Source organism: Leopardus geoffroyi, chromosome B4, assembly GCF_018350155.1.
Source record: "Leopardus geoffroyi isolate Oge1 chromosome B4, O.geoffroyi_Oge1_pat1.0, whole genome shotgun sequence".
Classification (NCBI taxonomy): domain Eukaryota; kingdom Metazoa; phylum Chordata; class Mammalia; order Carnivora; family Felidae; genus Leopardus; species Leopardus geoffroyi.
Genome location: NC_059341.1, coordinates 80,732,104 through 80,868,381, shown reverse-complemented (window position 1 = coordinate 80,868,381; position 136,278 = coordinate 80,732,104). Strand labels below are relative to the sequence as shown.

Sequence of the window (136,278 nt, the reverse complement as noted above, 5' to 3'; positions counted from 1 at the left end):
CGCAGTTGTTGTTGTTGTTGTTTTTTTTTTTTTCAACGTTTATTTTTATTTTGGGGACAGAGAGAGACAGAGCATGAACGGGGGAAGGGCAGAGAGAGAGGGAGACACAGAATCGGAAACAGGCTCCAGGCTCTGAGCCATCAGCCCAGAGCCTGACGCGGGGCTCGAACTCACGGACTGCGAGATCGTGACCTGGCTGAAGTCGGTCGCTCAACCGACTGCGCCACCCAGGAGCCCCAGCCGCAGTTTTTTAAGATGAGGAAACTGAGGCACAGTAATGGAGTGTCTTGCCCCAGGCCGCACAGCGGGCGAGTGGTAGAGCGGGGAGGCGGAAGCCAGCCGCCTGGCCCCACGGTCTGCGCGCAATCGCTGCACCAGGTGGGCTCGGCACAGCGACTGCACTCGGGAACTCTAGTTTGTTTTTCTGGTGACCCCCCTCCCCTTCCCCCTGCCTCCCTCAGTCTTTATGGCCCATTGGAAAAAAAGCGAGCCAGAGCTGTGGCTCCCAGGGTGACGATCCTTCAGCTGCCTCTTTGGCACTGTCATTCTGGCCTCCTATCTCTTGCCAAAGGCTCCAGCCGGGAATACCGCAGACGGTTTGCCATGGATCAAGGTTTCTCCAGAGAAAGAGCTCACAGGAAGGCTGCTGGGCAAAATGAAGTAACTTGCCGTTTCCCCCGTTGCCTCGTCGAGAGCGGCCAAAGGAAGTCACTGCACGTATGAACAGGTGCCATCAAAGCACAGCCTCTGGCCAGTTTGGAGACCTACGTGGGCTAGAGCGGCCAGTGACTCACTGGCCGCGTGGAAAATCTGAGGTGGCGGATGATGATGGAAATAACACTTCTCTAGGAGTGTGGCGTGTTACTCGCTCAACAGTGCTCCCTGACGAGGGCCCAGGGGTGTGCACAAGAGCTGTGACTAGGCTTGTTCGTTCATGTACTTGTTATCCACTTATTTATCCAATGCATTCTAATTCAAGCACCTAAGAGGCGCTGAGCTAGCTGTGGAGGATAGGCAAGACAAAATTCCTGCCCTCCAGGGGCTCACCCTCTAGTGAGGGGAGGCAGGAGCAGGATCCAGTGGTTTGCACTAAATCCTGACGTCGTACGGTCATTTCGCCTCGCCACTTGACATCATCTCCCGCCCAGCTCTGTCCAGCTGGCCTCTCCCCATGCTCAGGCACAGGTCACGCCTGGCCCAGGCAGCCCTCCTTCCTTCTACCTTCTTTCTGCCTGGATCCGCACCTTCCTTGTGAGCTAGACCGTTTCTGTCAAACAAGAAGTCTTGGATCTCCTTCCCTGTCAGTTACTGTTGGTCTGCAGGCAGGGACAGAGGTGGTGATAAAGCAGCAGAGATAGGCTTCGCCGTCATATGGGGATCCCAGGTGGGGCAGGCGGGTTATTTTGTTTACCCCCTGTGTTCTCCAGGCTGCCCTGGGCCCTAGGGAAGCAGCCCTAAGCAGACTGAATCACCTGGGCTCCTGACCTCCTGATTTCTGTGGGGTTTGGCCAGCAGGGGTCCTGGCAGGGAAGGAGAGAGAAGCCACTGTGTTTATTTCCCATCCCCTGCTGCCTTCTCTCTCTCCTGCCTGAGTCCCAGCAGGGGTTCGGGCTCCTCTGTGGCCACAGCTTTGCTGGGTGGCCCTTCGTTCATGACCCCAGCTCGAATCAGGCTTTGCTGCACATTTCCATTTCCTGCCTCTTTGGGGCTTTCCTGGTGCCTCATCGGCCCTTATTGGTTCCCCGAATCCTGTCTATACCTCGCAAACTGTCATATCATGAAACTCCCTTCCGTGAAGCCCTTCTGAATGTGTCTTTTGTTTCCCGCTGGAACTCTGGCTGGCCTCACCTGGGTGCAGAGGACCGGGTCCCCGGTGGTTCAGAGACCCAGGTCAGCTTTATTACCCCTCTTCTCCAGGGGCTCCCCCGGGGAACAGAGAGGTTGAATGAAGGACAACGCTCTACCAAGGGTTTTCCCTGAGGGATGAGGAATCCCTGCCTTCCTGGAAAGCAGAATCAAGGGGCAGTGTGGGACAGGCAGCCGGAAGCTGTGGTCAGGCCACGGGGAATGAAACAGACTGGTGCCCAGGGCCCGCCTCTGCTGGCTGCTATGCCCAGCTATCTCCTCAAGGCTTTCGAGCCCTGGAATCCCCGCACATACCTTACTGATGAGAAATCTGTGACTCAGAGAGGGAAGAAGGAGCCTACAGGAGGATCATTCTGTCTCCCTCACACTGGCAATCAAAGAGAAACCCCGCTGGGTGATCAAGAGGTTGGAGGGTAACAGACAAATCTTGGCCGCGGTGGTGGCCCAGCACATAAAAAAATCTGGAGCCAGACCGCATAGATGCCAATCCCGGATCCACCTCTTACTAGTGGTGTGATCTTGGACGGGGTACTTGACTTCTCTGGGCCTCAGTTTCCCCATCCATAAAAATGGGGCTGATGAGAATAGCAACCCCCCACCTCATAGGGTTGGAGAGACAGTTAAGTGAGTTTGTGGTCACGAGGCCCCTAGGAACAGCGCTGGCACACAGGGAACACTGTGTAAGTGCTAAAAATCGGAGCTTCTCTGATTCTGCCCCCAGCCTTCTTTTGATTGCGCACCTCCCCTGCCTCCTTTCCAATGTCCCGAAAAAGGGTGAACAACCACCAAGGGAGCCCCTTGTCAAGTCTACCATCACCAAGCCTTTTGTGAGCACGAGCCCTGCCCCGAGGGGTCACCATTCTGGGGAGAGCAGTGAGGACAGGACGCACCCAGTTGGCTCACTCACCCCAGGTGCCTATGCCCAGCGGGCTCAGCCTCGATGCGTGCAGAACGGCCTCTTCCCCCAGCCCCCTCAACTTCCCGGAGCTGCAGGGGGCCCGGGAGCTCTTGGTAACAGCACATTAAGCCCCTGTTTGTGGGAACTTTAATTTAAACACAAATTAGAGACGGCAAATGACTCTGGCAGCCAGATAAGCCATCCCGGGAGAGCAAGGACTAAGCCAAGAGAATCAGCCGAGGTAAGGCCTGAATTTAAACTACCGGAGATTCCCAGAAGCCTGGAATGGGTGAAGGCTGGAGGTCCTCAGTGAAGAACCCCAGAAGCCCCACGCCCCACGGGCCCTACTCGGGCTCCATGCCAGTCCCCTTTGCCTCTATTCTATTCTGCAAAATTCCAACCCTCCCTGCTCCCACCGCACTGTTTTGGAGAACTCAATTTCTTCACTCTGTCTTCTCCTCTTCTGTAATTCTGAGAAAGTCCTACTTACTCTCTAACCTCCATCTACACTATCACAGCTGGAACATAATACATCCTGCTTATTGGTGGCTCAGGGGATTTCTATTCAAGAAGCAAACGTGGTAGAGTGGAAATAACCTGAATGCTGATAGACCCGGGTTTACTCCTCTATACAATGGGGGTTTCCTCATCAGTTTCCTCATCTATACAACGAGTGTGTGAGAGGATTTCTAAGTTCCTGGGAGCTCTGACTTTTCACAGGAGAACTTGAGGGCAAGAATGTCCCAGGAAATCTCTAGTGTTCTATAACCCAGGAGTTTCCCACTGTTCTAGATACATTGTTGGTTATTTGGGGGCAGGGGGGAGACGGGAGAGCAGTCAAGCCTGTCTATTCCTTTGTGGGAAGGGTCTCCAGGCTTTGCTTCTCCCCCTCCACACACAACCCAGGCCCCGGGCCCAGGCAAGAGGCTGCCTTTCCAGGTCTGTCAAGGCCTGCTGAGCTCAGCTCTGTGGGGCTGTGGCTGCTGAGATGTTGTTACTGTCCTCTGGGGTGGGAGCAACATATGTTCCCTCTGTCACAGCACCTGTGAGGGTGGCTGAGGGATGCCAGCCCCCAAGAGGGCAGAGTGCCACCCTCTGCAGCTGACCTTGAGAAATCTTAGCCTGTCTTTCTGGGGAGCTTAAAGTGAGGGCAGAGGGGACAGGTCCCAAACCCCCACCAAATGGGAAGCCGCTGTCCTTCGGACGGTTAAAGAGCACACCTTGGCTACAGCAAGAGGGAAGAGGGCAGAAGAGTTCTGCCCCACAGGCAGAACTTGGGGGTTGGATGCTAGAACAGACTAGGACTCTGAGAGGTCATCCAAAAGGACAGCCTCATTGCCTTTGGTCTCAGAGGATGTCCGTGAGGCCTGGATCCCAGGAAGTGGTAAGAGGACTGTGACCCCAAAGGTCAATGCCAGCTCGTGACTCAGGAGTCAGAAGGTCCCTGTGACTGGCATAGAAGGACCTTGGCATTTTTTCTGGCCCAAGGCCCTCAGACAGAGGTGGACAGCTGCCATCGGGGCCCAGGGCCCAGCTGTGTCCCCACTTCGCCTGCCTCCCCCCTCTTGTGAGCCTGGCTGCCCCTGGAGCCACAGGCCTGCCCGCCATCTGGGCAACTCAGAGGAGAGCCCACTGCCAAGGGAGTGCCAGCATTGATTTATAGCCCACAACCTTGGCAGGCTCGGCTGTATGCCCGGAACCTCCTTTGCTCAGGAAAGAGGCGCTCCTCTTAAAGGGGCAGTGCAGCGGAATGCAGGGAAGTCCAGGATGTAAGCCGAGGGGTCAGGGGGCTGGCGAGGAAGAGCCCCACCCCTCAGGACTCGCGGTGACCTGTCCTGTCTTAGGGAAGCTTCTCCGCTGTCCATCACACCCCTCATCATGCACCTCTCCTTTGTAGGCTTAGCCCAACCCGGACAATCCAATTCAGTTGGTTTAATGTCAGTCCCTCTTGACAGACTGCATACTCCATGAGGGCAGGAAGCAGAGCCATGGTGCTCATCCCTGCAAATGCAACACGCAGCACAGTGCCCGACACCTAGTAGAGGCTCAGTAAGCATCTGTCAAGCATAGGAAAGAATAAATAAGTGAAGAACTTTGCCCATGAGGTGCGGGGAATGGTTTTCGAGATCCTGCAGCACCTGCCCCTGCCCGCAGGACCTCTCCCTCCAGGCCCCTTCTCCACGCCTGTCACGTCATCTGGGACCAGTGAGGCCAATCTGTTACCCAGACACATTTGCCTCCCTCCTTTCCCTGGGTCTTCTCTCCGAAGCCCTTCATACAATGTTCCTCCCAGTTTCCTTCAACCAAGGAGATTTCGCTAATTGCCTTTCGCCTCCGCTCCCCATTCAGATTACTTCTCAGCATGGAAACGCTTCATTCATTCATTCATTCATCCATTCAGCAATAGTCACCGCATGTATGCTGCCTACGAGGCTCTGGGTACTGAGAATTCACGAAAGAACAGGCGGGGCACGATCCCTGACCCCAGGGCCTACATTTCAGGGGATGAGGCAGACCAAAAAAAGGAAGCAAATGTGTAAATGCAAGTCGTGGCACCTATACTGTGAAGAGGGCTGAGGTGATCACAGATTTAATGTGGGGACCCATTAAACTGGGTGGCTGGAGAAGGCTTCTCCGAGGAAGTGACATGTGGCTCAGATTTGAAGGGCAAGAAGGAACTGTGTGGAGAAAAGGGGACCAGCATTCCAGAAGTGGCTCCGGCGCCTGGGTGTGAGTAGGGGAGTCCCTCTGTGGCAGGGGGCAGGGGTGTTCCAAACTATACTCCCCCATCTCTTCCAAATTCTGAAACTCGTACCCCTTCGTTATGCAGGCGCATTGTTGAAAATCCTTGGAGATCCAGCATGGGCTCCGCCTGGGAGCTGATCAGAAAAACAATGCCAGGTTCCACTCCAGATCTCCTGCGTCAGAATCTGCATTTTAACAAAATGCCCAGTCGTTGGGAGGCACGGCGATGTTGGAGTAGCACCGATCTAGAGAACACCTCAGAGGTGGAGCAGTGCGAGAACATCACTGAGGTGATTGTCGTGGGAGGTGGCGGTGGCTGCTGAATAGTTCAGATCTGACCCCGAGATGAGGTGTGATAGTGGATGTGGGTTTATGTATGTGCCTGTGTGTGTGTGTGTGTGTGTGTGTGTGTCTCCAGCCCTGAGGACTGTGAGCTATCTGGGGCTTGACATCTCCTGGCCTTTTTCCACACCCGGGGATACATCTTGACCTCACTGTGACAACACCCCCTCTTGTACGTGCAGCTGCGAGTCGAATGGAATCTGCCAGCCTCTGGGTGGTGGGGGACACCTCTGAAGCAAGGCAAGGCGAGGAGATCCCTTGTTCCTGACCTCCGGCAATCCATTTATCTGACCTGAGTCTCATAAATGCGTCCTGATGAGCCCAATCGCTTGCTAATGGTTATGAGCTGAGACCTGGGGATTTATGGCCGAGGCCTCAGCGGCCACGGACAGGAGCCGGGCTGCGTGCAGGAGACCAGGCTCTGCGTGGCTTCAGTTCATGACGGTCTGTGCCCAGAATCATACTGGGGACACCCCCGCTGCCTTCATTTGGGACAAAGAGCACTGCCCTGGGTAGGAACGGGTGGGCCGAGGAGAGGAAAGACCTCTGACTGCAGATGTCCTAGGGATGAAGCGTGAATGTCTGGGAAGCGGGCCCGGCTTGTCCGTGTGTGTGTTGAGGGCAGGGGAGTGGATATTGAATCAAGCACTGGAATTGGAGCCAATCAAACTGGGGTTCAAATCCTGGACCTGTTGTTTACCAGTGTGTGACTCTGGACAAATCACTTCTCTTCCTGAGCCTCGTTTTCCTCATCTGTAGATGGGAATTGTAAAACAACCTCACAGGCAATGTCTGCAGAAGGCACTTCAAGTACTAATTGTGTGTATTTAAGTAGGGCAAGAGATTGGGATTCTAACTCCCGCTCTTCTGCTAACTTGCTGGGATTCTCGCATCGGCTCTGTCACCAACAGCCTCACATACAATTTCTGGGCCTCAGTTGCCCCGCAGATATTAAAGAGGGGGCGAGACCTGATGTTCTGTTGGCTCCTTCCAGCTCTTATATTTTGTGATTTTGACGAGGAGTCCTTCAGTTGGAAACAGAGAGTTGGAAGGGCGTGGGCCTCATCCTGGCCATACAGAGGGGGTCCCTGCAGCTGTGGCCTCAGGGACCAATGGGGCTGGGGATGGAAGCTGAGCCAGAATAGCCCCTCCCTCCATGGTGCTTTCTTGTGAGTTCCACTCCTGGCAGGGTGCTGGGCACTGTGTTTGGGAAGTCTGGGGCAAGAGAAGAGATCAAGAAGGGCCCTGCTGAGGGGTAGGGGGTTATCGATGGTTATCGATGGAAATGCCTGAATCACTCATGCTTTTTGCATGGGTAGATCTTCAAATAACCTGTTTCCCTTCCCCCTGCTTCCCTCCCCCACCCAAAACACATAGGGACACATGGGTGGGTGTGTACACACACACACACACACACACACACACACACACTCACACAGCAGGAATTCTGAGGCTGACCTGATTGGAGTGTGAGCCAAATGGAGTAGAGAATCCCACTCCCACCCCCACCCTGAGAGCTCAGGTACAGACCTAAGGATTCCTATACCACAGTGCACGACAATGTTCTCAGCAATCTCCCCCCACCCCCTTGCCCCATTCCGGGAACATCCTGGAGCCGGTCACCGTGGGAAATGGACATGACCCCCAACCCAGCCTCACAGATCCTGCCTCTCTTCCGTGCTCTGTCCCACCCTTCCCCCATGTGCTTGCATGGAAACCCTGGAGACCTCTAGGAACACAGACAGCATCCAAGTCAATGACATTTACTGAGCACATGCTATGTGCCTGGCACTGAGCCAGGCACAAGGGCTATGTAGGGAAATTAGACCTGGTTCCTGTTCTCAAGATGGCATAGCCTAGTAGGGGGACAGACTTTAAACCATTTAATGACAACACAATGCGCTAAGGGACAGTAATGGACAGGCCAACAGGTCTATGGGAGAGGGAGGCATAAAAGGAAGATCCTCGAGCTGCTTTCTAAAAATTGTTGGTAGAAAATTGAGAAGATACACATATAACAAATCCTTGTGTCCTCATCACCAGCTGCAACGACCATTACCTTGTGGTCAGACGCGGTGTCAATCCCTCCCACCCACAGGGCACCATTCCTTTGGACGGTTTGGATGGAGGGGCCGCAATCCCCCGTGTGGGCAAGCACTGGAGGGACACTGCAGGCAGAGGGGGAAGGCAGCGTCCGCGGGCGCCAAGCAGGGCTTCGTGCTGATGCATCAAATTCGAGCTGGACCAGTGGGGCGAGACGCTGTGTCCACCGCGCACGTTGGCTCCGGAGCCATATTTCGCCCATGTGACTTGTCACTGTTTATGGAACTAGAAGTCTCTCGAGGCAAGCCTTCCGCAGCGCCCAGGACGCGAGAGCAGGCCCTTTGAGAGCTGGGAGTGAGGCGGGTACAGTGAGGCCCGCGAAGGGCGCGAGGTGGTGGGGGTGGGGGGGGAAGGCGCGCACCGCACTGACGGGCCCCGCGGGCGCAGCCGGGCCCTCCGCCCCGCGTCGGCGCGCGGCCTTAAATATTACCCCGGAGTTTTCAATTATCTCTTCTTAATGGATTTGCAGGGGCTCTTTCATCAAGCGCGGGGTGGCTGGGTGTGGGGGTGTGGGGAGCGCGCGGCGAGGGCTGGAGCTGGGAAAATGGCCCATATTTCAATATTAAAGCCCTTTACGATCGTCAGCAGCATGAAAGATGCTGCAAATAAAACGGAGCCGCCCGCGCCAGCCTCTCCATCTCGCAAGTTTTAATTAACGCTGAGGGGGAGGCGGCTGCCGGGCGGGGTCGGAGCCGGGCCCCGGGGCGGCTGGCGGAGCCCGGTCCCGGGCGCGAGCCGCGGGGATGTCGCCGCCGGTCTGCGGACGCGGAGCGCGGACGGCCGGTGCGGCTGCGGAACGCGCCGGCCGAGGTGGCGGAGCCGGAGGGGAGTGAAGCGCCCGGACGGTTTCGGAGCGTCCGACCGGGAAACGAACATCGCGTCACCGAAGGCAAATGGCTCTTGTTATCGAAGGGGAGGGGGCGTGGGGCCGGAGGACTGAGCGGCTCGCCCCGACCCTCGTTGGGCGTCCTTCCCTCTGCCCCTTCTTCCGGCCCACGGCTCCCGCCCCCACCCCCACCCCCAGAGCTGGTTCCATCCCCCCACCCCTGCCCGCCCTCCGCGGCTCCCCGCCAACCCCCCTTGCTGGCATCCCGTGGCCCTCGCTTCGCGTGACCCAGCGGCCGCGGGTCCCCGCCCCTCGCGGCTCCTGCTCCGGGACGTCTGCTTTCTCCATCACTCCCGCGGCCTTCGGGGCGGCTCCACTCTCCAGGCGCGGAGCGGCGCGCACAGAAGCGCCACTGTTCTGCCTTGGCAGCGGCCCGGCCTGACAGCTTGTGCCTGAGCAACAGACCCATCCGTCAGGCGGGAAGGATGGAGCGACGTCCGGCTGCCCGCTCTGAGGACTCCCCTGGGAGCCACCTCTGGCCTTGGCCCAGACTCCTCTCTTCCCCGATCTCCACTCCCCAACCCTGCCCCAACTGCCAGCCCAGTATGTATGTCTGTCTCTAGTCTGGCTCTTCCCACTCCCCCCCTGCCCCCACCTCCCTATGCACACAGCCAGGAGCCTGCAGCCTGGGAGAACCTCCTTCTCTCTCATGGGTCACGCTTAAAGGCCCTTCTGCTACCTACATCCACATGGCAGGGTGTAAACTCTTTAGCTTAAAAGGATCTGGGGATCTTAGTGGACCGCAGTCCAAACCTAAGTCAACCAATTAATACTCAGGGTTTAAGCCAAGGACTTTGGGCAAACCCCACGAAGAAGGGGGCGGGGAATAGAAAAATAATAAGTGTAAAAGACATGGTCTTTATTCCTGTGTACTTACAGATACTTAATGTGTCCTGAAGTGTTTTTGCAGAAGTCAAATTCTCTTCCCATTGTGCTAAGGAGCTTGCAAGAACCAAGATGACAAATTCTACATTAAAGCAGCAAAAGAAAAATCCTCCTCTACTCCCTTTTTGGTATGTATTTTTTTTTTCTTCTTGTCAATTTGTGATAATCATCTGTCAATCCTGCTTTTAAAATAGTGCTTGCTTGGGGTGCCCAGCTGGCTTGGTGGGTAGACCAGGCGACTCTTGATGTCAGGGTGGTAAGTTCCAACCCCCATTGGAAGTAGAGTTTACTTAAAAAAAAAATAAAACAAGGGTGCCTGGGTGGCTCAGTCAGTTGAGCGTCCAACTTCAGCTCAGGTCATGATCTTGCAGTTCGTGAGTTCAAGCCCCGCACCTGGCTCTGTGCTGACAGCTCAGAGCCTGGAGCCTGCTTCGGATTCTGTGTCTCCCTCTCTCTGCCCCTTCTCCGCTCATGCTCTGTCTCTCAAAAATGAATAAATGTTAAAAAAAATTTTTTTAATAAAAAATAAAAAAAAAATAGTGCATGCTTATGCAGTATGGTTAGAAAGACAGAATTCACATTTGAACAGTTAGGAAACAAACCAATGCTGTTGGGACAGAGAGTAATGGGAGAAGGGGGTGAAAATGAAAATGAAAATGAAAACATCCTGAGTTTAAGGGAGACTTTCTGGAGGAGACCTGATTTGGAAGTCGAATGGTGATATAAATTGGAAAAGAAAGTTCCAGATGGGGAAACACTGGGCCTGAAGTAGGACAGATCCTGTATTTTATTTTGGGTTGAGGAACAGGTACACATGGCTAAAACACGTCTCTGAAAATAGGTTAGGATGAAACAAAACTTGTGTGATAGCAGGAAGAATTCACGGAAGACGATGGGATCTCGATGATGCTGGAGACTGAAGTGAGTGGGGAGGGGCCCTGAGCACCCCTTCTCCCAAGGAGTCCTCCTGTACTTGGGATAGGCCAGGAGAGAGATGCCCAGCCCCGGGGACTCGGCCATCACCTTTTGTTGTACCTCTAGAAGGTCCAGGAATATGGCCATTGGAGGCAGGGCTCCACAGTTTCAACCACCATCCCTGACACAGGGGAGGAAGGAGAGAGAAGCAAAATCCTTTCCCTGCATCCAGAGTGTAAGGGGGAGAAACAGAGGTCCAGTCACTCAAATCGACAAGTTTATTGAGCACCAGATATGGGTGCCAAGCACTATACAAGGCACTGAGGACCGAGAGGTGACAAGGCCCAGTCCTGGTAACAAGGTGCTCACAGTTTGGTGGGGAGGACAATCCACTCATTCAGAAAAAGTGCTGAGCTCTTATCAGGCAGTGCCACAGGCACTAGAGATACAAGTGCAAACCAGACAGACTCCGTCCCTGCTTCTCAGAGATCACTGTCTGCTGCAGAAGATAGGAGCAGAACCGGCAGTTAGAATTCAGGGTGATGTGTGCTCTGCAGGGGACTGGACCGTTGCCATGCGCGGCGGGGGGGGGGGGGGGGGGCGGGGGGGGGCGCATGTGTGGGACATCCACCCTAGTCTGTGAAAGGGGAAGCGAGGACGATGTAGAAAAGGCAACACTAGGGGCGCCTGGGTGGCGCAGTCGGTTAAGCGTCCGACTTCAGCCAGGTCACGATCTCGCGGTCCGTGAGTTCGAGCCCCGCGTCGGGCTCTGGGCTGATGGCTCAGAGCCTGGAGCCTGTTTCCGATTCTGTGTCTCCCTTTCTCTCTGCCCCTCCCCTGTTCATGCTCTGTCTCTCTCTGTCCCAAAAATAAATAAACGGAAAAAAAAAATTAAAAAAATAAAAATAAAAAAAAAAAGAAAAGGCAACACTAAATCTACCTCGAAGGATGCACAGAAATCAAGGGCAGAAGGGGGGGGGCACCTGGGTGGCTCAGTCGGTTACGCGTCCAACTCGTGATCTCGGCTCAGGTCGTGATCTCAACGGTTCGAGGGATCGAGCCCTGCGTCAGGCTCTGTGCTGATAGCGGGGAGCCTGCTTAGGAGTCTCTGTATCTCCCTCTCTCTCTGCTCCTCCCCCCTCAAAATAAATAAACTTTAAAAATTAAAAAAAAAAAAAAAAAGAAATCAAGGGCAGAATGGCATGGGGAGGATGTCGGGGGCCCAGAGTTTGTGGGTCTGTTCGGCATCCCAGCAGGGGCTGTGGTCACAGCAGGCCCAGGCCATGTTTCCTTCCTCTAGGCACAGGATGGCACTGGCCTGCATTACCGCAGCTCTTCCAACAGCTGCAGGGAGAGCCAGACGATAATCCCAACAGAGCCAGACCAGGGAACGAGCTTATCAGTTTTCCTTATTCTCCCAAGAAGCTTCTGCCTCAGGGCTAGGCTGTTTGGGAAGGCTGGAGGGCAGGGGGGCTCTGTGGAGGGTCTTACTCTTTCCACATCCCCCTTACTGATAACAGTTTTGAAACAAACCAGATTTTAAATAACAAGAAGCAAAGTGATCGTCTCTCTGGCTACAGCTGAATACAAACCAGGACAAGAAAGAATTGTCCTCTCTAGAATGTTTCTGCCTCCCCAGTCCTAACCAGCTCCCTACACGAGCCATCCTCACTACCCCACTGGAGCTGAGTCTGGAAGGGCAGGGGTGAAGCAGCAAAGTAAGAAAGGCACTGGGAGAAGGGCCTGGGCAAAGGCCCAGAGGCAAGAGCGCCTGTGGTCTCTTTGGGGAAACCGCAGGTCCTCCAGTGTAGAGAGGAGAAGTCGGCACAGGCTGGTGAAGAGCCAATTTGTCAGGCTAAGGGGGTGGGGACAGTGAGGGACCCTGGAAGTATTTATGGTATAAATGCTGACAAGTTTTTCTATACTCTTGTTCCTGCTATCCAGAATTGAGGTTTTATTAAACTATTATTAAACTTTAGTCAACTTTGCTCTGAAGTTTGAAAAATAAAACAAACAGGTCACTACCGATAAAACTAAAGCTCCCTTTCCCTCCTCCCCAGTATGATTCTCCTCCCTCCCAGAGGCACCACCATAAATTTGGAGTTGTTCATCCATCCAGTCTATGTTTTCATATTTTTAACACACACATATGTCCATTGCTTCAGTGCTTTTTTTTGAGACAGAGAGAGAGAGCAGGAAGGGGGCGGAGGGGGAGAGAGAGAGAGAGAGAGAGAGAAAGAGAGAATCTTAAGCAGGCTCCACACTCAGCATGAAGTTTGACACAGGGCACAATCCCATGACCCTGGGATCATGAGCTGGGCCGAAATCAAGAGTTGGATGCTGGGAGTACCTGGGTGGCTCAGTTGGTTAAGTGTCCAACTTCAGCTCAGGTCATGATCTCATGGTTCATGAGTTTGAGCCTGGTTTGGATTCTGTATCTCCCTCTGTCTCTGTCCCTCCCCCATTCATGTTCTCCCTCTCCCTCTCCCCTCTCTCTCTCTCTCTCTCTCTCTCTCTCTCTCTCTCTCTCTCAAAAGTAAATAAACATTAAAAAAAAAAATTTAAAAAATGGGCCCCTGGGTGGCTCAGTCGGTTAAGTGTCTGACTTTGGCTCAGATCATGATCTCACAGTTCATGGGTTCAAGCCCCGCGTCAGGCTCTGTGCTAACAGCTCAGAGCCTGGAGACTGCTTCGGATTCTGTGTCTCCTTCTCTCTCTGCTCCTCCCCCACTCATGCTCTGTCTCTCTCTCAAAAATAAATAAACATTAAAAAAAATTTTTTTTTAATTAAAAAAAAAAAAAGTCAGACGCTCAACCGACTGAACCACCCAGGCACCCCTGCTTCGGTGCTTTCTTAAAAAACTCTTCAACTATTATGATATAATTTACAACTTGATTTTTTTCATTCCACATTAAAAAAAAAAAAGTCTTCATTTGAGGTTTTTGGCAAAGCACTGACCAGATCTGGGTTTGTAAGATCACTCTGGCTACCAAGTGGAGGACTCCAGGTGACAGGGAGGACTGAGGATGGTAACAGCGGAAAAGGGTGTAACAGATGTTCAAAAGGTAGAATCCACAGCAGAGGTCACTGATGGCGAGCCTGGGAGGCACGGGTTTGTTTTGTACACGCTGCTCTTCAGCACCATGAACAGGGCCTGGTTGATTGAAGATGCTCAATAAATACTTGTTGAATCAGAGAGGTTGATAGGGACGGAGGAATCCAGATCGACTCCCAGATTCTCATCCCAGTGTGACTGATGGGATGATGGTGCTAGTATCCAAGATGAGGGTCCCAGGAAGAGGAGCTGGATTGCAGGGAAAGATTAATCCAGAAGCTGTCTCTCTGGGCGGGAGGAAATGGGGCTGCATTGCACAATAGGGGTTGATGATAGGGAGCTAAACAGACTCCCACTTCTCAGGACTGAGAGCAATGAAGGATTTGAAGCGATCCAGAGACTGGAGGGGGGAAAAGTTTCAGTCCTGCTGGAGGAAAAGGGAGAGTTGAAAACCAAGCGAGATTCAAACACCAGTTTCCTCAGAAGGCCAGGAGGGCAGGGCCCCGCTTCCGCCTTACCCACAACGAATGCCTTGTTGCCCTTTGTGTGGCGAGTACCGCAGCCCATTAGCCAAGGCAGAGGAGGAGGAAGAAGGTGTAATAAGTGATTCTAGAATCATAAAGACCTTGTCAGGTGCCCACACTCCCAACTTTGCTCCCACTCCATATTCATCAACAAGATGGACGGGCAGGGTGCTCACAATTGCTTCCTAGGGACTTGTTCTTGACCAAATCCAATCTCTCTATTCAGGGAAGGATGTGAAATATAACCTGCTTTCCTGCTCTTAAAACCCAGAGTTCTGGTCATCCCCTCGAAAGGCTGCCCTCTCTGCAAAGAGCTCCCTCAAAGCTACTGTCCCTCCTCCTTCCCTTACCCCACCCACCCCTGCCCAGGCCCAGCCACCTCCCACCCTCCGCTGCCAATTCACCTTTAAACAGTCTCTCGTTTGTCTTCTCCTTCTCTTTCTCTGACACACTCCCCTCCCCTGGAAGCCTTCCCTGCCCCACCCTCCCCTGCACCCTAGCACTGATTTCCTGAACTGAACCCTGCAGCTCTCAGCTCCAATCTCATCCGTCTTTGTCCCTCTTTCCAGCCCTCACCTGAGCCTTCCATGGCTTGGCCTCAGAGTTCTTTGGGTCCTGGGTATGATTAATGGCATTTCCCTATGTCATCCCTGGGTTCTGGGGCTGGAATGCCTTTACCATCCCCGGTGCTCCTCTTTTGGGGGGGCCAGAGCATCACTTAAGTTTTGTTTGGCAGAGTAAGGCATTTCCTTCTCTCAGAATAAGAGCCATTGTAGATCCACGTCACTCGACGCCCTTTCCTAGGAGTACTTGTAATTTAGACTTGTTCTTTATTCACGGAGTTTTAAATATCACCAAGAAACGGAATAGGCGGAGGGGGAAATCTTGGAAGAGCTGGTCAGGGTCCAGTCAGCCCACCTCTCCATGAGCCTGCCATGTGAAGGGGTGCTGGGATCCACTCGAAAGGCCTTTTGTCCTCTGGATCCAACCCCTAGAGTCACCAAAGGACCAACCTAATGATCCTCAAACCATGCTGTGACCAGTCCCCTCCCACCTTGAACTTGGGCAGGCTTCTGACTTTTATCAGAGCAATACACCCGGCAAAATACCACCTCACTGAACCCCTACACTGACCAGAGCTCTAAACCGTCAGAGTCACACTGTGTGACTTAAACAGGTAGACACTCAACATGGCTACCCCAAGTCACGTGCCCTCCCCAGCTAACCAAGGTTCTTCCTTGGCGGGGAAACTATTTGGATTCTTTTTCCTACTTTTTCACTATCTGGACGGTTAAATTTCTCTGCAATCAATATATATTACTTGTGCCATTAAGAAGAAAGTAAAACTTTAGAAAGACCAGGAGTTAGGAAGTATAGCTACAGGGGGCCATGGAGGTGGCTTCTGCTGAGTTGGTAACACAGCCCAAGTTAGGTGTGTGTCCTGTGGATGTGCTAATGAACAAAGGGCCACCCCACGGCAGCCTTGAGCCCTGGGCAGCCCCACACCCGGCCAACAGGGGCACCTGCAGGGGATGAGAACGCAGGTAAAGAGAGGAAGGGTCGACAAGACCTGGACGGTCGAATTCCTTTCACAGCCATAAAACTTAAAAGATCTAAGTGACAGGAAGCTTTGGGGTTTTTCTGTAAGAATCCAACCGATTTTAAGTGTTATGCTTTGCAGCCTTCTATAAAGTATGCTGTTCACCCAGTTGATGATTAGTGGTTCAGCTAGTAATTATTAAACAGGAAGGAATCAGGAATAAGTTGCTGTAAATTTAAACTGAACACTTCATGTTCTGAATGCTGAACTTGAAGGTTAAACATTGGGCAGGTGGGAACAGTAGTGTGGTTTGTATGTTTTGCTCTTTTAAAGAGTAACAAAGTTAGAAACCCTGGCTCTTGTCCAGGCTCTGTCCCTAACGTAAAGATTCTCAAACTTTTCTGCCAAAGTCCCTTTGATATTAGAGAGAGGTGAGTGAATGGACCCCAGCAGTCTGGGGACTCAGCTTGAAGGGCTCTGGCCAAGGACCAGGCCTCTTTTGAGGCCTTTGGTTTTATTTTTTTTTATTATTATTATTAAAAAATTTATTTATTTGAAAAAAAATTTTTAATGTTTTTTTATTTTATATTTGAGAGAGAGAGCACACAAATAGGGGAGGAGCAGAGAGATGGAGACAGAATCTGAAGCAGGCTCCAGGCTCCAAGCTGTCAGTACAGGGTTCGACGAGGGGCTTGAACTCACGAGCAGTGAGATCATGACCTGAGCCAAAGTCAGATGCTTAACCAACTGAGCCATCCAGGTGCCCCCCAAAATTTATCTTTATTTTAATTTAGTTTTGAGAGAGACAGAGAGTGTGAGTGGGAGAGGAGCAGAGAGAGGCAGACACACCGAGTCCGAAGCAGGCTCCAGGCTCTGAGCTGTCAGCACAGAGCCTGATGCGGGGCTCGAACTCACAATCCAGACCGTGAGATCATGACCTGAGCCGAAGTCAGACGCTTAACTGACTGAGCCGCCCACGTACCCCAGGCCTTAGGTTTTAGCTTTAAAACTATGCAACCTGGGCATTTTATTACATAGCATATTTTGTGTGTGTTAAAATAAAAATGATGTTTTAAACTATTTGCCATCAAAACCTCTGTGGTACTCAGAGAAGCTTCTTATGTATCCTGTGACACCTTTACCATGCGGCCACTGCAGTGTGGCCTTGGGGCACCGGCACCCCGGGTGAGCAGTGCTTCTGTGTGTGGCCCCCTAAGTTCCTTCTCTGATTCTTTGATTTGTCATACTTCTCCGCCACTGTCCAAAGTTACATCTCTGATGACAACCACTTAGTGAGCACTTCCTGTGTGCCAGGCTCCCTGCCAAATGCTTTATATGCATTGTCGTTTAAATTGTCACAGCCACGTGGAACTTAGCGAGGTGAAGTGGCTGGCCTAAGGTCACACAGGTGTCAAGGGGCCAAGTGAGTATTCCGACAGCAGTCTGATCTCCAAGCTGCCTCCCGCTGCCTCAGGGAGGCTGGAGCCCCTGGCTAAGTGAGTGGCAGCCTGCCTGGGAAGGGGATCGTTGTGGTGCATCTAGAAAGAACGCGTAATATAGGAAGCGTCATTTTCTCCAAGTTTCAGCGATAAGGAACTTTCTCTGAAGGGACGCCAGGTCTTGACAAAAGATCACCTCTCCATTTCCCTGCTGGGCCCTTGCAGCCCACCCTGGAGGGAGTTTCCCCCAGCAGGCGGGGCTTCCTGAGCGGCCAAGATGCTGTGGGCGGATAGGTTCTCTCCTCCTGGGCCCTTTCCCCCTAAGCCGGCGTCCCAGGCACCTCTCCCAGTTTGGAAAGCAGATTATTTATGGTTTATTTTTGACACCAGATCATCGCTGCCCAAGTTTCATCAATTTGTCACTGTTTTTATTGTCAGCAATTGCCCATAACTGGAGCACATTTAAAATGTCATTGATCTTGGTATTACAGTGTCATAATCTGACAGTAATAGGTGTAGCCAGCACAGGAAGCCCAGGCCCTGAGATTGATGGCGTTCAGCACACCAATTATATTCTGTCCATCTAAGTGATAAAAGAGTACGTAGGAGGCATTCAATAGATAAATTAGATATCGCTCCCAATTATGTCCCTTTATTTTATCGAGTCATATGTTCCCCTTAGAACTTTTTTTCTTCATTTGGCTTGTAAAGGGAGCGTTACTTGACCCCCCCAAAGACGAGGGCTGCTCCCCTGCCTGACCCACCTTAGGTTTCTCCCTGGTCCCGGTCTACCTTCTAGAAGTTTCTCACCAAGGCTCTTCCTGAGCTCACCTAGGAGGTGCCTGGCATGCAGTGAGTGGGCAGAGGAAGGAGGTGCCCCAGTGTCTCTTGGGAAGGACTAGGAGGTCGGATGGTGCCTTTTGTTAACGTGACCCTGGCTGAGAAGTCAGATGGGGTGGGGAGCCATTGCACAGGCTACCATCCTGCAGTCCCAAACCAGCAGAGCCTTCAAATTAGGACAACTAGGGAATTGCTAGGACTGGGGAGGAAGAGGACGGTCAGAGAGCTTTCAGTCCTCGGGAAGTGAATTCAGCTCCTACCTCCACTCCAGCCTGAATTGAGCCAATTCAAACCTTTCCTCAGAAGAACCCCCAGAGCCACCTGCAGCCCTGTTCCAGGCCGATGCCTTCCTCAGCTTGACTCCCAGCACCACCACTGTGCCGGGAGAGTGAGGCAGCTCTCCTGGGGAGGCTGCGGGCTCCCTGCTGGAGAGCAAGCCCCACAAGCTGCTCTGTTTTTTCCAAGACGGAGGGCACGGCCAGAAATGAGAGACAGGGAATAGAGGTGCCCAGCGTATAAAGCCTTTAAACTCTGAGGACAGCCTTGGCCTGATCCAGACCCCTGTTCCCCAAACTCCATGTCCCCCTGAAGCCGGAAGGAAACACACAAGAGGCCGAGACATCAGGTGGTAAACCGTGTGCCAGGTCCATTTATTGAGCTTTGCAAGCGGAGGCATCCACGGGCCGGGCGGCTCCCCACAGCCTGTTGCCACCTCAGCTGTTATAAATAATCCTGGCACTAAGTGCCCTGTTACACGGAGGGGAAGTTGTTCTTACAGTGTGAAACCTGAGCATATGGGTCAGGGGAGGAGGGATGATGGGGGGACAGGAGAGAGAGAATGGGGAGTCATCGCCCCGAGGCTTCTCAAGTACACCCCCGAGCTGGTGATAGATGAATTTCTGGAGCAGCGGATGGCATTTCAAGTGAAATGTTTATAGGAAGCGAGTGTGATTTAAACAACGTCTTGGCCGATAAACACCAGCCAGATGGGGGGAGAGGGCAAAGCGAGGGGTAGAGGAATCAAAGGCCTGGAGGCCCCCAGTGTTAAGTAGCTGTCTGAAGCTCTGCTCAAACACACACACCAGCTTTGGTCTTAACATGTTTTTAAGAGCTGGTTATGATTTCCTTGAGGGCGGCTCAGATTAAGACTAGAGTAGAGCCCCAGCTGAGCGCCTTCAATAACTGTCCATCACGTCGTCTTTAAAGACAGCAGCCTCCTTCCTCCCCTCGGCTCAGGGAGCCTGAGACCGGGGGAGGACTGCCAGGCTGCCCAGCTTGTCAGCCTGTTCCTAGGCAGCACTGGGCCATCTGCCCTTGAACGGGTGCTGCCCCAGGTGCCGGGGCAGATCCTGGGGCAGGAACTGAGCCCCGCCCTCAGAAAGCTCTCGGTCGTCCAGGAAAGAGAAAACACACAACCTGGAAAAAAAGAGACAAAGTGAACAGAGCAAAAGGACGGAAGCCGAGGCAGAGAAAACGGTCACCAAATCCAGAACCCTTGTCACCGCATGCACTGCTGCCACCTGGTCTGAGCCACTTGCCTCTCACGTGGACTAGTGCAGTAACCTTGCCACAAACCCCCTGTATCTTCTCTTGCCCTATGCAAACCATTCCCAGTTCAAAAGGCAGAAGGACCATTTAGAACTTGCCACGGCATGTCTTTCCTCCCTGCTTCCCTAAGAGTGAATGAAGATCAAAGTCCTTAAGACAGGGTTCAAGGCCCTGCATCATCATCTCGCCCCTCAGTGCTGCTGTCATCCTTCCCCGCTGTCCTTGCTCACGCCCTTCCAGCTACTCTGGCCTCCAGGCTCCACACACTTGCCAGACACGCACCTGCCCTAGGGCCTTTGCACCACCTGCTCCCTGTGCTTGGAACACGCTTATTTATAATACCTGTGGGCCTTACTTACCCCTTCACCTCTAAGTCTTTGTTCAAATACTACATTCTCAATGAGACCCCCGCTGACTCCATATTTGAACTTGCAGACCTCTCTACCATCCTGTTTTTTTTAATGTTTATTTATTTAAAAATTTTTAATGTTTATTTTTGAGAGGGAGAGAGAGAGACACACACAGAGTGAGAACAGGGGAAGGGCAGAGAGAGATAGAGACACAGAATCTGAAGCAGGCTCTAGGCTCCGAGCTGTCAGCACAGAACCCGACCTGGGGCTTGAACCCATGAACTGCAAGATCATGACCTGAGCTGAAGTCCTAAGCTTAACCGACTGAGCCACCCAGGTGCTCCTAATGTTTATTTATTTTTGAGAGAGAGAGGGCATGCTCGAGAGTGCAAGCTGGGTGGTGGTGGGGGGGGGGGGGTGCTGGTGGCGGGGGAGAATGCAAACGGGGGAGGGGCAGGGAGAGAGGGGGACAGAGGATCTGAAGTGGGCTTTGTGCTGACAGCAGAGAGCCAGATGCGGGGCTTGAACTCTCGAACTGAACTCTCGACCGGCGAGACCATGACCTGAGCTGAAGTTGGACGCCTAAACCACTGAGCTACCCAGGTGCCCCTGGCCCCTGGACTTCTCCACCATCCTGATCCCGCTTCCCCTGATCTGTTTTTGTGTGTGTGTGTGTTTTTCTTTTAACATTTATTTATTTTTGAGAGACAGAGTGACAGAGCACGAGTGGGGGAGGGGCAGAGAGAGAAGGAGATACAGAATCTGAAGCAGACTCCAGGCTCTGAGCTATCAGCACAGACCCCGATGCAGGGCTCGAACCCACAGACGGCAAGATCATGACCTGAGCTGAAGTCGGATGCTTAGCCGACTGAGCCGCCCCCCGCCCCCGCCCGGCACCCCGACCCTGATCTGTTTTTTTTTCTATACCCCTATCACCTTCTAATATACAATATGGTTTACCTATTTAATAAATATATTGTGTATTATCTGTCTCTTCTGCTAAAATGTAAGCTCCACAGAGGCAGGGGTCTTTCTCTTGTTTTTCACTGATGCATCCCAAGGACCTGGAATAGTGCTCAATAATTGCTTAGTGAGTAAATATGAAGGATGAGGTTAACCAGGGGAGGGTTTGGAGAGGAAGACGGGGGGAGGCCATCCCAGGTGTGGGGTTAACTTGGGCCTTATCTCACTACAGGCCATGTGTGAGGATCTGAGAGTCAAGGTGATGGGTACGGTGCAAGATTGGGCCAGCGCATCGCCCAAAAAGGAGAGATTCAGTTGCCAAAGGGACTGGCCTGGATTTACCCCCTGCTGGAAGACTTGGCTTTGGGTTGGGATTTCCTCATCTCCACGGCCAAAGTGTAATTTGGGCTAATAATACCCAAGGGATGTGCCAAGCAAGCATGACGTGGTTGGCAGTGACGGCTGGGCCAGGAGTTCAGAGGCCTTCAAGGTGGGGAGAGGGTGGCTGATTGCGTATGTGGGGCAGGGGAGGGAACCAAGTCACCATGTCCAAGAGGAGGATTCCCCCCCCCCCCCACCCACTGAGGGCAAAATAAAAGGTCCCGGGCTGCACCTGGAGTAGAAGGAAGTGGAGCGAGGCATCAAGAAAGACTTGCCAACAGGGGCGCCTGGGTGGCGCGGTCGGTTAAGCGTCTGACTTCAGCCAGGTCACAATCTCGCGGTCCGTGAGTTCGAGCCCCGCGTATGGCTCTGGGCTGATGGCTCAGAGCCTGGAGCCTGTTTCCGATTCTGTGTCTCCCTCTCTCTCTGCCCCTCCCCCGTTCATGCTCTGTCTCTCCCTGTCCCAAAAATAAATAAACGTTGAAAAAAAAAATTAAAAAAAAAGAAAGACTTGCCAACCATGCGACAGGTGGTAGAGGGAAGGTGTGGAGCCTTGTGCGCTGGGGATCCCGAGCAGGCTAGGCTGATGCCGAGGGCCCTGCAGGCCTGTGAGAGAGACCATGGGATGGCAGGGTGGAAGGCCAGGCCCTTGAGCAGCTTCTGCCTCTGCCCGGCCCCACCCCTCCCTGTCACCTGCAAGGCTTCCAAGCTCCTAGGGCGTGGGAGGGGAGACTGACAGCATTTGGTGCCCCAGACCCCACCGGTCCACGTGCGGGCCTTTAGCACTTCTCCTCAAATCCCCAGTGCTCAGCTCAGCTTTGCGGTGACTTCAGGGGACAAGCCACGCGAGGTAGAAAGTATCTTTGGAGACAGATACAAGATAGTGGTTGGTGTGGTAATAATGGAGACAGGACCCGGGTGGCCTGGGAGTCCCGAGGATGGGAGGGAGACTTACTTGTCACTGTATCACTTTTGGTGCCTTTTGAGTTTTCAACCACGTACATGTATTTCCTATTCAAAAGACATAAAATAATTAAAATGGGACAAAACAACCACGCAGCAACAAAGAATAGATCCAGGGAAGCGGGAACCTAATGCCTGCGATGGCTACGCTCAGGACGCTGACCTGGCCCTTCCGTCCCCTCTGCACCCTCCTCCTCATCTGGTATCTCCGTTCTCTAGAGGGCCAGAGAGGGGTGTGGCTGGTCTGATGTCACACAGCATTTAGGGGCTAGCAAAGGTCTGTGGCCAGGTGTCCAGACTCTGGAAAGTTGACAGGGTCAGCTTTCTCTCTTGGTCTTCAGTGGTCTGTTCTCCCCCTTGACCTGTCCATGTTGTTTGCAAGGCTGTGCATATGCTACAGATCAGCCTTCAAAGAGGCATCCTTTTTTTAAAGATTTTTTTTTTTTAACGTTTATTGATTTTTGAGAGAGAAAGAGACAGAATGCAGGCAGGGCAGGGGCAGAGAGAGAGGGAGACACAGAATCCAAAGCAGGCTCCAGGCTCTGAGCTGTCAGCACAGAGCCCGACCCAGGGCTCAAACTCACAAACAGCAAGATCATGACCTGAGCCAAAGTCCGACGCTTAACCTACTGAGCCACCCAGGCGCCACCACCCCCTCCCCCCAAAGAGGCATCTGAAAAGGTGCGTGGTCTTAAATGCCATCTTTCTCAGAGTGTTGCGTCTTTACGGAGCTCTCCTCTGTGCCCCACTCCCCTCCATGTGCATCTGATAGTTTATTCCTTCCCTTCCTGCCTCCCTCCTCTCCACCTCTCCCGACCACCAAAGTGGCTCTCCACTGCAATTCAGCCCTGCCCGTGACAAGACACGTGACCCTGAGCCAGTCATTTAACCTTTCTGTGCCTCTGTTTCTTCATCTATAAGCGCGGAGCGCGACCTTCCTCCCACGGCTCCTCATTCATCCATTTGTACAACAAGCGTGTATTCTGTGCCAGGCGCTGAACCCAGCACCGAGGATCACGCGAGACAATATGTGTGGAATTAGTACAGAGACACAGAGAGTTATTGCCAAGGCCTCCTTCCTTGGATGCTTTGCTGGGCTGGACGCTCTACGTCCTCGTCTACATGCCCCTGGAAGAATTTCTTCAGTCTATGCCCAACCTCTCAGCTTCCAACACCGCTCCTGACATCCTCCTCTGGAGAAAGTGTCAGGGGCTGCAGCAATAGCCTTTTTCCCAGGCGTTTCCACTGGACTAGATCCCGAGGGCCTCACTTTGCCTGCAGTAAGGAATAATGCTGAAATTCGCCTGTGGGTCTTTGGTCTGGAACTTGAAGAGTGTCCACCTCTCTTGCCCTCTGGGGGCCCCATCCCTGATAATCTGCTCATGTCCTCCTCTGCTCATTTCTCTCCCTTCCTGAGCCTCACACCGCCTTGGGGACTGGCACAGAGGCAAAGATTCTGGAACTGGAAACTCTCACATATGCCTCCCTCTAAATCTAACCTGGGCTGTGGATGAAAGCTGGTCCCTTCTGTCAAACAACCACCACAACCTCAGAGCATAAAAGAGAGCTTGTTTCAGATAGAGGAAAGAGAAGTTTCCAGAGCTCTTGGAGAGAGATTGTCCCCACTCGCTGCCTGGCCATTGTGGATTGGGTGAGTATGACTTGGAGGGAGGGATGTTTGTGGAAAAGGTGTGCCACTTCAGCCTTGGTCACGACAAAATCCCAAGTCAAGTCAAAGCGATGATGCTGGACAATGGGGAAAGAGGGAGACACATCCTGTTTGTTGGGAACAGGCTTGAGGAGAGAGGTTTCGTGAGGGGTTCAATGGAACCACTCAGGTCCCCCGGAGGCAGGAGGAAGGAGATGACCTGAGCCTGCAAAGGATTTGGGGATGCCATGATGTCGCGGGGACTGTGGGGAAGCCAGGGACATGTCAGCTCATCTGTGTCTAGAGCACAAACCCCACGGACAGGGACCAGGTTCTCTCGAACTGCACAAGGCCTCACACCGGGCACTGGAGAATCTGACTGAGGAGGGCAAGTCCTTCCCTGGAAGATGCTGCCAGCCCCGCCCTCAGGAAAGGACAGCTGCTTTAGAGTCCCAGCAAAAAATGATCCCAGACTGTGGAACCTGGAAGTGCTTCATGGACAAGTTCCTCAGTCCTGCCTACCACAGCCTGCTTTGATCTCACGGTTACTGTGGGATGTCACCCATCCCCAGAAGACTAACTGAGCAAGGAATAAGGGTCTTGCTTTCAGGTCTCGTCTGTGGACCACGGGAGGCAAAAGAAGTTGGCCAAACTCCCAAGCACCTGTCTCAGCTCCTGGGGAGCCCCGTGGAGCGTGAAGGCAGGGGTTCCTCTATGGAGCTGCCACAGGCCATGAGGTTGGATGCAGAGCAGGAGAGGGCAAGGGGGGTGGAAAGGCCAGAAGAGGTGGGGTTCCTAGAACCCCTCCTGGCTGCAGGTGAGGGAGCTCCTCTGGGTGGTCAGGCCCCTTCCCCCTGCCCAGGACAGACTGCAGCTTCTGGAAGGCGGGAGCTGATCCTGCATCCTTTAGGCAGCCCCAGTGCCCAGCACAATGCAGACACTCAAAACTCATGTGTTGACTGAATAAATGAGCCTGGGGGCCAAAAGCTAGGCCAGCCAGCAGCTGGAGTCGGCCTTGGATACGGGCTCCCCCCATTTGGGCCTCAGTTTCTCCATGTGTAATGTGAGGGGGCTGCCCTAGCTTATCCCTAAGGTTCCCAGCAACCTGTTTGATTGCTCTCTTCTTTTTTCCAAATTCTCCTCCCCCCCCCCCCAATAAAACCCTTCTCTCCCACGAATTCTCTCCCATTCTCTGCACCCCTGCTCAGTGCCCCCCCCCCACCAGCGCCAGCCAACTTGCTCCTGTTTCGCCCTTTACAGGTGTTTCTCTTTCTGCTTCTGGCCATTCCTCCCAGCATGCCCCAGCCCCCTCCCCGGAGCCTCCGTATTGGGGCTCCCCTCCCTGCCCCTCGCTGGTTCTAGCGCCCCCTTCAGCGCCCTTAGGCTCCAGGGCGGGAGCTGGGAGGAGGGGGGTCCCAGAGCAGCCTTGGGGCCTGCCCAGGTCCCCCTCCCCGCAGTGGTGCCAAAGCGCGCCCTCTCCCCTCGCTAATGCGATCTGGAGAGACCCCGGCGGGCGGCGGGCAGTCTGGGCTGAGCGTCCCGGGCGGCGCTGATGGATGGTCCCCTGACAGTAATCGCGGAATGAGGACGCGCTGGCGACGCTCTCGCCCGAGGCCGGCTGTTTGGCTAGCCCGGGAGTCCCTCCTCCAAGGCGCGGGGCCCCCAACCCACCTGGCTTTGGAGACGCCTGCGGCCTCCGGGTCAGGGCTGAGATGGGGTCTCTCCCTGCCCTCTCTCCCTCGGAGACCTCGGTTTCTGTTTTGAAATCATCCTTGGGTCCTACGCTGCAACTGTGATTCTGAACAAGCCACTCACTCATCTGTCTCCAGCCTCAGTTTCCCCTTCTGTATAATAGGAAATAATGGTCTTTCCAAGCCTGGATGGAGAGTGTTAACAGCCAAGGAGAAAACACCGGGGGAAATTACCATCTCCCTTAAGCTGAAATTGATTTTCACTTTTAGTTCACAGTGCTCAGAAGAATACAGGCTAATGTACTGCTCGGAATGAGAGCTGGGTGGATATCCACACACAGAACATATGTTTATGCACGTCCGCATGTCATATAATGTTTTGGGGTGTCTAATAAGTATACCTGAAAGTAAGAGATGGCAGTCAGCGTTGCTAAAGTGTGTTTAAAGAGAAGCACAGCAGTGCGACATTTCTCCAGGGAGGTGGCCGCCTGGAGCAGGACCCTTCCTCCACTCTACTGAGACCCGCCCACTCACCTAAACCTCATTCCTTATCCTGTCTTGGGATCCCCTTCAATCCAGGGCTAGGCTGACTCAGGGCTGTGGGGAGAGAATCCTTCTTGGGGAAATGTTCTCAGACGATTTCCCAGCCCCCTCACCCGCTTCCGGGTGACACAGAGTTCTAAGGCTCTTCCACTCCTTCAACCCAAGGGATCCCCATGGGGGGGGGGGGCTGGCCCTGCAGAGGGGCCCGGGGCAAGGATCCAGAACCAATTACAATTCTGAGAGCACACCCAGACGCCTCCTCACTCCCTTTTAACCTTTCTCTCTCGTCAGGAACCAAATTGAGTTAGTCTTGAGTTTTGATTTAATTCCCGAAATGGAGTCATAATCTGTTTAGTGTCCTTTTTCCCAAGTCCTGGGTACTGAAGTGTGCGTGGGGGGTGGGGGAGTTAATGAGAGAGTTGCTCTGTGGCCTATGGAGAACCCTCACACACACTTAACCTCCCAACACCACCAAAGAGCAGGAGACACCAGGAATGCCACTGGTGGTATAATGGTGATGGTGATGACAATGGTGATGCTGGAGATGCCGGCTAGTATTTACTGGGCGCCTACTGTGTGCCAGTACTGAGCTGGGCCCTGTACATGCATCTCTCCCAATGACCTTCCAGGGAGGTACCATGAATGTTTCCAATTTACAGATGTAGAAACTGAGACTTCGGTTAATTTCAGGAGCTTATGCTGCGTCCACAGCTATTCATTGAACAGCAGAGCCCCCCGGGGCGCCTGGGTGGCGCAGTCGGTTAAGCGTCCGACTTCAGCCAGGTCACGATCTCGCGGTCCGTGAGTTCGAGCCCCGCGTCAGGCTCTGGGCTGATGGCTCAGAGCCTGGAGCCTGTTTCTGATTCTGTGTCTCCCTCTCTCTCTGCCCCTCCCCCGTTCATGCTCTGTCTCTCTCTGTCCCCAAAAAATAAATAAACGTTAAAAAAAAAAATTAAAAAAAAAAAATAATAGCATGTATTAGAGAACGTGCTGGGCACAGGCAGTCCTACAAGGAAAAGATTGCTATGCCTGTTTCACAGATGAAGAAACTGAGTTTCAGATAAATTAAGTAAATGGCCTAAAGCCAACCGGTTAATAAATGGCAAAGTGGTGCTTGTATTCAAACAGTGGGCCCTTGGACTCCCAAGCCTGCCACCCCCGGTGCCCCGGGGGGTCACCAGAAACTGGCCTCCCCTGGGGGAGGTCGGGGGGGGGGGGCACACCCTCTACCACCTACAACCCAATTTTCTCCAGGTGAGCAATGTTCCCTTAAAGGAACAGGAGGAAAGTCAACAACGAGGCAGCTGAGACAGGTTCTCCCTCCCCCAAAGCCAAAGTGGAGCCTCCCTTCCCTCCCTCTCCTCACTCCCCTGATTCCTCTGTGCTCAAGTTTGTGGCCATTAAATAGAAGAGGAGAAAGTTTGAATCAGGCATGAAATATTTATCAGTTAATTACAATATGCAGATTCTGTTCCTGGGGGTGATTTATCTTTTTGGAAATATAGGAAAAGATCCTGGAAACTTGTATCCTAATTGCTTGGCCTATTATTGTAGCAACCAGGTAGAAATTCCATTTACTATGTAACTACAAATTCTCCTACTGGCTGCCTCTACCTCTGTCACTGGTGGTCTGGGACCAGATGCTTTTTTGAGGAGAGAGGGGCCTCTCCGAGGTCAATCTGTCCATTCCCCTGTTTCCTCTTGGGGAGGCCCCTTTCAAAACCCTAGTGATGGTAGGAAATGAAAAAGATGAGAGTCTCTAAAATTCTGAAGGGTCCAGAGAAGCCAATGGTAAGTGGCACCCTCCCCCAATGAGACAATGAGGGCTGAGGCTGAGAAAATGCCCACACTTGGAAGAGCTCTCAGCTGGCAGCCTCTCGCCTCCCATATCACCTCCTAGGGCCCATACCTCAACCCCAGGCTGCACATTAGCATCACCGGAAGAGTTTTCCAACCAGATGCTTAGGCACTACTCCAGGCCAACCAAATCAGAATCCCTGGAGGGGGGGACCCGGGCATCAGTATTTTTTAAAGCTCCCCAGTGGGTTCCAATGTGCGGCAACAGATGAGACCCTCCGGGGCTAACAGGAGAGTATGGCTCCCTGGTGAGGGGGCCCTGCTCCTCTGTGTGACTATGTAATTTTTATCCCTCCCTTTCAGGTGGTGGAGGGGACAATCCCTTCACTTTTATTGGAATCTGAAGAGCATCCTTTATTCCCCTTACCAGAAGCTTCTAATATTAATAACTACCATTTATCAAGCCCCTGCTGAATGCTCGGATCTATGCAAATAAAATTTAATCGGATCTACACAACTCTGTGAGGTCAGTGGGTATGTCCATTTTATGGAGGGCTCAGGGAGGTGAAGGAATCTGCCTCGGGTTCTACAAACTGGCAAGTGACGGCTCTGGGATTTGAACTCAGAGCCTGTGCTGTAACCACTGTTACAGATTCTCCCAGATTCTCCGGGCTGGAAGGGCTTCAAAGCTAGTATGGGAAGGGCCTGGGAATCATCTTGGGGAGGGGAAAGGCAAGGGAGACAAGAAGGGGGCATGTGGATGGAGCTCGGAGAAAAGGGGGCTGTGGGGGGAGGGGCCGGGGTGTGTGGGGATGACCGGAGGTACCAAGAGGAAGAAGGTGTGGCGAGGGAAGGGGGCAGTGGTGGTGGAGAAAGCCGGGGGGGGAAGGGGTTCAGCAGCGGGAGCCGGCAATCAGAACGCTGGGAAAGGTGAGTTGTGCCCACCGAGGACCAGGACCGGGTAGCTGGAGAGGGGGAGGGACCTTGTGTCAGAGGAGGGGTCTTTGTGAGGCACGCAGCAGTGAGGAATGCCCGCCATGAATACTAAGGGCAAGAAGAAGAGAAAGGGCCAGAGGGGGCTGGGTGATGTTTAGCGGCCGGGGTGATTAATGGGGGTGAACGGAGGGTGAAACTCAAACCCTTCGAACGGAGATGGTGGGGAATGGTTGTCCAAGAACAACAGCGCACTGTTTCATCGAGAAAGCCAATGTCCAGAGGAGGGGCGGGTGGGGAGGGCGCCTGGGCGCAGTCGCTCCTTTCCTTTTTCCCAAGGTCTCTTTATTTGCCATCAGACAGTAAATTAAAATATGCTCGCCAACTCCCGGGGACTCTCCAGAGGGGCTTCCTACCTGCCTCCTGGCTTGGGGGAGACCAAGGATGCTGGAGTGACTTGGGGAAAGAGCAGCTGAGGTCTGGGATGGCAGCTGAGGTGTCTCCACGGCCTGCTCCACTGGGACATGAAATGGCCATGCGCTGGCCGGGCCACAGGTCCCCTCTGGACCAGGCGGGCACTGAGCGAGTCACAGGGGCTGGGTCCCCACGCGTCCTGTGAAAGGTGGCGGTGTTCTCAGAGTAAAGTTCTCAGGGCAGTCACAGCGTGAGGGAGGCGTTGCCTCCATGAGGCAGAGTTGGGGGAAGGAGGAGGGAAGGCCCTGGATTGGGGTGCGGATCTGGGTTTGAGGAACAGAGGTTAAAACTCTCAGGAAATAGGACGTTTGAACCCCCTCCTTCATTTTCTACCTTCTGCCTTTCTCTAGATGCAACTCTGGGAACTGCCTCTGCCTCCACCCCCCCTCCACCACCCCTATCCCGGTCAGCATTCTCAGAGGGCAGGGAAGGAGGGAAGAGGGGATGAAGAAAATGTCTCCGTGCAGGGGGAGGTGAGCTGCACGCAGGGATTCGGATGGAAATTATCTCACAGGAGACAATTTTCTCCCTCTCTAGGCCCTTACAGATGTGAAACAACGGGCAGATCCCACTCCCCACCCCCAAACATCCAAGAGCATGGTGTATCTTGAAGCCTTTGCTGCCTCAAGGGAGTGGGGTAGGAGGAAAGGGAGGCCAGGAAAAGGAGGGGCCAGTGTTCAGGGGTCTCCGGAGGGCTGAGGGAGACCAGCTTGTCCTAGGGCAGGGGAGGCAGGAGGCCCACCCGTGATCCCAGATCACTTGGATTGTCGCACCTGGGTGTCCTTTGCCACCAGGCCTTACCCCCTGTCTCCACACACAGCTCGGCCAACCTGCTTCTCTCGTTGGAGTCTCACTCACAGTCTCCACTCCACCTTTCTAGGAGCCAGGCCTACAAAGCGCTTTGAAATCTAAAGTTAGTGGGTGGTGGTTAAGGGAGCGCAAACACTCTGTGAGGTGCAAACATGACTGGACTGGTAATGCGGCAACCGTTCCACACAGGGGCCGAGTTCAAGGGCTGCCTTCCAGAGGACCAGGCCTCAGTTTGCTTGTTCTGAGGGCAGGGGCTAACAGAGGGTGCCCTGTGCTTCACAGAGGAGAAGGAAGTAAATGAGCCCACTGGAGAACAACGGCCACAATCAACGGTCTTAATTATGAATTAATAATTCATAATTATTCCAGACTTGCAGATAAGCACAAGCCCGCTGAAATTATTTCCCAGGGAGGAATTCAGTTGGAGGGGGTGGGAAGGGGACTGCATTGCGGCCATTACTTCTAGAGGCCCTGAAGATCATTCCTCTACTTCCCAACCAGAACGTGGAAGAGATTCATGAGCTCCTTGGTGGGTTCCCCCTTACAGCTATTACCGGCCCCCCATGCTTCTAAACACAGGGCCACACTTCCTCCCCATTCTACCCTGCCAAAGGGACTTCAGAACCTAGACCCTGGATTTCTGTGGTCTCTCTGGCCCCTGCTGCCTGTTCTGCTTTTTATACAAAGATGGGTGTCTCTTCTCCCTCTCTCTCCTCCCTTCTCATGGGGATTGTCTAGGAGGCCTCATGGTGGTAGAAGGTCTTCCAGTTCTAGGTGGGAAGAGAAACAGGGAGTACCCCTTCTAGTGTGGATGCTGTTGGCTCCAGGGTCTGGGTTCGAGGGGCTGACGCTGACCTACTGAGAAGACATCTACATGGGATGTCTTGGTGGTGGGGCCTAAACAGGGCCAAGGAGGCATACCCACCCCCAGACCCAGCTCCCTGCCGCTCTCCTCTCCAACACCCATAATTCCAAGTTCCCATTTTTTAAATCTCTTAAAGGAAGCTCAAAGAGCTACTCAGACCCTCACAGCTCCAGATCTCCTCTCTCTCAGGGAATCTGAAAAGGAGAGATTCCTGTTTCTCCCCAAATTCAATGCCTTAGACCACAAAGGGGCCTTATTATCTTCTGGCCATTAGGAGACCCTTGACCACCATCTCTGCTGTGGAACCACCTTCTTCAATATTCTAGAAGGAAGAAGGAGCAAGTGGCCAGTGGCCAAGAGGATCTGGCATTAGAAAGAATTTTCAATCCCAATTCTATGATTTTCCCATCAGCCTCAGCAGTTGCACCAAATCTGCATGTGAGGCTACATCTCAGGATGAAGGGAGTTGGCACCAGCGGACCTAAAGCACTCTTTTCCAAACCTGTGGGTGCAAGAATGTGCTTGAAAATCTGCTTCTGGCCTAGGTGGATGGTCAGCGCGGCACACCCAGGGGGCACCCACTGCCATGGGACCACACATCCACCCTTCACTTCAAGCTCCTTCCCTGGCCCCACTTTTGGTCTCAAGAGAGGGATCAGTTAGGCGTGATCCAAATTATCCAGATAATTAATTGTGGAAGCACGACTTGCGTTCTCTTAAAATGCCACTCCTTTGGCCTCCAGAGATCATTAAATCCCTTCCCTAGCTCCTCCTATTCTCTACCCGCCTCCCCAACGTACTCCAAAATCTTAGCTACGAAAAAATCCTAAAGTAGGGGAACAAACTTTCCTGATCTACCATTTTTTCCCCACCTGCAACTCCTGTCCCCTCCCCCCAAATTTTCTCTCTTCTGAGCCTCCGCTCTTCGCTTCTTTAAAAAAAAAAAAAAAAAAAAAAAAAACGAAGAAGAAGGAATTTTCAATAGTCCCACTTGTCAAGCGAAGACCATCTTTTAACCTTCAACAGCAGCGAAAGCCGTGTGAACTCTCGGTGAACCAAGATTGAAGTCATAAATCACGCGTACAAAGGCGGCTGCGGAGGCTGGCGCGGGCTGCTGCACCTTTAACGCTTTCTGGGGCTGACAGGCGGCGGCCCAGCTAAAGTTCACAGCGCCCGGGGAGGGCCCGCCCCCGCCTCCCCTCCCCCGGCCCCGGGCCCCGGCCTCGGCCCCCGGCCCGCCCGGCCCAGCCCGCGCGAGCCTCGCCCCGGAGGCCCCGAGCTGCTCTCGCGCGCGCAGGAGGGGGGGCGGGGGGGGGGGGGAAACATTCTCTCTCCCGCAGCCCGCTCGCTGCTCTGCCGCTCGGCCGGCGCCCCCACCCCGCCCCGCTTGCTGTATTTAAATAGGCAACTGGATCCACACGGACACAATAATTTAGCTTGTCTACGGCATTTTCTACAGGACCCCAAGAGATGGACCTTCCACTCCCCCTTTTCTCTCTAGAACTGGCATCTTTCATCTCTGTCTATACGGGCCCAATTATACAGATCCTTGGGGTTCCAATAGGATCTGAAGCATTGGAACCAAGAACACCTGGCCATAATTAGAAAGGATTTTCTTTTTCGTTACCTTGTCTTTCTTTTCCTTTTTTCCCTCTTTCCCTTAAAAATTCTATTGTTTTAATTTCAGGTATTTATCTGTTTTTAAGAGGGCTAGGATTAACCACGGTGAGGGCGGGGTAGGTGGGGTGGGGGGAAAGCCCAGCCTTCAGCCCCTTGCAGAGATCGCCAGGCTTCCGAGCCTGCCCCGCCTCGCTTCCTTTCCTTGGCCTTCGGCCTCCTCCTCAGATCGTTTTTTTTTTTTTTTTTTCCTCCCCCCACCGTCTTCTCTCCGGTTTAATTAAAGTTTAGCGACTCCACTTGCCTTTTTTCTCCTCTCTCTCCGAAAGCGGAAACCAGACAGACCAGCGGCCATGGGCCAAGCAGCCCCGTGGCCCCAGCACAATCTGGGCCCGCCACCGTCAGGGCCTCCCCCTCGCCCGCCACCCTCCGCCGCCGCCGCCGCCGATGGCCTCCTGAACTGGTGCGCAGCCCCTCCACCATCCCGCAGGTGTGCAGCCGCCGGCCTGAGGGATCTGAATGACCGGGGCTGGGGTAGGGGTGTCCTGCCTTCCCCTAAACCCACCCCTAGACTTGCTCCAGAAAGTTTGGAGGGTGGGTACACCCCGACTGAGGTAATCAGCTCCCCCAAACCCATGGCTGACTAATATGATATGACAAAAGCTAGTGATGGATTTGGTATATGTTAATTCACAATGCCCTTTCCTCCAGAATTTAACTATAAGTTAATACACACCGGAAACCACGCGCATACACGCTCGTTAATGGGCTTAGGTATTAGCGAGTCCTAACGATGCATACAAATGTGCTCTGCGCTCTGTAGGCCCCTCAAGATTTATGGGCCTTGAGCTCTCTGAAGCTGTAAACAAGGAGAAAAAAAGAGAAAGAGAGAGAGAGACTGGGGGAAAGAGACAGAGGCCTGACTCACCCCTCCAGGTTGTGGGAGAGAAGGGATCTCTGCAAGTGGGTTCTTATGTATTTTGCTTTCCTTACAAGCTCGGTGTCTGTGGGTTTCGGCATGGGGCTGGGGCTGGGGCTCGGGTGGTGGTTGCCCTGAATGCTGCTGGGATGTGTGGGCAGTGTGGTGTTTGTGTGCTGGGGTAGGAGGACTCCTGCCTCCCAGGCCGGGGCCTGCGTCTAGCAGATATCTGTGGGCATAATACCTGTGAGTGTGCAGTGTGCTAGGTGTGTGTGTGCACGCAAGTGCATGTGTGAGAAGCAGGCCTCCCTCTGGGCCTGGCTGCTGTCCCCTGAACCCGGTGAACAAATCTCTAACAACAGTCATAATAACAATAAATAATAAATAACAATGAAACAGTAGTTAACAGTCCCTCCCTAGCAGGGTAACAATAAAATGCAAGAGGAGATATTTTGAGGAGGGGCCAGGGGAAGGAGTCATGATCACAGCATCTGAGGGGAAGACAAGGGAGGGAGGGAGGAAGGAAGGATGGAAGGAAGGAAGGAAGGAAGGAAGGAAGGAAGGAAGGAAGGAAGGAAGGAAGGAAGGAAGGAAGGAAGTTAGCTTCTTCCTATGCCCTCGGGGGGCTGGGTTTGGGAACCCCCTCTCCAGACAAGGTCCTCTGGCCAGAGGAGGAGAGGGAGAGCCAGGAGGCCACTCTTTCCTGCTTCTTTTACTCTGGCTTTTGCTTTGTGCGATCAGGGGAGGGACCCCACATATGGGGGTGATTAGTGGCTTTGGGGTCTCTGGAGCCCCTGTTTTAAAGAGAAGAGCAAGCGGACAGGGTCAGACGAGGGGGCAGAGATGGATGAGGCGATGGCCAGAGCCAGGGGTCCCGGCCAGTCGGGCCGCAGAGGTGCTGGGGGAGGACCTGCCGCCGGGTATGGACAGAAGCAGAAAAACATTTATGGCCGCCTGCAAGGAGAGGGGAGAGCAAGGCCGGTTTCCAGTAGGCCCAGGGAAAGTTCCCTTTCTAGGGGCTTTTCAAACAAACAAACAAACAAAAACAACCACCACAACAGCAACAACAACAAAAAAGGAGAAGAAGAAGGGAGGGGTTGAGGCGCGCTGAATTTTCCCTCGCGGTCTTGGAGCCTGCGGATTTCCATAAAAGACGAGAAGACCACGCTCCCGGATCCTTCCACATCTGCCTCGTTTTCTCCAGGTACAATTTTCTGGTAATCTTATCTATGTATTTATTGTGTGTGGTGGGGAGTCACATGTGTAAGGATACGGCGCTCGCCCAGAGAGAAAGCCGCCCCACAGTTTCGGGTCTAACGAAATCCACCACCACCACCACCACCCTCCCCCCTTTAAAAACAATTGTATCCCCCAAAAAGGAAAGAAAAAATCAAAGAGGAAATATAAAAACGCAAATTAGCCAACTTTTTAAAAGAGAAAGGAAAGAAAAGGAAAAAAAAAAATGACCATAACAAACAAGCGTTGAGAACTTTTAAAAGATTTAAGTCACAAACCTTTTCAGAGGTTTTGATTCTTTTTCAACAGCCGGTGACCCATCTGGTCTGAAAGGGACGGAGAACTACACTTGCCACTGAGTCACTTCTTTAAGACCGGTGCACACACAAAGATTCGCAAGAGAACCCGGGGCGTCCTTGCATTTGAACACCACGCGAGGCGAAGGATACTGATAACCAGTCGGACAAAATACTAATAAAATAAAATGAAATCGGGGGAAGCGCTGAGTGCAGGGCGAGCGGGGAGAGGCCGGATCTTGGGTTCCAGGCGGCCCGGGGCGACGGGGGGCGCCGAGCGGGGGCCGGGCTCCTGCTGGCGACCCTGCTCCGTCTCGGCGTCCCCAGCCCGGGCCCGCGGCCCCCTTCTCTCCAGCCTCCGCGCCCCTCCTGCCCTCTCGGCTCGGATGCCTGGTCCGGCCTCCCTGGTGCAAGGATTTGGGACCTAAGAAGGGGCAAAGTGACTCAAGCCAGACTCTCCATTTTTCTCCCCTAGGCCTCTCCACTTGCCCAGGCGCTCAGCCACCCGGGGACCGACACAACAGGGGCTTCTGGGCCGCCCCCTACCCACTCCTGTATGGTTTCCCCAAAGTCTAGCGACCTCCAACCCTCCTTGGTGGGGGGGGGGGGGCAAATATCAGTGGCCAGTCTCCTCTGCACCCTGTCATGGGTGACCTCACTTCAGGAATATCTTGAAGGAGAAGAAAAAGAAGGCCGGCTTAGAGCCCTGTTTACATCTAGTTCTACTGATCTGTTCACATCTGGAGAGTTTATTTATAACCCCCACTATAACTCTCCCTGTTTGGAGGCACTGATGTCTAGAAAATATTGCTCTATCTCTAACCATACCTAAATGTGCTGTGCTTGTATTTACAGATTTATGCTCGAGGAAAATATAATTATTTCCATTGTATTCGTGCATATACAATAGTTATAGAAGTAGATTTATATATGAGAAAATATACGACTCTCTTACAGCCATCCAGTTTTATGGACATTTGATATCCTGACAGATTTATATCTCCGAGCAGCTATATAGATAAATGTATATCGTTAGAATTATGTATCAGGAGATATATACTTATTGATTGTGATATAGAGTAGTTAGAACATTCACTCAGAGCCATATATGGCTGTGGAGATATTTCTATATTATTATCACTATATATAGGCATCTCTATTTATAACTACATAGTTATAAAAATAGACATAAGTAATTATAGTCCTATATGTACATGCTGCTATCTCTCTGTAGAGTTATAGACACTTGTGAATATAACTCTGTAGAGATATCTGTATGTATATAAGGGTGTAATTACCTCGTGATGTGTGTGTATTGGGGCTCAGACCAGTCTATCTCTGTACAGACATATTTATATGTAGGGGCTGAGAGAGACTTATTCACAGAAATATTTCCAGAGAGCCAACTGAAAAGCAGGATCGGGCCATCTAGGAAATCAGCTAGCAGAGTTCTTTACTTACGGGGAGAGGGCCACAAGGTAAACAGAACATAGGAAGCCTTGAGAAGAGGAGGCAAAATGACTGGGGTGTGGCGGGAACAGTCAAGGAGGACAGCGGTGAACCCCAGGCACCCGCCTGAAGACAGGGAGCTGGTTTTGTGAGGGGCAGGTACAGATGGTCGTGGGCGCGGGTCTTGTGGAAGGGGAGGCCGGGAACAGTACCACAACCTGGAGGTACGCTTCAGCTCCGCGGCCCCGGGAGCAGGCCTTCGGTTTGGCTTTCATGCGCTAAAGGTCAGCTACCACCTAGCCCCTTCTGCGTTCCTGGCACATTGCTCTTGAACCCGTTTCAGGGTCTCAGAAAGGTGGCTTCGGAGGTGAGGAGACTTAGGGACAGGACAGGGAGGGGTGCGCTTTCACTGCCTTTGCTCTCTGGGGATACGGCCAGGAAAGCCAGGGACTGTGGCCAAATAAAGCTTGCTTTCACCGGGGGCCTCCTGTGCCCCTGGGGGGGGCTGTGTGGAAGGAGCCTGTGTGGTAGTTTGAGGGGTGAATTTTCAAGTGTTGGGCTTATTCTGATGGGAGTTTCAGGAGGCCTGGCTCAACCCCCTTTTTTGGAGGCCCAGGCCTCAGGAGCTTAATCCTGCTCCATTGGGTCACTCCTCTGTTGCTTCCCAGCTTGGGGTTCCCTCCCCTCCGGGTACAGAAGGCTATACCCTCCAGCTTCCTACCAGCACTGCCCTGGGCCTTGAGGGGAGAATTTGCCTCTAATGTGTGGGGAACGTGGATCGGCACCTCTAGACCTCATTTCTCCCGCTCACATCTACCTGGCTCTCTCTCCAGCCTCCTTCCAGGTGCCAACTGGGCCCGGACTCCACAATTCTTCCCCTGCCACCAACCATCCCAGGAGAAAAGACATTTTTCCCCTGGCCCCGGTTCTTTCCATCTTTCTTTCTTTAAACCAGGAAGTCACAGACCTCTTTGCTCAATGGTTTGTTTGAGGGAGTTTCCCTGCACTCAGGATCAGTGGCCGGTCAGGCTTCCAAGATCTCTAGGATTCTAGCAAGGAAGTTGAAGACCCCTGGGCTGGGGTTAAATGCCAAGTGCCACCCTCCACACACCCCTGCCCACGGGATTGGAGCTTCTCTGGGACAAGGACTCTATCTTCTGCCTGACACAGAGGGGTAGCCCGATACATGCTTGTGGAGATAAACCGAATGGCGATCAGTGCAACAGCTTTTGGTGGAGAGAATCTCACCTTCTGTGGCCACTGCTGAGAGCTAGCTAGCAGGCACCTGGGGGCCCTGGCTGGAGCCAGGCCAGGAGCCCATGGTGGCTGGAGATTAGTGCCCAGCAGAGAGCAGCCTGAGCTGAGACGGGCGAGTGGGGGGTGGAGTGAGGCACTGAAGCCAGGCTCTGCCCCTGTAGAGTGACTCCACTCCCCACCCCCCACCCCAGCCTCCTGGCTCCCCAGACCCCCAAGCACATGAAAACTAAACCAGAACTGAGACCTGGACTGGGAAGGAGCTGCCTGTCAGCCTGAGGGCTCCAAAAAGGAACTACCACTTGGTCCATTAAGAAATACGTAAATAGGGGTGCCTGGATGGCTCAGACAGTTGAGCGTCTGACTTCGGCTCAGGTCACCATCTCACGGTTTGTGGGTTCGAGCCCCATCTCGGGCTCTGTGCTGACATCTCAGAGCCTAGAGTCTGCTTTAGATTCTGTGACTCCCTCTCTCTCTCTGCCCCTCACCCACTTGCATTCTCTCTCTCTCTCAAAAATAAATAAACATTAAAAAAAAAAAGAAATAAATAAATAAAACAAAAAATAAATCAGCATGAGACAGGCACCCTGGTAGAAGGAAAGCCCTCAGCCGGGCTCCAGGGATACTACCAAATGCATCAGAATAAATATTTTAAAAGTTTTTTCACTTAAAATGTTCACAAATTTTCTGATTCGGTAATATTCTCTAATTAGGTTGTTTCATATAGTTCTTTTTTTTTAAGTTTATTTATTTGTTTTGGGGGGGGGCTGCAGAGAGGGAGAGAATCCCAAGCAGGCTTTGCACCACCAGGGAAGAGCCACCAGCACAGAGCCCGATGTGGGGCTTGAACTCGTGAACCACGAGCTCATGACCTGAGCTGAAACCAGGATTCGGACACTTAACCGACTGAGCCACCCGGGTGCCCTTCTTTTTTAACCTGTCATCACTCCCTGCAGATTTAGTCTGTGCAGAATAGGTCCTGGAGTTTGGAGAAGGCAGGTCACCGTGAGTGTATGGGGTGAGTGTAGGCAGTTTCTCTAGTGAGGATCTTGGTCTGCAGGGAAGGGTCAGCCTTGCCTCTCCCATCAAGGCCTGGAGAAAGAAAGACTCTCTCCCAAATGCGATTCCTTTTTTCCATAAGAGTCTTTAGGGGCAGTCTGTCCTATGTCTGGGTGAGGGTCCAAGATCCAGAGAGGGATCTAAGTTAAACCTTAATTCTAGCCCCAGACTCTGACAGCTTCCTCCTGAGACACCCAGCCCTTCCCTCCCCAGAACACCTAATGCCCACAGAGATGGTGGGTGCTTTGCCTAAAGAAATGCTGAGTGGGAGAACGGAGGGTCCGGCATTTACATGGGTTTGCCTAAGCAGGACTCTGGGCAGGTGCCTGGACTCTGGCCAGGATCGGGCTGGGGTGGGGGCAGTTGCTGTAAACCTCAGAACCTGTGGCTTCAGACAATGATTGTCCTTGGCCAAAAGACGGGAGATGAGAAACCCGGGCCATACATCATTAATTCTGGAGAGTCCTAGCTCTCTTACCTGGGCTGGAATGGCTCCTAGCTGTTTCTGTGTCCCAACCTCCTTTGAGAAGCAGATAAAAACAATCTGCCCTCTCCCCACCAAAATGTGCATACCCACAGTGTTGTCGAGGGTTGCTGGGCTCATACAGAGACCAGGAAGCCCATGATCTCTGGGCTGAGTCTCCCTTGCTTCTTGTGACCCATCTCCCGTTATCTCCTTTTGCTTGTACCCTCCCTGAGTGCCTCTGCTTAGGAGTCAGGCAGTTCTTCTCTGCCACTCTTGGCAGAGCTCTCTTCCTTCTTTCCCTTTCTAGAGCAGGCACCAGGCACAGGCCTTGCTTATGCCGAGCTCCCGATCGGCTCTCCTGCAGAAACCAGGAGAGTGGCTATTAACTGAAGCCTGGTCTACACTGCCCTACTACTCCACTCATCTGGGGGGGGGGGGGGGTGGGCAGGGGGAGGGATCCTGAGGGCATAGTGACAGCATGGAGGCCTGGCTATAAGGGGTCTAATTCCCATTTCTAGTGGAAACTTGGATGCAAGGAGCAAGTTGCAATTGCTATGATAATAGTCATAATAATAACAATAATAATTTATTTAGCATATCATTAGATGTGTATTTACTGTCTTCCCTCTGCTTTTTTACAAGTGTCTCCTAAGGAATTCTCACAACACCCAGGGGAAACAATAATAAGCTAATTACCACCCTCCGGCTCCTCCTCCTCCCATCCACGGAGCACTTACACAGCCCCTCCTCGTGTTTACACCTATTTAGCACAGTCTCCCCTTCCCAATTCTCCTCTCCCATTCCCAGTTTTTCCCATCCCTGTTAAGGGAACACTCATCTGGGGTGGGGGGAAAGGTTGGGGAGGAGAGTAGCTGAGCCCCAGAGAGTTTTGAGTATTAATGTTGTTTCCCTGGCCTCACAGCAATGTTTAGGATGATGTGGGAGGAACCAGATTCTTCTCTGATTGTGCTTTGGGGGGCAGAAATTGCCTGCACATCGTTTAGAGGCAGACTGGGTTAGAGAGGGGACGGGTGCCTGCATGATGCCAGAACATCTGAGTCAAGTGCAGGAGAATGGCTGGTCCTGCAAATGTAATATCGGTATCAGGGGCTTTCAGACTGTTCAGGCCAGACCTCAGAGATGCCGGGCCCCATCTATCCCCCTGGTCTCTTTTGGCATTGAGAAAAGAAAGAAAAGGGAAGGGAAGGGAAGGGAAGGGAAGGGAAAGGAAGGAGACACGTGCATATATATATATGCATGTGCATATATACATTTGTATATGCACACATTTTCGCACATATATTTTTCCTGAGTGAATAATCATGACCATGGCTACACTTTTTAAAATACTCATTTCCTTCCACTTTAAATAAAAAATCGTATCTTCTCAGAGATTACAATGAAAACACAAACCAGACACATGTTTTTGGATGACGGATTGCGAGTAGTCTCTTGGACCACCTAAAAAGCCCCCTGGAGTCCCAGTGATCTGTGGAGCTCACTTCCTCAGCCCCAGCGCAGGGTGGAGAGCCAGAGTCAATGTCATGAGAGTCTTCATCACAGACAGAGCAGCTTGGCCTGTCATTGAGATCCTGGGTGTTGCTGCCCAGATACCCAGACCCTAAGGTCAGCCTCTACCTCGCTGCCCAAGTACGCAGTTCACCTGGGAAGAAGCGAGTCTAGGCTAGAGGACACAAAAACCAGGTAGACTCAATATAAAGATGAACTGGAAGAGTTAGAATTGAATCTGCTTCTTAGCTGACTAAGCCATAGGTGGCAGAGTTGACGTTTTTGGCGGGTCCCATAGCCCATTTGGTGTCTTTTCCTCTTTATATAGTCCTCATGCTTTTCTGCTGCCTACACTTTCCGCTGTTGGCCTCTGGCCCTTTCATATCCCCCGGTTCTATCAAGACTTACTTGTCCCGAGCCCCACTCTAATCTCGACTGGGTAACAATCAGACTGCCAGATCAGGAAGCCACCAATGTGTTGACATGTACATTCTCCTGGGAAACAGTGTGCTTTTTGGTAGAGGTCTTCAGGAGCCACTGCCCAGATGGAAGGAAATAGCCATAATGATGGGATTTCAGACTCATGGCAGGTGGCATGATAGAAATTTGTGTGAGGGTAGTTTATGTTTTTGGTTTTTTTTAAGTCCCTATCATGGAGGCAGCCATCCATCCTCTCTGTGGATAAGGCTATCTTCACCCCGAACCTAAGGTTTCCAAGCTGCTTAGAGGAATCCAGAACTCTCTCTCTGCATCTTTATTACTGATAAAGTCATATTACAGTAATATTACTGATTACAGATCTTGAGAGATGAAATGAAGTTGGAAAGAAACTGGATTCATCCAGGTAAAAAGAACATTATGCACAATTTATCACGATGTGAGCTTCTGTTTGTTCTGAACATGGTGGTCATTCATTCCATGACTTAGTTCCAATTTATGGACAGTGTCTTGAAGCCCCCTCAGTACTCATAACCATAATCGCTTCCATTTAGAGAAGATGACTATATGCCAGGTGCTTTATACTGAATTTGATGAGGAAATGTAATCTCAGAAAGGTTAAGTCACCTGCCCAAGGTCACATAGCCAGGTTTGAACCAGGTTTCCCCATCTGCTATGTTTTAACACTTCCAAGTCATGCCTCGTGGGTTAGATAAACAGCAGATAGTCATGGCAATGAAACTGATATTTAAAAAAAAAAACAGTTTTACATCCTATGGACATACCGGGGGGGGGGCGGGGGGGGGGGGGAGGGCACTTGTACACTGGCTCCTACAGTGGCCAATCCAAGTGCATGCACACTATTGGCATTTTTCTCTCTCTGAATTCAGTGTTACTGGCAGCCCCTGTGATTTCTCAGCATAATGACTGCCCTCACCACTTGGAGTCCACCCCTTTCCCATAGCTGAGGCCTCTGGGTTCTAGGGGAGCCCTTGACTTTCCAGTACCCCAGGCAGAGTCTAGCTTCCTCACCAGGGTCAGCCGATGTGAAACTGAGAAGTATCTCGAGATTAATCTTCAGAACCCCTCACTCCCTGAGCATCCCTCCCCCAACTCCCCAGCAGTGCTTTCCTTGTTCTATCCTTGTTTGATAAACTACCCCAGCGGTGCTTTTCTATTTGAAAGGATGTGATCTGCAGAGGACCGCACTTAACACCTCGTGCTCTAATGGTGGAGCTCACGGCATTTCAGTGGCGAGATAATTGGGGAGGGGGAAACAGAGTCTTCCCAGGGGCTTTAAACTGCATCAATGCATAAGGCTGATCCTGCACCTCATTATCCATTAACTTCAGATGAAAGCTATCAAATTGGATCCCTTATTCTGATATTTGAAACTGAGCAGACAGGGGGCTGATTTCTCTGCTTTCACCTGACTGCTGGCACCAGGCAGATACCCTGCCATTGTCCTGCCTCATCTTGCCTTTGCCTCCCTCCCCTGGGGGGCAGGGTCCCTAAGGGACACAGCCCCCCATGGTGTGGCTGCAGGGGCCCGGTGGAAAAGGTTGAGTTGTCAAATGAGGAGACACCACAGCTAACACCCCCTCTCCCCCACCCCCCACCAACTCTGGAATGAAGATGGAGAGTTTTCTGTGCCTGGTTTGGTTCACGGAGACACATAGTCCATCATTTGATTTTCTACAAAGAGTATTCCTTCCCTGCCCCCCAGCATCCTCTAGTTTTTTTTCTCAGAGCTGGAAGGATCTTAGTGATGTCCTAATCGAACCACTTCATTGTGAAGGAAGGGAAACTGAGGCTCAGACAGACACCAGGACCCAGGTATTTCGATCCCTAAGCCGTGCTGCATCTGGCTCTCTTTGCACTTCAGCTGAATACTTTTTTCATCGCTCCCTCTAAACCCCAGGATCCAAGCTTACCTTCCATGGCAGTCTACACAGACACCAACAAACGCCATGATGGCGGAGCCCTCCCAGCCCAGGAGCGACCACTTTTGGGCACAGGCTTCAGCATACCCACACCATGCTCCATAATCCCGCTAGAGCCCATCTGTGATTTCTGTGAAGTTAAAGGGTCTCTCTGTTCCCCAGGTTTCTGCCCCACTCCCCAGAGCTGGCCAGGGCCTGCAGAGGGGCTGGAGGGCTCAGGCAGAGAGCAAATGGGTAAACACAACTTTTGTTCCTCGTAGCCTCACGTGAGGACCGAGGCTGCTTTGAATAGAGAAGTTTCCTTAATATGCTGTCAAAGGAAAGAAACCTGTCTCATCGTCCAACTCTGATGACTGAAGCGCGGGGAAGGGAGTTGAGCTTAATTAGCATTAGGAATGCTGATTCCACATAAGAAAGAACTTGCCAGCCGGGAGAGTCGTCTGACCTGACGACTGGGATCTCTGAATACACCAGGTAAATTCTCATCCCCTCTCCCCCATATAGTCAAGTTAAGCTCACAGGGTTCCTTCCCGTCCAAAGATTCTGGTTACTTTTCCCAGTATTTGGTGGTCTGTCTAATCTTAGATTCCCATTGGGCCTTGGCCCTGGGAAACCTTTTTAAATCTCACGTTGGTCCTCAACAACTTCCCCATCCTTAAGAAACCAAACAAAATCGAACCAGTTCAGGAACAAAATCCGCCAGATCCCTTATCAGTCTGATGTGGGTACAACAGCACTGGCCCGGGAGTCCAGAGTCTTGGTGTCTCTTATAGGCTGAATTATGTTCCTCCCCAAATTCATAGGTTGACGTCCTAACCCCCAGTACCACAGAGGGTGACTATATTTGGAGGCAGGGCCTTTAGAGAGGTAATTAAAGTAAAATGAGGTCATATGGGTGGGCCCTAATCCAGTATTTCAGGTGTGCTTATAAGAAGAAATTAGAACACAGACACAGAGAAAAGACCACAGGAAGCCAGGACCACGTGAAGAAGACCATCCACAAGCCAAGGAGAGAGACCCCGAAAGAAACCAAGCCTGCCAACACCTTGATCTTGGACTTCTAAACATCCAGAACGGCAAAAGAAATAAATTTCTATTGTTTAAGCCGCCCGGTGTGTGGTACTTTATTAGGGCAACCCCAGCAAACTAATACAGTGTCTAAGTATGTCTCAGCCATTGATTTGATTTGCCGGGAGATCTCGGACATTTAAAACTCTCTAAGCCTCAGTTTCCACATGAGCCCAAAGGTCCCATCTTGTGAGTCCCGGGAAAGGGAAAGCCCTGCTTACACTACACAATGTTTACTTTCATGGCATTGTAAGTTGGCACAGTTCCAGATACATGTCCTCATCCAGTCACACACACAGCCCTGCATCACCGCCTTATCCTTCCAAAATGGTACAGTCAACGTACACAGCCCGTTCCCTAGCCGAAATGCGAGTGTAGATTCAACTTTCAACACAAACGTATTTGGGTCCCCTGACTCAGAGGCTGTGGCTGCTCGTGCACCTCACCAAAATTGGTGGAAATGACAATATTTTAGTCAGTTGACTGGTTTTGGTGAACTTGGTGCCACAGAGCCCCACTGGTCTATCCCCACTTAATTGATGGATTTTATTTTTATTTTTATTTATTTTTTTTTTTCAACGTTTATTTATTTTTGGGACAGAGAGAGACAGAGTATGAACGGGGGAGGGGCAGAGAGAGAGGGAGACACAGAATCGGAAACAGGCTCCAGGCTCTGAGCCATCAGCCCAGAGCCTGATGCGGGGCTCGAACTCACTGACCGCGAGATCGTGACCTGGCTGAAGTCGGACGCTTAACCGCCCGATGGATTTTATTTTTAAATTGTCAGATTCTGGCCATCTATTTCCGCCCCCCCCCCTTAAGTGTATCTATTTATTTTTTAGAGAGAGAGAGAGAGGACAAACAAGAGAGGGGCAGAGAGCGAGAGGGAGAGACAGAATCCAAAGCAGGCTCCAGGCTCTGCGCTATCAGCATAGAGCCGGATGCGGGGCTCGAACCCACACATCGTGACTCGCCGGATGCGGGGCTCGAGCTCATGACCCGAGCCAAAGTCAGACGCTTAACCAACTGAGCCACCCAGATGCCCCGTGGCCATCCCTTTTGATTCAGAATCACTCTGTGGCCATGCAAGGCCTAGTCAACCACCATCTGATCCATTGAGCAGCGTCACCTTTTTTCTTTGAATGGATTGGCAAGTTCACTCAAAAGAGTCAAACTCAGACAATGACAATTGACACAGCCTCACTCAGGCCCTTGAGAAAGCACTCTCAGGTCATGTCTAGAAGATGCCACAACACCCACCTGGGTTAACCAATGCAGTGAAAAATCAGTCCAACCTATACCTATAATACAGCATAGGCAAAACAATGTTCCTTTGTCAGTCTGAGCTGACTTAAAGTCTGTATATGGCCCGTGTCCTTCCCCCTCCTTACTGAGCTGACTTCTTAGGACAAGAGACGTACGTTCATATGGACACACAGTACTCTCAGTCTTGTCTTTTGAGGAGAGAGGACTGGGCGATAGAGAACTTGTGCTGTCAGGGGCAGTGGGAAGACCTTGGGATGACTTATCTCAGGGGCGTGTCTACGTGAACATGACACAGATTGTAGCTTTGGCTGCTACGTGACCCGTTTGACGGGATGAGAGGGAAGGCGCCAGCTAGAACGGACCTTGGCCATGTTAACTGGTCTTGAATAAAAGCGGGCCAACGTGTATTTGCATGCATCCCGGCTTTTGTATTTGACTTTCTGTATTTTTGTACCAGGGCTTAGTTTGTATCCCTGCATATTCACACATGTCTGAACGTTTGGATTTGTGTCTCAGCGTTTTCCCATGTGGTTAAGTCCGCTGATATGTACTTGGACATTTGCATATGTCTCTGAGCATTTGCTTGTGTTTGTACATGGCCTGTGCATGGATTTGCCTGTGCCTCTGTCCGTATCTTCTTTTGGGTTTCTGTAGGAGGACGTTGTTACGTGTACATATCTGCATGTCTTTGGAGATCGGTAGCTCCAAGGAGACTTCAGACATTGTGAAGTCTGTGCCTGGCAAGCCAAGGATGAAATCTGATGCTGGAGGATGGTCAGGCAGGCCCTCTGCTCAGATTCTTTCTGGCTCAACAACTGTTTTCCTCCAAAATGAGGTTTGCAGTATTTTCCATGGGCCCCTTCTGGCAGCCTCCACCAGCTCTAGACCTCCAGGGTCCCCTCTCAGGCCATTTTTTAATGGACCTAATGAGTGGAAGGGAGTGTCTGGAGGTGAACTGAGAATTTAAGACAGGAATAGAAGAGGAGACTTTATCATTTCCTGCCCATTCTACCTTTTCCCTTATTAAAAAAAAATTTGTTTAATGCTTATTTATTTTTGAGAGAGAGAGAGACAGAGCGTAAGCAGGGGAGGAGCAGAGAGAGGGAGACACAGAATCCGAGGCAGGCTCCAGGCTCTGAGCTGTCAGCACAGAGCCCTATGCGGGGCTTGAACTCATGAACCGTGAGATCATGACCTGAGCCGAAGTCGGACGCTTAACCAACTGAGCCTCCCAGGCACCCCATCTACCTTTTCCCTTATTGATATTCGTCAACTCTGAGCACGAGGCACAGGGGAGCCAGCTGGTCTGAGTTATTAAAGCCCTTTCTCCACTCTTTGAAAGCTAATTTTACTAAAAAAAATTTTAGGTGGTTATGAGAAGCATATTGTGGTTATGTTGTAAAAAAAAAAAAAAAAGTCTTCATCTTTTAGGGACATCCATTGAATTGTTCACAGAAGAAATGACATGACGTCTGAGATTTGTTTCAAAATATATGAGGTAGTGTTGTGTTCGATCTAGATAAAAATTAGATTGGCCATGGGCTGATCATTGTTAAAGTGAGGTGACGGGTATATGAGAGTCTGCTCATATTATTTTCTCTGCTATCGTGTTTGGACTTTTCAATAGTAGAAAAAGAATCATGTCCACTCAGGCATCTCCTACCATTTTCCCCCTGCACTCCCCATCCAGAGATGTAGCTATAATTGTTTCCCCCCATTACACAGGTGAGGAAGTGAAGGCTCTTGCTGGGTAGGGGATTTGCCTGAGGCAACCGGGAGCAGAATTCAGGCAGCCTGACTTCCTACCAAAGGTTCTTCTCATTGGATCCTGCATAAACGTGAGCCTCGTGCAGCCATAAAACACAGAATTTGTGAATAAATACCTATTATGTTAATGAAACAACTAAGACTCCACTTGCTCATACATTTGCACGGGGCTTACCCAGACAAGTATTTGGACCCCCAAGGGCTCCCCACCTCCGTTCACACAGCTCTGCTTTCCTTTGTTGTACGCTTGTAGATCACGTATTTTGAAAAGATGTGTTAGACACAACGTGTGGGGTGGGGTGGGGGGGGGAAGAAGGGGATCGGATCGTTACATCGGTTCTGTGTTCTCGTGTGAAGATCTGGGCAATTTACATACCCTCAGTGAGAAGGTACCGACAGGGGACCTGGAAGGAAGAAATGTTTCCCGACGATGGATGGATCAAGCCCCAGGACCACAGACACGTGGAGAGTTTGTCAGGCTGGTGCCCTGTACCTCTTGACAAAAACTGCAACTCTGCGCGCAGGTACAAGATAGTTTTCTCCTCTCATACACAGATATGTTCAGATAAATAGAACTGTCACATATGCTTCCTTAAAGAGTTCGTGCGTGGCGTACATCCACGTTCGGTACACGTTACACAGCCGTGTCTCTAGAGAGAGGAGTTCTAGTCTACCCTCCACCACTTGCTGAGCATAGATCTTCAGCAAGTCACATCACTCTCTTTGGCTCAGTTTCTCCTCCTGAAAGACAAGACTGATCTTAATAGCTAAGCTGCCCATCTCAAACGACGCTAAATGCAGGAAGGCCATTTTTTGCCTATAAATTTGTATTTTACCCCACACTGTCATACTAAAAATGATGGCGATGAATCTATGACATGCATAGCATATATGCACGTATGCATGTATATCTGTTCATCGAATCCATGGGACAGAAAAATTGAATCGACTGCCTTAGATAACACAGTCCAAAGACGGCATGGAATCGTGAAATGATGATAGGTTTTAGAGTCAGAAACACCACTAATGAGCTAAAACGGTGTCCAATATAAGTGTTATGGAGTGGCTTCTGCTGGTTAGCTCAGTCAGTTCGATCAGTGTTTCCTAAAATGTGGCCCAAGGACCCCTGGGGGTTCTTGAAGACCCCTTCAGGAGCTCTCAGAGAGGTCCCTCCTCTTCCAACTACCTATCTGCGTGAGGCTATGTACTTCATATACTTCAGCCAAAACAATGAATGTATTGCAGCAAACTGAATGCAGAAACAGGCGTGAGAATCCATTCGTCTTCTCAGCTAGACATTAAAGAGATTTGCGTAGGGGTGCCTGGGTGGCTCAGTCGGGTGAGCGTCCGACTCTTGATTTCGGTTCAGTTCATGATCTCGTGGTTTTGGGGCTCTGCACTGAGTGTGGAACCTCCTTGGGATTCTCTCTCTCTCTCCCTTTTTCTCTGCCCCTCCCCCCGCCCTCACTCTCTCAAAATAAATAACTAAGCTTTAAAAAAGAGAAGCGATTTGCCTAAATGCGAAACGAGGACATCCTTTTTACTAAATTGTTTTGGCAAATATAGTTATTTTTCCCAAAAGTTAGTTATGTTACCATGTAAGAGCTTTATTATCTTTTTTGAGAAGATTTTTAGAAGGTGTGAGTTTTAATTCTAATAAGGTAAATCCTGAGAGATAGTATTTTTAAAAGCTCTTTGAGATTTCAATAATTTTTAAGAGTGTAGACAGTGCACGAGTGTGAGGACCAAAAAGTTCGAGAACCACTGGGGTTAGAGCCTGTCGATGGCAAGAACCGGAGGTTACTGTAGGCCCTGCCTGTGCCCAGGCTGGCGCTGCCCCACAACCTCACCAATGGTCCCTGCCAACCTCATGCCATCCTGACGGCCAGTGCCCATGTCCATCACGAGCAAAGAATCGGAGGAGTTCAGAGCGCCCACTCTGGAAGTCCAGCAAGTCTGACTGGAGTCCTGGCTCTGCCCATGGGGCACATCTCTAGCCTCCTGGGCCTCCCTCAACTTCCTCTTGGGTAGAACGGGAATACAATAGCTTCCTTACAGTGTGGTCTTGAGGCTCAAGTAAGATAACAAATTTAGCACAGTGCCTGCTCCATAGTAAGCGCTTAAGAAAATGCCTATTATTGTTAATAATAATAATAGGAAGAAGGAGGAGGAGGAGGAGGCGGAGAATAGCACTAATTGAAAGCTCACTGTGTGCCAGGCACTCTTCGAAATGCTTTTCATACATTAACCCACTTACTCCTCCAATGCCGCTGTAAGGCAGTTAGCAACCCCAGGAGAGAACTATCCTGCAGTCGCTGCTGTTAGTGTGGCCATGGCAGTGGTTTCCTAGGTCCTGCCTCCGAGCAGAGTAGTGCAGACTAGAGGGTTAGATACATGTTTGTGGTTTTGATTAAACTGTGAACAAGTGAAAGTATTTGGTGAGGAATCTTATCGTCCGGAGGCCTCTAACTCCACCTGCCTCTATAGCCACCCGAGGCCTAAGGAGCCCAATTGCAGGATCAAGGGTGAGTCCTCAGGCCACAGGGTCTCCAGTAAAGGAGCAAGCCTTTTTGAGCAGCATTCGGGGAACAGGGGACAGCAAAAGCCTCGATTACCAGGGATAAGTCAAAGAAGTTACTTCATAGGCGCTCTACTTGGGATGTTATTGTCTGTCACAAATCACCTCCACACACACACACACACACACACACGCACGCGCGCGCACGCCTTCAACAAAGTCACCTACCCACACATGCAGGAACAGAAGAAACGAATGTGTTGAGGTCCTAGCATGAATCTGTCATGAGTGTTTTGAGGGCGTGTCTGTAGGTAAATGTGTGCAGAGAGAAAGGACTGTGTGAAATTACAGGCTGGAGGGAGGGACTCTCTTCCCAGTCTTTCCTCTTCCGTCCCCATTAGCAAAAATTCCATAACAAAATGCAGACTCCCACCACCTCCTGTATCTTTCTTGGGTCAGGTTCCCCCAGAGAACATTCTGGCTGGTATGGGTCTATCCAACCAGTTGAGGGACAGGGGGGGAATAGTTCACTTGCCTCTCATTGCCATGGAAACTGAGTGGCAAGCCACGGGGAGCATGAATCTGGGGCTCTTGGCCAACCACTGGTCTTCAAGGACAGAAGAGGGAGCAGGATGCCAGGCAAGGCTAAATCTCGGGAAGGAGCTGGAGGGAAGGAAGGGAGGAGGGGAACTTATGCTCTCCTACCAGCTTTCAACTGTGGGCACTAGGGCAAAGACCTTGGGATTATTCCAGTCTGGGGCTCTGGGATATGAAGTGGGTTCTTGCTAAAGACAGGTCTCCCAGGCAGAGTTCAAGAGTCTTGGCCTGAATTATCTGGACTCAGACCCAACTGGATTGACACAGAGAGGAAAAGATAGCCTATTATTTACCCTGACTGGGTTTACCGTACTCTCCTTAAGCTTCGGAGACCACATATTCCTGGATATGAGTGTTGGAAAGGAGGATCTCAGGGAGTCATTTTTCTTTTCTTTTTTTCTTTTTTGAGAGATAGAGAAAAGAGGCCCTCCAGTGTGCACAGTATGGACGCTGTCTTGATTTCTTCAGTTTGGGTTACGGAATTCTGGGAGCTATTGAGGGACATTCTAATTGCTCAGAGAATGTGTTTGCCATCAAAGGAAGGGGCAGAATGACCAGACAGAGAGGTTAGGAAAGGCCATCTCCCCTCTGTGGTCAGGATAGGAAGATACGTTCAAACTCTGAAGCCCAAAACAGCCCTCAGAGAACTGGGGCAATTATTTAAAAATTCTGCACCAAACCTTTCGACCTCAGATACCTTGCTTTTACCTGAATTTAATGGATAGCTGTCCCAGTGAGAGAAGAGGCTGATCCCTGGGGGCCAGGACTCAGACTGCACCATTGGGGGGGGGGGTGCCTCTCCAGCTGGGAAGGTGAGATTCAAGTGACTTGGGGTTGGGAAAGCTTCTCAAGGGTTGGCCTCACAGGTCTCTGAGCCCTGGGGTAGCAGAGCCCTCTAGAAGCCAGAGGCCCTCCATTTGGGGGTCTCTTTGATTCCCAGAAGTGGAGGGAGGAGGAAGAGAAGGAAAGGAGGGTGTGGGGGGGAGGGGCAGGCAGGAACAGATGCTTCCAGATCTAAAGAAATAATTTGAGGGGGAAAGGCAGGATCAAACGGAGGAAGAGGAGGGGGAGGTGGGGGGAAAGGAAAGAGAACAAAGGTATAGTGGGGATTGGAGCCTCTTTGGTGGAGGAGATAAAGGGGAATCCGAGTGAGTTGGCTAAGCAGACATCTGCCCAGGCTGTAAAACCTTGCTCTATTTGCTGCTGGCTCTGGAGCAGTCAGATCAGCCCCTGAGGTGGCCTGGACCGGAGGCTCAGCCAGGAACCTTTGAACGTCAGCTGTCCCTCCAGATTGCTGCCCCCCCCCCCACCTTTTGGTTCTTCTTCTCCACTTTCTCAGTTGGAGGGGAGTTCTAGGAGGAGCACTGGGGCTGGGGAATGTCCTAAAGGATTGCTGCAGGATGAAAGGGGCAGAGCAGCAGGGATATGAGGAAACACTGAGCACTGAAAGCAGTAGAAATGCCAGGCAGAGACCTTGAAACAGCTGAGCAAAGACAAGCGGGGCTGCAGGCAGTCACATTGCAAAATGGGTCGAAATCGGTAGAGAGACAGAGTCCAAGAAGAAAGGTTTCCAACGAGGGGTGGGGGGAGGCACACATCTCTCCATGTGACCTTTGAGCTTGCTCAGGCAAGACAGGGCTTGAGGTGGGGGGCTGGGGAAAGACGGGAGCAAATGTACATGGGGAATATTCCATGCCTCCCCCATTTTCTCCTCTCACCAAACTGCCTTCCTTTTTTGCCTCCAGCTAGAACCAACTGCTATTCAGCAACCATATTTTCCAAGGTCTATTCTAGCTGAGTAGAAGGACTCCACACGCGCAAAGTTACAAACACTGTGCAACTGACAAAAGGGACAGAGTCACAAACAAGAGCCAGGCCATCGTAGGGATGGGGAGAGATGGGGCGAACAAGAACAAACTGGTTGGGGGACATCTCCCAAGTTACTCACTCTGTACCCACCCCACCCTCCCGTGGATCACCCAGCCCTGTCCCTGCCCATCAGATTTAAGAGCAAATTCCCCCTTTTATAAGAGCCCTAATCCTAATCTAGTGCCCAGAGACAAAGACCAGGGGAAGAGGGAAGCAATTCTTCCTGAGTTGGGGTGGAGGTGCCGGGAGGACCCATTGGCCTGGAATTCCTGTGATGGAGGAGACCATTTGTTGGTTTGATGACCTGGGATGCTTTTCTCTCTGTGCCCACAAAAATCTTGAGAGGGTCCCATTTCCCCGGCTCTTGTAACTCGGGGAAAAGTATGCATTCATTGCTAGCGAAAATGAAATCTCATTCGGTGGTGGTAACTGTGGGGGATCGGTCGGTCGAGGAGCAATTGAGAGTGTGCTCAATTTTCCACGGGAAAAAAAAAAAAATGAAGGCGAAGAGGGCAAAAAAAAAAAAAAAAAAAAAAAAGGCGGGGGGCGGGGGGCGGGGGGAGCTTGGGCTCTTAAAGGGCGAGACCCCGGAGGTGGAGCGGAGTTCACCGCGCAGTGAACCCGCTCGGCCGGCCGCGCAGCCCGAGGCCCCCGCCCAGAGCCCTATTGTCCGCGGTCCGAGCCCGGGGTCGTGACCCAGCCGAAGGCGACACGGCGCCCGGGGCGGCCGTGGCGTGGAACCCGGAGGGGGCGTCGGGCCACTGCCGGCCTCTCGCACCTCACCTTTGCCCGGGCCGGCCCCATCTCGCCATCCTCAGGACCCCGGTCGCTCCAGAAGGGAGCCGGGACCCCCGGTGGCGGCAGCCGCTCTGGGCCCCATTCTCTCGCACCGGCTGCCTGGAAGGCCAGAGGCCGGCAGCGGGGACCTGGGGTCGGACTGTTTGGCAGTGCCTCCCACATGCTCCGTTTTAACGCTTCGCCCCCGGAAGTTCAAATATACTTCCCTCTAGATGCTGGAAGTGGGAAGAGAGGGTCAGAAAGGAGGAGTGAGCCGAGGTGACACTTCTTTGGGTTTGACTCATATCCCCATCACGGCTGGCAGAACAGACCCTGGAGTGCCCTACGTTTTAGGAAATCTGGCCATTGCTGCTGGGGACTAGAAATTTTAAATAGTCCTTTCCATTTATTAGGCTATGTAACCCTAGTCACCCTCAAACATGGGAGACCCTCCCTACCCATCCTTGTCTTTTCTGCCTCCTAATTTAATTCATCAGCTAGCTGGGTCTACAGGAGGATGAAACTGCAAAGGCCCTTGACCCTGTTTGCGCGGATGTGGGCTCCGTTGCTGGATGGACCCTTTTTAAAAAAGCAGCTACAGAGCTGATGGCAGAGAGAAGAGAAGACAAATCCTGAGGAGTGGAGACAGAGCCAGGTCTGAGAAGGGGCTCCTGGACCTAGAGGGCAGAGGAGCAAACCTTGGTTTCTCCCTGCTAGCAAAGCCAAAAGGGATCTGAGCTCCCGGAGGTACACAGACTTTAAGGTGGCTGAGGGACCCCCTCAGGTCTCTGGTTCACACAGTATACCCTACCATTTTTAACCCCCAGGAGGCAGCTAAAATTCCGATACCCCAAACAGTCACGCGCTGCAGAGAAAAATTAAAATGGGGCTAGCTCTATGGGGTGTAGCAAAAGCAGGCCAAGTTGGTAGGGGGTGATCAGTTCTACCAGAAAGAGTGGTCAGAGGCAAAGGCTCTTTTTTTTTTTTTTTTTTTTTTTTCCCTACCAAATCCCCCAAATGTTTATTTTGGGCTTCTGCCCACCAGATAAATCAAGCTAACAGATTAGGAAGTTCATAAAATTGTATTCTTAGATAATGATATCCAGAGAGGTAATAAATATCCTCTCTGTTCTGATGGCCGCTGGTGTTGGGGGGGAATCCTTCGTCTCTTTCTCCAAGGCTGGGAAGGGTTTCTTAGAATTAGCTCTTCGAAGGTGGGGTACCAGATAGAAGCTGTGGAAAACCACGAGAAGGAGCTTTGTGAGGGCAACACCAATGCTCCCCCCAGGACTTGGCAAAAAGCAGAGGCAAAGATGTGGAATCACGTCCGCATGCTGCTTCTCCCATCATAGCACCCTCCACCTCAAGGGCCCCCTTCGGAGTCCGTCTCCCCTAATCTTGGACAAGCAGACAAATGGTGCCTAGCAGAGGGTACCCTGGTCCCAAGCTCTGAGAACCCCGTTTTATCTTCCCTACCACTCCCCCAAATACACACATACACATTCATCTCACAGCAGGAAGGCGGCTCTGCACTGCAATCCGCTAAGTCCACGCAGGAGAAAAAAAAAAAACAACAACCCAGAAGCTGATGCCCAGATTGCAGAGAAAACTTTGTAGGAAACTTCAAGCAAGCAGCAGCGAGAGGCCCTCGGAGAAGTAAAGTTCCTCAGTCCTTCCCCCACCCCAGGCTCACTTTCCCTCCCCACCTTCTCCTTTTGGAGCAAAGTTTCTTCACTCCCCAGGTACAAGACTCGGCCCAGAAACTCCATTTCCCCCAAGCAGAAGCCCTCCGTTCAGGATTGGATTTCCCGCCTTCCCTCCCCAAGATCGGGAGTTGAGCTAAAAACTGAATGGCAAAACGAGACAGAGTTGCAAATGCTGTACTCCTTGCCCTGAGCAGATCGAGTGCTAACTACTTACATGTCAAGGGGATTTTTGACCTGTGGGGATCTCCTGGTGCTTGGAGAGAAGGACCTTGGAAGACTGGCGTTGCCGCTTTCACCCCGTCTTCTTTTAACTTAGCCATTGGAGAGAGAGATACAACGCGCTGGCAGGCATTCATGCGCCTTGCCTCTCCCATTACTGTGGGCAAGAAATCTCCAGCCCTACAAAAGCAGTGGCATCGTATCTGGAGACCAGGGGCTGAGCGAGGGCTGGTTTGGGAGGGTCGGAGATGGGGGTGGGGGAGAGGTCAGAGGCGCTGCCGAATATAAAGGCGATGGGAGAGAAAATGCTGTGTCCTCCCCGTGAACCTGGGTTGCGTCCTCCCCGCACCCCCCCCCCCCCAGCAGCCTTTCCCCTCTGCTCAACCCAACTTCAATAAAAACTCCAGCCCTCGGCTTCCCAGTGAAGCTGGAGCAGCCCCGAGTGGAGCAGCAGCGGGGACCCAGACCTCTGGAACTAGGGGTCCGGCCAAGGGGTCGGCCCTTCATGCCCCTCACTCCCTCCTCTGCCCCCCACCCCATCCCTCTCCGGCACCCTGATCCCATTCTGGGCAGTCAGATCCAAGGAAAGAAGAGCTTTGGGGAAAGAGGAGAGAATGGAGCCCACTGGAGGGAAGGCCAGAGGCCAAAATCTTCACAAACTCAGATGTAAGGGGGTTTCGTTTTGTTTCATTGGTCAAGAATTACAGATTTTTAATCTTTCCCCTTTTCAGACGGAGCGGGACAGAGAACTATGTGTACAGTATGTGTAAGAGGAGGGAGAAGCCCCTAAAGAAGGGGAAATAAAGGAACAGTCCCAATCCTTTCCGGATGTTTTCCTGCGCTAGACAGCGTCCCTTTCGCAAGTTCAGAGAGAAGCTTAAGAAATAAAAGATGGTAATTTTTCTCCTTCTTGCTTTCATCTCTTCCACTTTTGGGAGGAGAGGGGATTAAATTCCTCTAAAACCAAAGAAGCAAAGTTAGAAAAGACTATGGATCTTAAGTTCCTTTTCTTTCTCCCCACCCCCCTTTTCCATTTAAACTTCCTTACAGGGTTGAAAAGACACCCAAGTTTCCCCCCCCCCCCAGACCTTCTTTCCCTTTTCCCAAGCACAGTTAGACCCCCTTTTACTGCCCCAAAGTCAATTGCCTCAAGATGATAGGAACTACAGTCAGATTTGGCTCCTAATTCACTTGATCACATAAAATAACTCCAGATAATTGTTGGCCCTGCTTCCGCACACTGTAGGCAGCATGTTTTGCTGTCTCCAGGGCACCATTGAGGGAGGGGAAAGTAGACCTCCAGGACCAAGTGATTCCCCCCAACACACACACACACACACACACACACACACACACACACACGCATGCACACACACTCCACTCCAAGTACCAGCCAGCAAGTGGTTCAAGAGGAAATAAATCCAAAGCATACTGAACAACAGATTTTCACAACTGGTCCCATTGTTACCTTCCACTCCAGAATTTAGGGAGAGAGGATAAGGGAATCCCTGGCTCCTCTACAAATCCCAGATCTCTTCTCCCTCATCTCTTCTACTTCTTGGAGCCCTCAATTCGGAAATTTGGATAAATTGTCTGAGAAACTCACCAAATACTACCCCCCCCCCCCCCCCCCCGCCTTCTCCCAACAAACCAGCAAAAATTTGAGCAGGCCTTGCTTAGGGCCTGGTCTTCAAGATCAGGATTATTTGGGAGCCTTTGGCTTAAATTAATTATTCAGGTAATCCAGGCCAGTTTTGGTTGTTGTTGTTTGTTTGTTTGTTTGTTTCCCTCATTTTAGCCCCCGGGGAAACAACTGGAAAAAAAATTTTTTTTTAACAGCCGGAGAGCCTTGTTTCAGCTAACTTCAATCCCTGCCAGGACCTGGGAGGTTATAGGAAAAGGGGTGGTCCCTGCCTCTCCCTGTGTCTTTTCTCAACACCTGGCAGGTCCATGATAAAAGTTATGGAAAAAAATAAAAGTTCTTCATTATCTCCAGGCATCAGGCTTTGAGGCCTACCCATGCAAGGGGGCCTCCCAGGCCTCTGGCCTCCACTTCACCCTTCTTTCCAAGTCTAAACAAACAGAGAAGCCACCCTGACAGGTCACTTCACTGCTACAGAATCACCAGCTCAAAATCTTCCTTCTTTTAAGGAGCACACGCTGTTGAGGGGGCATCTTCCTTAATCCCTCATCCCTAAAGGGTCCAAAACGATGAAAACTCTTCTCTGCCCCACTCCCTAAACTTGCCTTCTTGTCTGCAAATCAGGCAGGCCTACTCAGCAGAGAGAAAAGAGAAGAGGGGAGAGGGAAATCAACAAAAAGAAGACGGGTACCTAACTACAGAGAAGTGAGACCCTCCCAGCTCCACTCTAAGTACCCCCAGAAGAGTCTGGCCTCTGCAGACTCAGGGAAGGGACAGGAGAGATCAGCACTAATCCTCCATATGCCCTCTTCTGAGGATCCCCTGCCCCAACCCCCTTGCTGGTTCTTCTAAGGACATTGGAAACGGAGTGGAGAGTTAAGATTTGTGTGTTTGCTTAGAGTAAACTTAGGCAACTATCGAGAAGGGGGGATGTTATCAGGCCAGAAGGAGGAGGGGATAAAAAGAAACCATCAGACATTGACGTAAAACTAATTCACATCCACTGGTTTATTATTGATCACGGGGCATTTCACATCGACACTAAAATTCTTTATTGCAAGTTTTACAATAATCAAGTAAATTCAGTCCAAAAACACAATAACCACGATGGTGGGGGGGGGGGGTTCTACCTATAGACTGCCTCTCTGAACTGAAAGTTCATTTTTATTTTCTTTTGGCTCCTCAAACTGAACAGCTCTGAGAGGCTCTTCAGATGCATTTAGCTTTGTCTGCTGTCTTCCCCCCTCTCCTCCCAGCCCCCCCCCCAACAATAATACAAAAGAACTTCATAGCTTTGTTCTCCTTAAAATGACTTCCCCCTCACTAACCTCCCCTGGTGCATTTTCAATGCAAAAGGCCTAAGGAAAGAGGGGGGAAGGAGGAGGAGGAGAAGGAGGAGAATTGGCTTAAAAATCTCTTTCCTTTTTTTCTGTTCCTCATTTCCCCTGAAATTCACCCAAACCAGACCATCGCACCTTGCAATATATAATTTTTGCAGCTTTCTTCCTTAAAAAATAAATAACCCCCCAAAATGGCCTTAAAAAAAAAAAAAAAACCCCAGCAGGTACCATGCTAAGACAACATCACATGCTTAAAAGGGTCCTTAACAGTGGAAGGGAGAGAAGGGCAGAGGGCTTATCTGTTTTGTCAGTTTGGAATTGACAAGGGATAAGGTGGGAGGAAGAGAGAAAAGAACCAAAAAATATATATATATTAAATTCTATAAATAAGAGTCAATTTGTGTGTGAGGGGAGGATGGGGGCATGGGGTGGGGGCAGGGTGTGAGTTATGTTTTATAACCTGGTAATGTCCTCTGCCCGTTGCTGCTCCGGCGGCGTGGCGCTCTGGGAGTGGTCTTCAGAAGTGCCCGGGGTGGCTGCCGAGAGGGTGCTGGGCGCAGCGCCGGCCGGGGGCGCTGACCTGACTTTGGTGTTGGGGAGTCGGTGGTCCTTCTTCCATTTCATGCGACGGTTTTGGAACCAGATTTTGATCTGCCTCTCAGAGAGGCACAGCGAGTGGGCGATCTCGATCCTTCTCCTTCGGGTCAGGTAGCGATTGTAATGAAACTCTTTCTCTAATTCCAGGACTTGCTGCCGGGTGTAGGCTGTCCTCGAGCGCTTGGGTTCCCCTCCGTTATAATTGGGGTTCACTGGGGGGGGGAGGAGGAGGGGAAAAGCAAATAGTGGGGTTCAGAGGCAGCAGGCTCCCGCCCCCCACCCTCACCCCATCCTCAGCTCTGTGGAACAGGAGGAGGGGGTGGTGGAAATAAAGTCATCAAGCTAAATGGGTTATAAAGAAGTTGAAGGAAGCTGGAGACTTTGTAGTGTAATAAGAGGGGAATCCTCATTGTAACGACACTGAATTATTTATGCGCCCTTAGAAAGCGAGCATAGTTTTCACACATACATAACAGATCGTAGCACATGGCTCGGACTGCCCAGAGTAGCTAAGCCATAAAATTTATGGGGGATGTAATTACCCATTCTCGCTCGTAAATCCAGTTCAATTGTGCTAACCCAGAGTCGCTCCTGGAGAGAGAGGGGGAAGGAGAGAAAGGAGGACGGGGGCCGGAGGGGGCCGGGGAGGGTGGGGAGCGCTGGGGAAGAGGGGAGGGAGGGGGAGAGCAAAAAGCAAAGTTGCCTACCCGTGCTAACGTGGATTTTTTTCATCCATGGGTAGACTATGGGTTGCTTGCTGGCGGCGCTGGAGGGATGGTCAGGGGCTGGCTGGCTGCAGGCTGGCGGGGCTGGGGACGGGGAGGCGGAGGCGCCTGAGAGAGGCGCCGGCTCGCAGAGCGGCTGTGATTTCTCGGGGTGGTGGTGGCCCGCCTGGGCCGGCCCGTGGCCTCGCGAATTGCCCGGCCCCTGGAGACTGGTGCAGCTATACTGGCGCTCGGGGTAGCTAGGGCGCGGAGGCGGTGGTGGGTACAGCTCCTGGTGGTGATGCTGGAATCCCGATTCCCTGGTCCGGCCGTAATATTCCGGACTGTGTTCAGGGATGTAGCTATTTTGCGAATATTCTTCGCATGGAGGAAATTTCGGATCGATGTAGTTAGAGTCCATCAAATACGAGCTCATGATCATTAATTTCTGGAGTGGAAAATAATTTTTCTCGCTTTGTCGTTTTTCTGCTCCATAAAGCCCTCCTACTAGCTAGCGACCCTGTAAAGTTACTTTCACCATGTGACTCCGCCGGCCAATCACACGGAGCAACCCAGTCCCCGGATAAGGAACCGAATCGCTTTATTCAAAATGTATCCAATTTTTTTTGTGTGTGGTGGTGGTGGTGGTGGTGCTGGGGGTGGTGGTGGTGGTGATGTGGGGTTAGCTGGCGGGGGCTGAGGTGCCCCCAGTGCGCACGCCGCCGACTGACAGCCCTCCCCTGCAAAAGGAGATGGGAAGCCCCCCAGCTCCCTTCCAAAGCCTGGGCACTGGGGGGCTGTCGGGAGGCTGTGATTCAGCCCCCTCCCATGGTCTCCCCTTGGGCCTCCGGTGGGCCCCCTGGGCCTCGGCTCTTGAGCTTTTCCAGAGGTCTCCATTCATGGCGATCCTGTCTCAGTCTGTGTAGGTCACCGGGCAGCGCCCCTCTTTTGCAGGAAGAGGAAGTTGAATGAGGAGGACTGGAGTGGAGGTTGGATGGGGAGGGGCCCAGGCTAAGCCCAGGAGGCTGGAGAGCCTGGGGTGCCCCCCATCCAAGGATACCAGAGTCCAGCCCCCTTCCCCGTACACACTCACCCAACCCTCTGGCCATGGGGCCGGCGAGGCAGGGTCCCAGCTGGACCGGGCAGGTAGAGGCAGCGGGATGCAAATGATTCTGACGTCATTTCTGGAAGTCTGGGGGTTGAGCCCCCGCTGAAGAGAGACAGGAAGTGGTTGGCAAAAGCAGAGTTCAGAAGCCTTGCCCTCCTCCCCTAGAACCCACTGACCCTCCCTGTCCCAGCCCCAGAGCAGATGATCTCTTCCACCGCTGGCTGCTGTTTCCACTCTCCTTCCGTCTGGCCTGCTGCTTTCTTACAACTACCTCCAGGGCTGGTTCCTAAGGACCTAGGGCGAGGAGAAGTGGGATCTGCCAAGAACCAGTGCCCTGTGATGGTGCCCAGACACGGCCCTGAGCGCTCTTCTTTCTTCATCCCCACAGTGAGCCGACCTAACTGAGAGGGAGGCCTGTGTGGGTAGAGCCTGCTTCTGGCCAGGGATTGTATCCATGTAACACATGTGTTTACATGTAAACACACACTCCCAAGGGCCAGCTCCAGGCTGCCTTCCAAAAGCTGAGGGGTGAGCTCACCGAGCTGGGGAAGCTGGGCAGGCCTCGGGGGTCTCCAGCCCATTCCTCCACGCTCCCCTGTCTCTGCCACCCACCCACAGGAACACCCTGATGGCGGGGTGGCAGGGCCCTGGAGGAGGGAGGGGGCAAGGAAGGGCTGCATTTTCCGATGCCCCCCCCCCCCAGCCAGGGGTGGCCACGCCGTGCCACCAATTCCAATTAGCTGATCCCATAACTCAGAGTTGGGGGGTGGCAGAAGGGAGAGCCCAGGGAGGGAGCTGGGTCCCCTTGTTGTACTTGATAACAATTATAGTTTAAAATCATAGCTTGCCGGGGCTCGGCTATATTTTACTTGATAACAATAAAAGTGACACATAAAGTTAACTGTTTATGTTTTATTTATTAGACTAAATCTGCCAGCGGTGGTAGGAGCGCTTGCCTCGTCGCTCCAGCTTTTATAGGGCTGTAAAACGTCATAAATCAGTCTCGCGGAATCGCCCGCACTCTTTGTGTCGGCGGCGGCGCAGGGCTGGCGGCCGCTGGCTGCCTGCTCCCTCCTTTCCACGAAAAGTCGTAATGTGATTTTTTTCCCTCTGATTTTATTATTATGATCGCCGCCGTGATTAGTCAATCTACCTTTAATTCGCCGCCCTACGCTGCCTCCTCCCAGCCCAGCCTGGTTGACACTTGAATAAGTACCTTTTAAAACGGCATAACAACTATTTGAGGGTTTAATTAGAACATCTGCAATTAAGGGAATGAGGAGGGGAAAGGGAAAAAAAAAAATAAAGCTCTCTCATGAGAGGGAAGACCGAAGGCAGGAGATTCCCCACCTATCTTTCACCACCTTAGGGATGCGGGAGAGGGGGGTTCCCATTTCCAAATTAGGGCTCACCCTGAGGGCAGAAATGAGAACCGCCTGGGCCCGCTGACCACCTTACATCCTCCGATGTCATGCCGAGGCCCCCCTCACCCCAGGCTCACCAGGAGTGAGGAGGAGTGCTTGGGGGCTCCTGGATACCCTTTCCCCAAGAGGACAGTGCCCTGCCCCCCTCCCACCAGGTGGCTGAGGAAACAGGAATTCCCTGAAGGTCCACCATCTCTTAGAGGAGATTCCCAGATTTCCCAAGTGGGTTGAGAACCTCTGCCCATTCCTGTCTGGGACCGTGTGCATGTGAGGACTGGCCAGTTTGGCTGGAAGAGGAACGTGAAACTGTGAGGAGGAGAAGGCTGCTACTTGGGTAATAGTGGTGTGGAGTCTGGGAGGGTTTGATTTGTCGTCTTTATTGGGGGTAGGGGCAGGTTAATCATAAGTTGCTGGAAGAGGGCAGAGGGAAACCAACGCTGGATGCTGCCTACATAAAGAGTCTGAACCGCAGCCCCAGACTGCCCCACAGGGAGAGCCAAAGCTCCAGAGAGCTCAGGTAGGGTGGGGGGAGGGTTGCTGAAGAAGAAGAAAGCCTTCCAGCCCCACCCCCAACCTCCCTTTCAGGCCAGCACCTGTATCGGGTTGCCCCACCCAGTCCTGGCCCGGGATATTCTCTTCCCCACCTTGGAAAGGTGAGGTCTGGGCCTGGCTCTTCTGCTCCCAGCCCTCCCACTCTCCTTCTACCAGCCCTGCCCCCACCACAACCCTCTTTTCTTCCATCTCTTCACCTTCTCGGGATTCTTAGGGAGTTCTTCCCAAGGCATTGCCGGTCCCACACCCCCACTCCCCAAGAGTCTGAGCTCCTGCAGGTGGTTTAAGGGAGCAGGAGCAGAAAACCCACCTTGGGCCAATATGTAGATATAGATACAGAGTTCAGTTGCCTCCAGCTGAATGTCAAGTCTGTCTTTGGTTATTATGGCTAACAAATATATATGCATACATACTATTAGTACTTGTTAATACATCAGATGCCTCCTTATGCAGCCATAAATATGTGGGGTTCTCGTTCCACGTTGGCACAGCCAATTCAACACGCACCTCCAGAAAGTGAAATCTGGGAGACTCCCCCAAATTTGTCCACATTCATCTACATCATTCGCCATAAAACTCCTTCTGGGTGCCTATAGCTTAATAGCAAGAAAGTCACCTATCACAAGGGAAAATAGCAAGCCAGCCAGACTCCACCATACACATACATGCAAACATTTTCACCTGGATATTATTATAATCACAGAAATGAAATCCTTCTGGAGAGGCAGTGCACTTAGCATTGGCTTTATGGAGGGGGGAGTACTAAAGCCGCTCCTGCCTGTGTTGAGCCCTCTTATCTGGTCCCGTCTCCTTTTGTGCTTTGCCCTCCTGCTCCTGCCTTGCCAGCCCGGGGGTCTCCACCCCCCCACCCTTGCTCTGCCCTCTACCTCTCTCTCCCTGACCCAATTTTATTTTTAAATTTTTTCTGACCACCTTTTGCCAGCTTCCAAACACTCTCTGAATGCCACCCTCCCCATCTCCTTTCTGAATCTCGATCTGGTTTCTCTTTCGGAAACCTGTTTCAGTACAAAGCGCTTCCCTTCTGACACCACTGAAGAAAAATATGTGTCCATTGTGTGCGAGGCCTTATTGTGCCCGGATTACCATACTGACCGTTGGATAACCCATATTCCTCCCCTCCCCAGTAACAAGCAGCCGGCTGAAGGACCTCGGCGGCTCCACACGTTCTGTGCTGCATTAAAATCTCACCTCTCAGACTCCCTAGATTTTCCTAGGGAGAAAATAAATGGGAGAGCCAACTCAGGATTTGGAGGGCAAAGAGAAGGAAAATGAGGGTCATTCCTTCTCCCACTCTCAGAAGTGCAGGATTGTGTGTGTGTGTGTGTGTGTGTGTGTGTGTGTGTGTGGTTTTGTTGTTGTTTTAGAGATTAAAAAATCACAACACATCTCTTTCCTCTTCCTCAAATAAATTGACTTTTAGATGGTATGCAATCAAGTAATTCATTTCATTTTTATTTTTTCTCCAAGCAACTTGAAAACCCCAAACCAAAGCAAGACTCCTATCTTATTTCTTGTCGTGTGTGTACGTATAGATGGGTGTTTTTGTCCCTTTCTAATGCCAGCAGGCAGAGGTAATGTATGCAAAAGAATATGCAAATGCTTAATTGATTTTTTCTTAAATCTCTTGTCAGTAAAAGTAATGAATTGGTCTAAAATGATTTTAATAACCCGGACATGTCACCAGAAAATACTAAACCTTTTTTTTTCTCCTGGAATCGCTTATAGTAAAAAAAAAAAAAAAAAAAAAAAAGCAATCATAGAATGTTAATTTGCCCCCCTTTAAAATATTAAAGATGAATTTCTCTTGTTTGTTCGGAGACCATAGGCAAGGTCCTCTCGTGGATTTCCCCCTCCTTGCCTTGCCTTCCTTGGAATTCAATTTTCCTCAAATCTCGTTTAAAGTGGCTTTTTAAAAAGTGGCCGCATTTTAATATTGGTTAGACAGAGTGACCTGCATTTCACCTCGGGTGTTTGACTTGTTCCAATAGGTCACTGCCATGGGGTTATTGATGGGGAAACTCCATTGAAATTTGTCTCTTCGCAAATGGCCTTTAGATCTTCCAGCGAGTTCAATAACTAGTTATAATGTGGAAGAGGAAAAATGAAGGCCCTGGGCTAACGAATTTGATGTTTCATTTTTATGCTGGAGAAATTGTTAGTTAGAGGTTGGGTTCCCCACCCCCTTCCTTGCTCATCCTGGCCTCACTGACCCCCCTACCCCACTCTCATCCAAGGCTGCTGGATTATATCCCCTTTAAAACTTGAGCTGGGGTGTCCCTTTCTCCCTTTGATGCAAGCTTTAATTCTTATTATTATTAACATTGTTGTTGCTGTTGAAAATTCTGACTTAAGGCTTCAGGAAGCTTGCGCTGCTGGAGATTTGTAACCTAAACTTTCCTGTTAGAGGGGGAAAGGACTTTTACTTTTAAAGGAGCTGAAAGGCAGTTTTGAAAGTTGTAGGAATTAGGTTGGCTTTAGGGTAGCTTATGGAGGGCTCCCTGGCCTGGTGCTTCCAGAATTAAAGAAATGATAGGAGGCTGGGAACCCAGAATTAAGGAAACGATAGGGGCTTGATGAGGGCATCTCAAAATGCCCCAATCTGTTCTTGGCTTCTGAGAGGCCAGAGACCCATGGGACCAGGCACCCAGGACCAAGGAAGGCAGAGCTTGGGAAAGGTTAAGGATAGAGGGAGAATTCCATGGAGCAGGCAAGAGAATCCTGGATCTCTCTCCTCCAGGGTCAGAGACAGAATTCCTGGGGATGTGGAATGGTAACTGCTTGCTTCATGAACAGGGCACCCCAGGAAAGCCCACCTCCCGAAGAAGACAGTGCATTTTCCATGAACTGCAAAGAGGAGAGGAAAAATAATGAGGGTGGGAAAGGTAATGGCGATTTTATAAGGTTCCTTTTTTTCCTGGGGTCCTCAAGGAGTCAGAGAGGAAAGGGCAGGGAGAGAGAGGAAAGGTCTTTATTTTATTCTCCTCAACCACAACCAAGTTGGGGACCCCTTGACTTCTCCAGAAAAGCTTCTGTGAGGAAGGACTGTGGAGAGCTTGGTCTCTCTGGACTGACCCAGCCATTCAAGATCATTACCATTATTAACCTCTATAATAACAAGAGCATCATTCCCTCACAAAACAGAGCTCCCAGTGTGCCTAATTTTCTTCTTCCAGGAATCTTCCCTTCTCCTTCCCTGCCCAAAGGGGCCCAGTTTGCTCAGCCCCAAGTTTCTCCTTTAATAAGTCTACCTGCCTCCTACTCCCCTTCCCAGCCTTGGCCCACAGATGGGAGTCATTCCAAAGGCTTGCCTTGATTCCTGGGTTGCGGGAGTTAAGGCCCAGGACAACATGTAAGGGCCGAAACTAGGGTGCCACCTCCCTCTATCCCCTCAAACCCAGAGGCAGCATCTTGGTGCCACCTGGGCTCCCGGACACACTTCCCTAGACACATCCTGGCACCACTGGAATATAGGGAGCAGCCTTTAATGCTGCACCACAGCTCCATAAAAATGGGGGAGCTCGATAAGGGGCCATCGGCGGCTTCAGGACTTCCCAGCCAAGCGGGAATCCATTGCGATCTGATCTAAACTTGCCCGCAGCCCCCTCCGCGCTCTGGCCGCGGCGGGCGAGCCCCATCCCCAGGCCGCTCGCCTGCCTCGGCCCGCACCTTGGCCTCCTCCTCCGAACCCAGGACCCCCAGCCTCGGGCCTCGCCCTCTCCCCGGTTTAATTACGTGATTGATTTTCGCTTTGGTCGCGTCGGGACGCCTCTGCCTCCGACTGTTTAAATCTTTCGGTTCCCTTTTTGTGTTTCCGAGTCCTCCTGACGGGCTGTAATTTAGAGACTGCCCCTCGGGTGGCCTGGGTCCGGTGGGTCCGGGCTGCTGCCTCGCCCTACACGCCAACGAAATGGTCCTCCCACGGTGCTCGGCGCGGCCCTGGCTGCAGCAGCCCCAAGCCGCCGGGCTCTGATACTCGGGTCCTGCCCATTCGCCTTCCTGAATTATTTTGTGCTCCATTATCCTCTGATAGAAAAATGTTCCATGTTTGAATTATCACTCCATGCCTGGGCCCGGAGCTGGGCTGCTCCGCGTTTTTGTGTTTTCTTTCCCCCGAATGTGGTGTGCATTAGAAGGTCTGAATGGAGACCCGAGGCGGCACCACGCCCGGCTCCAGGCTCCGCGGGGAGCTCGAGCCGCTTCCCCCAAAGAGCAGCCCCGCGCGGGAGCTCGAGAAGCGCCGGGACAAGAAAATTCGGCCACAACTTTGCACCACCGAGCGCGAGCGGGCCCAAGGGGCTGGCGGCCCCCAGCCTGCCGTCGGTCGTTGAATCTGCTCTGGCTTCCCGGCCCCAGACAGAGGCCCGTCGCCCTGGCAGCCCCAGCGGGCCCGGCCGCGGGCACCTGCGTCCAGGAACACGCCGGGCGACAGCCCCTTCCCCGGAGGGACTGAAGGTGAGGCGAAGGAAGGGAAAGAGGGGAGGAATTTTCATTTATGAGAAGTGTAGGTTTGGGGTGGGGAGAGGAAGGGGAAGCCATGAAATAAAGAAAAGGAGCCCCTTCGCCCACCGTGGCTGACCTCTTTCCCTGTCTCCGGAAGAAAAACAAAACAAAACACAACTCCCTTTCCTCCCCAAACCACTGCTTTTCCGCTTACTCTCTCATCTATTTACAACTAATAAACACTTCTCTGAGTATTCTCCCACGTCCTGTTCATTCTTTGATCCCTTCCAACGAGGCAAGCAATGAGTTTACTATTAGCAGTATTTTATGACTACACACACACACACACACACACACACACACACACACATATTTTTTCCTTCAGGGAGAGGAGGGACTCAAGAATGTGTTGCCCACTGGGGAAGAAGTTCAGGGAAACTTGAGTTGGTCACAACCTTCTCCCTGTCCTCCAACCTACAACACCCCCAACCCCTGCTCCCCCCAACCTCCCCCCCCCCACCCCGACCCCGCAGCAATGTTGCCGGGTAAATAAGAGTCCGCCTGCCTGGCTATTAGGATTCTGGAGACGTTGGCATCTGTAGCAATCATTAGTCAAAGCCGCGGAAGCCAAAGGAGCCGAGGAGTTGGACAGAAAAAATCTTGGAAATGATATACAGGAGCCGTGGAGGCATCAATCCCGGGCCGATAAGAGAGCGGCTGCCGGGAGCGAGGCGGCCGCTTAATTGGGCCCTGGGCACCAAGAACAATTGGGGAGGGGGGCACCTAGGGGTCGGGCAGTGACCCTGGCACCATTTGGGCACTCTACAAAAATAGTCGGGGACTTGAACGCCCTTTTCCCAAATTTCAAAGGCCCATTTGGGGTTGGGGAAGACTTTCATGCCTGTGTCAGCCTCTCCACCCTGAGAGCCAAGACGAGCCCAGCTGAGGGCTCTCCCCTTCTCTCGCATTCTCCTTAGGCTGTCTTGAGAGGTACTGCAGGGTGGGGAGCCTGGCTGTCACAGAGACAGCCTGGAGAGAGAGGCTATGGTCCCTAGAGTGGGTTTTCAAGGGGCAGATGACTCAGTTGGACTAGTTTTGGAGATAGCCTTAGAGATAGCAACAGAATCACTCACTTTAACAAGCAAAACATCCAAAAGGTATTTGTTCTTCATCCCCACTCGCCTGATGTCTCTATTGATCACAGAGATAGAGAGATGCAGGAAGTTTAAATCCTTCCAGAGGGAGATCTATGCCCCTACATACAGATGTATGCATTATGGAACCCCTTTAAACATATGTTCAAATGTTTAAGTTTGCAGCAAAACTGCAAAGACTGTAAAGATCTCCAAATGTGTAGCCTCAATATGTAGCTATTTTACGGGTTGAGAGGCCCTTGCATAAATCTAGATAAAATTTTCAAAATAGAGATTGAGCAACACACACATAGTTCTTTCCCATCGAGAAAAAAAAAAAACTCCAAAGATTCATCTAGATGTTTAGAGAGACTGTACCAATACATCCCAGCGTATACATCCAAACACTACAGAAAGATTGGTAATGCGCACGCAGGAATTCGACGGAGGACTGGTATGTTCACTGTGGATCTATAAATCTAAAGATCTATATACCTGCATTTAAATGTGGCGCAGAAAGTGATATAAAACATACATCCTGTTATATAGACATAGATGGATCTATAAATACATTTTCACGTGTATAGCTATTGGACTGCTCAGCTCTCTATAACAATATGTGTATTTGCACTGAGTCCTAGGAATGAGGGAGATTCTCTAGTGATTGTGCGTTTGGGATGTCCTAGCCCAGACTTCTCTGGGAAACAAATGAGGGTAAACTAGGACCTGTGCAAGTGCTAAGAAGCCCAGGAACTCATAATCTATGGCCTCATTTCCAGCATATGGGGGCATTTCTCTGGCAATGGATAGGAGCCCTGATCCCTGGGCCTGAAAGCGTCCTGACTTGACATAGCCCTTGCTGAGACGGAGGTAGAGAGCTCTTTTCTTCCTTTCCCTTCTGCTCCCTAGCCCAGGGCTGGGGAAGGTGGGGGGGACCCTTGGGAAGTTGGGGTGTCTTTAGAAGGGGAAGGCTCATTAACATTACAAAATGGAGCTATTCAGGTAAAATATGATTTTGTTTGGAGACAGTTCAGTTACAGTGAGCTGTCAGAAGGCTGTGGGCTTTCACACACACACCTACACCCATCTTAATTACATAAAACCCAGTCACAGAGGGTCTTCTCCATTCATTCGGTGCTAGGTGCTGGATGGGTTCTTCTATACGCTCACTCCCAATGCCTCTTTTCAAGAGCTCTTTCTACCTCTGAAGTCCCGTCTTGTCAAGAAGGGGTTTGGGCTCAGGAAAGGGGTCACAGGGAGACAGCAGATCCAGAAGTCATGGTAGAGCCCCCAGGAGTCATAGTATCAACCACCAGGCTCAAAATCTGATTGCATTCTATGTTAGTTCCTTTTTAATTGAGGGGTTGGGGACACCAAGGTCTGTGTGGGCAAAAGAAAAATGAGCGATTGCATGGTTTTTAAATCTGGAACTTTGAGGGGGGAAAATTCACCAACAAGCGCTTTTCTTATTGGAGGCATAAGATTTGGAAAGCCCTGGACTTCCTTTTATTTTTTCTTCTTTGGTTTACTGGGGAAAGGGAGGCAAGAGGGCCCCAGGTGGGCTTTGGGAAGTGCAATCCAATCTAGCTGGCCAGCTTGGGGGAGAGTGATTTACAAAGCAAAACCTCAGATGCTACTTCCTGAGAAGTCACCAGATCAAAACAGCCTCCTCTAGGCTTTTATGACCCCATCTCTACTCCCAACAGGAAAAGCACCCTCAATAAAACCTCAGCCCACGCCCCCATCCTCCACCCAGAGAAGGGGGAGAGACCCAATCTAAAATGAGGGACCTGACCCTTACTCCCTTCATTCACACCACACACACACACACACACACACACACACACACACACACACTGGGTTTTCCAGAAAGTTGACTTTTTAAAGAAGTATTTACTAGACAAAATTGTCCCCCACTGACCAAAGAAGCAGCCCTGAGAAATTTGGAGTTTTGGAGTTTGAGCCTAGGATAGCAAGTAAAAGGAGAATCTGATCAGAGACGGGTCTGGTCTCAAAAGTCCCAGTTCAATGCCTTTCAACACCCCACAACCCAACAGGCTAACAGGACACTAAAGGTCACCAAGAGCCTGGCTGCCCCCATCTGTGGGGGCTGCTCCAGCGTTTTGGTGTTCCAGGGAGGCAGGAGAGAGGAAACTTAACAGTTGCCCAGGGCTTGAGGGGCAGGGCTGAGCTGGGGAGGACAAATGGTCTTCAGGCTGAACCCATGGGAAAAATGGGGCAGGACAATGAGTGCGAGGTTGGCTCAAGTCAGTTGGTTTACTGGGCTTCTCTGGGCATGTGCATATGCCACTGTGTGCTCTGGTGTGGTGTTTGGGGCCGAGGGCTGGGGATTTTTCAAGGGTGGAACCCAACCTGCTCTGCCTCTCAGAGAGCTGAGACACCTGCGGTACTGAAGGAACACCAGGTAACTGAGCCCACACATTCCACCCAGCCCGTGTGGGGCTGCAGATCATGGTAGAACTTTCTCTGTATGAGTGTCAGGTGTAGAGAAGTAGCTGCCTTCCTGCATAAACCTATCCAACCTCTCATTGTAGATCTGAAGGCCTGGTCATCAGAGGCTGAATAAGGTCCTGGATTACCTAGCCCAACTTTCCCAAGTCCCAAATTGCATCACACACACCCCCAATCTCTCTCTCTCTCTCTCTCTCTCTCTCTCTCTCTCTCTCACACACACACACACACACACACACACACACACTCAGCAAATCTCCTGGGTATCTCTGTTCTCCTTTTGCCCCACAGTGAGCCTTAGCAATGGCAGAGGCAGGTGAATCCCAGGGTTCTGTAGGATTCAAGGACAAAGAGATCTCTTTCACCCCAGTTCCTCAGTCCAGCCTCCTTGGGCTTCTGGGGTCCCTTCAAAGCAGCCAAGGGAGATATACTATTAATAGTATACTACTATTAGTAGTATATACTAGTATTAGTATATATACTATATATTATACTATATACTATACTAGTATATATACAAATATAATAGTATTATACTATTAGTATAATAGTATATATACTAATAGTATATCTGGGAGTATACAGATATACTATTCTGGGTGACAAAGACCCAATAAAAGGGAATGTGATTTTCTTGGCCCTCCGGCAATCTAGTTCCTTCCTTAAATGGAATCTCTAACCTAGAAAGCCTTAGCTTGGGGTCTCAAATCCGGATTGTCTCCCTTCTCCATCTGAAAGGGCTCCAGGGTCTCCAGTCCCACCAGCAGGAGGCTCAGGGTAATTCTTGTTTCCCCAGCAAAAGAAAACACAGAATTGAAGCCTAGGACAATGATGTTTCAGCTCAAAAACTCAGCCCAAAGCAATTATACACAGAAAGGGAGAGTCAAAGAGACAGAAAAAGTTCACATGGGTATTAGAAGGGACTGGAGCAATCAAACGTCTCTTCCCAGTGCCTGTTGGGACAGAAGCAAGCCCCCATCTTTCTTTTTCCACCCTTCATGAGATCTCGAAACTCCAGTGTGAGAAATCCACAGTGGAGGTGAAAGTTGGTCTCAAAGACTCCCACACCATCTACCAGGGAAAAATAAATGTGCGTGCTTTAATTCAAACTCATGAAAGAGGTCAGTGGTGCAGTGTGGTTGACGGAGACGTGGGAAGTGGAGGTCCCATGCTTTCTGAAAAGAGCTGCCCTCCCTCTGACTTCTCATTCTAATCCTTCCCCTCTGTCCTGTGGCACTGTCCCCAAATCAGGCCCACGCAGAAGACCAACAAGCAGAGTGGTGCTGACAAAGCCCAGCTCAAACTGGGTTACTACTTGCACTCGTGCACTCCTGATGCCCCTAAAGAGGGGTTAGAGGTCTGAGTGGCACAGGCCATCAGAGCTCCTGCCCCTCAGTCAGCTCAAGGAGGGCAGAAGATCAAGAGAAGAGAGGGAACTCAACCATAAAATTAACCACAAAACAAAGCCCAAGAGCATGGAGGGTACTGGAGGGAGAAATCTCTGCGTCTGGATTCACGAGTGGATTGGCTTAGGGCCCAGCCCCAGCATTCAGAAAACACAGCCTTTCTGTCCTACGTGCACAGTTTCTGTGCCATTAGACAATCTTGCTCCAAAACAGTTTCTCACCCACTGCTTGTTCTGACTTGATCCATCTAAACACAAACACAGAAATCCACACTTTCAGTGGCTGTGTCCTTTGTGGCGAGGACACAGGATCATCACTTAGCTTATTATTGTTGTTACTATTATTGTATAATAATTGTATAAGATTGATATTATTATTATTATATTAAAAGAATGGAAAGGAAAGGGACTTAAATTGATCAACTGTTTAATATAACAGGGGAGGATCCTAATTTTCTGTGCTCACTTCCTTTACCAAATCTTTTTCAACTGGCTCAAAAGTTATTCAACAAACTAAAGATACCAAACACAACTTGCAAAAATCTCCACGTCTGCTCCCTTCCCCAACCACCTCAGAGGTCCTTTGATAAAGCTAATGGCTCCTGAGCACTTCCAGAATGATAAATCAAAAGAGGTCTCTTCTAATCGCCCCCACCTGCCTCCAGGAGGATCTGAAGAGAATGAAAACTTTACAAGGTAAGTGTTTAGGGAATAATCACTGTCAGAATTTGAATTCAGGGCTGGAGTCCCTATCCACACCTACTGTACACCCTAATCTCGAGTCTACGTCTATAAAGCCCAGTGAATTGGGTAGGACCTCACCGGGGGGAAATGGGAATGATCCAGAGGATGCCTCCAACTTCAGATCCCCGTACAATTGATATTCACCTCAAGGCACGTTGTTAGAACCAGAGAACGCAAGCCAAAGACTCCCCAGAACTAGTTCAGGGACAAAGAGAGGGGCTAGAATATTCTCAGTATCGCTTGTCCCATTTGTAGCTGAGAAAGGGTGGACTCAGGGGCTAACGCAGGTGGTGAGGGAGGGGAAGAGGAAGAGGAGTTGAGGGGAAAAGTGAGACAGAGACCCAAGTACTTTTTGGCTGATTGGTTTGTGGGGCCCATGTGACCCTGCTTAGCTCATTTCTGATTGGTTGTTTGACCTTTTCTAGGGTTAAAGACCTAGGAACAAAATCAAAAGCTTCCCAGGTTGACTGGGGCACCTTGGTACCTGGTTGATCACCCATTCCCTGCTCCAGGAGACCCCAAAATCAGGTGTGGGGGGCGGGGTGGAAAACCAAGAGTCTCAGGCCCAATTTGTATTTGTCTTTCTTCCATTTGTGTATTGTGTATTTGTCCTACAAAACAGCAAAAAACTGGCCCAGGTATTTGAGAGGAAGGACGATCTATTACTACTGGGGCAGGAAGAGAGGGTGATACTTAAATGGAACTGTTGAGCTTAAGACACAGAAAAGGAGATGAAGAAGTCATAGAACCCCCAACAGACATTGCATAAATCTGTGAAACAGAAACACACACCCCTCTCCACGGACAGGAAGGGAATGGACTGCAATTTGGCCAGGAGTCTGGGAAGGCTGAGTTTGCCTGGGTGTGGGACTCTGGCCCCGGCTAAATTCTTGATTAAAGGCCATTAGACTCGCTCCCTAAAGCCCTATAGAGGCCGGCGGAAGGGCAGAGTCAAGTTAGAGACCGAGGAAAACTCCAGTCTCCCTGAGGTTTGAATGGAAGGTTTCCAGAAACCCTTAAAATCACAGACTGGTGGGGAGGGGAGAATGGAGAGGGCCGCTTATGAGAAAAGGAGAACCTGAGAGTTAACTTTTTGAATGGGCTACTGGGGAAATCCTCTGGGATGCTCACGCTTCCCTGGGAAATAAAGGAGTGGGGGGGGGATGGTGGGAAGGTCCAATCTTGGCGTGGAACAGAGGGCTCCAGAGGGAGGGCATCCGGGAGTTCCCCATGTCCCCTGCCAGCGCTCCTCACGCAGGCGAGAGCCCGCTAGAGCCAGGGATGGGGATCGGCTCAGACACCGATGTCTTTGGGTCTCTGTTCCCCTTCACCCTCCTGGAGTCTGCCCGGGCTCTCCGTCTCTGCTTCAGTCCTGCTTCTTCCTCAGTTCTTTGGGCGGCAGGGTCACACTGACAGCGTCTCCTCCCCGTCCCCCCCAACACTTCTCCACAAAAACGGTGTCCAGGCCCCCCTCGAGCCCTAAGGCAGTCCTCCCCCCTGGGTAGGCGCTGACCTGGCTCGCCCCCTCCCCTCTCCTCCCCTTTCCCTTGGCCTAGGCCAGTAGCCCTCCATGGGCCCGCCTTCCTCCCTGCTTCGGAATCCCTCGAGATATGGGAGATATGGTCGGGCCCCTTCAAGGAGCCTGAGTTTCTATGTCTTCGCCATCCTGGCTTAGCTCCGGGTGACTCATGGGGAGGGGTACACACTTGCAGGTGTGGAGGACACGTGCCTCCCGTGCCCGACGCCTTCACTGCTCCTTCCTAGAAATCTTTAGGGTGCCCCAGCCTGAGACTGGCCCCAGGAATCATTGCCCATATTGGGCCCTGATGGCTCCATCCCCCAGAGGCCACTCTCTCCTCCGGGCTGAGGATCTTTCCTGGCCAGCCCAGTAAAGACACTGCCTCCACTCTCCCACTCATTTACACTCCACTCACAGCAGAACCTCTAGGCCTCCCGGCCTACTTTTACCTCAGGCAAGGGCTAGGGGTGCCAGCAAAGACCCCAGCAGCTAGAGGGAGGAGGCACGAAACCACACTGGCCCCAGCCAGACTAAGACGCCAGACTACAGACGCTGGGACAGCTGCCCACCCAGGCCTGGTGGTGAGGAAAGAGAAAACGCTTTGGGACTCCCTGGATTCAAACAAGCCACCTTCAAGATGCTTCTGCCATTTCAGGTCGCAGCCTATGGGCTCAGAAGTCCCAACGCCTTCCCTCCCGGCCTCCCTCTCCAGCTGCCTGACCTGCCCTGGCCCAAGGGCCTTACGGGCCCCTCCCTGGCCCAGGGCCCCCCAGGTGCGCTTGCACCTAGAGTTTACACACTCTCACCAGCACCCAACACCCATGTGTGTGCCGCAGTCTTTCTTCCCAGCTGAGGAGGAAGAGGGGGTCAGGAAGACCTGGCAAAGCTCTAAAGAACCCAGGCCTCTCTTTACCGCAGTTGACTCGCAGCTGGAGGGAATAAAGGGCAGGGAGGGGAGGGCTGGTCAGAGGAGACAAGCTCCCCCATCCTCCTACCTCCCAGCGGCTTCTTCTCTTCTTCTTCCACCCTAGCCTGGGGATGCCCGGGGAGGCCTTCTTCCCCTCCCCTTAATGAGTGGGAACTGCCTCCTATCTTGGGGAGGGGGATTAGGTAAACGGGAGAAAGGGTCAGAGAGAGAGAAAATTAACTTACAGCGTTCGCCTGGGATTCATTTGCGAAGATGTAACTCTCACCATCATCCCCAGCGCCGTAATCCCCTCTAACTGCCAGGCCCTCTGTCCTAGCATTAAACCTCACCAGCAGCTGCGTGGCTGGACAGTTAAGATTATATATGATGTAAATATATTGTGGGTTTGTCAGCTCTCCCTACACCATAAAACTTGGTTTAATGACATCACGTGGTCCCCCAAGAGCCACTCACGGGCTTGCCTTCGGGCCATTCACATAAATAACCTCCAAAAGTTTCAAACTCCTAAATTCACATAGAAGCCGTGCGTATTTCTCTAATGCTCAGTTACACTAAAAAGCCCTTGTGCTGCTCCTTTGCCCCACCCCCACACCCCCCTTGCAGGGTGGGGAGGGGGGAGAGGGTGGATCCTTATTTATTTATTTATTTACTTACTTATTTCCATAAGGACCTGTCGCCTTCGAGGTCGTGTTGATATTTTTTTCCTCCTATTTTTTTTTCCTCCTCTCTCCTCTAATTGCTCAGAGTGGGCCGTGTCCCCCTCTTCCCACTCCCCGGGGGAAGGTAAGTCACGCTTCTTGCCCTTTTTTTCTCGCTGCCAGAGGGGGTGGGCTTCAGGGCAAAGTGGAGAGGCAGGCTCCATGGTCTCTGCTTGGGACCCAGAAGCCCCTCCACCAACTTTCCCAGAGCAACGCCAAATCCTGGTACTCGCAGATTGTTCCAGGAGGCTGGCTGGTGGGAGAACCACCTCAGACTTCAAAGCAGAGGCCTCTGCTCGAGAGAAAGCGAGGGTCTGGGCGGTACCTACTCCCAGTGTAGGGGAGTGCGTCCGAGGCCTCTGGCTAGGTTGTGGCCGCTGACGCCGCTGGAGCAGAGGCTGGGGCCTGGGCGCAGGCCTGCAGACTGACAGGAGGGGCAGGGGCAGGGGCGGGGGCGGGCGGGCGCGGCTGCGTCTACCCCAGCCCGGCCAACCTCAGTCAGCCCTCCAGCTGCTCCAGGGAAAGAGAGGCCTTCACCCTGCCCTGCCTTGGCGGAAGGAGGCCCTACCCTGCGGGTCTGAGTCACGTAGGCCCTGGCCCCGGCCAAGCCCCTGGTTCTATCCCTGGGGCGGTGCGTCCCCTGGGGAGGAAGCTCAGGGCCTGGGCAGCCCGGGATGCCGGCGCGCGCGATGGCGGGCGCCACGGCCTCTTTCTTAGTTAACTGTTACCCACTGGAGACGCCAGTGCTTCTCCACGCTTCACCGCTCGCCCAATAGTTTTCCTCAGCATGGAGAAAAAATTAAAATAACTCCCTGAAGAAAATTACACATTTTATTTGAGAGAGAGAGAGAGAGTGAGAGATTGAGAGAGGAGCCGAGTTGGTGCTAGGCTGGGCAGACTGCTGTGTGCTAGTCATGGAGAGACACTACGGGCGCCCTAACCTGGCCTGAGTGCAGGGCGAAGGTAAGGGTACAGCGATGGGTGCAGTTCAATAATCATTTGTCCAGACCTCCTACGTGCTAGGCATGGGGTGACGAGAGGCTCCTGGGTTTAAAAAAAAAAAAAAAAAAAAGATGGATAGCTTAGGCAGTGGGATGCAGAGAAGTCAGTCCTTATAATAAATCCAAGGAGCATCAGCATTAATAATCATAAATATTCCCCTTGCCCCTCCCCAGAGTCTCTCTGCTCCCTTTCCCTCTTGGCTGCTATAGCAGTCTTCTAGTCCAGCTCCTGAACCGCACCCTCCCCCAGTGTGGGGGGCCTAGGCTTGGCTCCAGGAAATCACCCCGTTGTGGGAGGCGGGAGAGGAAATGCAGTAAAGTTTTATGGACCCTTCCCACATTTGTTTCTCCTATAAAGTACTTCCTCCCCCATCCCATCCCAGGAGCCTGGGGCAGAGCAGAGCCTGGGCCTCAGCCAGCCTCGGGCACCACCTGAATTATCTGCCTTTCCCCCTTCCCTTTAGCCCACCCTCCCCCTCCACACAAAATCCCAGAGACTGAGACAAATGATGGCAAACAGACAGGACTCAGGCACCAGTCTATGCAGCTCCTTTCCCAGCTAATTGTCCTGCATAGCCTTAGGCCCTAGAAGTGGGGAAGCAGTCAGAACATTTCCTGCCAGGCAGGTACACTGTAGATTGCCCTCTCTGCTCCCATCTCCCCCAGTATCATAAAAAGCTAAGACACATTTCCTCCAACTCCCCCACACCCCCTTCACCAAGCAGTACCAACTCTTCCTGAGGATGTTTCTGGGACCAAATGGGCCCCTGGGCTGACGGCTCAGCCCTCCCTCGATGTCCAGCGAGGCCCCTCAGGGACCCCCTGGCCCTGGGAGAGATCTTCAGAGGTATCACGGAGCCACCGGTCCCTGCAAATTAGCTCTGGCAAGCAGTGGAGGCTGCTGCCAGTCTAGAGGCCTCAGATCCAGCCAGCCAAGGTGGGAACGGGGTGCAGAGGCCTGCAAGCCTTGGAGAGCCACAGCAGGGAAAAAGCCAGTACAGACTGCCTAGGTGCCCTCCCCTTTCTCCAGAGGCCCTTCTGGGAACCAGGGATCTGGAAAGGAGCTCACTTTCACCTTTCTCTTCTCAATACCCCTAGAAGCTCCTAAGAATTCTTAAAAAAAAAAAAAAAAAAAGAGGCTGAAAGGCCGTGGGCCTCCCCTACACCCCAGAGCCCACTTAGACACTTTTACCCAATACATGCTCCAAACAGAGAGGCACTGCTGCATCTTTAGTCCTGTTCTCTCTTTGTCTTTATTTGATATGACAAAATATAGTTTCAGGAAAGACCTGGAGTCAATAAATAGTTGGACAACAGCGAGGGGGCAAGAGGGCACAAAGTCGTGGCAGGGACTACTGGGCAGCCAGGAGCCTCTAGGACTGCTTGCTGGGGTCCAGTGGCAAGGAACCCCAATAGTTGAGCTAGCTAATGGTCTGCGGCAGGGGCGGGGTGGGGAGGACCTGAGAGGACATGCAGAGGGCGCAGGCTGGAGAGGTTACCGGGCTTAGGGATGGGGGAGAAGGTTTGGAGAGCCGAGGGCAACCGAGGGGACCCTAGGCGGACCTACAGTCATTCCCCCCTTTCATATGCAAATCTTTTAAAAACCGAACAAGGAGTTTAGTCGCTACAACGAAGCACCCCGAGTCTGGCGCCGGACTCCGCCAGGCACAACCACTCTCGCCAGCCCGCAGCCCGCAGCCGCCTGGCCAGCCTAAGCCAGGAACAAAGGAGAGGGGAGGCTGGAGGGTCGGGGCGCGGGGCCTGGGGCGCCCGCAAGGCCGACCTTAACTCCGGCAGGCCGCTCTGGGGCTGGAAGCCTGAGAGGCGGCCCAGGCCAGGGTTCCTTCTGCACCAGCCGGTATACCACAGCCCTCTGGAGAGCCCCTGCGGAGCTTGCCCTGGCCCCCCCCCCCCCCCCCGGTGCTAAGCAGAACTGAGGGGAGTCCGGGCAGCGCGGGCAGCCCCGCGGGAACCTGGGGTCGGTGGGGATGCGGAATGCCAAGGAAAAGCGCTTTTGTCTGTGAGGCCCCGGAGCCGGTGCTGCAGCCCCCGCCCTTGCCCCAAAATATAGAGAGCGGAAAACCGAAAAAGAAAGGCGCAGGGACCAAAGCGGGCTCAGGGCGCTATCTGCGGGCCTCCCCGCTGCCTCTAAAGGGCCTCTTTGCTTTTCATTTTGGAATCTTTCTTCCACTTCATCCTGCGGTTCTGGAACCAGATCTTGATCTGTCTCTCGTTGAGACACAAGTTGTTGGCGATCTCTATGCGCCTGCGGCGAGTGAGGTAGCGGTTAAAGTGGAATTCTTTTTCCAGTTCCAGAGTCTGGTAGCGCGTGTAACTGGTTCGGGACCGCTTGCCGTCCGTCTCTGGAATATAAACCCCCCCAAGCCAGGAAGGGGTAAATAGCGTGCAGCGCCCCAGCGTCCCGACCCCAGCCCAGGCCCCCACCCGCGGCCGGAGGGAGAGGAGGCGAGCAGGGCAGGAGAGGCCCAGCGGGCCGCAGGCGGGCCCGGCCCAGCCCAGCCTAGCCCAGCCTAGCCCCGGGAGAGGCGCCTCCGCCCTGGCAGGAAACTTTCCGCCGCAGCCTTCACTCAGCAAGCCGGAGGGGCTGAGGGGGTTGGGGGGAGAGGGAGACCCAGGCTCGGACCGAACAATAAGCACCCTCGAGATCCGAGCACCGGGGACCCCCCTCCCGCCCCTCCCGGAGTCGCTGGAATCCTCCGAGCGGCCAGCGCCGGCCGAGCCGGCTCCACAGGGGAGGGAGGGAGGGAGCCGCGGGGGGATCCCCGCTCTGGAGCCCCGCGCTCCTCACCCTTCAGATCCCTCTATTTTTTTAACTCCCTCCCTCTCCCCCCAAAATTGAATATTGCCTTTTATACACGTTTTGTTCCTATGATCCAATTATGTCGTCGTAAATTTGGGCGCACACAGCCTCTAAGCCTTTTAGTGGACAGTTTTACGAGCCATTGATGCCTGGATCGTAAAATTTATGGCCGCAGGTTTTTTTTCTTTATTTGCCCCGCATGGCCTATAAAACCCAGGCGGACCCGAGCGCGCAAAATGAAGTCCTAAAGTTTACCGTGGCTCATGTGCAGTTTGGTCATCCACGGGTAAATCTGTGGCGGGGCCGGTGGCTGGCTCAGTCCGGCGGGCTGCCCTGTCTGCGCCTGCTCCTCTTTGATCTCCCCACTGCTCTTAGCTCGCTCCTCCAGCGCTGGGCGAGCCGCCTTCTGACTGTACATCCCGGGGTTCAGAGGAGCCGCTTCATCTCTGCCCAGAGCGTGTCCCGGAGCGGCCGCGGCGCTGCAGGCGGGGCGGTCGGGGTGAGCCCGGGGGTTGGCAGCCATGTCTACCCCGTGGAGAGAGTTGGAAGGCGCAGGCGGTGGGAAAGTGATGCTTAAGTCCAATCCACCGTAGCAGTACCTGGATGCCTGCACCTCTGAGGCCGATCCATAGTTCCCACAAGTTTGCATGTTATAGGCAGGGATATTGGGGCTCTGCTTATAGAATGAATTGGCTACGTAGGAGCTCATGGCGGGGAGGGCCCAAAAAAAATTTCTGCACCCTTTTTGATTAAGGGTGATTTGTGACTCTTTGAAGTTGAGGGGTTTTTTGTTCTCCAAAGTGCACAATTTATAGGTGGAGATATCTCTTTCTTTATCCTATGCGCTCTTCCCAAATAAGGGAGCCTTAAATAGAGTCACGTGACTCGAGCGGCCACTCATAAATTTGGCTTGATGACCTCCGGGAGGTTAGTGATGGAAGCCGGCGAAACGCATCTTGATATGTTGGCAAAGCCCAACCAAGGGGGAGAGGGAGTGAGAGAGAAAGAGAGAGAGAAGGGGGAGAAAAAAAAATGGTTCTTGGAATTGGGGGGTAGCCGGGACAACGAGCCCACAGCGACACCTGGTGCCTACTTGGAGGAATTGCAGCCTGGCTTCTCGGCTCGCCTTCAGACTGCTGGATTTTCTACCATGTAGAGGAGAAGCTGGTTGTTGCTGCAACGAACCCTTGAAATGGCCTTTTAAATTGTGTTTAATTTTAAGAAAAGATGAGGCCTCATTTAGGATACAAAAACTAACGGATATCTCTGTCCTCCCCACCCCCAGAGCCTTTCAATCTCCAAAAATGGCTGAGGGAAGGAGATTTGGGGTGGGGGGGGGGGGAATCTGCCCAGGCTGGAGATCCCAGGGGATTTATCTCAGTTTCTCTAAACTAAGTGTTGAAGTCCCTCTCCTTGGAGGCCCCAAGGCCCTGCTACTGCTGAGGAGGTGACTGTCAGCATGGGGAAGTGAACCCAGTCCCTGGAGAGGTGGACAGGATGTCCAGAGAAGGAGGGGTCCTGGGTGGGCAGAACTGGATAGGGGGGGTTGAGGGTCACAAATCTGAGAGTCCTGGGAACTCTGGGATGATCCTGGAGGTGAGGATACAGGGGGAGTTGGGTAGACCTCACCATGTTTGGACTCCAGAGTGGCAAAAGGCAATTCTGTGTGTGTGTGTGTGTGTGTGTGTGTGTGTGTGTGTGTGTGTGTGTGTGTGTTTGGGTGTGTGTGTGTGTGTGTAACCAGACACAATGGGCTTGGAGGACTGCTCTGTATCCCTATGCATGATCCTCATGTGGTACCTTTGCCAGATATTTGAGATAGAAAATAGATGTTAATTGAGGGCATAAAGAAGCAAGATTCAAGCTTCCACAAATATATGAGCATGGCAGAGGAAAAGGCCTGTTTTGTGCCCTTTTTGGAAAATGCCTCTGGAACAGGTTTTCCAGGGACCTAGATACAGAAGGTCCACAGGAGAGCAATTTCTGAGCTATTTGGAGGCGTGTAAAGGACCTGGCTGGGGGTGGGGGATGGGGGAGGTGGGCAGGTCAGGCGCCTGGGCAACCTTCACAGCCTGTGGCCAGGGGCTCCGCAGCCATTCGGCCCCTTTCCGAACCCCCTCCCCTAGCCCCAAGTCTTATTCTTTCTTGCCTGCCTCTCCCCAGGAAATCCCCGCCCCTGCCAGGAGAAGCCCCCCTCCTGCCCCCCCGCTGGCGGAGGCGCTAGAGGGGGCGCTGGCGGGGATCTGGAAGGTCTGGAAAACTCTGGCGGATTTTTTCCCTCCGGGAGACCCCCTCACCACCTCACCCCCTAGGTCCACTCAGGTTTCTCTGTCTGGGCTTAAGGAGAGAAGGCCTGAGCTGGGGAAAGGGTTAGGGTAGGGTCTGGCTGCGCTCCTCACTCGCCGAGTTTGAGGGGAGAAGAAGGAGGAAGGAAGCAGATTGGGACTGGGGTTGTAAGGAAGAAGGAATTTTGTCCCAGCCCTGTCAGGAGTCCCAGAGCAGGCTCAGTTTCCAGGCTTTCTTTTTCGAGATGTCCTTGAATCGCTCAATCCCTGCGGAAGGGCTCAAATCCCGCGGTCTTCTCTTTCCCCTCGGCTCTCCGCCTCCGCCACGTTTCGCAACAGTCGGCCTGGCGCGGGCCCGGGGGGCTGCTCGCGCGGCGCCCCCCATCCTCACTCCCAGAAGTGGACGGGAGAGGCCCTGGTGCCTGGAGAATGCTTCTTTTCTGGCCCTTGGGGGCTCGGGGTTCAGAAGCCGAGGACCCCAGACTACCACAGGCTGGAAGAAAGGCCTGTGTGCGGCTGGAGACCAATCCGAGCAACCGGGTTTCTCCCCCCACCCCCAACGAGATCCTATGCAGCCTTTTTTTTTTTTTTTTTTTTTTTTTGCGGGGTGAGTGTGTTGCTCCGCTGGGAAGCCCAGAGAGGCCTCCCAGCTCCCCCAGCACGTCCACCAGGAGAGCGGGGAGGCCCCGGCTCTGCGCCCAGCTCCCGGGAAAGGCGAGCGCAGGGGGCTGGGGGCTTGCAGGCGGCGGGCGGACGCGGGAGCGCTCGGAGCCTGCTCCAACTTTCACCCCAGGCCGGCGGGCGAGCGAATTAACAGAAATCCCAATATAAACTTTTAAAAATAATATCAGTTTTATTAAATATTCGAGAACGGATCCAGAGGTCGGATTTATACAGGAGGGTAACACGAGGGGGATTTTTTTTAAATTTATTTTGTTTTCTCCTACTGGCTAAACAAACGTCATTCACTTTTTTTTCTCTCTTTTTGTAATTTTCCCTCTTTTTTTTCCCCTTTTAAGATGGGATTGAAACACGGACGGTGCTAAACATAAATATAAATACAGAGACCACAAATACAGCTAAAAATATTCACACAGAAACGGTCACAGTTTGTAATATGCCATAATGACCCCCAGGATTCTTTAAATACAATTTGCCTGGGCTGGGCATTTGCTGGGGCAGAGGGGCCGGGCAGGGGCTGCGGGGAGGCCCTGGGGGTTGCTGTGGGACCATGACGCGCTCTCCTTGGGCCTCCCGCCCTCCCCGGCTGCCAGGCCGGGCCCTGAGGCCCCGGAGCGGAGGCCCCGGCCCGGGAGCCAGCTCTCCGCGCAGGGGCGGGGGTGGGGGCGCCGAGGGGGCGGGAGGCCAAGTCCTCATTTGGAAGGAGATCTGTGGAGCTGAAGCGAGGTTCAGGGACGGAGCCCCCAAGGCCTGGGCGGGGGAAGGGGCCTGCAGAGGAGCCAAGAAAGGAGCTAGCGAGGGAGCAGGAGGAGGAGGCGCGTGGTGAAAGAGAGTTTGTGCGGTGAGGGAGGGGTCCAGAGTTGACTTTCAGGTCCATATTTGACTCCCTAATTTTGTTTTAGGGAGTCAAAACGCATCAATTGTGCCAGTGATAAATATAGAGGGTGTGATTAGGAGGGAATTGGAGGGGAGCAAGGGAGAAGGAGAGAGAGGGGTGGCAGGGACAGTTCTGGTCACTCTTTCTGCTTCTCCTCCTCTGTCTCTTCCCGCTTTTCCTCTTTTCCGCCCAGGCTGTCGGCCGCGGCCCCTCCGCCGCCCCCTGAGAGCGTGGACGTGAGATTAGATTCTTTTTTCCACTTCATCCGGCGGTTCTGGAACCAGATTTTGATCTGTCGCTCGGTCAGGCAGAGCGCGTTGGCGATCTCGATGCGCCGGCGCCGCGTTAGGTAGCGATTGAAGTGAAATTCCTTCTCCAGTTCCAGGGTCTGGTACCGCGAGTAGATCTGGCGACCGCGCCTCCGGTCCGCTCCATAGCCGACCCCTAGAGATCCGGGCACAAAACACACTAAAAACAATCAGCAAGGCATCCTCCGTAGACGATTTAGCCTAGCAAAGTCCTGACCCTCCCAACTTGGCCAGCAGCTGACGGGCCCCCTCAGACTCCAGCCTTCTCCCTTTTGCCCTGCCCCACCCCCACTGGGGGTACAGCCAGGATCCCAACTTCATTCAGTCCCCCACCGTATGTGGGTGGGTGAGTGTCCCAAAGAAAGGGGGGGGGGGAGGGCAAGAATCAGGCAGAAAGCTGTAAGTCTAAAAACTGGTTTTTGAAAAATCCCAAATACTGGGGATGAGGGCCCCATTTCTCAACGACTGGGCTCCCCCACTTCCCCAAGCACCCTAGCTCCTTGGAAACTTCTCCCCACTTCTCTGCCTCCTACTCTCCCCCTCCTTTCTCTTCAGCCTGACTCGACTTTGGGGGGCTCCCCTACCCTTTGCCCCCTCCCCTCATACCCTGCCCTGTTCCTGCCCCCTCAGCCTGGAGCCCTCCAATGCGTCAGGGGCCGAGGGGGCCAGGCCCCTGCGAGCAAGCGGGAGGCGAGCAGAGGGGGCAGAAGAGGGGGCCCTGTCTCGGCGTCGGCGAGGAGACGAGCGTGATTGTTTTTATGGGGCCATAAAAAACTCTCTCCGCCCGTTCTTCTAGGGAAGCCGGTCATAAAGCCAGTTCAGTTTATTTAATTTATATCTCGGAGCTGTAAAACTCACCACTGTGCGAATTCATTCGCTGCATCCAGGGGTAAATCTGGATACTGGCTTTCTGGTCCTGGGGCGCAGTCCTGCCCTGCTCAGAACTAAAATCCTGAGCGATTGAGGTCTGTGTGTTATGTCCTAAGGTGTTTTGTCTGCAGTTTGAGAGCATGTCTTTCTCCTGGTAAAAGGAATTAGATCCATAGTCATACGGCCCCCGGCTGGAACTGAACACGACATTCTCCTGTGGCGAATAAAAGGGAGTCGAGTAGATCCGGTTCTGGGCAACGGCTGCTCCATAGGTCGAGAAATGCCTCACTGGATCATAGGCGGTGGAATTGAGGGCGACGTTGGGGAGGACGTCCTGGCCCCCGGCGAGGTGGCAGGATAAGGAAGGGTTAGTGAAGTAGGAATTCATCCCTTTGCCTTTACCTGGTCGGGCTATGATTTCTTTAATATTTATTTCTGTCTCCAGTTTGTACTCGGAACTAGATGGTTATAGGGACGGCTCCAATCCAGGACAGACAAAATGACAAAGTCAGCTGACCCCCTTCCAGCCAATCGCAAGCCAGATGTCAAGAAGGGGGAAAAAAATCGCTTCTGCTTCTGTTGATTCCCTAGTTGAGACTAAGTGTGTGCTTTGAAAGTAAGACTTGGATTTCTTTTAAAAATATATATGTTAGGGAACTGATTTGGAGGTGAGAGAAGGGTGAATATGCATTAGCAGGGCCTTGGGGCCCAGGAAAGAGGGGCTACACTGCTAGGAAATCTCTAAGCTCCAGCTAACTTTACTGTGCTGTGTGGCCAGAGCCAGGGCTGGAGAAATCCCTCTATTTTCGATCCGATTTCATCGTTTATATCTTCCTCCTTCTAAAATAACACCCTGATTTCTCCATGGGAAGAGCCCCTTCCCAGCTCAGGGGGGGGGGGGGGAAATCCCCAGAAATCCTGCAGGAAATCCTGGTTTGACCCTCCATGGAGTGAGTCCTCATCACTAAGCCAGGATTCCCCCACCCCAGTAATTAAAAAAAAAAAAATCAAAAGTAGAAAGAAACTGCATAAAACGTGGTGCTCAGAGGAAGGAGAGTGTGGCTGGTAGGCTTAGGTGTAAGGGGGATGTAGGGAGTAAGTCAGTCTAAAGGGGGTAAGGATGAGACTTCAGGGTACAGTGGCGAGCTAAAGTGGGCAAAAGGGCCATGCATCCGCTTCCTCTTCCTTTTAGCCTCCTTCTGCCTCTCAGAACCCCCTTTTTGGGGGGAAGCTGCTGCAGCATTTTGGTAGAAAAGGGAAAAATGTATGAAAATACAATAGAAAAAGAGAGAAAGGAGTAAAAGGTGGGAGAGAGAAAGGAAAATAAGGAAGAAGAAAGAACTCTGAGAATCTTTCTAGACACATCAACTCCTGTTTATGTTGGTGAGAATTTATGATTTGGAGCCAGGGAGGGCCGGTGGGGTAATTCACATAAGATCCAGTCAGAGAGACAAGGCTGGTGGGGCTCTGAAGGACAGTTAGCGTCTGGCAGGCTCGAGCCCCTACACAGGTCAGAAGCCCCTTGCCCCTGCCAAGGGAGGCACCCCTGGACCTGAGCCCTGGGGGCTTGGGAGATTCCAGCAAAGGGCTCCTGGGGAGCTCCCTCAAGGGCCAGCCACACCTGGTAGAGCCGGGCCTCTCAGCAGCCCCCGCCCCCATTTTCTTTCCACCTTGGGGCCGAGAAAAAGGAAGGGAAGGTTAGGAAAAAGGCAGCTGAGTACGAGGCTTCTGAGGGAGCCGCAGTGGGCGAACTGAAACAGCGGAAGGTGTGCAGATGTGGGTTTTCTCCTGATTAATCCAAACTTAATTTGATATCGTGACATAGACTGAAAATGCTTTGACTTGACAAAGAGGGGGTTGGTGGGGCTAGCGAAGGAAGCAGTGGAAGCTCATATTTTTCTCTTCACCATTTTGGGGGGGGGGTGGCTATAACAAGAACCCGGATGTCGCCGGATTTTATGATCTTTTCCTTCTGTGTAACAAAGCGGAGTAATCAATGGGTAGCAATAAAGCCATAAACGGGACTACGCTGGGAAAAAACTCGTTTATTCATCTTCTGTAACGTTAAGGTTTCCCTGGAGTGTCGCTAGGGGGGAAAAATAAAGTTTCGAACCCAAAAGCAGACAGTGTGTAGGAGCTGGTGGAGACAACATGTTAGTTAATACATGAACCTCGTTAGGGGATTGAGGAGTCTCCCTGTCTGACAGTTTGTGTTGGCTCTTAAAAATACAGCCCCAAACCTTCAGAAAGGAGGGAAATTTGCTGATATTTAAAAGGGTTAAGGGAAAGACCCCCATATTATAAAGGTTCCCCCTTGTGGACCATACTTTCTTCTACCCAGCGAGATAAAAGTGAAAGATTGAGGAGGGTTCCAATTTAAGAGGGAAATTCTGAGAGGAGTTGTCTCATTTGGGGGTGACATGGCAGGTACATAAACACAGACACCAGCGTGACTTGATTTTTGCTCTAGAATCCAGCTGTCCTCAAATTCATGGCATGCCTGGACAGAGGTTTTCAACAGCTGGCTGGGGCTCCAGGCCCCCTGGAGGGCAAAGAGGTAGAGTGAGAAAGAATTGGGGGCGGGGGGGGGGGGGCGCGAAGACCCAGAGGGCTGAGCTAAGAAACAAGTCAGCGCACCCCTGGACACAAGTAGCCGCTCCCAGAGTTCCCAGCCTCATTTCTGCCCTGAGGGTAACAGTGTAACACATAGAACAGGCCGGAAGAGAGAATAAGTTCCCTCCTCCCCGCCCCCCCCCCATTTCAGAGAGAGATTGCTAGAGGGATAAATCATGTCAGTGATATTTCCTTCAAGATATTAAATTGTTGCAATGTACAACAAATTGAATGATGGAAGATAGGATGTCTTAATGAGGTTTCGTTTTCAATGAGTGTTGATTTTCTATGTATTTTTAAATCTCTTTTATGGGTGGGTGGGTGGGGGAGTGGGGGAAGGAAGGACCTTGGAAGAAAGAAGGGACTTCTAGGGAAGCATGTGCTGCAGCTCCCCAGCAAGGATGCCTGGCTTTCCTTGAGCCCCTCCTAAACAAAGTCTGGAGGGGAAAAGGGCCCCAAAGTTGGGGATAGTCTCATTTGGGGCCTAAAAGCAGTGGGCGCGGGGGTGGGCGACCTGAGGAGCAGAATGTAAGTCTCAGCCCCGGAAAGTTAAGTGTTTTATTACGTCCCTAAACAGAGGGCAGAGACTGAAAGGTCTCGCCGATTTATAATGAACAGAAACCAGCTGCTGGGGGAAAAAGGCAGAAATGCTAGAAGGGGGAGAGGAGGGGAAGCAGAAATACAAATAAATTCCCCCACTGCTTAAAGATTTTCAGCCAAATTAATTTCCAACATACTCTCCCCCATCACCTTCCATTCCTGAGAAAAGAAGCCTCCTTCTTTCAGTTGGATCTTTAATTATGCAGCTGAAATTTACTGGAAGGATTCGCTCCAAGGGGGGAGAGCAGGTCAGATGAGCCCGATCTTCCCTCCATTGGATTATATTTTCCTTTTCTCATCTTACGTTAATTTTATTTTTTTGGCAAAAGAATGACTGTCTATGGGGGGATAGCTGGGACTTGGGTTTTTCTAAATATATTTATATTTTCCTGTTAAATTTGTCTGAAAACAATTATGGAAACTCATCAGCAGAAGCAAGAACAGATGTTTTATTAAAACTGCAGTTGAGCTCTGTAAATATGCACAAGTCCTGGGAGGGGTTGGGGGGGGGGGACTTGTTCTTTGTTTCTATAAAACAAGCCTAGAGCAATCAGAGAACACCCCCATCAGGCCCGCAGGTCTCCGAGTTGCTCTGCCCCTTGGGCCTCCGGAATCAGGCATTCCGAGGGGGTTTGGCGGCGAAAACAGATTTTCACTTTCGGAGCTGTAATTAGTGGATTCGAAACAGAATTCAAAAAACACAGTACAGGAATAAAGGGGGAGCGTTGCCGCTCGCTGCTCCAGTCCCCCTATCTCCCCAGCCCAAAACACATGCTTTTCATGAGCGCTAATTATAGGAGAGGGACCTTCTGCAGGCGCCATGGGCCTGCATGGGGGGCAGTCACTGGCCTGGAGTCCCCAAGGCTATGGGGTGCTCTGGAGGCTGGGCACTTGAAGGTTTCTCAGAACGAGTCAAGCGCTCCTACCCCAGCCTGAACCTGCTCCAGGCCAGGGGCTGGAGGCCCGGGGCAGCTCTGAACTGGGGAGAGGATAGGTGTGACTGGACTCTGGCTGGGAAGGGGTTCGTGGGCAGGCCTCATCTTGCCTGCCTTTGCTTTCCACTCTGCTCTGGGAAATATATTAATTTCTTGGGGAAGGGGATCTGAAGTGAGAGGGATGAGGTCTGGAATTTTTGCTGGACAGTCTTTTCCAGAGCTCCCGGTTAGTTTGTGTTCTGCCAGTCTTCTCTCTCTCCCTAGATCCCCCACTTCTGCGCAGATGTCTGTGACTCACCCAGCCTCGCACACAGATACACACACTCCCTTTCGGGCTGCCCGCGCGCCACAACTATAGCTCGCGCCTCCGGAGGCTGCTCAACGACCTGGACACCGGGGCCGCCAGGACTCAGCGCTCGGCCTGGGCGCTTGGCTGCCCGGAAGCCTCTGCAGCTGCCGGACCCACCCCTGCCAATTCTCAATTCTGAGAGCAGGGGAAGAGCGGTTGCCCCACCAGCCCCTTCTGTGCCACTGGGCAAGGGCCGAAATCCCTCTTGCAGAGAAACCCCAGTATCAATAATTGTTCAGCTCACCTTACAATTGCACTGTTTGGTTAAGGCTTTGCTGTTCTAGAGTGGTTGCTCAGTTGGCCCGACTGGCTTATGATTAGAATTCTTTCAATTGAAAAATTGAAAAATAAATCCTACTCCAAATGTCTAGTGTTTTGCGTATAAGTTCCTTTGATCTCCACAGAATCCGGAGTAAAAGGATTGCAAAAGAGAGTCTCCAAGTCCGCCAGAGAACCTGAATGCGGCAAACTGGGTCGGCTTGGGGACACCAAAGCATAGCTCACCCAAGGAGCCTCCAGTTTCTGCCAGATATGCTCCGGGGAAGTTGTCTGAGCGCATGCCTCCCCATGCACACACTGCATTCCAAAACAGAACGTTCCTCCTCCTTTCAAAGTTCAGGCATGGAGACACTTGGAGAAAAGCGAAATTTGACACATCCAACCCGGAAATGGATCCCATTTGGGGGTGCTGATGTTCTGGGGACAGGGCCCAGGCTGGCCAGCTGAATGGAGTTGGGGGTCAGCAGGGAGGGGAGAAGGAGGAAGAGGCCAGATGGGGCATGTCAAGTGCCTGAGAACTGCCCCAAACACCTCTGAGGCCTGGGCTGGCAGTTCCTCTTTTGAGCTAAGAGGCTGAGAGGCTGCCCAAGCTGCTTTTGCTTTATTTGCAATTAAGCAGAGAAGAAAGGTACATGCAGAGGCTCTGCTAACTCACGTCCTATTTTCTCTCCTCCCTCTCTCTTTCCAGATTTCTTACTGACCTTTCTTTACCACCACTCCACTAGGCCGACACAAGCTCCCACAATGCCATTTGTTTAGCTTCTCAATTCACTTCACTAACTGAAGGTTAAAAAGGAAAATAGATCCCAAGCATCTCTGTCCCATCCCACTCAGCCCTGAGCCCCTTTGGGCTCCCTTTGGAAGAAATCATTTCTGGCTTTTGGGGGCCTGGCCCCCAAGCGTCCCACCTCTGTCCCAAGCAGCTGAATACCAGCTGAGGAGAGGGCCCTTGGACACAGTATCTCATCCCTGCTGGGCATGGGGAGGGAACTCAGATGCTGAGTGACATTTCAGGGCGGAAAAGCAAGTGGCCCTGGTTGGCCCAGGAGGAAGAATGAGAATCTAGAATATTAAGAATATTTTTGGCCCCCAGAATGAGGCCAAAGGATCCTCAAATTCCTGGCTTCTCATATCCCCTCCCCAGTAAGCACTGCTTGGACCCACTTTGTTGGTTTATGAGCATTGTAAAATTCAGGAGCATGGCATTTATGACGTCACAGTGAGTTGTCATGAGGAAATTGTAAATGTCATATAAGTTATATACAGTAGGAGTTTTGTGTGTGTGTGGGGGGGGGGTGTGCCCTGCCTTTTTTTTCCCCCTTTTCCCTTTTCCCCTGGCGTAAGTTCTCCGAGTTGAAAATAAAATGTTATTATGTTCTGGAACAATAAGCCAACAATGAAACATCGTCCTCATTTCCCTATAAATAATTTTATCCTTTATTGTTTGCAGATCTGAGAGAACCATTTAATCTGCACTGGCGAAAAGAGAGAGAGAGATGGGGAGGGGGGAATTAATTTCAGAAACGAGAATATTACTTACTTCGATGATACTCTTTTAGATTTGATAGCCAGGAGCAAGATTAGAGGCAAACAGCGGCCTCTCCGACTCTATACCTGGCGGGATTGGAGATTTATAGGATCTTTAGCGAAGGGGCAATTTAATTTTGTAGGATTTGCTTAAATTCACTGCTATTTTGGGGGGCTGAGGAGAAGGGAGGGTGAGGGGAGAGTGACAACACTTTATCTAGTTTTATGCATCCGCCAACATTACCCTGATTTAAAACCCAACAACCTGTGTCTCAGGGAAAACTCCTGCAGAAAGGAGTGGAGGAGTGGGGTAAGGGGGGCTCGGCTTCCTCAATGACTGTGGCCCCCTTAACCAAGCAGTTGCCAAGGGGAAAGAAGAAAAGCCGGAGGCGAGGGGAGGGCAGCTCTAAGTCTCTCCACCACCAGGACACCCGGCGGTTTATGGTGTCCCCATAATTCCCCCAACCCTATAAACAGCTGCCCTATTTTAGGCCGATTTCTGCTTCGTCCCCTGGGAAAGAGAGAGTGAGGGAGGAGGTAATGGCCGGAGCAGGGTGCCGGAAAGGGGAGGGAGCAGAGGATAGCGCCGCACTTTGTTCTCCTGGGTGAGTTTGCTGGTTTGGCGGGTTTCTGACGCAGGGTGGCAGCAGACAAAACAAGTAAACAACTCACAGACACAATAAACAGGAGCGGCTGCAGCCACAGCGGCAGAGGCCGGGGGGCTGCGTAAGGGGCACAATTTGGGGGTCATGTCACTCCAGCACCCACGGGTGGCCGAGGTCCACAAGCCCAAGGCTGCCCCCAGCGCTGGCAGGAGAAGGTGGAAGAAGGCTGCATGTCTCAGCACCCGGCACCCGCAGCGTGTCTGGACAGGAGTCTTGGGAGGAACCTGATTGCCTAGGGAGTGGAGGAAAGCCCCACTAGCCCCTTTCCTGTTCTTACTTTCTTTCATGAGCTTTTCATGGACATTTATATTCTCCCCTGCTCTGTCTTTTTGGGGCCCCAAAAGGGAGGAAGGCTAAGAAAGGAGGCTGTTAATTCCCAGCCCCGGGACACACTCAGTGCCCCAGGCCCACAGGCAGCTAGACCCAGTTTCTTCTCCGGCTCTGCCGGTCAGCCTTCGCCCCGCTTCGGTCGGTAGCTGAGAGAATTAAAACGAAATCTCACCCGTAACCAGATCTGCCTATTTGGGAAGCGTAGAGAGCCCCTAATCTGCCCCCCAGACAACGCAGGCAAATCTGGGGTCCGGTGAGCAGGGGCAAGAGCGGGGATAGATGTTCACTGCACCCCTAACCCATTCTGTCTCGCCTTCTCCACCAGCCTTTTCAAACAGCTGCCCCAGACTACTTCCCAGAGGCCACCTTATTAACTAGCCACTCAGATCTCCTTTGCTGTCCCAGCAATGCTCAGGCACCAGGGCCTAGCCGAGTGCTCAGAACTGCTCAAACATCCACTTTACCCATGAAAACACAAAAAGATCTTCCCACAAAACTCTCACTTTCAACACAACAGTGTTCCCTGGTAAACAGCCTCTGAGTTGGGGAAGTTTGGGGGGGGAAGTGTGGAGAGAAAGCCGAAGGGATTCAATATTTCCCTGGCCCAGCTGCTTGGACTGTGAAGGCAATAAGGTCTGAGAGAGCCTTTGTGGCATCCGTTGGTTACTGGAACCCGCATACTCCGATTCCAGCGTGCACACATTTCCAGGAGAGCATGCCCAGAGAGCCTTCTTGGTGCACCCAGTGCCTCCTTGAGCCCAATCCCATCTAACAAAATTTTGCATGCACATAAAACGGTGTTTGAGCGAGTATAAGCATGGTAATATACAATTAACCACCGAGGAAACATGAGTCTGTATATATTCACGCATAAGTCCGAGTCTGTACATTTGAGCCTGTATATAATAAGTGTATAAAGCTACCAAGCCTGGTTTTTGCAACACAACAGCCAACCCAACAAGGCCGCCTTCTCCAAACAAGGGTGCATTCTTCGTGGGGATCACAACTGTCAGACCCAGGGGGAGAAAGGGTTTGCTCTGCCCATTTCTCCTTAGCTAGGAACTGGTGCATGAAATACAGTCCATGGCAGGGCTGACAAAGCCTAGAAGGGGCAGGCCTGAGGTGCCCAAAGAGCGGAATGCTAGGGGCCCTGGGCTCCGGGGAGTGTTGCCAGAACCTGACCCACAGATTCAGTGCCTCTGCCCAGCCTGCGTCCTGGGCGTCCTGGGCGTGTGCAGAGTCCTTGAGGCAGATTCTAGTCTCAGCCGCCCTGGCTATTATTAGATAATCACACCAGTGCTTTCCTGCACTAAGGACCACGTTTACAGGGAATCTGGCCTGCAAGGAGGCTGGGGGTTGCCACTGGTGGCCCCTCTTGTGCTTCTGTTTGAGCACCAGGAGGGAGAGAAAGAAGGGAAAGAAAATCGAAAGTAAGGAGGGAAGGAAGGGGCTGGCGTTTGGGGCTGGATTTATCCCCTGGCCAGACTAGAAAACTGGAAAACCAGGATCAGTCACTGCTGCTATGCTTTCTCTGCATCCCTCTGTCTCATGAGGAGGATCTAGGGGGTGAAGGACGTGGGGACCTGCAGGACCCTAACCAGGAAGGGACAGAAAATCAATTGATAAAAATATTATATAAGGACACCTCGGATGCAGCCGTTAACCCGTCACCCATGAACCCAGCACCCTGAAATTTCGCCGGCAGCACATCTGTTTAGATCCCTGTAGGCCGAGATAAATACCCCAGCCTTACCCAGGCCCAACCCTCCGAAGGGAGGGGGCCCCTCTAATATCCCAGGTGAATCCCCACTGTCCTGAGTGGCCTTCCCTGGAAACTGTTTTCCTCGGGGGGCAAACAAAGGAGACTCGCGCCCCCCCCCCCCACAGTCAGTGCGGCCATCGGCGGCGGGGCGGGGGGGGGGGGGGGGAGGCAGACAGCGGGGGCAGACAAAATACAGGCGAAAGAGAGAAATAGAGGCCTCACCGGTCGGCGGTTCCCACATTACGCCAGGAGAAAGGCTCCCATGTTCAGGCCTCCAGGGCCCCTCCACTGGCCCACCGCACTCCCCTTGCCCTTCTCAGGTCCCACAGACACGGGGTCTCGCGGCCGCGGCCTGGTACCCGGGGCGTCAGCCCCAGGGCCGCGCTGGAGCGGCGGGAGAGCGCGCGGCAGCCTGAGCAGGCGGCGGGCTGGGCCCATTTGGGGAGAGCCAAGCGCTTTTCTCGATCGTAAACAAGGAACGCGAAATTAGCCCCTCGGCAGAAGCCTCTGCCGACACACAAGTCCTATTGAGGGGGGGGGGGAGTGAAAGGGGGAGAGAAAATGCCATTTCTTCCCCCGGGAGAATACCTCAGAGGCCTTTATGTCGGATATGAAACGGGAATTTTGGGGGGGCAGCAGAGGAAGGGAAGAGGATTGTGGGGGGAGGGGAGAGAAGATTCACCATCAACTCGGACCCAAGGGGTTTGATTTGAATGCAGGCGAATTATGTTTTTTAAGAATTTGATAAAAACAGGTTCTCCCTCCCACCCACCCCCCAACCCCGACCCCCAGGCGACGGGTCAGGGTTTAAACAGGAAATCGAGGAGCGTTCCCCTCCCCCACTGGGGCTTGGCGGAGAAGCCCAGTCGAGCCACGAGAGAGAGGACTGGAGGTGGGGGGCGGCTCTTAGCTCGGATTGAAGGTGAGTCTGGCCCCCAGACTCTCAAACCTCTCCAAGGAATAAGCGCTTCCCCTCCCCCAGCTCTGGGGTGTGTCTGCCTGGGTGTGTAAGCGTTTGTGTGTGCATCGCCCTTTATAAACAGAAGCTCACACATATAGGGGCCGCCTCGGACCCAGGCCAGGCAGCAGGGCGGGGTCATATATCAAACTGCAACACATTCAGGGCCACGTACATTTGGAAGAAATTAAGCCACTGTGTTATGAAACCATATGTGTCGGGTTAAGACCATACAACACGCCATTAGCACCAATTATTAGGAAGATCCCGAGCGCCCAGGACCCTCCGGGCCGCCCAATTCTGACGTCCCTACCCCATGAGCCAGCCGCGCCTGGAGTCCTCACTGCCTCCACTCACCCAAGAAGCCCCGCCAGCGAGACCTAGGCCGGTCCCCACCCAGCCTAGGGCCTCCCCAATTCCCACCTCCGCCCCAGACTAGGCAGATCCTAGCCCAGGGCAGCCAGGCGAGGCGGGTGAAGCAGCCCAGTGGGTATCCCTGGTGCGGTGGCCCCGGTTGGGGGTGGGGGACGCTGGGCCGGGTGAGAGAAGGCAGATTGGCCCCTTTTCTCCAAGCACAAGATGGCTTTTGAGTACCGCGTCCCCCACCCCCACCCATCCACCCATCCACCCATCCACCCATCCACCCGCAGTGCAGGGCACCTCCCATCTTTCGGTCCGCTCGAGTGGGGGCGGGAGCTGGGGGTGGGCAGACGCACTCCCCTCCGCTGACGCGCACCAGCCAACAGCCTCCCCCCTAATTGCCAATTAACAGGCCCCGCCGTCAGCCTAGCTGCGCTCTCTTCCTGCTCCGCAGCCCGGCCCTGGGCCCGCACTGCGCATGTGTGAGCTCTAGCGGCGGCGCTCTCCGGGAGGGAGGGGGCTGCGGGCAAGGAGGGGGCGCCGGAAAGTTTGTTTGGGGGTTGGGGGGCTGACTTTGCTTAGGGGGCAATGGTTACAGCCTACAGGTTCTCTCTCTTGCCCTGGAGTTTGAGCTTCCGGGCCCCCTCCATCCCAGTCCTATTAGCCAAGAGGCCGCGGATCTATAATAGGTAAGGACAGGGTGGGCATAAGGCAGCGGGTCAGCGCACTAGACCCCGGCCTTGAGCCCCACAGGCGCAGTCCTCTTGCCCCCCAACCCCCAACTTCGGCGCACAGTGACATCAGGACAACAGACTTCCCACACTACCATATTACAGCTTAACCGCCCCCCCCCACTTTTCCTCCCCATAATTGCCCGCACGCCCACCCTCTCGCCAGCCCCCCTCTCCTCTCTAACCAAGACAAGCCGCTGCTGTCCTTATCTTGAAACCGCCACCCAGCTACGGACCATTAGTTACATATTTGAACCAATAAGGAAACACTTACCGGGCGCTGCTGTCACTCTCCCTCTCCCTCTCTCTCTCTGCCTCTCTCTCTCTCCCACTCTCTCTTTCTCGTCTTCCCTTATTCTGTGCCGCTGCCGAGCCTGTCTCAGCTCCACACACACATATATACTTTATATAAATTTAAAAATAAAAAAGAATAGTCCCAATGATCAAAAAGCCAAATAAAATTAAGGAGAGTTGCAAGAAGGGGGCAGGAGGGAAAGGTTGGGAGGGGAGGGGCGGAGGCATCTGCAGCTCCCTATCTCAACTCCTGCTCCCGCATTCCTCCTGCCCCTTGGGGGGCTAGAGGATCGGGAAGGGAGAGAGAGGTGCCCTCAACTCCTGCCCTTCCCCCCCATCTTCCCTCCCCAGGTGCCCCCAGCTTCCGGCAACTCCACCTGGGAGAAAAAAAATTAAATGGGGGGAGAAAATAATTATTAATCAGATTAATAAAAAAAAAATACTGGTAATGAAAGGAGCGCCCAGCGCAGGTTTCCCTGGCAATGGTTAGGCTCTTACAGGGAGGACTGTTCTGCGGAGCGCTCCGAACGGACAAACCACAATAAAAAGTTCACGTTCATGGATGGAATCCACATGACTTCTTGTGGCCAATCCAACTTGTGAGTCGATCGTAAACTTTTATTACTCAGCTGTAAATTTTCTGCAAACAACCGGGAATGCGATGCATTTGTGTAGCGTGTGCAAATGGGCGCCGCGGTCGCCATGTTTACCCAATTCTCTCGGAGAGGGAGCATCCCCCGACCCCCACCCCACCCCCACCCACCGCCCACTCCCCACGGGCCAGGCAGCTCCAGGCTAGCGCCGAAAGGGCAAAGGAGGGACGCGACAGGAGGAAAGGAAAGATTCTGGCGCTGAGTCGGCCGCCTCCCTTTGCCACCCGAATTTTAAATCTTTTTCTTAATAAATGGGGTATTAAGGTCGGATCTGGGGGAACCGAAGCTTTGCAAAGGTTTGTGCCATTGGTGGAGCAGTGACTGCTGAAGGGGTGAAGGGACTGAGCAGGGATGCGCTTCCTACTCCGACCGTTTTTTTTTTTTTCTAGGAAGAGAGCTACATCCTTCCCAGTGGGGAGTCCAGGCAGCCCCCCACTCCACCCTAGACGGGAACAGGAGACACACGCCGCTGGAAACCTCCTAGCCAAGCCTGACCTGGCCGTGTTCTGACGAGCGGAGAGGGTTTAGACCCATACTGGGCAGCCCTGCGGAGGCAACAGGAGGGGTGAGAGTTGGGGGCGGCCTCCAGAACCCCCAAAGAGCCCGTCATCCTCAGGCTCCTTTCTCAGAGAAAATGACATTTTTCCTTCTCCAAGACTATCCCTGGTGTCAAGTCTCCTCAATTCCTAGGTTCAGAGGGCAGCTTATTCCCAATCTTTTTAGAATTGAAAATAAAATGAAGGTCCAAGATCTTGGTTCCCGCTTTTTTTTCCCCCTTGAGTGTAAGGCAGTTTGAAGCCTTTTCTGCCTTGTCAAGTGACCCACACCCACCTGCCTTTTTTCAGAAAAATTCTGGTGTCCCAGCAGCTGGGATACACCTTGGAGGCCCGGAAAAAAAAGAAACTTATCCTTCTCCAAATTCCACCTTCTGTGCTAATTTCCAAGCACCCAAGGTGTCCCCCCACTTTCTCCAGACCCCTAATTTTGGCGATGAGTCCAATGTGGGGGAACCCAGAATAAATTCCCCCATAGAGATCATTTGCCAACCATTCGCAACCCAGCCTAGTCAACAGCCCAAGACTCTGCACCAGCTGGAGATTTGAAAGCCCAAAGCTCTCCCCTTGATCCTGCTTGGAGCTGGCACAGGGACTTCCAGGGCTGGGTGCCCCACCCCAACCAATAGGGGGTCCCTCATCCCCTCCCCAAACTTCCTCCCTCAGTGAGGGAAGCAGTTCCCTCAGCCGGATGCAGAGACCTAGTTTCTTTTACAAACCCACCCATAAATTTTATAACAGGTAGTTAAAAATTACGACAAGGAAGCTCTGGCCCAGCTTTTCACAATGGGCCACTGGAAGAATGGGACGGCACTGCGGCCTGCTCACGGGAAATTTTACTTCTAGTCTGTGGCACAACCTGTCCCGAGTTCACTCTAATTGGGGCCACGTAACTTTCTGCAGCCGTCAGGCAGCCAGTGGGGCGTCTCATTTGAGGAAGATGAGCCTGGGGAAGGCCAGTCAACTCTTTCACCCTAGGGCCCCCCCCCAAAGCCCTTTAGAGCACTCACTACCTCCCTCAACCCCCCACCCAGGTCCCCTGCAGGCCCACACCTCCCTTGGCCTCTGCAATGAAATGGGAGGGGAGATAGAATGCCGAGAATTAAAAAAAAAAAAATCCAGAGAAACGAATTTACCCCCCAACTTAATAGCTGCATTATCCCGTCTCTACGGTTGAGATTAGAATAATAAATTCAAGGCGAAATGAGCGAGATGCTTCAACTCAGCATTTTGAAAGATACTATTTTTCACAAATCACAAATAGCTTTCGGAAGCCACTTTGATTGGCTAATAAAAAAGTAAAGAATGGGAGAAAGTCCTATCTGCTGCAGCCGAATGGTCCCCATTCCGGTAATGGGACGGCGGGAGCATTTGGGAGGACGCGTTTCTAAAGAGAGCGCATCCCGCTCGCAATTAAGTTCCCCCATAAAACGGGTTTTACCTCCTTTTCTCTCCAAACGAGAAAAAAAGAGGCGGTGGGCAGAAGGGGTGGGGGAGCGGGTGCTGCAAGAACGGGCGGCTGGAGCTCTCTTGGTCTGGCCCACCCGAGGCTTTGCGTCTCAAGCGATGCCGGGCGCCAGACGCACCCCGCCCTCCGACGCCCGGCTTGGGGCCACGGGCATTGCTGAGAAGGCCAGGGATGAATGGGGGCATTGGGTGTGGGGAAAATTCGGCGAGGTCCTCCGGAGCCACTTAGTGTAGGGTTCAAGCAACTTGGCTACGGGGCCGGGGATGTTTATTAGAAGAAATCATAATGACACATTAAAAAATGAAACAGCCCGCGGCCGGCCCTCGGAGTCTGGAAGGGGCGCCCGTGGGAAGGCCTGAGGTCGGAGCGAAATGCTGTTTATTGGGGCCTCCCCGGTGGGTAGCCTGGGCCTCCCGCAGCAAGCGGGGTTACCTGGCTGGCGCAGCGGCTCGCAGCAGGGACCCCAAGTTTCCAAAGATTTCCCCCAGAGCTGTGCAAAGCTGTTCCCGGCTGCTTGCAGCCTGTGCTTGCAGTCGGCAGCCTCTCTCCGGCGGCAGGCATCCCCTATCAAGGATGCCTGACCCAATCCTGTATTCACGACCACTTTGCGTGGGTGCCAGGGACCCAGATGCGGGTGAAATTACACAAAAATAAGAGTCAGCCTGGGCCTAAGGGAAAATAATTGACCGGGAGAGAGAGACAGAGACAGAGACAGAGACAGAGAGATATCTGCTGTCAAAAATATTTCAGTCTTTGGGGGGATCTGGTTTTAAGGACCAGAAGATCCCATCGCCTTTCCTTTCCCCCTTCTCCTGACTGAGTCAGAAGACTTGTTATCTCTGGAATTTGGTATTATTTGACCAGAATCTTATTGGCATAAACCGATTTCTCTGTCTAGGACGCTCCAGGGAGGAGTGAGAGACCCCTTTACCCCCTGAGTCCCTTAGCCTTCAACCCCTTATTTTGGGGAATGAGGGGTCCCATGAAGACCCCCCTTCCCCTGCTGTGGCTGGGATGGAGGACTGTCCACTCAGCAGGTCCATCCTACCCACCCCCCAGGCCAGTGGCCCACACTATGAGGGCAGGGCTGGCTGCCCAATTGCCAAGGTGAAGCCAGGGGCCAGCGTGAAACAGCCAGAACAGAGGCTTGAGTAGATGCTAGCGACCTGGGGGACAGTGATGAGTCTGCTGGCAGAATCTGAATATCAGAATATGGACCCAGGCTGCTTGGTGTACCAACTCCCTCACCTTCTCCTTCTTTCCTCCCCCCCCCCCCACAGGCTTCAGCTTCCTCCTCCCCACCCTCAGCCACCTTCCTCCAGCCAAGTCCTCCAGGCGGCCTTCAGCCTCATATCCTTCCCACCCTGCTCCCTGTCCTAGTGCTGGGTGCTGGGTGCCCAGGGTTGGTCACGAGGGGCATGTGGAGATCAGAAAGGACCCCAGTGCCTCATCCTTAGCCCCTGGAAGAAAAGAGCCTAGCTGTGGGAGGGGCCCAGGGGGGGCATATTCTTTGTCTGGGCCCAGTCCAAGGCTGAGGAAGAGGAAGGTGACTCAGTGGGGGAGATGCTTTCTTCCCACTGGGATCCAGAACCCCACTTTGTTTGGAGCCAAGTTTCTCCCAAAAGCACACTTGCAGCAAACTGCTTTTCTTCCTCCTCCTCTACACCTCCCCCACCTTTCACCTGCCCTCCCTGCCCAGCCTGCCCTCTCCACTCCTAGGCGCCTCTCCACGTGAGCTCCCCCAGCCCAGTCAGACCAGTGGCGGACACCTTTTCCACAGTGTTGGGAGAGGAGGATAAGGAGGGAAGGAGGAGTAAAGAATTGGGGGGGCGTTGGGAAAAAAGCAAATCATTCCAGCTTCAAATATGGTTTTCTCCTTTTTTTTTTTTTATTATGACTCACGTATACAATACAAAGTACTTGGACCAGGAACAGGGCTGCTGCCGGGACACAAAATCTACATTCATAGCTGGACATAAAGACAAATGACCAAAAATTATTATTATAGATATATTTTAACGTTTTTTTTTTCTTTCGAGCACATTGCATAAACAGAGAATTCAAGACAGAGTTAACTATACATTCAGTGCAATTTAGCTCTACTCTACTGGGGTTAGAAGCACAATAAAAGCGCACGGGACCGGTGGGCTAGGCAGTCTCAGTTGTTGGGGTTTTCTTAGTGAAATTAAGCAGCAACAAACGACAACAAAACCGCATTACGAATACTCTCAAAGCAGGATTTCTCTCTATAGGTAGTGATAAAATACGTTGGAGGTTTCTTTCTTTTTTTTTAATTTTAAATTTTTTCTCTTTTTTTCTTGCATATTAGGATTTTCAAAAATGTCTTTTTTCTTTCTTCAAGATTATTGCAGGTTCCCTTTAGGTAGTATGTTAAAGATTTATTATCAGTATTATTATTATTATTATTATTATTATCATTCTTATTATTTTCATGATTATGGTGATTTCTGAGCGCTAAGACTAGTACAGCTCAGAGGAAGCCGGGCCCAACAACAGAAATCAGACAGCAAAGGGGAGGAAGGCATGGGCCCGAGTGACCATGGGATGGCTAGGTAGGATTTTAACGGCGACTGCAGGCTCCTATCTACCCCGAGGGGAGGGGGGAGGGGAGAGACCCGCATCTCCTTCAGGTTTCCATCAGGTTTCTAGAGAAAGTCAAGGGGGGGGTCTTTCTAAGTGGGGGAGCCCCAGGGAGGAGGAAGGGACATTCCTTGCTATCATTTTTAAACGTTTCTTTAAACATTGCCCTTCCCTTCCTTCCCTTTTCTTTCCTTTCTTTTGGAAAAAATTAAAAGTAAATCTAATACACTAACCCTAGCATAAAAACAAAGCCACAAGTCTTCTTCTGCATTTTGAGAGGGCTCCCCTCTAAAATAAATACCAGAGAAGCAGGGAGGTGGGAGAGTGGCAGGAAGGGGTGAGAGAGGGGCAGAGAGGCCAGGTCTCAGACCTCAAAATCCAGGCAGGACTCCGAAGGGTGGGGGTAGGGACAAGTGTGTGTGTTGGGGCAACGACTGAGACAGCGTCCGAACTTTTCGCTGTGTCTCCGTCTCCCCCCCCCTCCAGCCCCCAAACAAATAAAGATCGGGGGAAGTCCAAAGGTAATAAAACCAGAGCTGCAAGTATCTGACAGGTAGTTAGAGTTGTGAGTGTCATTCTATTCTCTATAAAAGCAAATGACAGTCGTAAACTTCTCAATTTATCCGCTACCATAAAACGAAACTTCAAGGGAGTTGCTGGGGGGGGGGGTCTCTCTTTTTTGCTTAGTCCTTGTTTTCTTCCTTTTCCTCCTCTTCTTTCTCCTCTTCCTCGTTTCCTTCTTCCTCCACCTTCTCTTCATCTCGGGCTCCGGGTAGTTTATCCTTGTTGTTTTCCTTTTTCCACTTCATCCTTCGGTTCTGGAACCAGATCTTCACTTGTCTCTCAGTCAGTCCCAGGGCGTGAGAGACTTCAATCCGGCGCTTTCGTGTCAAATAAGGATTAAAGAGAAACTCCTTTTCTAGTTCCAAGGTCTGATACCGGCTGTAAGTTTGCCTTCCGCTGCGCCGCCCCGGAGCTGGACAGAATAGAACCCCAGTCTGGTTATGTTTGGGTGGGGGCTCGGCTTTCCCCTGCCACTCTTCCTCCCCTGAAGTCCCCCCTCTGATCTCCCCAGTTCCCTCCCTCCTGAAGACCAGGCGAGAGAGCAGGGAGCAGGCAAGGGCAGGAAAGTTTGGGGGCTTGTTTTGTTTGGTTTCACCTTGGGAGGTGGGGTGGGGGTGGGGGCAGGGACTGGGGTCTGTCAGGAAACTGGCGGATGGCAGGGGCCAAGGGAGCACTGCAGAGTCCCCCCCAGGCCTGCAGGCTCAGGAAACTGGCCCTTGCAGCTTTGTTTACAAGTGCAGAGTGGCGTTTGGTGAGCAGAGCTGGGGACAGTCTTGTTTCCAAAAGAAAGGAAAAAGGTCTGGGGGTGAGGAAGAGGGACTCTGCTCACTGCCCCCTCCTTGAATCTCTCTGCCTACTGCCTTGCCAGGAAGAAAAATAATTGATCTCCTGGAATGTATCACTGCTTGGCCTGATTGCTAACTGGAGACCAGCAAATAAATCACGGGCCATCCCCGCTGGAACTTGTCGCTTTCTCGCTTCCCCTTTTACTTCGAAATTGGGCCATGAGGGGCCACCCTTGGAGGGGCTCATGGCCTGAGCCACTCTGAAGGTCTCAGGGAAAGCCCACAAACCTTTGATTGGGGGCAGCTGGGCTTGGGTCCTCTGGAGCCCAGAGCCCTCTAATCTGCATGGCCCCTCTCCTTCCGTGCACTCTTTTTCTCTCCTCTCTGGCTCCCTCTCTTCTCTCCAACTGAGGGAAGTAAAGCAAAGTTGGGGTGGTGGCCCTAAGGCTAGTTCTCTGTGAGGAGGCAGTGGGTACCCCCAGAGAGCCAGGGCACCTGTCCTTGGGGTCTTGTCACCCTCTGATCCCGCTAGGGGAAGGAAACAGGAGTCTCTCCCTTTGCCCCCAAGAAAGCCTGGCCACTGTTCTGGACTGAGGCTCTCTGCCTTATGGAAAGACTGGTTTGCTCCAAAGGCTGATAACCTCAGGGTCCTCGGGGCCCCTGCCCAGCCACCTCCCCAACTTTGACTGTAGAGATGGCAAGGGAGGGAGACAGAGGGGGAGACGGGCAGACAGACAGACAGTGGTGGAGAAAATGATTTTTAACCCTTTGCACCCGGACACCACCTTCGCCCCCCGTCCCCCCAATACCCCAGGCGAGCCCCGCGCCCCACCCCCAGCCGAACCTCCCAACCTCGAGAAACCCACTCAGGCCCCCGGGGGTGGGGCCGGAGAGACCCCAAAGCCAGGAGGGAAGGCGAGGGCAGACAAAAAGGAGGCGAGGGAGGGGGGAAAGACCCCGGAGCGCGGGAGACCAAGGGGGAAAGAGAAAAGGCTTCTCACCGTGGGGTCTCATCCATGGAAACATGAGGCTGGGAGACGAGTTTTGATTTAAGTGGCCTTGTCCTTCGCTACTGTTAGTGTTGGCGGAGGATTTACAGTCGGGATATTGCACCACGCTCGCCTCTTGCTGAGCCCCATAAAGGGACTGTCTGGGGAGCGCCTCGTAGCCATAGAATTTGGAGGCGTCTCCGTGGCAGCTCAGCGAGCACGGGTTCTGCTGGTAGCCCGAGTTGGAGATGCCCGAGGTGCCGTGGTGGAAGAAGTCTTGGACGTGGTGCGAGGCGTGCTGGAAGCCGGGCGCCGAGCCGCCGGGCCCATACACCAGCGCATGGCTCCTGCCCACGCTCTGAGGGAACCGGCAGTCGTAATAGGCCGGTTCCAGGGACTCGCCGCCTTTGTATTTGGAGAACAGGGGGTTGACGAAGTAGGAGCTCATGCTGGGCACATGAAAACCCGCCGCCCCCTCCCCTCTGGCTCGCGACTCCCCCCCGCCCGGTACCCCCGAAAGTCCCCTCCCCCCGGGAGCGAACCCCGGGCCGGCCGGCTCCCCGGGGCTGGGCTGGGCAGGTGGGGGGCGCCTGGGTGCCGGGCCCGGCCGGCTCGGCGCGCTCGGCTCCCGGGGCTGGGCGCGGGCGGCGGCGGCGGGCGGCGGGCGGCGGGCGGGCGGCGGCGGCGGCGGCGGCGGCGGCGGCGGCGGCTCTCTTCACTGTCGGTAGGTAGAGCTCGCGCTCTCGCACTTAGCTCTTTCCTTTAACAGCCCAGGCGAATTCCTCAGACTCCCGGCGGTGGCGGCGCTTACACGCGATTCGCGTTCATCAATCCACGACATGAAGACAGGCGAGAGAGAGAGAGAGAGAGAGAGAGAGAGAGAGAGAGAGAAGGAGGGATGGTGGCGGGGGGTTGAGGGGTTCAGGGCTGGGGGGACCTGGAGGAAGGGGAGGGGAGGAAGGGGGAGGGAGGGGGGTGTGGTGTCTGTGTGTGTGTGTTGGGGGGGGTGGTGAGCCAGCCCCAGCTAATGGCTGGGGCCAGCTTCTCCAAGGTGCGCGTTCGGATTTGAAGGTGCCTCTCCCCCCTTCCTGTTTCCTTCCTCTCAGAGATACCTGAGCCAGCAGGTCAACTCAGGTTACCTCAACAGGTATGAGACTCTCCCCCCACCCCGCCCCAGGGGGTCGGATGCCGCGAAGAGAGAGCAGGTCCCCTAACCCAAACGATGGGCTCCCCAGGGGGTCCTTAAGCCTGGCACTCAGAAGGAGCTAGCACATGAGTACCTCGTATCCCCCAATACTTCAGGCATCCGAACCCTGCATGTCTCCTGCCCCTCCTCAGGGTGGGAGGCCGCCCTGTCTTCCACCATCCCTAAGATTCCCTGGCCTGTCCGCTGTGGGTAGAGGAGAGGGGCCGGAGGTGGGGCGCTCTCCATATACCCAGTCAGGGCGGCACTGCCCCTTCAGACACCAGCTCCTGCCTGAGGCTTGGCTGGGGGCTCTGAGAGCAAAGCAGTTTATGGGGACAGAGGAGAGGGCCGCTGGAGGGTCCCTGGCCCTCTGGCGGGGCCGATCCAGGATGTTTCTTCTCAGGAGACTATTTGTATCTGGGTTGGAAGGGACTGGAGCAGGCCTCTTACTTGTCTCCACATACTCTAACCCTATAGGAAATGCCAGCTCAGCCCGGAGAGGCCCCCTGGCTTCACTGCACCCCCTACTTCCCCAAGCCGGCTGCCCAGGCCGGGATGTGGATGGGAACTGTCAACAGACACTCTTTAAATATTTACCCACAGTTTCTCTAGGGGGTTCCTCCCCTATCTCCAAGACTAGGGAAATTCAAGGTAATTCTAACGGATAAAAGAACCTAGTCCATCAGGACCCTTTTCTGGCCATAAGCGTGTACAGTTATGTGGGGCTTAACACAGACAGAGAAAAGGGAGAAGAGGGAGAAGAGGGAGAGCTGTGGATACGTGTGCTGTGTGCATACGAATGAGGAAGAGGAACAAGAACGATTTTTCCGGTCTTCCCCTTCCAAGGCTGTGCGGGGATGTCACACACATGGCAATACTGGGGCACACTCAGAATACACACATCCTGTATGTGCCACCTTCCACCCTGAGACACATCGAGTGCATGCTCCCTAAACTATCATGCATGCCTAGAAGCGCCCCTGTCACCTCGCAGACCCTGTGCACTCAGGCACACAGGAAAATAAGACCTGACAGACACACAGGCATCTTTAGCTTTTTGCATCATGAAAAAATTTGCTACCTATTTTCTTTCCACATCCTGGGGTTTCCAGGTTGGATGAGGAAGGAGGCTGTTAGGAATCCAGGTCTCTGCCTTCCCCATCTGGAGCCCAGCTCTGGGGATGGATAAGGAATGGCAGTGCAGGAAAGGACGGTGTAGAATGACCCCTCCCCCAGTCCCTCTATTATCTAAATAATTGCTGGGAAGATGGCCACTCTCAGCCCAATTCCCAAAGGAGATTCCCTGGTGCCCCAGCAAAGGACACTTCCAGGATCCCTTGAATTTGGAGGAACCCACCTCCACCTGAATTAGGGACTGCCCAAACTCTGCAACATCCGGGAACTCTGGCCCTGGAGCAGCAGGAGGGGAGGGTCAGAGGAGGGCTGTGCCAGGGCTGCAGGCCTCCCTAGGGTCCAGGACAGTGTGGGGCATGACAGAGGTCTCCTTCACTACCAGAGCCAGCTGCAGCCTTGGTCCCAGCCCTGCGGTCTCTGAGCCTACTCTGCTCAGAGTACCAAGCTGAAGGAGATGGGCTCTGGGTTCCCAGCATCTGGGTCATTGGGGACTGTCATAAATATTTTCCCTTCTCCGCCTGGAAAGAGGAGGCTCCGCAGGCCAGATCCGCTCTGGGGCCTGCGCCTTATCTTTTAGAGGGTGGGGGGATATCTCGACATTTTATGGTCCAGCGAAAACCCTGCCACAGAGCTATTCTTCCAGGCCTTTGTGTCTTGGAATGCAACTGTCCCGAGTGTGCCGCCACCACCGTCTGCTCTGAGAGCCCACCAGTCCTGAACCCCCTGGCTGGACTCGATTTCCCCTTTTGGGGGGGGGGTCCCTCGCCTTTTCTTTTTTCATTTGATTGTCTTTTTTTTTTCTTTTTTCTTTTCTTTTTTTTTTTTTTTTTTTCTTTTACACGTATCTGCTTGATTTCGCTCCCCGGACCTCGGATATAAAGGAACCGCAAGCAGCCATCCTCGCTGGGGCGTCTCTGCCCCTCGCCCCGAGGCCTGCTCCGCCCTCCTAGGTACCACGGATTTATGTTCGTTTGTCCGGGTCATTCTGCCTTTTTGTGTTAATTACGCGCTGCCTGCTTGGTGCTTATCTCCTTCGCAAAGCGATTATTTTCGACGCCCGCCCTCCTGAGCCTCTCGAGCCGGCTGCCAGAGCTAGGGCCCATCTCCCGCCGCCACTCGCGATTTATTTACACCTCGCAGGTGAGAGGATTGATTTGCTCAGAGCCATTGGGGCCGGGCTGGGCCGGGGCGCGGGGCCTTCTCCCGGTTGCTCCTCGGGGCCGGGCCTCAAATGTCAGTGCGGCCAGGCCGGCCAGGGGCACTGCCGCCGCCTCTAACATTGAGCAACAGCGCCACCTCGCGTCCACTTTCTCCAATGCAGTCGGGCCAGGAAAAAGCCAACAGAGCAGGCAGGTCCCAGCCTTGGCCCAAAGGTGGGAAGTGAGAGGAAGGAGTTTCCAAATGGGTGCGAGAAAGAGAGAGACAGAGAGAGAGAGAGAGAGAGAGAGGAGAGAGAGATATGGGGGGGGGGTTCCCCAGAAGGGAGTTTCCTCGGGACCTCTGTCCTTTTGTTTTCCAAGTTCTCTAAATAAACCTTGTCAAAGGTTTCACACAATTTTCTCTTTTTGTCACCCTCCCTTCCCGCATTAAGAGACACTGTGCAAAGCAACTGCCGCGATCTCCCCCCTATTCAGGCGCATTTCTGGGCTCAGAACACCTCCGCTCACGCAGATGCACGCTCCGAGGCTCCCGCGACCTCCTGCCCGCGGCGCACACCCTAAACTCCTCGATCCTCTTACCCTGCCGCTGGTTCCGCACTGCCTATTCCGCCGCCGCCTGCAGGACTTTGGGGTGGGACTGTGACTTCTCCCGACTGTTTGCCCCCTGGTTTATAGCCCATCCCTCTCTCTGTCTCTCACGCGCGCTCTTTCTCCACCTCTCCCTCCCAGCCAGTGAGGTCCCGTTCTCCGTGGGCCATAGACAAAACATTCCTATAATCCGATTTCAAAGGAAAGAGTGTCCACCTTATTTAAACCATAAAACAATTAAGCCCAGACGTCTAGCCAGCTCCGCGCTGCTGTTTTGTTCGGCCCCATTCAGAATCCAGCGCAGGGAGACAAACAGCGCCATAAAAGTGGCATTTCGGGGCTGCGGAAATGTACCTATCCGCTGCCTTCCCAAGTGGAACAACCTTTAGGGTTTTGTGATTCTGACAAAGGAGCAGAGGAGAGGTGGGAGGGGAAGATTAGGGCAGGAGGGCGTTTGCCAGCCCCTCTTTCCCCCAGCTTTCGTTTCTTTCCCTAGATGTGGGTTTGCGTTGTGTTGTGGTTTAAATTCACGAATTGTAATAAATAAAAATTGAATCGAATCCTGACCTGCAGGCTGGAGGCTGAGCTGGAACTGAACAGTGGGCTGGGCCGGGTGGGCCTGCTCTGAATCCCACGGTCTCGCCAGGGCCCTCGGAGCCCGGCGGCCCTCCTTCCTGCCCGGAGTAAGGCCGGCTCGGGCGGGCTGCAGGAAGCAGGCCGCGCTGACGGAGGAGGGGAGGCGACAGGGCCTTGGAGCAGGGGCGGGGTGGAAGCCCGGAAACGCCGCGGAGCTTGGGCTGGGAGAAAAGCCCCAGTCCCCGCAGCCAGGACCCAGGGACACGGATGCCCTGGCCTCCGCCCCGTGCGAAACTGACGCCAGGGTCTCAGAACAGCGCAGTGGCCAAAGGGGAGAGTGAGGATTTGCGAAAAGAGACAAAACTACGGGCAAAGCACCATTCAAAAGGACCAAGAGAACAACTGCTTCTGGAATTGGGGAGGAGGTCTCTTAAGTGGGAAAAAGGAGAGGGTGCTTCAGCCACTGGGAAAACCAGCGTTTGCGACTTTTGATGGCTCCCCTCAAAATATCACCCAAACAAAATGTTTGTGCCTTCCCACCTTCCTCCAGCCCCCCAAACTGGCGTGCTGGACGGAAGGAGGGGGTAGGAGATTCAAATGATGGGGAAGGGGCTGGTCCCTACAAGTGCCTCACCAATCCTGTTAGGCGATGCGATGGAGGAAGCTACGGAAGGACTGGGATCCCCAATTATTTTCTTTTACGGTGGTATTCCCCAAGTATTCAGAACAACACCCTGCACCCTCACCAGAATGGGCAGCCTGAGATATTAAAGGGCTATATTTCAAGCAGTCTGAGTTTAATAGTTTCCAGATTGGGGGATTTCCGAGAAAGGGGGCGCCGGGCCGAAGCATACCCAGCAGCTTGTGTCTGCTTCTGATTAGCAGATGAAAACTGCCGGTTCTGGGGAAGGCGCTCTGGGGTGCAGTGCAACTGACCAGCCCCTTCGGGCTGTTGCACACGTATGGACGCCTACCCTTGCGCCTGCGGTCCCACCACCACCAGGGAACACCCCACTCCTGGCTAATCCCTGACCAACTTCCTTGGGCCTTGGCCACGTCATCTCCCAGAAATGCTGCAGCCACTCAGCATAAGCCCGTTACCCCCAAACCAACATTCAAACTAAACACCAGAGAGAGATTGAGAAGAAAAGAGAACTAGGAGAGGGAGAGAGAGAGAAGCTGAGAATGCACTGACAAGTTGAAAGTGGATCTAAATCTGATTGTATTGGTTTTGCCATCTTTCTCCTTCCTCCCTCCCTCTCTTCCTTTTTTTTCCTCCCTACTTCCTCCCTCCCTCTCTCTCTCCTTCCCTCTTCTCTCTCTCTCTCTCTTTCCCTTTTTTCACTCGCAACGCATTCCCCAGTGCCTCTTCTGCTCCCTGAGGCCTGCTCAGCCTTCTTCCTCACCGCTCACCGCACACCCTCCCTCCCTCCCAGCCATCCCTCGAAGCACCAATGCAGACAGGCAAGAATCCAGCCCGGGCCCTCACCCAGCACCCAACTTTCATCTTCACCTATCTCTTCCCTCCGATCTCGTGTACTCATAAATTATTACAATTAATTACAGCCAGGGAAAACCATTCATGCCATGCCCCCACCCCCCAGCCCTGGACTCCTACGAGCTACCAGGAAACTCACAAGGCAGCCAGCCGGGGCAGGCACGAGCTGGGCCCGGGCCTCAGCAGCCCCCACCCCACCCCTGGAGTCTTCACGCCCACCCCACCCTGCCTGGAGAGCAATGGCAGGCACTTGCCCTTCCGAGGTAGAGGGAGCCCCTTCCCTGGCTCCGGCTTCCCCCAAAGGATCTGAGCACTTGCCTCCTCCACGACAGCAGCCTGGGAGCCACAGGGAGGAGAAATAACGAGAACTGGATGCGGTTGGGTTTCTGGTTTTTTAAGTGACTTCGATATATTAACACAGAGCTGTTCTACCATAACAAACAGAAGCACGTTACAGGACGGACGCTGGGGATCAGAAGAAACACTGCTATGTACACACCCGAGGCGCCGGCCTGCGCCGCCGGACCCAGCCTGCGGCACGGTGCGGGCCCTCGCCCCTCAGCTCCTGGGCTGGGAATTGTTATTGTGTATGTGTGTGTGTCTTTTTTTTTTTTTTTTTTTTGTACAAAATCTGCACGCAGAGCACCCCAGGCCTGCGGAGGGATGGCCCGGACCACATATGATACAGAAAAAAAAAAAAATAGAAATATAGCGATTCAAGTACTGGCTTCTCTGAAGAAAGGAGGGGAAAAAAATCACATTTGTGTGTGTCATTTATTTCAGTTGCGCTGGGAGAAGAGAACGCGGTTTCTCTCCCCGCCTCCTCCTCCTCGCTGGGTAGAACTAACTCTAAAACACCAATTTCTCAACACTGAACCCTCCCAAATCGCAAGAGTTTTCCTTTTCCCCTTCCTTTTTTTTGTCTCTTTTTAAGCTGATGGGCTTTTCTCTATCTTGCTCTTTCCTTTTCTTTTCGTGCTCTCTCCCGCCTGGGTTGGGGTATTTTTGTGGGGTTTTTTGTTTTTCCCTTGGCTGTGCCGAGGCAGCAGGCTGGGGCAGGGTTTAGGATTGCTCCTTGTCGGTTTTCTCTTTATTCATCTTTTTCATCTTCATCCTCCGGTTCTGAAACCAGATTTTGACCTGCCGCTCGGTGAGGTTGAGAACCCGGGCCACCTCGTACCGACGGTCCCTGGTTAAATACATATTGAAGAGAAACTCCTTCTCCAGTTCCAGCGTCTGGTACTTGGTGTAGGGGCAGCGCTTCTTCCTCGTGGAGCGGGCGTGGATCCAGTTGGCCACGGGGTTGCCTGGAGGGCCAAACACAGGCAGGGGTCAGCGGAGCCCCTTTCTAGCCCAGGACCCCTGCCACCCTACCCCTAGGCTTAGCCAGGCTCCCCAAACGCAATGATTGAACCTGAATTTGGACACGTTTGGGTTTTGGAATTTTCTCCCTGACTCCTTTTGCGTTCTGCCCTCTCCCCATCTTCCCCCTCTTCGGTTTCTAGCACCTAAAACTATAGGAAATCAAAGCTATCAAAGCCCCTACAGTCTGGTCCTCAGCTTCAAGAGTAGTAATTCGAGAATATGCTCATAAAAAGTCCAAATTCCCAACTGTTTCATAGGCCCATAAACGCTTCTCTCTCTTGTTTTTTATTTTTATAGCGAGGTCTCTCTCCTCCCCACTTCCCTCCTCCTCTGCCCCCTCCCACCCTCCCAGCCCACGACCAAGTCCTGAAATTTCAGCAGTTCTGTTTCCTGACCCTGAGAGTCCCTAAGCCCCTCACCACCCTCTTCAGCGCCCGTCTCTGCTCTCGGAGTTCAACCCTGCTGAGGCGAATTCTCAGAGTGATGCTGGAATGGGGAGAGCCTTTCTCCTCTCCCTAGAGAGCTGCTGGCCTTGGGACAGGCTCCCCTATATCTTAGCTTCCCTGTTTGGCTTCCAGTGCCCCCCTCCTGCCAGCCCCAGGACAGGCTCTGCAGGAGCCAAGCCTCCAATTTCAGGTTTATGGGAGTAGCTGAGGGCAAGGAGGGAAGCCTTCAGAGGGGTATAATTAGGCCCTGGCCCCTTATGGGGCTGGAGGAAAGGATTTCCTGCAGCCCCCTCCTGGGACTCCCCCAGACACTTCCTCACACCCAGGGGCTGCACCCCCTCCCCTGCTGTTTCCCGTTCTTTCCCCTTTTTCTGGCCCAGCAGCTCCCACCTGCCCCCCCCCCCCCACCTACCCCTGCCCTTCTCTGCAATACTCAGAAGGCTCCAGTCTCCTTGATGGGGAGTGTGTGTATGTGAGTATGTGTGTGTATAATTCTCTAATCTGGGGAGATGCTCCCCCCCCCATTCCTCATCCCTGAGCCCGGTTTTCAACCCTCTTTCCTGCAGACCCTCAGAAGAGGGCTCTCAAGTTTAAGGAGACTGGGACCCCACTTCTCTTCCCCAACTCTGTAAGTCCTGATTTCTCCAAGTTCCCAGGCTGTGAAATCCCCCAGACCCCTCACCTAGTGCTCCTGGGTATATAAGAAGTCCATGCACCTTCTCTTTAAGGAATTCCTCCTGGGGTGAGACTCCCCATGCTGGCTGGGAGGTAGGGGTGATTTTTCTCCCTGGGGTATTTCCTCTCTGTCCCCAGTGTCCTCCTCATCTCCCCCCCCCCCCACTCCAGTCCCACCTCAAACCATAAAATGAACCTCAACCCTACCCCATCCCCTGGCCCTGTCTGCATTTCTTCGAAAGTAGCAACTGAGCCAAAAAGCCTGGGCTGGGGGTGTGTGTCTGTGTGTGGGGGGGTCTCTCATCAAAGCCAGCTCCAGGGAGAGGAGCCCCCCTCAGCCCTCTCCCAACCTGGCTCCCTGGGCTCCCTTCTCAGACCTTCCTGCCCCTGAAAGCTCCCCAAGGTAATTCGCTTTTATTGAGTCCTCGCCCCCTCGCCCTCGCCCCTCTCCCGCGCTCCCTGCGCCGCTCCGAGGGGCTGTAATCCGGCTCCCCCCCGCCCGGCCTCCCCTCCCCTCCCGCGCTGGTTGTAAAGGAAAATTGCTCCCAACTTACTGGGGTCCAGGTCGGCCTTCTCCTCTTTGTGCTTGCTGCCGGCGAGTGCGTCCGCCTCGGGCGAGGGCAGTGTCTGCGGGGCGCGGTCGCGCAGCTCCCCGGGCGAGCCGTACATGTAGTCCGGGTAGCTGCGGCCGTCGCCCGGGCCGCAGTCGGCGCGGCGTCCGGGGTAGGCGTCCGGCTTGAGGGCGTAGTGACGGCCCCCGGCCGGGAAGCTGGGGAAGGAGACGGCGCCGGACAGCGGCTCGAGCCAAGTCCGCATGTAGCGCGTGTCGGCGCCGAGGTGGGGCTGGGGGCCGTACGGGTGGTATACCACGGACGACTGCGAGGGCACGGGCGCCCACGACGTGCTGAACACTGCCGGCTTGGGCGCGAAGCTACAGGACGGAAAATCGCTACAGTCCGGCACCAAACCGCTGGGTCTGGCGGCGGCGGGGTGAGCCCCCGTGGCCGGAAACCTGGACGCTAGGAGGTCTTCATTGTCGTGAGAGATGAGCGAGTCCACGTAATAGTTACTGATGGGCCCCGTCGCCGACATCGTAACAGGGTTTTACATACATAAGATTATTGTATGAACTGTATATGTACTTTTTATCTGCTCACAGAACAATCAAGGCAGGTAATTATTTTTCCAGCCTTTTCCCCGCAGCTCATTGGTTCCCCGGCCCCCACGTGATCGTATTTACCCAAAAATACGGCGCGGATCAATGCGCAGGGGCTTTTTTTTTTCCTTGCTTTTTTTTTTTTTTTTTTTCCCTTCTCCCACCCCCTTCTCTCTGCTGATCCCCGCGACCTGCGTTTTCCTGGGGGTCCGGAACTCTGGACCCAAAGCGTCGGCCACCCCCTCAGGACAACTCGTATCTTATCAGAGCACTCCCTTGCCCATGTCCACCCATAAGCAGATGGCCTCCCGCACCCCCCCCCACCCTGGAGGATTTCTTAATGGGGTGAAAATGCCAGTCCCCGAAGCCAGGGCTCCCGGACCCCCAGGGCCGAGCTGGGCGCGGGAGACCCGCAGGGGCGGAGAGGCCGGCTGAGGTAGGTGGAGGAACTATTTCTTGACGTAATCCGTCTCTGTCGCCCCGACGCTCCCGCAGTCTCTGCGCGAGCCGAGATCAGCGATTGTCAGTTCGGAACGTGGCTTTTAAAAATGCGTTTTTAAATAGTGTGTATGTATGTATTTCTTTCAGGAGCAGCAGCAGCGAGGGAGGGAGGGTGGGAGGGGACTGGGGAGGCTGGGGTGGAGGGAGGGAAGGAGGGAAAGGGGAGCGTCCTTCTGCCACTGGCCAACTCAGCCCCCCAAATCTGGGGTAGGGCAGCTTGGGGAAGGTGGTCCGCCTGTGGGAGGGGTAGGACCTCGGGACCTCATACACCTTTATCCTCAGAAGTCCTCTCTTTGCTTTGGCACAGATATGCAAGCTCCTTTATTTTAAATTTATTGTCTCTATCTATTTATCTTTCTTTGCCAGCTTGAAGAAGTGGAGGAGAGATCAGCACAAGTTAAGTGGGGCGTCCCCATCCCGTCTTCCTGCTCACCCTCCTTTGCCCCCAACTCCATCTCTGCGACACCCTGCCCCCCCAAAAGAAGTCACTCCAGGGCTCTGTCTGCAGAGAGCCAGGGTGAGTGCGGGCAAGGCGAGAGAGAGAGCGACCTCGGTCGTGGGCAAGTAGCTTGTTTTTACGTCCTTCAATAAAATTTTTATGAGGATCATTTGATTGTTCATAAATGTGTCTTTCATTAAATAAAATTGTAGGCTGTTTTTGGAACGGGAAAAAAGCAACGGAGGGATGGGAGAGAGCAGTTTCTTTGGGGTCGGACGCAGGGATTCCGGAGGGGGCAGTGTGATTGTAGGGAAGATCAGACAACTTGGATTCCTCCCCCCAATAAGTTGGTTGCTACCTTCCTCCTTGAATTTGGGGTCTGTTGCCCAGCCCTCTGCTTTCCATCAGACTGCCCCATGGTGGTTTAGTAAAGGTGGGCTTTAAGCTGGCAGGGAATTCTCAGTGTGGGTGCAAGAGAGGGGGCAGGGAGGTTGGCTGGGGGTAGGGAGAAGGGCAGGTGATGTCCCCAGGGACACAATGCACCCTAGGTATGGCAGAGGGAGTTTGAAGGAGGGGTGCAATTTCAGGGTCAGAAAAGAAGGGTCCCAGTTTGTGCTATGGGAGATAGGCAGGAGCTGAGGCTCAGACGCAGGTTCTGAGGCAGCAGAAGGACAAGGATTCCCAGACATGAGACGCCTGCCCTTCTTTCCCACTCCTGTCCCCAGGAGGGGACCAAACGCCAGGGGTGGGGGTGGAGGATGGTTTTCTCCTGCATCTCTGTCGACCTGTCTCCTCTAGGGTGGAGAAGGGCTAGAGAGAGGTGTCCCAGAGAGTGTAGCATGCATGTTGGGGGGGGGAGGAAAGTTGAGGGGGGAAGGGGAGATCTACAGCCTGCAGCACTGACCCCAGCTTTCCAGGCCCCCTCCCCAGTCCCTGCTCCTCCCCCTCTCCGGTTCTTTCCTTTTCGGTCTAGCGGGGCTGAGATTTCGACTCACGGGGGGCGTGTGAGAAGTGCCTGGCTGGGGATAGACAACCCCGGGGCCTCAGCCTCTTCGCCCTCAGCCCTGATTGTCTTCCCCTCCCCCGGACTGGACTGGTGTGGGAAATCCAAATTACAGCAAGAAACAGAATATCTCTTTGGCCTTGATGGAGTCGGGTTAGCTGTCAATCAAAATTTCTCCCTCACTAGTTCAAGGAAAAGACAGGAGGTTCCCTCCCGTCCCCCTGCCGAGGCTTTCTCCAAATCCCCAGCACCGTCAGCACCTCCCCCAGCCCTGGCGGCTGGGGACCCTGCCTGGCTCTTGGGCGGCTGCTGGCAGCAATGAGCAGAGACGCGTAGCCTTCAGCGGGCCCGGGGGCCAGACAGAGACCTAGAGGACATCAGGGGACAGAGCCTGAGAGAGACTGAGCCTGAGACATAACAACTGAAACGCGGCGCCAGGCCCATGGAGAGGAAGGAAGGAGGGAAAGAGAAGAAAACGGAGGGCTGGGATAAAAAGAAAAGGAGAGGGGAGAATTAAAGGAAAGGGGGGGGCAAGATGAAAAGAGATGGGAGAGCAGGGAGAGGAAGGCATGCGGGGAGTGTGAGGGAGGAAGGGCGGCGATAGGCAGGCAGGACGGGGCAGGGCGCGAGCTGGGAGCAGCCGTGGCATTGTGCAGTCCGCTTGCTTGCCGGGCCTTTGCCGCGGGACCCGGCTCAGGGCGCGGCGGCCACTTCTGTCCGGACACAAAGGAGAAAGAGGCCTCCTCTCTGGCCCCTCCCGGGCGACCTGCTGGGGTGGGTACACTAGGCCTCCGGGGGATGTGGAACCCCGTCTCAGCCCAGGCAGCCACCCAGGCAGCTGGGGGCTGAGCCATGCTCTAGCCAAGGAGCTAAGAAGACATGATGAAGGAGAAGGTCTCAAGCCCTGCTCCTCCTTTTTCGTCTTCGCCAGGCGACAGGGCCCATCTGCCCCAACCTCAGGTCTCCTAGAAGAAAGGCGCCCCGAAAGACCGTCTTCCATGGGCCTCTACTATTTGGGAGAGCCCTTCAGACAGAGTGGCTGTAAGCAGATGCCCCTTTCTCTCCTACCCCCTTTGGCCACTGCCTTCTTTTCAACTCTTGAGCTGCCTGCCCACCCGGCTTGCCCACCCAGCAGAGGCGACAGCAGCGGGGCAGCCGGGATCCCAAGGCCCAGGCTCCCTGGTGCCGTCAAATTCCCCGTGAAACTGAGGGGAGATTGTCGCCTTCGTTTGAGAGCGTGAACTCAGACCCTCCCCACTCAGGCACAGACACAGCTGTGGATCAGGAAGCAGGCCTCGCCCACAGCCCCCTCCCCACCAATGCCCCGCTTTGCCTAGGCCTTGCAGAGAGCAGCAGCCATGAGGAGGGGGCTGTAAGAGCCTGGGAGTCCCTGAGTTCACCAGGCCGAGGCCCCTCGGGCTCCACAGCTGCATGTGGGCTGTACCCCCTAGTCTCTGCATTTGGAGGTGGGATGGCAGGCAGGTCAGGGCCCTGAAGCAGAACTTCAGGCTCCCCCCACACCTCCCCAAAGCCAGGCCTATAGATGTGGGGGCACAAAGGATGTGGGGGCACCAGTAAGGAATCGCTCGTCTTTCCAGGTTCACCTACTCCTTCTGAATCTCCTGCCAGATTCCCAGACTCCCTCTTACCCCCACCACTCCCTTCAATTTTCCTCAGCACTGATGGGGCAAACCCGAGGGACTGGAGGACACTGGGAGTCCCTGTTGGGGAGGGGGGGAAACCCCAGCTTTAGCTGGCACTTCTGCATCCGCTCTGGTGCTTAGAGCTTGCCTCCAACCCCAAAAGATTACACTAGGCACAGGAGAGCCCCCTAAGGGGGAGGGGCACCTTTACTCCATCACCTCAGACCTGCACAGCTGCGACCACAACCAAGCTAGCACCACCGTGGGAAGGACAGACAGACAGACAGACGGACAGGTTAGCGTCATCCCCTCCCCTTGCTCGGCGCCTCCCTCTCAGTGATTTAAATTCCCTCCGGTTCAATCCACACCGTCAAGTTCGGATTAAATTTAAAACAGGCTTTTCTCCCGGTCCGCAGCCGCCGCAGGCAGGGAGCCCGCTCCCCGGCTCGTCAGCACCCGCCCGCGCGGAGGAGGCCGTGCTCCATTTGCTTTCATTTTCCTTCTCCCCCTGAAATGGGCTCGTTTCACCTCTCCGCTGCCCTCTCCCCCTCCCCGCCCCCTCCCCGGTTCCCCTCTTCTTTCCCCCCTTCTCGTTCCTGGTCCCTCTTTGTTGGGAAAAACACACCCACACACAACTCCTCCTGGCTAAGGCCTGCGCTGGAAGCAGAAACTGAATTCTCCTGGCCCGCCGCGAGGAGACCGCGTCCTGCCCCCACCCCAGGTGGGTATCTGGGATCCCTACAAGCCAGGAGTCAGGCCCCTAAGCCCAGCAGGAGCGAAACCCCTAGGGCCTGTGAACGTGGCCCTCTCAACGCCACGGCCTGCATTCCCGCCGGCCCCCCGCCCGCCCTGCCGCCCCGCAGCAAACGGGGCTGTTTCCGGCTCCCCCAACCCGGTCTGGTTTCCCAGCCTGGGGAGTGGCTGAAGGAGGAGCGGCCCCAGAACCAGGAGTGCTCTCTGCCCGAAGCCCCCATGGCTCTGGGCGCCTTGTTACCTGATCTTTGTGTGATGTGTGTGTCGCAAGGAAATTTGCAGTGACTTTGGAGCCCAGACTGAGGAAGCGGAGGTGGCGAAAGGAGAGACAATACGGGCCCGAAGTACAATTAAGGGGCCAGAGCCGCTAGCCTCTCCCCCGCCCTCCCTGCCAGACTAGGAGCTGTCTGGCCTCAAACCTCAGGGCAACCCGCGAACCTGGAGCCGGAAACTCAGCCCGTGCCGGAGGGAACCAGAGGATCCGGCATCCAGAACGTTGGAGGAGAGCTCCCTTCCAACTTGGGGGCGCAGCAACCAGCCCTGCTGTGTTGCGGCGAATCCAATGAATGAAAGTGCACATTCCGACGAAAATTCCCGGTTTTTTCAGCTTTTGGAAGGAGAGCCTAGGGTCTGGGACGTCTCAGACAGACAGACAGACAGACAGGCAAACCGCATCTCCGGAGGCAGACAGACTCACAACATGAGTGTGAGCCTAAAATCAAATGCAGGTTCAACATTCCCGAGGCCTCTCTGCCAGGCCGGGCAGGCGCCGATCTCCCTACCTTCTCTCCCCTCCAGGGCGTTGGGCAGAGACCCGGAAGACTCCGTCCCTCTGGCTTGGTCCAATCCCGCCTCGGGAAGCGCCTTCGTTACCTGCTCCTCGGCTCCCCACGGCCACAGATGCAGGGCAGCCGCCTCCCGCCGGGGGAGGGAAGCCCCGGCCACCGCAGCCGCCGCCGCTGCCCGCCCTCCTTCCCTCCCTCCCTCTTTCTCGCCCTCCCTCCCTCTCTCCCTCCCTCGCGCGCTGCCGCTCGCGGGGCCCTCCCGCGGGCAACCTGTTCTGGACCAAATCCAGGTATCTCCGAAAGAGAGAGAGAGAGAGAGAGAGAGAAAGAGAGAGAGAAGGACCTCTTACGTGGAAAAGAAAGAAAGAAAGACCCTTAACCGCGTTTATTTTCCAAGCTCTGACCACTGGCCGGCCTCTGTTCAGACGCCCTGGACACGGCCCTGTAGCAGCAGAGGTGTGCGGGGCCTGCTGCCTCGCCCACGCTGACCGCCGCGCCCCTCGCACAGCGCGCTCCACACTCTGGGCCGCCGCCCCCCGGCAGCCCAAACACCAAACAGACCTCAAGGTCCTTCCTACAGACTCAACATCCGGTCGCCCGCCTCGAGGCTGGCCTCCGCCCGCCCCGGAGCCCGCTCTGCTCCGTCTGCGGCCAAAGTCCACACACAATCCACCTTGCCCGTGCTCTCGCGCCGGGCCCGGACGCCCCTCCTGGCCGAGGCGCCCGCCGGGCCACACTCGGCCCACGGTCCTGCCCGGGACTGCAAACCTCGTCCCCTGCACGGGGACCCACACAAAGCCCAGTGCCCTGACGCTCCCACCCGCAGCCCCCAGTCCCCAGCCGCTGCTGCCCTTCACCTGTTCCCGAGAAAGGCTGCGTCTCCGAGCCGGGGCAAAGCCGTGGGCCTGGGCGGAGGGTGCTGGGGGAACCGGGGAGCCGAGGTCCCAGGGAGGCTACAGAAGATCCGCCGGGCTAAGCCGGAGCCCCCGCAGCCCGCGAGATTATCTCAGAGACCAAAGCTCTCCTTGGCGAGCTCTTGCCTTTTCCTCCGTCTCCCGCAAGTCTTAAACACTCACACGCCGAGAGTTCAGCTCTATAAATCCTGCTCCTCTTTCCCATATCATAATTAAAAAAAACCAGTAGGGGAGGTTTTAACTTTTATTGCGATTTCTGGAGTTGGGCTGCGGAGCATATATTAAGTTTACGCTTATGCGCTCTCGGCGGGGAGGGTCCTTTAAGAAATAAAAATCCATCTTAATATCCGCAGACGAGAGAGATAATTTTTTCCCTCCTCTTCACGCTGTTTCTTCTGAAGACTCCCTTCCAGCGAAGCGAATAAATAATCACCATCGCCTTAGCCATAATCTACAGTCCCAGGGCCCCGGGGTGGACTCTGGCCACCAGCCTGGCCCTCACCTTGGCGGGATGAGAACTCATCCCATTTCCCAGGATTTGGGGAGGGGGACACCCCAGACTCGTGGCTCTGTGGCCACCCCCCATCAAGCCTACCAGCTCTGAAACGGAAATGGGGGCAGAGAAAGACTCAAAGAGCAAAAGTCGTTCATTGGTGAATTTCGGCCCATGAGGGACGCTCTCCCCAAGCCAGGCACTCCTGAGCACCCCGCCCCTGCCTGGGACTCCCTTCACTCCAACTGGCCCTGTGATTCTGACAGCTTGAAAACTCAGAGACTGCTAAGGGCTCCCAAACCAGGGGAGCCCCTGCCTGCCTCGCACCAGCTGGCCTTCCTCTCTGAAAACCTCCCTATTTCCCCGGGAGCCATAGAGAGATTTGAGCGTTTTCCTTCAAGGGAAGAGATTCTTTTCCCCCACAAAGGGCTGGGGGACAGACGGAAAGACAGACTAACAAATTCAGCTAGGGAGAAGAAAGGCTCTATTCCATTTTCTCCTCTAGCCTCCCTGGGGTCAAAGGAAATCTCTTTGTATAAGAAAGACAGAAAAATACGTGAAGTATTCACGTAAAAAATAGACGTGGGATTTGAGAGAGCCTGGAGGAGCCAGAGATACAGAAACAGAGACTCACACTCATACTGGGTTAGAAATATCCCCCCAGCAGACCACTGTGAGAATATAGAACTCCAGGTATATATTTTGTTACAGGGACACAATTGTGTTCCCGTCTCCAAGTTGAGAATGTGTTAATAACCATACTATTTCCAAAGTAAGAGAACCAACAGCCTGTCCTCCCCCTTTTGGCTTTCTCTTTCCCAATCTCTCTGAGAGCAGGGGTGTATCTCCCCATTCTCCCTGACACCCCCCCCCCCCATTTTTTCTCTGAAGGCAGAGAAGCCTTTTTGGGGAGCCTTCTCTCTAGCCACCAGGGCCAGGATTGAGGAACCAGATGGAGAAAGGAGGGGAAGAAGCTTTGCAAAGTTTCACATTGCTCAGATTCTCCTTTACTCCATTATCCTCCCCTCCTCCCCCTGGCATCAGCCAACAACCTTCCCAACAATATGGTAATGGTGGGCGCTGGCAGCCTCCGTTCACCCAGACATTTCCACACAGCGCAAAGACAAGCAGCTGCCTGACAGCCACAGACACAACAGACCCAGGCCTGTGGGCCACAGACAGCGAGACAGAGACTAGAGCCAGGTTCCTGTCCTGATGTTTCCCAGTAGGGCGTGTGTGTGTGTGTGGGGGGGGGGGGGGTTCTACTTGGACTTGATGGCTTCCCTCTAACCTACTAATACCCTAAATATGCCCTTTCTCATTGGGGATGGAACTATAGAAGGGGAAGGGGAGGTGGCTGAGCTGGCGTTCAGAGTTCCCCAACTCTTGGGACCCCCCCCCCACCCCAGTCACCCCACTTTTCTAAGGGGAAGCTCCAGCCCCAGCCAACTGGAGGCAGATTTTTGTCTTTGGAGGTGGCAGGTGAGAGAAACTGGCCCTTCCAGAGACTCCCTTCTCTTTCTGTGCTCTCCTCTCTTCTACTGATCCTGCCCCACCCAGCTACCCAACTGAGCTGGCCCACCAGGCCACCTCTGGCTCAAATTCCTGAATTTCCTTGGAATTGGCTAGACTTTCTTTGTCTGTCTCCATCAGCTGGGCCCAGGAAACAATAGCTGCAGGAAAAAACTCCTCTCCCTCACTCACAGGGATTGGGACAGGCTGAGGAGTGGACAGGATAAAACGGGGCTCTCCAGACTTGTCCTGCGGCCCCACTCACAGCTTGCCCTCATCAGTCTGTGCCCATTTGCCCTATCTGGCAGGGGGCTGTGGGGCAGTCCCACTGGGGAGGGAAGGAGCCGGGTAGGTGGGTTGGGGCCCTCGACGAAAACCGACTGATGTAACTCAGGCAGTTTCTTGTTGCCGAGTTCAAAACTCAATCCCAACAACATGAAACTACCTAAGCCACAGATCAGCTGAGCGAGCAGGGCGGGAGATTCGGCTTTGCATCTATCGGGAGGAGAAGGGAAGGGGGTTGGGGAAGGAAGAAATTCAGCCCCGTCCCCCTTTCCGCCCCCACAACCTCCCTAAGGACTAGAGAGTAGACTTTGGGTGGCTGGGTGGGTAGGGGGTCTGACTGCCCTCATCAGCCTCTGGTCTAAGCAAATTGCTCAGGGAAACTCTGGTGAAATGGGACCTCCAGCCGCCAAACCCCCCGCCCCGCCCCCAGCACCGCAGTGGAGCTATTCCCCTGCCTCTGGCTCTGGCCCTGGGGGAGGCTGGAGGGTCCTTCCACTCTTGAGCTGGGTCCCCTGTCTTGTCCATCTGGCTCTCCTGTGCTCTCCTCCTGGAATCCCTCCGATCCTCTCCCTCTCTCAGCTCTGCTTTGCTTCCCTGCATCTATGGGTGGCCGAACCAAGGCGCCTGTGCTCCAGAGCCTCTTCCAATCAGGCCACTTGCCTGGCAAAGCCCCACGGCCAGGGAGCGTGGGGACCGAGAGCCTGAATAAGGCTCACATCCAAACCAGCAGAAAGCACGAAACCCAAGCTTCAAGCTCCAGCCCTTTCTAGCCCACCCTCCCCCTGCTTCCCCCAGCAGACGACCAGACTGAGCAACATCTAGACCCATGTGTCGACCTCAAGGCGACCCTAAGTGCCCGTGTAGCGAAAGAAGCCAAAAACCACCAATTCACCCCTTTAACAGCCGAACCCCAAGGCAGCGGGGTCGGGGAGGGGAGGAGAGGGAGCTCCCGGCCACTGCCCTCCACTGCGAGCGGCCACAAGGCAAGCCTGGGTTCTCAGCAAGCTCAGATGCCCAAAACACCTTCCTCCCTGTTGTGCCCGCGGCACGGCCGGGCACCTGGGGACGCCGCTAGTCCCCACTCCGCCGCCAAGAGAAGAACAAGAAACCGCTTCTCTTACCTTGTCGCCGCCTCCTCCTCCTGCCTCTGCCCGAGCTTCTGCTGCTGCTGTCGAGGGGGGGGGGGTGGCTGAGCTCCTCGTCCCCCTCCGGCGGTTAAGTTTATTCCTCTCCTTGGATAGGTGGGGGGCTCTTGGGGTTCCCCCAGCAGCGGTGGGGTGTGCCTGGCCCAGCACCCCAGGCAATCAGATCCGTCTGCTCCTCAAGATTGCAGTTTGCTCTCTGCCTCTTTCCCTCCTCCAGTCACCTTTAAATGCATCTTTTACTGCAGCACCACATTATATTTGCAGATCATAAAATCCACCTCTCGCGCGCACCAAGACCGTCCTGACATTACTGTTTTATGACCTTGACTTATTGTGGTCACCTGGATAATATTTAAATCAACGTTATGGTCTCTCACTTACATTAAACCCGCCAAGAGACATTCTAGAAAGGCTCTAGGAGATGAGTCAAACACAAAACACACACATCCACACACTCAGCCTCGTTGGGGGGGGGGGTGTTGCTAAAAAAAACATTTAAAAACAAAAAACCACCCATTTGAGGATTACGATTCTGGAAATTTATTAGGATTTTCTTCTCCATTAAGGAAGCTACATGCAAAAGATACAACATACAGAATATCTTTAAATAACACAACTCCCAGACAGGGACAGGGCGATATTTGGGAGAGGGGGGGGGGGAATTCTGTCTTTGCTTCACTATGTTCTATTTTAAATTTTTAAATTTTTTTTTTGTATTCCTCTGGATGGAATTTCTGAGGTGTCAGTGGCGGGGGGATGTGGGGGTGCTGGGAGGATTGGGAGAAAAGCAGAAAGCAGTACAAATACGAGACTTCAAGCAGATTCTCAGAGCAACCAGGAGGTAAAGACACGGAGAGGGTTTGCTGGAGGCGCTGGGCGCTACGACAAACACACAAAACACTAGCCGAACTTTCCAAAACGTCTATTATCCTAAGGAGGAAATGCAGCAAGGAAGGAGCGATTCTGACTGTGCTCTGCGAGATTACAGACCTTCTCTGGTTGATTTTTTTTTCCCTCTTTTCCCCCCTATGATCGGGTGGATTCGACCTTAACTTTGCATGGAGGACAGGATGGTGTGTGTGAGTGCGTGGGTGAGTGAGGGGTTGACACACACACCAGCCACACTCCCACCCTTGTCTATGCGGGCACACCACACCCCACACCCCGGCACCCCATTTCTCATGCTTTAGGTGGATGCATCTTCGCAGCACGAACCATAGGTCCCTTGGAAGGAGAGTCTGAGGTCTTTGCCTTTTTTTGCAGGCGCGTTGCATTTATACTCAGGGAGGGAAAAAAAAAAAATATACCACCAGGCACAAAGGGAGGAGGGGCGGGGAAAGGAAGGAGCGGGGAGAGGGGGGAGGGGGAGGGGAGGCCGCGCGCTCAGGTGAAATTAAAATTGGAGGTCAGTTCCCGGATCCGATTCTCTCGGTTCATTTTCTTGAGTTTCATTCTGCGATTTTGAAACCAGATTTTGACTTGTCTGTCTGTAAGGTTAATGGTCTTGCTAATCTCCAGGCGGCGCTCTCGCGTCAAATACATATTGAACAGAAATTCTTTCTCCAATTCCAGCGTCTGGTGTTTAGTATAGGGGCACCTCTTCTTCCTTCCGCTCTTTGCTGTCAGCCAATTTCCTGTGGTGTTTTCTGCCTTTATCTCCTCTGTTAAAAATAACATTATTTACATAAGTATCCCTTGAAGAGGCAAACCCTCGCTGCTGCCAGCCAGCTGTGGGGGCGGCTGAGGGAGCACAGGGGGGCTGCTTTCACCCCACAGGCCTGACTGGTGGGGTCCTCTTGGGCTCAGGGCTCTTAGAATTTCTTTGGGGTCCTGACTTACGTGGGGGGAAAGACAGACAGTTCTCGCCTCCAAAGCATTTATTAATTAAATTACCCCAATCCACCTTGACCTAGCAGATTCTGAGTACTCCCACTCTCCCTCAGCTTCCTGACCCTGGCACGCGCTCTCAACCTCACCAGGCCCTCCCTCCTCTGTGTTTCATTCCAGTTCTGGAAAAATCCAACTAGAAGGAAAAGCGCCTCCCAGGCCTCATACGGGGTTGCAGAGTCCCCCCTGCTGCCTAGAGCAATTCCCAGAGAGCTTTGACCCCTTTCAACTCAGTGGAGGGATGTTGTCGCCTTAGGCTCTGTGGCCAGAGGCCACCGCAGCTGTCCCTGCACCAGACCCCCAGCCCTTGTTCCCACCTGAAGTGCCACAGAGCAACTCTGCCCCTTTCAATCTCCCGTTGCCAGCTCTTCCTCTCCTGGCCATTTCCCCCAGGTGTGAGTAGCTGAAGCAGGGTTGCTGGTGCAGGCAGCAGAGGTCAGGGGCAACAGCTCTGGGGCGTGCTGAGGGGTCCTCAGACAACTGCCCTAGCCATGGGACCTAAGGTCAAGGGAGAGAGATATCCTGAGGAAATGCAGCCTCCTGGAAATCTCCACCTAGTCTACAGAGATATGTATGCCTGTACGTACATGTGTATTCCTGTAGAGATGCACACTGTCACACATATGTACACACATAGGCACACACGTGTCTATTTATATAAGGAGACGCTATAGACATAGTGTGTGTTTCTCATTATCTCATTGACAACTTCTCTCCTTGGTACACTTGTTGGCTGGAATGGACCAGCCTTGCTCCTCAAGCAGCAGAAGAGACCTTGGCCATCTTTTCTAGGGAAAAAAAACCCCAGAGTCCAGACACTCAAGAAGGGCACCCAGCAAAGGACTCTGCTGATGGCTCTGTGCTCTATCTCCCCGCTTTGCCAAATGAAACTGCCGGATTCCTCGCTCTTATCTTCCTGGGGAGCGGGACGGGGCCCTGGGGGAATCAAGAGGCACACACACACACACAAAAGCAAACTTGAGGCTATAGTTTAAGACATTTGAATGTCCTTAATTCCGCTCCGGCCTCTGCACCTGCAGCCTCTTGCCAAATTGTTTTGAGGCTCTCCGCATCTAACTCTGTCCTATTTATTTTCTTATTGGGGTTGTTGGGTTTGGGGGGAAGGGAGAAATTACAAATGAGGAAGTCTGGCCAAAAGCCCTCTTGGCTGTGGCCTGGTTGAGACACCATATGGGGGAGGGTGGTGAAAGCAAGAAAGGCAGAGGCAAAGTGCAGAGTTAGAGGGATTAGTTGGGGTGGAGGGGCTTAGGTTGTTGTGGACAGGGGAGGAGAGGAAGGGTTGCCTACCCCAACGGGGGCAGTCCCAGTTAGGAGGTAGACTTGTTAACCTTGACTTTGCTTTTGGTGGGGGGTTAGGAGGCAGGTTTTCCCATCCTAAAATCGTGTCCCAACAAAGCTCAGAGCCTGAGGAGGGGGCACAAAATTAAACTTTCACGCTGCACATGTGCCACAGGGAAGCCTCCGTGGGTGTGTGTACCTCACTCCTGCAGCCTCATGAACACACCCGTGCTCATCCTCTGGCTGAGGAGACACCCAAGAGGGCAAAGCTCTACCCTTGCCCGCCAAAACAGTGTGTGTGCGTGTGTGCGTGTTTGAGAGGGAGCGGGCATGCGTGAGTGTGCGCGAAGCCTGAGAGAGGCGTGTGTGTGAGTGTGACACAGGTCGCCGCCAGGCATGCGTGTGCGCCGCATCCATATACAAAGCGCCACAAGATCCAGGCCGCCCCCAGTCTGCTCAGCTCTCTCTCAGTATTCCATCTCCCTCTACACCCAAAGAGCCCCATTTATATACAGCCTCCAGTAGCCAGTGCCATGGGAAACAGGTTTATTCCTCTCCTCCCAGTTGGGCCTTTTCTGATGTTTTTTGTTTCAACTTTTCAGGGAAAGTCGGTGCCCTCAGGCTCCCTCCACTGCTCCCATTTCCCCCACATTCTTTCTCCAGGTGTCAGAGAAAGGTCCTGGAGGCCCCCAGTTCCTGCAGCAGAAATGAATCTTGAACCCTGAGCTTGAACTCTGGATAGGCTTTCTCTCTCCAACCCAAATCACGATGAAATCCAACTAAAGCAGCATTCCCTTTCAGGAGAAGACCGCTTGCCACGCACACAGAAATTTTCCAACCACTCATTTGTAAGTTGCTTTTGGAAGACAACGAAAAAAAAATTTTTTTTTGAAATTTAAGTAGAGAAAGAAAAAGGAAAAAAAAATTAACAGGGGAGACAAAAAAGAACTTACAACATCCCAAATGCCCTGTTCCAACGCCATCCCCAAGCCAGGCGTTTGGGGGAGGGAGGGAGGGAGGGACGTGGCGGTGAGCCCTTCACCTCCACCTCTTTCTGCCCCAGCTCCGCTGCCTGAGGCCACCCCCCCCCCCCCACAGCTGAGCCCAAACCGCAGGAGCCCAAACCACAAGCACGAATCAGACTCACAAACAACAAATCGCGCTTCGAAGGAAACAATTTTCAACTGGGAAAACGCAGGAAAGCGGAATCCCCCTTCTCCCAAGCCTTCCCTAGTCCCTGGCCCAAGATCGCCATTTTAAGCTTTTTGCCAGCTTCTGACCCGTATGGGGGACATCAGCCCCCCCAGTCACCACCGCAAAGCAAGCAAACCGAAGCCAGCACGCGCCCGGGAGCCGTCATCAGCCCTGGGCAGCACAAGGCGCCTGCAGGCTGCCCGCGGTGCGCACCACTCCCGGGTCTCGGCGCCCACGGCCGCTGCCGGCCCAGCCCCTCCACTCTGCCGCTTACCTTCCTTAGCCAAATGACGCGCCACCAGCCTGGCGCTCAGCAGACACGAATCGCAAGCCGGTATCGCATTCCCGGGACCGTCCAGGGCCTCCTCGGCCCAACCCTCCCCTTGCCCCCGCCCCAGCCACGAAGACCAAGTGCCCGAGCGTCCCAGCCGGGCCGCGGCCCAGGCGGCCTTACCTTTCGCTTCGTTATCCGAGGTGTCTGGGCTGGAGTCCGCGGTTTTGGCCCGCTCCTTTTCGCTCTCCAAAGGGCTGCCTTTTGGGCCCGCCAGGCTCTGCTCGGTCTTGATCTCATTGGGGCTAGGGGTCTGGCTGTCGGACTTGGGGGTCTCAGGGAAACTCACTTTGCCCCCGAGCTGGGGCGACTCCAGATGTTCGGCGCGCGGGTTGAGACTGGCCCGCTGCTCAAAAGGGGCTTCGAAGTCGTTGGCCCCGGCACAGTGGGGCGGCTTGTCCAGCGCGGAGTAGCTCGGGCTGGCGCGGTAGTAGCTGGGCACGGGTACCTCGTGCTCCCCGAGGCAGGACTCCTGCAGGGGGTGGGAGTAGAGAGCTGCCTCGGGGCCACTTTTCGCCCGCTTCTCTGCGCTGTACATGCAGCAGACATTCTCCTCCTTGACACTAGGTGGGTAGGAGCAGGAGGACAGCGGCCTGCCAACAGGTTGTTCCAGGCGGTAGGTGGCTTTGGGGTCGCCCCAGGAGTCCAGCTGCGAGAGGTAGGACGGGTAGGTGTTGAGGGCGAGGTTGGGGCTGCTGCCCTCGTCCCTCTTGGAGAGCGAGGGCGCGAGCCCGCAGCCCCTCATCACCCCGCAGTTGAAGTCACTCCCAGATTGCATATACATGCCTGCGCTCCGGCTATAGCGCTCTCCTCCGCCGGGCGCAGCCAAGGGCTCAGCGTACGAGTTCGGAGTTACATTGCGAGGGCATGTCATTTTCAGAGAGAGGGGTTTTTAAGGAGCAATACTACAGCGGAGGAGCTGACATCTTTTTTTTTCCCCATCCGGGAGGGGGGGCGGTTGGAGGGGCGGGAGGGAAAAGAAGGGGAGGGGGGGAAATATCAGCTCCATAATTATCCGCGCATTCGGTCCTCACCATGTGACGGCTAGACCAATGGGATTTGAAAATGGCCTTGATGATTCAGACGGCCGTGACGTCAGCGGGGTCAAGTTGTCGGCAGGCGGAGCGCGCAGCGTGGAGTAACAGCGCCACCTAGCAGCCGCCTCGGGGTAGGGGCGCCGGAGCCCTTCCCCGCGAACAAAGGAAGCGCCCCCGGGGCGGCAGGGGCAGGAGAGGGGTGGAGGAAGGTGGGAGGGGGGGTTCTAGGAAGAATGGGGTTTGTTTACCCGGGAACAAGCCTGTAACTCTTGGGGAAAGTGGGGCGGAGAGGGGGGAAATGCAGGAGAGAGGGAGAGATCAAGGCATCTCGGGGCTCAAAACAGTCAAATTCAAATTAAAAGGTCAAGACACGATTCAGGTACTTCTTCCCTTCGCTTCACCTCTTCTTTTCCTCTCCTGGCCTCTGGGCCCCGCTTCTTCCCTTGGGATGGGTGTGGGGTGAACTTGGTGGGGAGGGCTCCAGTGGGCAGAGAAAGGGAGAAAAAGTTAAGGAATCCCAAACAGAACTAAACTTCCTGCTCTCCCGCGTCCCGGTTCGCCGGGCTTGGCCCGGGAGCTCAGTTCCCGGACCTCTCCGCTCATGGAAGCTGGTTGAGTTCTAAGTGCCCCGTGGGGCTTGACGGAGGAACCTCCCGTGTCTGGAGTGGACCAAGGAGGGGGTCACCATCACTTCAGGACTGCTCCAGGAGGGTAAAGGAGGTTTCCAGTGGATCTAGGGGTCGGGGGAGGAGGAAGCCGAAGACCAGAGGCACCGGCTCCCCGACCCCGGGAGCGCAGCCCGGCCTTTGCAGGGTGGGCGGCTCCTGGGTCACCATCTCAAGGGCTGGAAGGCTTTGGCCTTGGAGTCGGTTCGGCTGCTTTGCTGCAGGCCTTGGCGGCCCTCGCTTTCCAATTGACCTTGCCCCCACTAAAACAGGGAATATTCCCAGAGAGAAAGAGGGAGCCTGCGGGGCCTCCGCTGGTTTGTGGGGAGTCACGTATCACACGGGGAAACTAGGACACCAGATGCGACAAAATCCTACCCAGAGACGTGTCCTTTGCAGAGCGAATGGGCTGGGGGGGGGCGTTTTTAAATGGGGGAGAGGAACCAGCCTGTTTTTGTGGGTTTTATTTTTTAATAAAGGGAAAGGAGAAATAAGGGACAGGGTATATTTTAAATAGTTCTTTCCGTTTCTCCATGGCCTTTCTCCCAAAGCGAACTAAACTCTCCACCCCTTCCTCAGGAAACGGAATCCGGAGAATAACTTGTCTTTCCGGTCGCCCCGCATTTCCCCCCACCCCGGACGAAGCCCGGGGTTTCGATTTTCCAAAGGGCTGGAGTCTGGCCGGGCAAGGACCGGTGCTCAGGGCGCCCTGGCGTGGAGTGTGGAGGCTGGATCGCTCCTGGAGAGGCCCAAGCCAGCGGCTGCTAGAAAAGGACTTCGGAAAGAAATCAGCCGAACTCTCTCATCCAGGGGGCAAGAGAGGAGGCACAGGGGTCCCTGGACCCCCGGGAATCCTGGAAGAAAATGTGTAATGTGTGACTGGTTTGCAGGGCCAGCCAGGGGGAGAGTAGAAAGGGTTTTGTGTTTTCATTTGCAGGGGTCGCCGTGGGCTCGGCGCAGGGGTTGGCCGGGGCAAGGTTAGGCTGTTTAGGCCCCAGACGAGACTTGGGACAGCCCGGGCGGCACTCAATCCAGGGAGCCATTTGTCCCACCGCCCACCCCGCGGGAAACGGCGGAGACTTTATGGCCACTCTGTTTGTATTATCTGCATAAGTCTTTCCCCACCAGTTTGATCGAAACTGTTCGCTTTTACGAGGACCCAACGAAAATTCCCCGTCATATTTATCAGCCGGGGATAAAAATTTAGTATGGGAACTGATATTTCCTCATTTATGGGGCGATGAAATTAAAGACCAAAGCAATTGAGAATTATATGGCTTTGGGGGGGGGTTCCTCCCCCCCTCTTTCACATCTCCTTTATTTTCCTGCCTGGTGTGCCTGTCCCTGGAGTTTGGCGTCCCAGTCTCCTGCCCTTGCCCCCTGTTTGGGGGTCTGCTGGGCCCTCTCCTTCACACCCAGGTACCGCTTGGCCAACCTTAGCTTTTCCTAGTTTTTCTCTCGGTGTCCGTAGCTGGGGGCCTCCCGGAGCCTCTGCCCCGGCCACGCTGGGATCTGGCTGGGGTGGTGGAGGGTTGCCAAGAGCTTCGCAGGGGAAGAATGGGAGCCCAGCCTGGGAGGGGGCGAGGAAGGGGGTGGGGGGTGAAGAGGACAAACTCCAGATTACCTCTCAAAAACAGCAAGCCCCAAGACTTAACCTGGGGAACTAACGGGAGAGGAGCGGAGTCACTCCGCCTCCGGACCGGCTCTCCCTACCAGCCCGACACCCACCCCAAACTCACTCCTTACCTCAGCCATGGGAGGGGTTGGAGTCGCTTCAGAATTCTTGCCATTATTAATGGAAATTATCCCCCCCCCCCGGGAGAAGGAGCCTCCCGCCTCGGCTCTCACCTCCTCACAAGAACGAATAGTGTTTAAAGTTGAAATAATTAAAAGTATGATAAACACGGCCCATTAATGAAAAAAGAAATCAAATTCATCAGCCTAAGTGGGACCCCCGGTGGGACAAACGTTTGCCTCTAATTACGCAGGATAAACGCAAACCCGGAGCTGTTAAACGAGACCCCGAGCGGACGCAGACTTGAATAACTTGTTGGGTTTTTGCAGACTTTGGGATTCTGCCCCAGTGGAGGCGAAAGAAAGGAAAGCGTGAGGGTGAGGATGGGGGCGAGGGGGGCATTTGAGCGGGTCCAAGGAAGTACAGTCGGATGTGGGTCCCAGCCCTGCCCCCTTGGGCTCCGTCTTTTCCGAGGCCACGAGCAAAGGCCGTTTCCGTCCTATTGTCCGGGCCTGGCGTTCAAAGGCACTCGGGCTGCCACGGCCAAGCCGCTGCCGGCACCCACCGGCCCTACCCCGCAGAGCCAAGACCCTCAGGCCTGCGCCCCTGGGGAACTGGATTGGGGTCCAGAGAAGTCTGCGCTGCTGCATTCACCCTGTTAAACCATTTTCCCAACTTTCCGGGAGGGCTGAGAGACCTGTGCCTATGTCTGACGCCGGGGCTCCCCTTCTTGCCTCAATTTGGGGATGTGAAAATCCAAGGGCTGCCGGCCAGACCAGTGCTCAGGCTGTGCCTACTTGTCGACCAATCCCACCCACCCGGAGAACCCTGGCATTGTATGCGCCTCTTCCCGGTAGGACAGCAGAGCCTGGAAGGGCAGCAGGGATGGGGGGCTGGGCCTGTGGGACTGGGAATAAGAGAGCGGACAAGGGTGCTCCTTGCTAGCTCCTTGCATATTCCAGGAAGATCGGTGGTTCCAGAGGGCAGGCTGAGGGCTGGGGCACTAGGGGTCCCCATGTGAAAACAGAAGAAGGAAAATGTAGTGCTCAACGAACAGAAAGGGACCACGACTGTTTTCCGGGCTCTAGCCCTCCAAGTGCCCGCCAGAAACACCCCGATTTTTCCAAGAAAAAATTAGAGTTTCCCAAAGAGGTTCAGGAAATCATCTGGGAAATTCCAAAGGTGAAGTGAAGAAAGGAAGAGTGTCTCTCCCTTTGGGGTAAAATAATAAAATAAAATAATAATGAAGTTTGTGTGTTGAAATCTCTTCAAGTGAAATGGAAAACAAAATCACACCAGTGGTGAAAGTTGCAGGAGGTTTTCCTCTTGTTTTGGAGGCCCAGACAAATCATTTTCATCCCAAAACTTGAAGGAAAAATTTGCTTTTGACTTCACTAAGGCTCTGGCCAGGCTGAGCTGGGAGCGGGGAAATCCTGGGCAAACTGAAGAATGCTCAGAAGCCCAGGAAGGCGATTTTCAAACAGGTATGAGAGAGACATGGGAGACCCAGGACACTTGGAGGGACCTCTAGTCCACTCCAGATCTCACAGCCACCCTGGCAACCCGGCCGTCAGAGTTCCTCTCACATCTGGACGTTGTGCACATTTGCACCCAGATGCTATGGAATTTACCCGTTCACGTACTTGTCGAAATTGCGCTTAGTTGCGTGCACGCAGCCACAAACAGTCACCTTTACCTAAAAAACACGCTCCCTGCACTCCCCATATCCTGAAGTCTGATAATCTAAGCCAGCACAACTGCATTCTTGCCCTGCCGAAGCCGGCCAGTGATTTTACTTTGCCTCTTGAATCGAAACCAGACAGAAAAGACTTTGGAAAGAAGCTTGGAGAGAAGGAGACAGATGGGAGTGTGTCTTTGTCAGGGGGAGCCTTGCCCCCACTTTAGCGATTTGCTCCCAAGTTGCCCCAGTAGATTGGGTTTCCAGCGGGAAGTCAGGGCTGTGGTCGGGCCGGCTTGCTCCGGAGAAAAACCCCATTCCCCTCCCTTACCGACTAAATTCCTTTTCGGAGATCCGTTTTCCATCTTTTTTTCCCCTTCCTTCCTTCCTTCCTTCCTTTCTTTTTGTTCATCCTTCTTTCCCTTTATTTGCTTCTTTCTCTTTCTCTTTTTCTTTCCTTCTTTTCCCCCTGCAATTTATTTTTTCCTTCATTTTTTTTTCTGATCTCTCCTCTTTCTTAATTCATCGTTTTCTTCATGTCCTTCTTCCCTTTTTCTTCCTTTATTACACAATTTGTTCTTTGCTCTTTTCTTTCCTCCTCAGCGTTTTCCTTTCCCCCCTGACTTTCTCCATACCCTCCCCCCCCCTGCCAACCTTTCTTGTTTTTCTCTGTTGTGCAGGGTTCAGGGAGGGGAAGGCGCCAGGCTCGGTCGCATCTCTCCCCAGCCTCACTGCTCAGGCTTGGAGTTGACCTTCTCCTGCCTTCAGCCTTAATAACTCGGCTCCTTACAAGGCGAAGTGTATGGCTGCCAGCGGCCGGCGGCCAGGCCTCAGCAGTCGCCATTAGAGGAAAAGAAAATCGGGCGCTGGGGCCCGTTCCTACTGACTCCGATGGCTCCCTGAAGGGCCCGGTTCGAGGGCTCAGGTGTCTTCAATTCCATCACCGCAAAGGAGGCTCGTCCACCAGGTCTGTCTTTGGAGAAGTCGCTCCACCTTTGTCCTGATCTCCAGAGCTGAACAGTAAAATAGCCTTGACTTGAGCCCAACTGGCATCCCCAAGGCTGGGGAAATGAAGGAGTGGGGTTCTGTCAGTCCCAGACGAGTGGGGGGGGGGAACAGATCCAAGGGGTCACTGGTGGGCTTAGCAGCCCAAAGCCATGTTCCCACATGAGCACCTTTGTTCTCTGAGCTTCCGGACTGCAGCCTGCTGGCCCTCCTTCTCCTTCAGTCTTGCAACCACTCAAGCCCTGGAACCTCTGGGCAGGAATTTCTTGGCGTTTTGAATCCTGTCTTTCTTCAAAACCCAGTGTGGACCTTGCAAGAAACAGGGAGGCAAAACTATGTGTGTAGACTCTCCCAAATCAGCGGTCTGAGTCAAGGTTATGGGTCTCTACTTTGTGCAGTGGGTTGAGGGAGTGTTTGGGGCTATGTGCGCGTGTGGGGGGGAGAATGATGTTTGCAAGAGAACAAGAGGGTGTGATGGGGAATGTCTGGGCCTGCTGACATTGTCCAAACTTTGGGGGTCTGTGAGGGTATGCCTCAAGAGCTGAGTGGCAGGGACTCTTGCAGGGCCACAGCCTCTGTTAGCCGGTAGCCCCTAAAGCTGGGTTCAAGGTGGGCCTCAGGAAGAAGCGGACTCCAACCTTTAAGCCTTGTTTTGCCTGAGGCAGAGCGAGGCAGCTTCAGACACCACTGCCTCCCCCACCCGGGCCCCAGAACCTCTCTCCCCACAACCTCCCAAAGATCCTGAAATTTCATTCCATGGCGAAACCAAAACTTTAAGTTTTTTAAAAAGGGAGGAGGAATCTTGTAAAACTTTTATGCCAAACAAAGTTATAAAAACTTCCCGGGCGTTGCCTTTTCCAAAGGTTTATATGAATAATAAAGAGTGTAGTCGCGTGCACAGGGTTCTGGCGGGCTCGGAGCAGGGAGGGTTCAGCAAACAGCATTATCCCGCCCTGGGGCACCAGGAAACCCCTGGGACTGCCCCCTTGAGGGAATATTGGCCCAGAAACGAATTGCCCTACAGATTCCTGAGAGGGGCGGGGAGAGGGAAGGGGTGGCGCCCTTGACTTCCTTGAAGTTCAAAGTTCTTCTTTGCTCTGGTGAGAAAATCCCTCTCTGCCCTCAGTCCACTCGAGAAAAAAGCCCCAGGTAGTTTTTCTCCCTCTGGTGGAGAAGTGGCTCTAGGTATGCCCATGTCGGTTTACCTTTCAGACACCTGGTCTGCATCTTTCTTGCTTCCCCAAAGCAGAACTGCCCGTCCTCTCCATCCGGGACACCTAGAACGTGTGGGCTTTCTCTCAGGGGTGCTTGGTGGGGTTGTGTGAGCTGTCTTTCAAGGGGCCCTGGCATCCCAATTCCTCAGCAACCCAGGGGTCTGAGGGACAAAGAAACCCCAGCGCAAGGCTGGCCCCAACCTATTTCTCCCTGCAAATTCCCAAAGTTCCCCCTGCACCCCTAAAGCCGTAGCGAGAGGGGGAGGGGCCCAGAGTGCTCTCTCTCAGCCCACACCACTTAATACCCTTGTAAACTCCCACGTGCGCTATAAACTTGGATTTTTACAACCAACATTCCTCCTTAGCTCCGAGAAACTTTGAACTCGGCCTCGGGTTTATTTACTGGGGGGTGGGGGGTGGTGGGGAGCTGGGAGCTGAGAAAAGCTGGAAGAGAAGAGGGGGGAAATGCGGGGCAAGAGGGTAATGGCGTGGGGGTCTGGGGTGTGTTGGGGGAGCCAAGACCATCCGCTGTGGGTTTGTTTACTATTTAGAGCGGAAGCATTTTCTAACACAGGCCAGACTGGGTCGTTAAGGGCGAAATGAAACTGGGTTTAGAGGCGCGGGGGGGTGCTTTATGGCGGCGTCTAGACGAAGATCTTTTGTTCCCGGCCAGCGCCTCGGCTGGAGGGGATTACCCAGAGAGGCTGAGCCCAGAATGCCCCTGACCGGCGAGGGGGGTTGGACGTTCCAGGGGCCAGAAGGTGGGTTTGTTTGGGGGACAGAGACCCCTTTTTTCTCTTTTTAGAGGGTCGCCAAGGACTGGCAGGTTCCTGGGCCCGGGTCACAGAAGCCTTTGTTTTTCTTTTGCTGTGACCACCCCCCCACACACACACCCACGCCCCCAGCCTTCCGAAATCCCTTCTGGGGCCAGGGATCTTTCCTGGGATGCATCTTGCAGGGAAAGTGGTAGTTGTAGGTTTTAAATCTTTTTCTCCAAAATCACTATCCATTCAGAGATTAATATTTTGCCTTAGAAACAGGTTTGCTCTATAGAGTTATCTCCATCTTATTTTATAGGCAACATGGCCAGCAGGCCAACAGTATTCCTTCATAGGACTAGGGGATAAATACCATGGCTAGAGGGGTCTTGCGCATACACATACATACACACACAGAGGACCCTCAGTTGCATTATTGCTGACGCTCATAAACGCTGCCAGTGGTTACACACCACAGAGGACACAAGCTCTTAATGTGCATGTGGTCAGGTTTACTCCATCCTACAGCAAAAAGTATACGCATAATATCCCTTCTCATGTGCACCCCTAGGTACACTGACTTAAAATATTTGTGTGTGGGCACATAAGGGAATTGTGGGGCTGCCTATATACCTTAGCTTGCAAATTCCATC

The 136,278-nt window shown here is 53.3% G+C and overlaps 7 protein-coding genes and 7 long non-coding RNA genes across 31 annotated transcripts; 7 read left to right on the top strand and 7 right to left on the bottom strand.

The window, feature by feature from the left end:
- Positions 1-18,660: 18,660 nt before the first annotated feature.
- On the bottom strand, positions 18,661-35,168 carry LOC123592012. 2 transcript variants are annotated; one of them, XR_006709546.1, is made up of 3 exons: positions 35,056-35,168; positions 22,237-22,292; positions 18,661-19,455 (listed from the first exon to the last, which is right to left on the bottom strand). It is a non-coding gene; the product is annotated as an uncharacterized LOC123592012 (long non-coding RNA). The 2 variants fall into 2 exon arrangements; XR_006709547.1 differs by lacking the exon at positions 18,661-19,455 and adding an exon at positions 21,794-21,887 and having other exon boundaries at positions 21,975-22,292.
- Positions 20,247-44,793, top strand: LOC123592010. Of its 7 annotated transcripts, none has more exons than XR_006709539.1 (4): positions 20,247-20,274; positions 40,693-41,005; positions 41,455-43,665; positions 44,103-44,793. It is a non-coding gene; the product is annotated as an uncharacterized LOC123592010 (long non-coding RNA). The 7 variants fall into 7 exon arrangements; XR_006709540.1 differs by lacking the exon at positions 20,247-20,274 and having other exon boundaries at positions 38,603-41,005; positions 41,455-41,654; positions 42,434-43,665; positions 44,103-44,312; XR_006709537.1 differs by lacking the exon at positions 20,247-20,274 and having other exon boundaries at positions 38,604-41,005; positions 41,455-41,654; positions 43,452-43,665; positions 44,103-44,303.
- On the top strand, positions 32,334-36,043 carry LOC123592011. Of its 3 annotated transcripts, none has more exons than XR_006709544.1 (3): positions 32,730-33,112; positions 34,603-34,745; positions 35,087-36,043. It is a non-coding gene; the product is annotated as an uncharacterized LOC123592011 (long non-coding RNA). The 3 variants fall into 3 exon arrangements; XR_006709545.1 differs by lacking the exon at positions 32,730-33,112 and adding an exon at positions 33,138-33,585; XR_006709543.1 differs by having other exon boundaries at positions 32,334-34,745.
- Positions 44,794-57,604: 12,811 nt separating the features above from the next.
- HOXC4 (homeobox C4) lies at positions 57,605-75,329 on the bottom strand. Of its 4 annotated transcripts, XM_045466778.1 has the most exons (4): positions 60,641-60,771; positions 60,355-60,471; positions 59,265-60,206; positions 57,605-58,769 (listed from the first exon to the last, which is right to left on the bottom strand). In XM_045466778.1, the coding sequence occupies exons 3-4, from the start codon at positions 59,701-59,703 to the stop codon at positions 58,414-58,416; spliced, it is 795 nt and encodes a 264-aa protein (XP_045322734.1). In that variant the 5' UTR covers positions 59,704-60,206; positions 60,355-60,471; positions 60,641-60,771; the 3' UTR covers positions 57,605-58,413. The 4 variants fall into 4 exon arrangements, with proteins under 4 accessions (XP_045322734.1, XP_045322737.1, XP_045322733.1 ...); XM_045466781.1 differs by lacking the exon at positions 60,641-60,771 and adding an exon at positions 75,232-75,329 and having other exon boundaries at positions 59,265-60,471; XM_045466777.1 differs by having other exon boundaries at positions 59,265-60,471.
- Positions 75,330-77,940: 2,611 nt separating this feature from the next.
- On the bottom strand, positions 77,941-82,618 carry HOXC5 (homeobox C5). Its single transcript, XM_045466791.1, has 2 exons — positions 79,783-82,618; positions 77,941-79,069 (listed from the first exon to the last, which is right to left on the bottom strand). Exons 1-2 carry the CDS (start codon positions 80,234-80,236, stop codon positions 78,855-78,857), a joined length of 669 nt encoding a protein of 222 aa, XP_045322747.1. The 5' UTR covers positions 80,237-82,618; the 3' UTR covers positions 77,941-78,854.
- Positions 82,619-82,640: 22 nt separating this feature from the next.
- HOXC6 (homeobox C6) lies at positions 82,641-108,371 on the bottom strand. 6 transcript variants are annotated; one of them, XM_045466787.1, is made up of 3 exons: positions 108,201-108,371; positions 84,537-84,882; positions 82,641-83,814 (listed from the first exon to the last, which is right to left on the bottom strand). In XM_045466787.1, the coding sequence occupies exons 2-3, from the start codon at positions 84,688-84,690 to the stop codon at positions 83,507-83,509; spliced, it is 462 nt and encodes a 153-aa protein (XP_045322743.1). In that variant the 5' UTR covers positions 84,691-84,882; positions 108,201-108,371; the 3' UTR covers positions 82,641-83,506. The 6 variants fall into 6 exon arrangements, with proteins under 6 accessions (XP_045322743.1, XP_045322744.1, XP_045322741.1 ...); XM_045466788.1 differs by having other exon boundaries at positions 82,641-83,838; positions 108,201-108,353; XM_045466785.1 differs by lacking the exon at positions 108,201-108,371 and adding an exon at positions 95,932-96,265 and having other exon boundaries at positions 82,641-83,838.
- LOC123592008 lies at positions 96,452-98,314 on the top strand. Its single transcript, XR_006709534.1, has 2 exons — positions 96,452-96,550; positions 96,994-98,314. It is a non-coding gene; the product is annotated as an uncharacterized LOC123592008 (long non-coding RNA).
- Positions 100,496-104,079, bottom strand: HOXC8 (homeobox C8). The gene is made up of 2 exons (XM_045466790.1): positions 103,578-104,079; positions 100,496-102,203 (listed from the first exon to the last, which is right to left on the bottom strand). Exons 1-2 carry the CDS (start codon positions 104,011-104,013, stop codon positions 101,911-101,913), a joined length of 729 nt encoding a protein of 242 aa, XP_045322746.1. The 5' UTR covers positions 104,014-104,079; the 3' UTR covers positions 100,496-101,910.
- On the top strand, positions 106,559-108,199 carry LOC123592006. The gene is made up of 2 exons (XR_006709532.1): positions 106,559-107,025; positions 107,477-108,199. It is a non-coding gene; the product is annotated as an uncharacterized LOC123592006 (long non-coding RNA).
- A 1,709-nt stretch (positions 108,372-110,080) lies between the features above and the next one.
- On the bottom strand, positions 110,081-114,221 carry HOXC9 (homeobox C9). Its single transcript, XM_045466782.1, has 2 exons — positions 112,748-114,221; positions 110,081-111,014 (listed from the first exon to the last, which is right to left on the bottom strand). The coding sequence occupies exons 1-2, from the start codon at positions 113,283-113,285 to the stop codon at positions 110,770-110,772; spliced, it is 783 nt and encodes a 260-aa protein (XP_045322738.1). The 5' UTR covers positions 113,286-114,221; the 3' UTR covers positions 110,081-110,769.
- On the top strand, positions 113,643-114,458 carry LOC123592007. The gene is made up of 2 exons (XR_006709533.1): positions 113,643-113,785; positions 114,217-114,458. It is a non-coding gene; the product is annotated as an uncharacterized LOC123592007 (long non-coding RNA).
- Positions 114,459-117,342: 2,884 nt separating this feature from the next.
- LOC123591998 (uncharacterized protein C6orf132 homolog) lies at positions 117,343-119,739 on the top strand. The gene is made up of 2 exons (XM_045466775.1): positions 117,343-117,656; positions 118,487-119,739. Exons 1-2 carry the CDS (start codon positions 117,449-117,451, stop codon positions 119,539-119,541), a joined length of 1,263 nt encoding a protein of 420 aa, XP_045322731.1. The 5' UTR covers positions 117,343-117,448; the 3' UTR covers positions 119,542-119,739.
- Positions 119,740-123,346: 3,607 nt separating this feature from the next.
- HOXC10 (homeobox C10) lies at positions 123,347-128,581 on the bottom strand. The gene is made up of 2 exons (XM_045466776.1): positions 127,657-128,581; positions 123,347-124,483 (listed from the first exon to the last, which is right to left on the bottom strand). The coding sequence occupies exons 1-2, from the start codon at positions 128,405-128,407 to the stop codon at positions 124,206-124,208; spliced, it is 1,029 nt and encodes a 342-aa protein (XP_045322732.1). The 5' UTR covers positions 128,408-128,581; the 3' UTR covers positions 123,347-124,205.
- LOC123592009 lies at positions 128,571-131,142 on the top strand. Its single transcript, XR_006709535.1, has 2 exons — positions 128,571-129,281; positions 129,815-131,142. It is a non-coding gene; the product is annotated as an uncharacterized LOC123592009 (long non-coding RNA).
- The last annotated feature ends 5,136 nt before the right edge of the window (positions 131,143-136,278 follow it).

Excerpts from the sequence above, each read along its gene's own strand:
- HOXC4 (XM_045466781.1), bottom strand. The coding sequence starts at position 59,703 with ATGATCATGAGCTCGTATTTGATGGACTCTAACTACATCGATCCGAAA. Across the intron at positions 58,770-59,264 it reads AAAAATCCACGTTAGCACGG|TGAACCCCAATTATAACGGA; the intron begins GTAGGCAACTTT and ends TCCCCCCCCCAG.
- HOXC5 (XM_045466791.1), bottom strand. The coding sequence starts at position 80,236 with ATGAGCTCCTACGTAGCCAATTCATTCTATAAGCAGAGCCCCAATATC. Across the intron at positions 79,070-79,782 it reads CAAACTGCACATGAGCCACG|AGACGGACGGCAAGCGGTCC; the intron begins GTAAACTTTAGG and ends TTTATATTCCAG.
- HOXC6 (XM_045466783.1), bottom strand. The coding sequence starts at position 84,936 with ATGAATTCCTACTTCACTAACCCTTCCTTATCCTGCCACCTCGCCGGG. Across the intron at positions 83,839-84,536 it reads GCGAATGAATTCGCACAGTG|TGTGTTTTGTGCCCGGATCT; the intron begins GTGAGTTTTACA and ends GATTGTTTTTAG.
- HOXC8 (XM_045466790.1), bottom strand. The coding sequence starts at position 104,013 with ATGAGCTCCTACTTCGTCAACCCCCTGTTCTCCAAATACAAAGGCGGC. Across the intron at positions 102,204-103,577 it reads TCCATGGATGAGACCCCACG|CTCCGGGGCGGCGCAGCGGA; the intron begins GTGAGAAGCCTT and ends TATTCTGTCCAG.
- HOXC9 (XM_045466782.1), bottom strand. The coding sequence starts at position 113,285 with ATGTCGGCGACGGGGCCCATCAGTAACTATTACGTGGACTCGCTCATC. Across the intron at positions 111,015-112,747 it reads GAAGGCCGACCTGGACCCCA|GCAACCCCGTGGCCAACTGG; the intron begins GTAAGTTGGGAG and ends TTGGCCCTCCAG.
- LOC123591998 (XM_045466775.1), top strand. The coding sequence starts at position 117,449 with ATGGGCTCGTTTCACCTCTCCGCTGCCCTCTCCCCCTCCCCGCCCCCT. Across the intron at positions 117,657-118,486 it reads GCGTCCTGCCCCCACCCCAG|GGCGTTGGGCAGAGACCCGG; the intron begins GTGGGTATCTGG and ends TCTCCCCTCCAG.
- HOXC10 (XM_045466776.1), bottom strand. The coding sequence starts at position 128,407 with ATGACATGCCCTCGCAATGTAACTCCGAACTCGTACGCTGAGCCCTTG. Across the intron at positions 124,484-127,656 it reads CTCGGATAACGAAGCGAAAG|AGGAGATAAAGGCAGAAAAC; the intron begins GTAAGGCCGCCT and ends TATTTTTAACAG.